Raw genomic sequence first — 144,179 nt, 5'->3', positions numbered from 1 at the left:
ATCAAGTGATCACCAATATTTTAGAATAATATGTTGCATTAATATTAAACCAATTTAGCTTAATAATAGATTGGAGAGAATTGAATTATTGTTTGTATGCCTTTGAGATCACATGAATACTTTTCAATATAAGAATCGAGTAGAGGCTAATACGGGCGAATGTGACTCCATGACTCACTTCGTACCATCATCCCCGATCCTCCTTTCGTGGTTCCGAACCATATGGAGTTAGTAATCTCATGGATTATGAATGGGGTGTAACCTTCACGGGTGAATCGTTGTTGCCTTTGTTGTCCCTTTATCGTGGTTGCCTTTTATGATCCGTGAACGGTTTACAAATTCTTTAAAAACTTGTTGGTGGCTCCCTACTTTATTTGTCCCTAATCGTTGTCCCTAATCGTAATGTCAATTCCCACTTCCTATGAGTGCCAAGCATATTCACAACATGCTTTTAACGTAGGCGCATTTCAAACGACGCCTACAAAGCCAAACCTTTGCTTGTCCCTAAGCAAAGATCTCATCAATGAATCAATAAATATGCTTCAACCCAAAAAGTAAAAATCAAGCACAAACGATCCAGGGTAAATCAAATAAACATGCTTCAAAATCAACCAATCAAATCCATCTAATTACCAATCTTCCCTAACAATTGTCAAACAGAGCAAACCACAAGAGCATATAGAATTCAAGACTAGTGCTCACACACTCAACTCTCATTCTTGTGGCGAGTAAAAGATGTACTCGATCGCTCTCCATCCAACCCTTTTATGTGAACAATGCCCTGCCAACTCACACTCTCGTGTGTATAAAACAATGAACGCTCAACCTACTAGTCGACTCGAAATATGTCAAGTCATAACTTGCATTGATAAACAACACTTTCACATTCATACAATTCTATGCACAAAGGTTAGAAGGTCTTTAAAGCTTATAATGTAAGGCTAGGGTAAAGGGTAGGATAAATTTGGGAATAAGTGAGAGAAAAGCTATGCTTAAGGGAGCAAATCCTATAAAAACCCATGATCAAAATAAATAATGATCAACATCTCCTACATAACCAACTCTAACATCAACCAAATATACTCCAATCATAATAAACAATCCCAACTCTTACATATCACTCATAAAAATATAATAATGAAGAAGTGGAGTGAATAAACAAACTTTATTTCCAAACTTGAATTTTTCATAGAAGTTCTATTTTTTTCTTTTGATCAACCTCTGTAGACACCCATTTGTGTCTCCCCAAAACCAAACCCAGTGATGAGTACCTTTCACGTCGAATCATAATCGAATGAAACGAAAGTGTGGAAAGGTCTATTGTTGCGGAAAGTTATCTCTTTTCTCTTCTCTCTGTTTTTGAAAACTCTATTTTAAGAAAACAGCCAATCTAGTTTGTTTGGTCCATGATATGGGTCCATTAGTGGTGTAGTTGGATGGGGCTTGCAAAGACCTTTCCAATGATATATTATAAGCCCAATTCCGATGAATATTAAGGAAGTTATGGCCAATTTACCAAACTGGGCCCGGTTTGAGCTTTATGTGCGGCCCAATGATCTAGGGGAGGGCCTTATATGATTTATCATTCCTAATGCAATTAGGAATGGTTTTAGTCTTCTAGATTCTTCTAGAAGGTTCTTTTCATTCCTAATTCAATTAGCATTGATAAGTTAACTTTGTTGACTTTTCAGAGTTTTAATCAAAATCAAATAGCATTTTCGAAGAAATTATATTATTTTATCCTCCAGTACGGTAAACTTATCGGATTTTCGAAAACGCGTTAAAATCAAGCTTGGCGTCCAAACCCAGGCCTTGGCGCCTGGCGCTAGTGCTGGTGCCTGGCGCCAGCAAGCCAAGGTTGGTGCTAGCTCTGTTTCCTGAGCGTCAGACTCTGTTTTGTTAATTTATATTTTTTGGCTGATTTTCTCTATAAATATCGTATTTTAAACTCCGTTTTCATTCATCATCAAGATTCATCAATTCTCACCATTCATCAACATTCATTAGCATTCTTTTAATTCTCTCATTCATCTCTTAATTCTTACTTGGTTTTTTTCATACAAAATTCCGCATTCGCAAGATCTAGAAACACCTAGTCATATTCGAAGTTGCCTTCGCCCTAGACGTGAAAGGTTTAATTTCCGAGGGTTTGGTCCCAAATCTCTATTTCAATTATTTAATTTAATTGTTTAATTATTATTTTCCTTGAAGTTACTAACGTGTGTATTTTGTTATTAGAAAGAGGTACGAAGCATCCAAGTAAGTACTTTAATGGTGTTTATTGATATTATGATGTAGAAATCATGTTTACATTGTTATTATGATATTCCTAGTATCATGTCTAGGGTAATTTTAATATTAAATATGATTGTTACAATGCTTCCTATGTTATTCCTAGAGGTGTCCACCGTGCGAGTCGTGCGAGCTGGGTTAGGGTTAGGTGGGTCGCGGGTTGGGGTTTCATGACACACGGCACGACACACGTAGGGTAGGGTGGGCCGGGTCGTGGGTTGGGTCGGAGAAGTTGGACACACCAGGGTTAGGTTCGTGGGTTAGACGAGTCGTGGGTGGGTCGAGCTGGGTTTGTGGGTTAGACGGATCGTGGGTGGGTCGAGCTGGGTTTGTGGGTTAGACGGGTCATGGGTGGGTCGAGCTAGGTTCGTGGGTTAGACGGGTCAAGGTGGGTTAGTGAGTTAGGGTGGGTTAGTGGGTTAGGGTCGGGTGGGTTTGTGGGTTAGGGTCGGGTGGGTTAGTGGGTTAGGGTCGGGTGGGTTTGTGGGTTAGGTGGGTTAGGGTCGGGTGGGTTTGTGGGTTAGGGTCGGGTGGGTTCGTGGGTTAGGGTCGGGTGGGTTGTGTGGTGTTTTAATTTTTACAAAATTAACAATTTGATGGCTTGCTCTTAATTAAGATGCCTACGTATCCTTATATTATAAAATAAGGAATCAAAGCCAGCGTAGTTCTTATATTGTACTTCTTTTGAAATTTGGGGGGGGGGGGGGCTTGGACCTATCTTTAGAAAACTAAAATTTAATTTTGCAATTAAATTGTAATTTTCGAAAAATAAGTTGCCTACGTATCCCGAAAGAATCAAAGCCCACGTAGTTCTTAGCGTACCTGATTTAGACTTTTCTAGCCACCCATGTTTGTTGCATCATCATCCCCGGAAGCTGCATCATCCGTTGACGACTCCAATATCATCACAGGATCATCTTCATCGTCTTCGTCTTCCTTTAAACCTTGAGTTCTTCTTTCAGCTTGATCCCAATCTTTCTTACAAACACAAATTTGAATGCTTTCCGGAGTTAAGCGAGATCTTTTTTCATCTAACACTCTTCTACCTGCACTAAAAGCAGACTCGGAAGCAACAGATGAAGCGGGAACTGCAAGTATATCTTTTGCAATTCTCGCCAATATAGGAAAACTTTTTTTATGTTCTTGCCACCATTTTATAATTTGAAAGTTGTTGTTGGTCTCATGTTGATATGACAAATAATCATTAATAGCAAGTGTTGAAGAAGATGATGATGAGAATGATGTAGATGCTTTGTGTTTTTTTTTCATAACTTTATCAAGAAAACCAAATCTAGAATCGGAAGTGCTAGTAGTAGTTGGTGTTGCCAAATCAAAACCATAAATAGATGCATAATGATCATAAAGGTCTCCCAAAACAGATTTGCATTTGTTAATATATTCACTAACATCATAATCGATACTTAAACTTGTATAATAAAATTCTAAAAGATTTTCCAAACCTTCAGCTTTGACACCGGGGTCAAGAATAGCAGCAATTCCATAAATGATTGGAAATTCACTAAAATAAGTATGCCACTTACGTTTCATGCTATCAAGAACGGGACGAAGTCCATCAATCTTCATATGCTCTTCGATGGTGTGAACAACTTTAACACACTCAATTATGACTAAATGAACGTTAGGCTCATAAATATAAGAGAAAATATGAGTTGCACTATCAAAAGCATTTAAAACATCACGAACAAAAGAAGCATTAGTCCAATGACTTTCGGTTATTAACTCAGTAGGATCAACACGAGTCTCATTGTAAAGTTGGGTCAAAATATCACGATACTTTATAGCATCACTCAACAACTTGAAAGTAGAATTCCAACGGGTAGGGGTATCAATAGACCATTGTCTTTTCTTAAGACCTCTCTCTTTACACATAGCTATGTACTTTCTTCTAACTGACTGAGTAATCCTAATCCATTTTATAACTGTTCTAATTGGGTTTAGCAATGGTTGCAACTCAGCGAGACCCTCTTGAACAGACAAATTCAAAATATGAGCACAACATCTAACATGCAAGAGACTACCACCCAACAACAAATTCAACTCGGAGTCATTTTTCAAATAGTCAATACACTTTGTGTTTGCAGTTGCATTATCAAGAGACAAAGAAAAAACTTTATTATTCAAGTGAAATTCTTTTAAACAATCCAAAATACGAACTTTGATGTTAAAACCGGTATGCCTTTCTTCCATAGCTTGAAAACATAGTATACGTTTTTGAATAAACCAATCATCATCCACCCAATGAGCAGTAATGTAAAGAAAAGGTTCGCCAAAACTAGAAGTCCATGTATCACTTGTAAAACTAACACGACCATCAAAAGTACGAAATAATTCAATCAAACCACTCCTATACTTATAATAAGAAGTTTGTGTATAACGTCTTAGGGTATTTCGGGGGACACGAGTAAATGCAGGTTGTAATGCAACTTTATTAAAATGCTCAACGTTTGCATTTTCACCGTAACTAAAAGGGTATTCATTAGCAATAACTAAAGTACTCATTTCATCAATCATTCTATCTTTATTATAAATGAAAGGTGTACCTCCGCCGGGTTGGTTCATGTATCCACCCAATTGTGTTTGGACGCCACCCCCCGAAGGACGGGGGCCATTTTCGAACAAGTCGTGTTTATTTTGCAAATGCCGACTCAAGGTTCCGGTTCCATCTCCCGTTTTCCAATTATATGACTTGACATTTGCACCTAGCGCCTTGCAAACTAGGCATGTACACGTGAACCTCTTTGGTTGACCAGGTTGCCATCCCGGGGGTGTGACCTCAACTCGTTCAAAATGTTTCCACACCCAAGAAAAATGTGCTCGACCTCTACTTTCACCGCCACCACCTTTCATAAATCAAATTATTAAAATTAATTTTTAAATGCTATTCATGAAAATAAGCTTTTAAATTTTAAATATTTTAATTATACTTATTTAAACGCATTTTTCATGGTAATTAACTAATTGTAAATCATAGAAAATTGGAAACTAAACTAACTTTATAATCATTAATAATAGTTTTTTTAAATATTCATAACAATAAAAATTTAATTAGAAATTACCTTGAGATGAAGGTTGAGATGTTGGTTGCGATGGAGGTGGCATAGTTGAACTTGATGATTGGTGGGACTCGTGGGAGAAATGTTGTGGTGGAGACGTTTGAATATTTTGCCTATCTCCTAAACCATAATCTCCATATTCATTGACAAATTGGTTTAAATTTTCCGTATTAATTTCATACGAAAAATTTGCACCACCACTCCTTTGGCTACCACTTCGACCACCACTTTGACTCCTTCCCATTCCTCCTCTTGAGCTCATTTTTTTTTTGTATGATTACTAATTATAATATGGAGAAGAACTTTTTTTTTTTAGAATCTTAAGAATACTAATAATAATATTAAGGAGATTTTTTTTAACAAAAATATAACTCTATATAACACTTGAGAATTTGAGAACAATAAGAATTTTTAAGTAAGAGAGAAAGAAAGCTTGAATTTGTGTGGAAATTTGAGTGAAATGGAATTGGTATTTATAGGAAAAATAGAATGGATGATCATACACTTAAAAAACTAGCCGTTAGATACAAAAAACTAGCCGTTTTTTTTTTTAAAATGGATGTTAGGCCGTGCGGGTCGTGCGAATTGTGCGGGCTGTGCGGGCCGTGCGGGTTGTGCGGGCCGTGCGGGTTGTGTCGGCCGTGCGGGTTGGGTGGGTCATGCGTGCGGGTTGGGTGGGTCATGCGTGCGAGTTAGGTGGGTTGGCTCGTGCGGGTTGGGTGGGTCATTCGTGCGGGTGGGCCGTGCGGGCTGGGTTGTGCCAGGTGGGTCGGGTTAGGTGGGTTCACGGGCTAGGTGTGTCGAATTAAATGAGTCAAAACGGGTTGTGCGATTTGGGTCGAATCAAACGGGTTAAACTGAGCTGGGTTGAAATGGGTTGTGTCGAAAATTTTGGACCCACGACACAACCCGGATTAAATCCGAGCTGTGCCGGGCTGTGCCGGATTGAAACCGGGTCGGACCCACGTGACCCACCAGCCGTGCGAGTTAGGGTGGGCTGGGTCCAACCCGGCCCACTGGCCACCTCTAGTTATTCCTAATATTTATGATTGTTAGTATCATGTTAGGGTTAAAGATTTGATTTTTATTGCTTAGTGACATGCTAGGGTTTGTTATTATTCTTGTTAGTATCATGCCTAGGATCTTGCTATTATTATTATGCTTTAATGTTAACATGAATATGATTATGATTATAATTGTTATAATGATTATGAATATTATTATTATTATTATTATTATTATTATGATTATTATTATTATTATTATTATTATTATTATTATTTTGATGATGATTTTATTTATGATGATTATTATTATGATTATTATTTTTATGATTATTATTATCTTGTTGATGATTATAATTTTATTGTTGTGATGTTGATTATTATTATGTTGCTTGATATTTATTGTTATTGCTTGATCACACCTTCTATGCATGTTAAAGGGAATTTTGTACTTGTAATTACGCTTAATAAGATATTTAATAATCTTGTTAGGGTTAATATGATTATAATTCAAGTGATCGCCAATAATAGATTTATTTGTGCATTAAATTCAGCCAACATTGATAAACAGGTTTAGGGTTAATCCTATTGATTGCATGTTAGTCAGAAAGCGCACATGAATACGATCAGAATAAAGTATAGGCCTATTATTAGGGCAGGTTCAATCTCTTTTAGGTTGGATTTGTACCTTCATCCCCGAACTCTTATTTGGTTCAAGACCTTATGGAGTTGACGATCTCTTGGATCGTTAAGGGGTGTAACCTTCACCCTGTGAACGGTTTACAAGTTCCTTAAAAAACTTGTTGGCGACTCTTTTGCTCTATCTTCTTCCCCTTTGGACGCCACCGTACTTTAGTGTATGATCACAGTGGGGTTCAAGCTAGTGGGATTTTAAAAGCTTGAAATTATTTCCTACAGTTTTTGGCGACTCCACTGGGGAGGATTTCTATGTTAATTCCTGAATTTGTTTCGGAAATGATTTAGAATGAGTGGATGAGACTCGAAACGTTCTAAGTATTTCATGTGCGTAATTTTGATTAACATTATTGTCATATGCATAAAAAAGATCTCATTGGAAAGACCATCCGTAATGAGTTAAAAACATAGGATTTTACACGTAGGAAATTTGAGAAATATCTTTCACAACTAGGACCGAAATAACACCGCGTGAAACTGGAAAATTTTATCGAGCACAGAAAGCTGCTAAGGCATGGGGGAAGTAGCGTCAGGGGCCAGAGCTTGGCGCTAGCATTTTAGCCGTAGCGCCAGACGCCAGTATTGGCGCCAGGCGCTACAGTTAAAAGCTAGCGCCAGTCTCTGTTTGCTGGCGCCAATTTCCCCCAATACCGAGCCAGAAATATGCGTTCTAATTTCGACCGGTTTTTCGTATTGTTTGCTTGATCCTACTTCCTGATTGAATTTTTTCTCACTTTTCTGAAACCCATATGTGTTCTACATATGGACATAACCCTCTGGGAATTCATGCTCCATCTACCCGATTGAACGCTCCATGCAACAAAGGGTACATCCGAGATGTTGAATTCACCAAACCATGGAAACGAGTTTTTTCTAAAGCTCGTGGTGTCCCATCCACTCGAGCCAACCCTTCACGGTTAGGCTTCCGCGCGACGCATCCGGACAATTAACCATGGACCCTCTATTGACTAAACCATATCCCGAACTTTAGAGAACTAGAGCCATGGTTAGGTTGCGAACGCATTGCATCATATTGTGCCTACTTGACTAAATGTGCATTATTTGTTGTGCATATATATTCTATGTTTCCCCTAACCGTTTGTTGACTTGTGTTGAGATTAAATAAATTAATGACTTAAAGAACTTTGCCTAATTAATCAATTAATTAATTATTTAATTTGAGTCAATAAAGTCTAATATATTAATCGGAATTGACCTAGTACGACTTTAGGCATACTCCAGTTGACTAATAACACCGCAAACAGTCCCAGACCGAAGCTCCAATATTGGCGCCAAGGTCTGAGCTGTAGCGCCACACTATGGAGTGTAGCGCCTGACGACAACTATGTTATCTAGCGCCAAGCTCTACAGTGTGACGCCAGTCCTGTCGCTTGGCCGACAGTTCGGATTATTGGTCGAGTCATCACCTAGGGTCTAATTAACCAGTTTGCTAATTAATTCGGTTAATTTTCGCTATCAATAACACCTTGTCAAGTCATTAATCGAGTCTTAGTCACATAGTCTAGCCACATGGTCATGACACGAGTCTTAACATACCATCTACACTCACTAGTCTTAGCACACACTTTGAGTATATGTCACCATGACCATGTCTTAGGTTCATGCATGAGTCGGTCTTTTCCGTCATTTGAGTTGGGGGGTACATTCTATTCGTAATCCTTCATATCCCTCCACCTAAATCTTCTTCACATTCTTCCATCTTTCTTCACTTCCTCCATCCATTTCATGTTGAATAAAGTTTGGGTCAAATAATTAACAATAAGTATCCCCAAATTCCTTTTCCACAGTACTTGGTCGAGGAGAGAAGGGCGATTAATCAAGGACAACCTCTTTATTCAAGTCTCACTTTTTGATAAACCGATTCGTCAAAAGAGGAAGGCTAAGAAGATAATGGCAACTCAAGAAGAAGTCAATGATCTTAAGAACCAACTGGCTACTGTGACTGAGACACTGAAACTTCTCGCACTTAGGATCGATGATCCCGTGAAGCAACAACAAATGGACCTCATGCAAGAGAGTTTAAGCAAGTTGTCCAGCGACTACAAGTTTTAAGAGCTTACATCACAAGGGGTCTCGATGGATAAGGAACTTCTTCCGCACAAGTTCAACTCCACTGACATCCCTAAATTCAAGGCAACGGATAACCCTTATTTTCATCTAAGAGCTTTTGAAACCATAATGAACATTAAGGGTATCGATAAGAAGGTTTTCCCTTCTCTGTTCCCATTATCTCTTGAAACCGTTTACCAACAATGGTACTTCTCCCTTGACAAGGAGAAAACTTCTACTTGGGAATCGATAGTAAACGCTTTCATTGATAGGTACAAGTGCAATATTCAAGTTGAAACCGATCATAGACAACTTGAGATGCTAAGACAAAAAGAGAATGAAGGTTTTACTTCTTTCTTTAATAAATGGAGGGAAACTTCCGCTAAGATGATTGAGGTCCCCACCGAAAAGGAGTCTGTGAGGATGTTTATCAAGAATCTTCAAGAGAAGTATTCGAAGCATTTAAAATATCAACACAACTTGAATACTTTCAAGGCCGTTTATGACATCGGAATTGAAATCGAAGACGACCTCGCAAAGAAAAAAGCTACTAACAATAGTAACCACGGTGGCTGGAAAGGAAAGAAGAACAACAATCCTTCTTCTTCCTAAAACGCCCACTCTAGTAACAATGTTAGTACCTTTGATCTTAGTAAAGTTTTATCCATGAATAACCAAGGATCTAAGAAGCAACTAAGGAAAGATTTCACCCCCATTGGGATGAGCTACGATACTTCCTTCGACCGACTCCATGCCAAAGGACTCATTACTCCTATTGGGCCTATTCAAGATCCCGCACCTGAAAAGAGATTTCCTAGTTGGAATCCAGACGGACACTGCAAGTACCATCAAGGTAGAGGTCATACTACTGAAAGCTGTTGGAAGCTAAAGGAGGCTATCCAACATTTGATTGATAATAACAAGCTTCTCATGCCTCCAATTAACAAGAAGAGCGAGTGATGATAAAGGAAACAACACAAGACAAGAGGCGAGCTTCAACGACAAGATTTCGCGACCTCCTTTTTTCTATTTCTTTTTTATTTACCCTTTTCCCTAATAAGTCTAGCATAGGCACCTTTTTTATTCTCTTTAGATTTATTTTGTAGGATCATTATATATTTTCTTTTAATAAAAATGAGCATTTATTTCCTTACATATGATCATTTCATTATATTGCATTAATCCATGTCGAATTAAGCACAAGGTATACCAATGATTTGAGGCACCCCTTGTAGCCACGTCATATCTCCTTTCACCTTTCAAATATGCAATCCTTTCTTCATAAACCACTTTGAGCCTGGTCTAACGATAGACCTTTCTTTTTTCAACCTACATCTATCTAACCTTGGGATGGGATGGTTTGCAACTTATGAAATCCTAAAAAAAGGCTTGAGCAAATTCAAAAGATTAAAATAGCAAAAATAGCAAAACATAAATAAAAGTGTACAAAAGGGAAAGTGTTCCAATGTCTTTGATATGAAAATATCTTCGATCAGAACACGTCTCAGATTGCGTCTCTTATCGAGTGCTCGGTACCGTGCCTGAGAAACATGAATTCAAAGTGAGTGATTGACCGCATGATCGGGATTGTCCACACTTATAAAAATAAAATAGATGCTAAAACAAAAGAAAGAGCTAAAAAAGAGTTAAAATCCTCAAGCATAAAAATATAAAGATTCAAAAGCGAAGTTGCACACCTTGGGGGCTTATCTAGGGTCTTGAGCATTTATCCCCTTCTTCTTCAAATCTTTAGCCTAACCACGTTACAACCCTTAAAAAGGCCTTTTTGAGGTATGCACACTTGTGCGAGGTTCGGCTAGAGCTACGTTCGGCCTGATTCCTAACGGATACGTAGGCAACCTCACATCGAGGTGCGACCGTAATAAACATGCATTCATATTCACATTCACACACTTACACCATGATCATATCAAAGGATCTCCAATGCTCATCCCTATTCATTTAAAGCTAGACTTGGGGGCTTGATCCCTACATCATTAGCTTACCTAGCCTAAGAGTCACCACCATTTGACTCTTTCAACAAATAATATCTTTCCACACACTTAGCCCTTGCGGCCTAGCTTTAGTGTCACTTTCACACACTGCACAGATACATGACCAAATATTCTTCCCTTAGGAACCCTTTGTCATGAAATCTTAACACACCGTTGAAGCATGCCTTGTCATGTCAAAATCACTCATCACTCATAATTGTCATTGCATCACGAAGTATGAAGTGCTTAGCCTCCGTGCCTAAGTTACCCAAATACTTTCATTATGGAGTCAACCATTGAGATATCCTAGGATGGATTAATCCTTGCACCTTAAGAGATAGTATCAAATGACATTTGACAAAGCTCATTCAACATGCATCTTCAAACTTTCGATTCTTTTTTGCGTCTTTCTTTTTCGGGAGAAAGTCGGTACCCTCCTCAAAAATGACGGAAAAGGAAAATTTTTGATTTTTGCATTTTTGAGTCACATTGAGTCAACACTATGCACACACGGGTCACGAGTCACATGTGTCATTTTACTTCGAGTCGAGTCAAGCTCGAGTCATTCGATCACATCGAGTCAAGTTTATACCTTGAGTCGTGTCAAGTCGATGAGTCAAGCAATGCTAAGCCTTAGGTCAACCCTAAGATAATTAAAATGATTGGCAAAGTTCTGTAGTCAAAATAAATACAGGTGCAGCAGAACAGGGAAGACCCTATCACAGTGTTCAGCGACAGAGTCAATTCTTGGGGCCAGAGATATTTCAGCAACGACAGAGCTCGAAACCTCTCAGAAAGGTGATTTCAACCTCATACAACAATTTCGGGTTCCTTGGTACGCCAGTTAGCCCCTATAAGCAATTTGACATGATTAAGTAGTCGGTTTGATTACAACAGCAAATAAGTGATCGACCTGATGAAAGATCGTCTCACTTAGCTTAAAGCGCCTAAGAATTGGCTCATTAACAAAAAGCACCGGCATATAGATTCAAAAGCAAAGGGAACCAACATAATGGTTCATTCGCAAAGGGCACCGACGTATAGGTTCAAAGCAACAAAAGTGCCGACGTACAAGCATAGCGGAAGCAAAGTTCGAGCGAGCTTTAAAGATTGACAAGTGTTGGTCTTCGCTAATTTTCTTCGGAATATTATCGCAACAACTGAGGATGACTTCAAGTAAAGTTATTTTCGACAGCGTTTCCTAAGATTGTGAAAGTTGTCACTAAAGATTTGAGAAGATAGCACGAGATGGGCGTTCTTCGACAGCGTTCGCTAAGATTGTGGATGTTGTCACTAAAGATTTGAGAAGATAGCACGAGATGGGCGGTCTTCGACAGCGTTCGCTAAGATTGTGGAAGTTGTCACTAAAGATTTGAGGAGATAGCACGAGATGGGCGGTCTTCGACGGCATTTGCTAAGATTGTGGAGGTTGTCACCCAAGATTTGAGAAGATAGCACGAGATAGGCGGTCTTCGACGGCGTTCGCTAAGATTGTGGAGGTTGTCACCAAGATATGAGAAGAGCGGTTCATGATGAGGCGGTCTTCGACGACTTTTTCTATGATTGGAAAGGTTGTCACTATGATTCAAGAAAAAGCTCGAGATGTAGCAACATTGATCGACGGTGTTCCCTAGATTGCGGAAGATCGTCAAAACAAACAACAAGATGGCGTTCCCTAGATTGTGGAGGGTTTTCACGAACAACTGGAGGTAATTTCGGGCGAGGTTATCTTCGATAGTATTCCCTAGGATGAGGAATATTATCAATGCGGATGAGGATTATTTCAAGCGAAATAATCTTCGATAGTATTCCCTAGGATGTGGAATATTATCAATGCGGATGAGGATTGTTTCAAGAGAAGCAATCTTCGATGGTATTCTCTTGGATGTGGAATACTATCATAGCGGAAGAGGATCGTTTCAGGCAAAGCAATCTTCCAAATTTGGAAGCAGTTACAGGCGTAGCGGTTTTCAAAAGGGATGGCATTCTCTAGCTTGCAGGAGGTCATCAAAACAATCAGTTACTTTTAGAGACGTGTGCTCGACGGTGCAAGATACGCGTTTCTTAACTCTTTTATCTATTAAAATAATGCTAGTTTGCAGGTATCGGCGTTGCAAGAGTGATTTAGGATCGCAGAACGTTCTGAATCATTCTCCGTCCCTATCGCTACTTTGACTTTTGTTTTCGAAACTCGCGTTTCTCCAAACTCAGTCAAAGTGGGGGCTTCTGTAGACACCCATTTGTGTCTCCCCAAAACCAAACCCAGTAATGAGTACCTTTCACGTCGAATCATAATCGAATGAATCGAAAGTGTGGAAAGGTCTAGTGTTGCGGAAAGTTATCTCTTTTCTCTTCTCTTTGTTTTTGAAAACTCTATTTTAAGAAAACAGCCAATCCAATTTTGTTGGTCCATGATATGGGTCCAATAGTGGTGTAGTTGGATGGGGCTTGCAAAGACCTTTCCAGCGATATATTATAGGCCCAATTCCGATGAATATTGAGGAAGTTATGGCCAATTTAGCAAACTGGGCCCGGTTTGAGCTTTATGTGCGGCCCAATGATCTAGGGGAGGGCCTAATGTGATTTATCATTCCTAATGCAATTAAGAATGGTTTTAGTCTTCTAGATTCTTCTAGAAGGTTCTTTTCATTCCTAATTCAATTAGCATTGATAAGTTGACTTTGTTGACTTTTCAGAGTTTTAATCAAAATCAAATAGCATTTTCGAAGAAATGATATTATTTTATCCTCCAGTACGATAAACTTATCGGATTTTCGAAAACGCGTTAAAATCAAGCTTGGCGTCCAAACCCAGGCCTTGGCGCCTGGCGCTAGCCATTGGCGCCTGGCGCTAGTGCTGGTGCCTGGCGCCAGCAAGCCAGGGTTGGCGCCAGCTCTGTTTCCTGAGCGTCAGACTCTGTTTTGTTAATTTATATTTTTTGGCTGATTTTCTCTATAAATATCGTATTTAAAACTCCGTTTTCATTCATCATCAAGATTCATCAATTCTCACCATTCATCAACATTCATTAGCATTCTTTTAATTCTCTCATTCATCTCTTAATTCTTACTTGGTTTTTTTCATACAAAATTCCGCATTCGCAAGATCTAGAAACACCTAGCCATATTCGAAGTTGCCTTCGCCCTAGACGTGAAAGGTTTAATTTCTGAGGGTTTGGTCCCAAACCTCTATTTCAATTATTTAATTTAATTGTTTAATTATTATTTTCCTTGAAGTTACTAAAGTGTGTATTTTGTTATTAGAAAGAGGTACGAAGCATCCAAGTAAGTACTTTAATGGTTTTTATTGATATTATGATGTAGAAATCATGTTTAAATTGTTATTATGATATTCCTAGTATCATGTCTAGGGTAATTTTAATATTAAATATGATTGTTACGATGCTTCCTATGTTCTTCCTAATATTTATGATTGTTAGTATCATGTTAGGGTTAAAGATTTGATTTTTATTGCTTAGTGACATGCTAGGGTTTGTTATTAATCTTGTTAGTATCATGCCTAGGATCTTGCTATTATTATTATGCTTTAATGTTAACATGAATATGATTATGATTATAATTGTTATAATGATTATGAATATTATTATTATTATTATTATTTTGATGATGATTTTATTTATGATGATTATTATTATGATTATTATTTTTATGATTATTATTATCTTGATGATGATTATAATTTTATTGTTGTGATGTTGATTATTATTATGTTGCTTGATATTTATTGTTATTGCTTGATCACACCTTCTATGCATGTTAAAGGGAATTTTGTATTTGTAATTACGCTTAATAAGATATTTAATAATCTTGTTAGGGTTAATATGATTATAATTCAGGTGATCGCCAATAATAGATTTATTTGTGCATTAAATTCAGCCAACATAGATAAACAGGTTTAGGGTTAATCCTATTGATTGCATGTTAGTCAGAAAGCGCACATGAATACGATCAGAATAAAGTGGAGGCCTATTATTAGGGCAGGTTCAATCTCTTTTAGGTTGGATTTGTACCTTCATCCCCGAACCTTTATTTGGTTCAAGACCTTATGGAGTTGACGATCTCTTGGATCGTTAAGGGGTGTAACCTTCACCCTGTGAACGGTTTACAAGTTCCTTAAAAAACTTGTTGGCGACTCTTATGCTCTATCTTCTTCCCTTTTGGACGCCACCGTACTTTAGTCTATGATCACAGTGGGGTTCAAGCTATTGGGATTTTAAAAGCTTGAAATTATTCCCTACAACCTCCAACTAGAACATTTGAACATTGAACAATTTTTTTCTTTTCTTTTGAAGTTCACTAATTTTTTTCACATATTTTTTCTTGAAATTCTCTTTTTTTCATAACATCATGCTTTATTTTTTCAAGCAAATATAACTCTCAAACTCATCAAAAATAAACATGATCAACAACAAAACAAATTCTCAAAAACCCACCCAAGCTGTGCAAATAATAAGCATACTACAAACTCCCTCACCTCACTGACTAATAGCTCCCCCAAGCCAAGCTTGGGACTAGTAACCAATGGGGTAAAAAAGGCTTGTAATGTGGCTAATAAAACAATAAAAAGTCAAAGCAACAAAATGGGTAGCAAGAAGGGAACAAATATATCTATAATCATCTGGAGACTACCTAAAAGAACAAATGTCTTCGTCCTCCTCAATGTGCATAATAATGAATCATATAAATATTACTAATAGTTGCAAACCAATACTCAAATTCATTGACATACCGGGAACTAACACACATTCCTAATCAAATCAACTAGTCAAGCACTATATTCACAAATAGTTGGCAAAATTGACGCATGTTTAGGAATCCAAACAATTAAACTTCAAATCATGATCAACAAATCCACAATGCTCATTATCAATAACCAAGAATCAAAACAAATTTCTCAAGTAAGGGGCACAGGGAAGCATAATTTACAATTCATTGGAACGTATTTTTGGATTTTTTTTTTCAGTTTTTTTTTAAATTTTTTCATATATAAGAAAGCAATAAAACTAACCTAGAAAGAAAGAAATCTAACCTAAGAAAACACACCAAAAATAAAAATAAAAATAAAAAGAGGAAAAGAAATATACCAAATCCAAAATCTCCCCCAAGCCAGAATCAGACAATGTCCGCATTGGCTCGGGAACTAGCCCAGCAAAGCTAGTCCTGTTCATCCTCATCCATCGAGCCGAAACCTGCATCTCCACTGCCACCTGCACCAGAAAAACTACCACCAAAATAATCGGCATGAAAACTCCCCCCCACCGGTCCCCCGAAAGGAATGTCCTGGCCGTACCCATGGAAAAAGGAATAGTCAGTGTAAATACCGTGGGTAGTGGGATCCCTATCGTATCCCTGGGGTTGAGGCTGAAACCAGTTAGGGTGAATAGTGTCATCGGGAATGTTGCCCCGACGAGCATAATCATTGTACATAGGGTCGAGAGCTCTACCCTGGTTCCTCTCTAGGTACCCTAACCTATGGTCTATGGAACCTACCATCCTCCTAAGGTCAGTATGGGAATGCTCAATACGTCCTAAGGCCTGACCTATACTCTGAAGGTCCCAAACTAGGTCAGAGTCAACATGAGGGACAGAGTGAGACATACGAGGTGCAGAGAATGCCACCTCGGGCTGAGGATGAGGCTGGGGTGGTGGTACCTGCCCCCTAACGTTGGAAACTAAAACATCATATGTGTAAGATGGTTTCCCTGGGGGAAAGGCGGTCAAGTCAGGACTGGGTAAGGGAAAGATGGGCAAGGGTTGCTCGCTCCTAGTCCTAATACACCAAAAGGATGTCTGCTCGCTATCCGATCGTACCCACCCCAACTCCTCAAAATACCTAGCAGTCATATAGGTATCTGGTCCACAGTTGGTCAGTTGGTGGGGTCCATCCACTACAAAACCGGCCTTTTTCACTACTATTCGAGTGATAAGGCCTCCTAAACGGATGGGGGTGCGAGATGTGGTGATGGTCGTGGCATGCCTACTCAAATGGTGAATAATAAACCTACCTATGTTCAATTTCCCGAATTCATACACATAGTGGCCTATGACAGCTAGTTCGTTAGTTTGGGCATTATGGGGCTCGTTCCTACCTAAAAAACACAAACCCGCAAATCTTTGCCAGATTTTTGGGACAGGGTGGTGAATAGGTTTGGTATAGCATGTTGGGGGTCGGGAGTAGGCAAACCAGTCAAAGCATGATATATGTCATCCATTTTATAGTCTGCATGCCATTGGTGAGGTAATTCAGAATTTAATTCAAATAATTTACAAAATTCTACATAAGTTAAACTAATATTCCTATTGTTAACCTAAAAATTAAATTCGGCCTATTTCTACTACTAACAACTTGTAAAGAAGACAAAAATTCACAAGTTAGTTCTCGGTATGTAGGATAGTGCATATCAACAAATTTTCTCATGCCAATGTCATTTAAAAATCGTTTTACAAAATCATACAAACCAAATGATTCTAAAGTAGGGCGGTGTAACCACCGAGAAGGAATTACCTCATGCCCGATTAAGTGTTCCAGCCGCTCCTTTTGCTCTCGGCTAGCAATACGGATCGTCGGCCAGTACGGAAGTTGCAAATCTGGGTCGTATTCCTCCCTCGAACTGGAACTCCTACCGAAAATTGACCAAGCTCTCTTCGAAGCCATGGTAAAAATGGGTATGAAATTTTATTTGAATAAAACTAGAAAATTTTTATATGGCCTGGAAATGTAGAGGATGAAGAGGGGATTACAAATATGTAAAAAGTATTGAATTTGTTTGAGGAATGAAGGAGAAATCTTAGAGAGAAGGTAGAGAGAATTTGAGTTTTAGAGAGAGAAAGTAATGGAGAAGAAGAAATGAAGGAAGAAAGAAGAAAAGAAAGAAGAAGAGGAAGCGGACGCCCCTCGCGCCCGGTCGGGCGATCTGGAATTTGTATATTTGGAGGTTCTTGCGCCCGGTCAGGGGCCTTTCGCCCGATCGGGCGATCTGATGCCCGTATTTCCTTCAACTCTTGCGCCCGAACAGGCGCCCTTCGCCCGGTCAGGCAATCTACCGGTCCAAATTTCGCCCCTTCTTGCGCCCGGTCGGGCGAGGCTTGCCCGATCAGGCGGACAAGTTAGTCCGTATACGACGAATTTCGCGCCCGGTCGGGCAAAAATACTTAATTTTGAAGACTAGCTCTCGCGCCCGGTCGTGCGGCATTCGCCCGATCAGGCCCGAGGCTATTTATCCGCTTTCGTATTTTCTTATTTTCTTCAAAATTTGGCTAACTCTTTTCCTTCAAACCTGTATAAACACTCATAAAAACTCATTAAATTCCCTCATATCTCCTCTCATAAGAAAAATGAAAGAAAAACTAGTCTAAAAAGCATTAAAAATACGGGTTGCATCCCGCAAAGCGCTGGTTAATCCAGGTCCCGCACGACCTTCTTACCAAGTACAATGACTAGGACCCTTAGCCTAACGCTTGATCAGGCGGTTTCTCCCCCGGTCTAGCGGTGTTTTGGCTGCGACGCGGCTACATGACATGCCCTGTGGGGCGCCAATTGACTTTATCTGGTGGATCCTCCTTGACTTGCACTGGGGGGTCTTCAATGCTACGCACCAAAGATCCTTCTTTGATCGAGGGTTGCTTCAAATTGTCATTGCATTCAACACTTGCAGCTCGATCTTGCGGGACACTTACCGTAGGCTCCAATTGCACAACTTGCTTGATTGACTCCACCTTTTCGTCCTCAAAACCAAGACCAGCGTTGTAGAGTGCTCTTTCTATTATTGCATCAACTTCCTTCTGCCATTTGTCTATCTCATCTGAAAAGGATGCAACACAAGATACGCCTCCAAAGGATATTTTTCTAGACCTTGGGGATTGTTAGAATAATTCTCAACCACATTAACACTAAAACATTTTTCCTCAGTCATTGAGCTTTTATGGATATTATTAAGATTGAAAACAATTTTATCATCCCCTACAAATAGTGGTAACTTACCACTTCTCACATCTATGATTGCTCCTGCAGTGTTAAGGAATGGTCTACCCAAAATAATTGTGGTTTGCATATCCTCAACCATATCAAGAACAACAAAATCAACATGTATATAAAATTTACCTACTCTAACGGGGACATCCTCTAAAACACCTAGGGGGTATTTGAAAGAACGGTCGGCCATTTGTAGAGTTATATTGGTAGCTTTTAATTTACCCATATTTAACTTGGAACACACAGATAATGACAGGACACTAACGCTAGCACCCAAATCACACAATGCATTATCAATCATTAGATTGCCTATATGACAAGGGATAGAAAAACTACCCGGATCTTTTAGTTTAGGCGGAGACTTATTTTGAAGTACGACACTACACTCTGCAGTGAAAGATACTGTCTCTACCTTACTAATAGACCTCTTCCTTGTCAGTATTTCTTTCATAAATTTTGCATATGAAGGAATTTGTGTGATTAATTCAGTGAAGGGAACTGTTACCTTCAAATCTTTTACCATCTCCAAGAACTTACCAAACTGCTTATCTAAATTTGTCTTCAAGTGACAATTGGGGAATGGAAGTTTGATAATTGTCTTTGGAGCATTATTGCTCTTATCTGGAGTAGCCACCTTCTCTAGAGTCATACCCAGCAATGTAGAGTTAGATATGTTAGTATTATCCTTTAGCCCTGCAGGGCTACTAACTACATTGTTTGGTTTAACGGAATCAAGATTAGCATTATTTAATAAATCAGGTTCATCAACTCTGGGTATAGAAGGTCCTTCATAATTTGAACCACTCCTTAGAGTAATTGCATAGGCTTGATCCGTAGGCCTGGTCGGATGTGCCGACAGAGCCCCCTGTTGGTGGGCTTTTAGAGTAGCCTAAAGTTGCGCAATTTGAGTATCTACAATTTTATTGTGCGCTAGAATTTGATCAATTGTCGCATCTCTACTCTCCATGTGCTTTTGCATATTAACCAAATTGCTCTAAATTCCACCAGAGAAGGGTCAGAAGATGAGGAGATTTGTTGTGGTTGGTTCTTCTAGCCAGCATTGGGATGATAATCAATACTAGAAAAAGGCTGATTTCCGACGAAATTGTTCCGACGGACACGAAATTCCGTCGTAAACTTCGGAATTTTCGACGGATTTTTATTCCGTCGTTTATTTTCGACGGGGTTTAACATTCCGTCCGAAATCCGTCGAAAATTTACGACGGAACAAAAATCTGTCGGTATAAATACACTTTCCGACGGAAAATTCCGTCGGAATATTTAATTTCCTACGGAATTAAAATCCGTCGGAAATTTCCGACGGCAAATTCCGTTGGAATATTTAATTTCCGACGGAATTAAAATCCGTCGGAAATTTCCGACGGAATATTCCGTCGGAATATATGATTATATATAATAAAAAAAAAACCCGGCCTTTTATAATCTTCTAGGGTTTTCTCCTCCTCTCTCCAGATTCTCTTTCATCCGGCTCCTCTCTCTCTCCAGCTTCTCTTTCTCTCTCTTCCGCTCTTCTTTTTCTCTCTCTTCCACTTCTTCTCTTTCTGTGTTTCTCTCTCTCCTCCGCTCCTTCTCTTCCTCTCTCCTCCTCCATCTTCTTCTTCTTCTTCTTCTTCTTCTTCTCTCTCCTTATTTCTCTTCTATTTCTTGGGGTTTTTATGGTCAAAAAGAGGCATTAATGGTTTCTTTGGTCAAATCCGACCATGAAAAGTGTAGATCTAGAATTCGAAGCCAATTTCAGTAAAAGAAGGTATGTTTTTCGATTCTTTTTTTTTTGGGTTTTGTGGTGGCTTGGTGCCGTGGTGGTTTCGTTTTTATGGGTTAGGTGGGTTGGTCGGTTTTATGGGTTAGGTGGGTGGTCGAATCTGGTGGTTTGGTTGGATGTGGTGGGTTTTATGGGTTAGGTGGGTTATAGTTAAATGGGTCAGGGTTAAATGGGTTAAGGTGGTGGTAGATCAGGGTTATTGGGTTAGGGTCGTGGTGGGTCTGGTGGGTGGGTTAGTTCGGGTTAGGTGGGTTAGGGTTAAATGGGTTAAGGTGGTGGTGGCGGCTTAGAGTTTGGCTTAGCGCTTGTGGGGTGGCAGTGGGGGTTAAACGTGGTGGTGCGTGGTGGTGTGGGGGTGGGGTGGGTTTTTTTTTTATTTTTGGCTTGTGGGGTGGCAGTGGGGGTTGGACGTGGTGGTGGGTGGTGGTGTGGGGTGGTGTGGGGTGGGTTTTTCTTTATTTTTTTTAGTAGAAGTTTCCGACGGAAATTCCGTCGGAATTTTCCGACGGATTTGGTTTCCGTCGGAAATTTACGACGGACTTTTCCGGGCCCCAATTTGTCTTCCGATGCATGATTTCCGCCGGAAATTTCGTCGGAAATGTGTTTCTGACGGAAATTTCGTCGGAAAAGGCCATTTTTCCTACGAAATGTTTTCCGACGACACGTTCCGACGGAATTCCGTCGGAAACCCTATTTCCGACGGAAAACAGGGTGTTTCCGAAGAATTTTTTCTGTCGGAAAATGACACTTTTCTAGTAGTGAATATTTCTGTTGTTGTTGTTGTGGCGCCAGTGGTTCTTGTTGTGGTGGATTTTGAACGTTGGTACTGCGGTAGGAAAGGTATAGATGATTCCGATACCTAGGATTGTAGGTGTTAGAGTATGGGTTACTCTACCTATTAGCTTGAAAGGCATTAACTTGCTCCATGGAACTCCTGCAATCTTGTTCCCAATGACCTAAAATACCACAATTTTCACAGAAAGCCTCATTAGAATTATTATTAATCGCAGAAACATTAGCTACGTTGGCAGTGCTCATATTATCTAATTTTTGGCATATAGAGGTCAGTTGAGCTTGCAAAAAGGATACAGAGTCAACACTATGTTTCCCCTTGTTAGCAAATCCTCTAGGATTCCCATATTGGGAATTGTGTATCGACATGTCTTCAATAACCTGACCTGCATCATCAACATCAAGATTCATAAATCTCCCACTAGCTGCCGAGTCTAAAATTATTCTAGAAGAATTTCCAATGCCATTATAGAAGGCTTGGATTAACTGCCATTGTGCTAAATTATGGTGGGGGCATTCTCTTTGTAAGTCCTTGAACCTCTCCCAAGCCTCATATAAAGATTCATCGGCTTCATCGGCAAAGTTCTGAATCGCACTCCGTAGTACAACTGTTCTCTCTACAGGATAATACTTGTTATAAAAATACGAAACAAGAGTTTCCTAGTCAGTTATACCAAGTGCAGTTCTATTTAAGCCATTAAACCACAATTTAGCTTTTCCAGTTAAAGAGAAGGGAAAGAGAATCTCCCTGATTTGGTCTTCAGTGACCCCGGCTTGCCTGATGGTACTACAATATTGAAAATAGTCGGCATTGTGAAGATTTGGGTCTTCACCCTTGGCTTCACTGAATTGCTTCCTCTCTATCATCGTTATAAATTGAGGTTTAATTTCAAATTGAACCCCATCAAGAGCCGGAGTAGGGGTTAGATGTGGAAAATCTGTAAGCTTGGGTTGTGAGTAATCACTAAGCTTCTTTGGAACCGCCATCTCTGATTTTGCGTCTGATGATACCTCTGAATCGCTAGAACCAGTTGGAGGATCGCGGTGATGATTATTATTATCACCAGAATCCGCCAGGATTTGCTTGTAGAGATTTTTCTGTCTATAAAAGGAACGTTCAATCTCGGGATCGAATGGGATGTACCCCGATCTGGAACACCTGGGCATAAACAAAAACTTGAAGCAAATGTGAGATTTGCCTCAAAGAACTAACATTCTCTGAGACAAAAAGGAAATAACCTAGACTACAAAAATAATCAGAAATTAAAATAAAACCGTTTCCCCGGCAACGGCGCCAAATTTTGACAGGGTAAAGTCGTATCCCCTAATCAAAAGTAAATACCTAAACCCTCTAACTAAAGTAGATAGGGAAGTAGGGTCGAACTCCACAGGGAAACAAGTCTTTTTACTCCTAATTAATTATTATAATCTAAATTATCTAAGTAACCAATATTTTTGGGAATAAATTCTATACTACGAAAAATAAGTTTAGGGAGAAAAACAATTATAAGAAGGCCTAGGGTCATAGGTTCACCAATAATTAATATTCCGGGATAAAGCATATTAACTAATAATCAACATTGCACAAATAACATGATCAACAGGCTCTCACAATTTACTAGATCTAAGTTCCTATTAAAAATAGCCTTTAATATTAAATTAACATCTGCTCGATTCATCAATTAAATATTGCTAAACATTCACAATCAAATTACATCTGCTCGATTCATAATCTAATTGCAAAGAATTAAAACAATTCAATAAGAAATTATCATGTAATATCAATAATCAATAATAACAAATTATCCCTTCATATTAATTATGGATCCCCATAAACCCTAGAAAGGAAACTACTCAGACATAATTAAATATAAAATAAACAAATCAATTAAAGGAGACATGATGAAAGAAAGAAAATAAATAACTGAGATTAAAAGAAGAGAAATCGTTACCAAAATAAATATGGAATTAAGAGTAGATTAAGAACAAAGGTTTAAGAGAAATAAATCTAAGAAAACAATTAAGAAAGTAAAAGAATGAGGGAGAGAGAGATCCTAAAATCGTATTACCGAGGAGTATTTATACTCCGTACAAATCCTAAACTTAAACAAACTAAAACGGCGCTAATCGTCTCCTAATAATTACACGCACCTGTAGGGAATAATTTCAAGCTTTAACCCCTAGCTCGAACCCCACTGTGATCATACACTAAAGTACGGTGGCGTCCAAAAGGGAAGAAGATAGAGCAAAAGAGTCGCCAACAAGTTTTAAGAACTTGTAAACCGTTAACAGGGTGAAGGTTACACCCCTTAACGATCCAAGAGATCGTCAACTCCATAAGGTCTAGAACCAAATAAGGGTTCGGGGATGATGGTACAAATCCAACCTAAAATAGATTGAACCTGCCCTAATAATAGGCCTCTACTTTATTCTGATCGTATTCATGTGCGCTTTTTAATTAACATGCAATCAATAGGTTTAACCCTAAACCTGTTTAATCTATGTTGGTTGAATATAATGCACAAATAAATCTATTATTGGCGATCACTTGAATTATAATCATATTAACCCTAAACAAGATTATTAAATATCTTATTAATCGTGATTACAAGTACCAAATTCCCTTTAAACATGCATAAAAGGTGTAATCAAGCAATAACAATAAATATAATATGTATCAAGCAACATAATAATAATCATAATAAATATCATGAATAAAATTACAATCATAAATAAAATAATCATCATCAAAATAATAATAATCATAATCATAATCATATTCATGTTAATATTAAAGCATAATAAAAATAGCAAGATCCTAGGCATGATACTAACAAGATTAATAACAAACCCTAGCATGTCACTAAGCAATAAAAATCAAAACTTTAGCCCTAACATGATACTAACAATCATAAATATTAGAAAGAACGTAGGAAGCATCATAACAATCATATTTAATATTAAAATTACCCTAGACATGATAGTAGGAATATCATAATAACAATATAAACATGATTTCTACATCAATTAATCAATTAAAACCATTAAAGTACTTACTTTGATGCCTCGTACCTCTTTCTAATAACAAAATACACACGTTAGTAACTTCAAGGAAAATAATAAAACAAACAATTAAATTAAATAATTGAAATAGAGATTTGGGACCAAACCCTCAGAAATTAACCTTTCACGTCTAGGGCGAAGGCAACTTCGAATATGGCTAGGTGTTTCTAGATCTTGTGAATGCGGAATTTTGCATGTGAGAAAAGGCTAGTTTAGAAAAAGAGAGAGAGGGAGAATAATCAAGAAAATCTTGATGAGAGTTGGTGAATGATGATGATAACCAGTGAATGAAAACGGAGTTTTTAATACGTTATTTATAGAAAAATCAGCCAAAAAGATAAAATAAACAAAACAGAGTCTGACGCACAAAAAACAGAGCTGGCGCCAACCCTGGCTAGCTGGCGCCAGGCACCAACACTAGCGCCAGGCGCCAATGGCTAGCGCCAAGCGCCGGGCCTGGTTCCAGGCGCCAAGGCCAGGGATTAGGCGCCAAGCCTATTTTCAACGCGTTTTCGAAAATCAGATAAGTTTGCCGTACTGGAGGATAAAATCATATAATTTTCTTGAAAATGCTATTTGATTTTGATTAAAACTCTGAAAAGTCAAAAGTTAATTTATCAATGCTAATTGAATTAGGAATGAAAAGAACCTTCTAGAAGATTCTAGAAGACAAAAACCATTCCTAATTGCATTAGCAATGATAAATCATATTAGGCCCTCCCCTAGATCATTGGGCCCTATATAAAGCTCAAACCGGGCTCAGCTTAGTAAATTGACCATAACTTCCTCTATATTCATCGGAACTGGGCTTATAATATATAGTTGGAAAGGTCTTTGCAAGCCCCATCCAACTACACTACTATTAGACTCATATCGTGGACCAACCAAACTGGATTGACTGTTTTCTTAAAATAAGTTTTCTAAAACAGAGAGAAGAGAAAAGAAATTAAAACTTTCCGCAACACTGGACTTTCCACACTTTCGCTTCATTCGATTATGATTCGACGTGAAAGGTACTCATCACTGGGTTTGGTTTTGGGGAGACACAAATGGGTGTCTACAACGCCCAATCGGGCGAGGCACAGCCCGATCGGGCGCGTCTTTTTTCTCGTCAGTAACCAATCTCGCGACCGGCCGGGCGCGTCACCTTGCGCCAGCCTTAGCTTCTCCCGCCCGGTCAAGCGCGCCTCCGGGCGCCAGCATTTTTGGCCGGGCGGCTCTCTTGGGCCATTAATTGGACTATGATTGGGCTCCAATTCTTCGGGCCAATCTGGGTTTCCTCTTTCGGTCTTGAATACTCGGTCCAAATGCCCCGGTATCACCTATACCGAGCCCTTAATCACCGGTCCGATGGCTCTAACCGGCCCTGGGCTATAAAAATTGGTCGTGTTTCTCCAGTGCTCGTGATTGCTCCAAAATATCTCGGGATAATACTCCAAAAGTGTAATTCCCTGCAAAAGTCAACCAATTCTACGAAAACACTAGAAAACACCAATTAGTAATAAAAGTGGCTCTAAAGAGCCAAAAACACTACTAATTATGACCAAGGGACGGGGGTAAAATACTATATAAAATAGACACATCAAACTCCCCAAAGCCAAACCTTTGTTTGTCCCTAAGCAAAGATCTCATCAATGAATCAATAAATATGCTTCACCCCAAAAGTAAAAATCAAGCACAAGCGATCCAAGGTAAATCAAATAAACATGCTTCAAAATCAAACAATTAAATCCATCTAACTACTAATCTTCCCTAACAATTGTCAAATAGAGCAAACCACAAGAGCATATAGAATTCAAGACTAGTGCTCACACACTCAACCCTCATTTATGTGGCGAGTAAAAGATGTACTCGATCGCTCTCCATCCAACCCTTTATGTGAACAATGCCCTCCCAACTCACACTCTCGTGTGTATAAACCAATGAACGCTCAACCTACTAGTCGACTCGAAATATGTCAAGTCATAACTTGCATTGATAAACAACACTTTCACATTCATACAATTCTATGCACAAAGGTCGGAAGGTCTTTAAATCTTGTAATGTAAGGCTAGGGTAAAGGGTAGGATAAATTTGGGAATAAGTGAGAGAAAGCTATGCTTAAGGGAGCAAATCCTAGTAAAACCCATAATCAAAATAGATAATGATCAACATCTCCTACATAACCAACTCCAACAAAAATCCACCAAATATACTCCCAACAATATAAACAATCCCAACTCTTACAATTTCACTCATAAGAATATAATAATGAAGAAGTGGAGTGAATAAACAAACTTTCTTTCCAATCTTGAATTTTTCATTGAAGCTCTTTTTTTTTCTTTTGATCAACCTCCAACTAGAACATTTGAACACTTTTTTTTCTTTTTCTATTAAAGTTCACTTATTTTTTCACAATTTTTTTTTCCTTGAACTTCTCTTTTTTTTCATAACATCATGCTTTATTTTATCAAGAAAATATAACTCTCAAACTCATCAAAAATAAACATGATCAGAAACAAAACTACTTCTCAAAAACCCACCTAGATTATGCAAATAATAAGCACACTACAAACTCCCTCACCTCACTCACTAATAGCTCCCCCAAGCCAAGCTTGGTATTAGTAACCAATGGGGCAAATCGGCTTGTAATATGGCTAATAAACAACAAAAAGTCAAGGCAATAACATGGGTAGCAAGAAGGGAACAAATGTATCTACAATCATCTGGAGGCTACCTAAAAGAACAAATGCCTTCATCCTCCTCAATGTGCATAATAATGAATCATATAAACATTACTTATAGTTGCGAATCAATACTCAAATTCATTGACATACCAGGAACTAACACACATTCCTAATCAAATCAACTAGTCAAGCACTATATTCACAAGTAATTGGGCAAAATTGACTCATGTTAAGGTTTCAAGGCAATTAAACATCAAATCATGATCAACTAATCCACAATGATTATTATCATATACCAAGAATCAAAACAATTTTCTCATGTAAGGGGCACAGGGAAGCATGATTTACAATTCATTGGAACGTATTTTTTAGGTTTTTTTATTTTTCAATTTTTTTGTATTTTTCATATATAAGAAAGCAATAAAACTAACCTAGAAAGCAATAAATCTAACCTAAGAAAACACAACAAAAATAAAAGAAAAGAGAAAGATACCAAATCCAAAATCTCCCCCAAGCCAGAATCAGACAATGTCCTCATTAGCTCGGGAACTAGCCCAACATAGCTAGTCCTGATCATCCTCATCCATGGAGCCGAAATCTGCACCTCTACTGCCACCTGGACCACCTACACCAGAAGAGCTATCACCAAAATAGTCAGCATGAAAACTCCCCCCTGTCGGTCCCCCGAAAGGAATGTCCTGGCCGTACCCATGGAAGGAAGAATAGTTAGTGTAAATACCATGGGCAGTGGGATCCCTATCGTATCCCTGGGGTGGAGGCTGAAACCAGTCAGGGTAAATAGCGTCGTCGGGAATGTTTCCCCGACGAGCATAATCATCGTACATAGGGTAGAGAGCTTTACCCTGGTTCCTCTCTAGGTACCCTAACCTATGGTCTATGGAGCCTACCATCCTCCTAAGGTCAGTATGGGAATGTTCGATACGTCCTAAGGCCTGACCTATACTCTAAAGGTCCCAAACTGGGTCAGAGTCAACATGAGGGACGGAGTGAGACATGCGAGGTGGTGAGAAAGCCACCTCGGGCTGAGGCTGAGGCTGAGGTGGTGGAACTAGTGGTGGTGGTGCCTACCCCTAGCGTTGGCAACCAGAAGATCATATGTATAGGATGGTTGCCCTGGGGGAAAGGCGGTCAAGTCAGGACTAGGTAAAGGAAAGATGGGCAATGGTTGCTCGCTTCCAATCCTAATACACCAGAAGGGTGTCTGCTCGCTATCCGGTCGTACCCACCCCAACTCCTCAAAATACCTAGCAGTCATATAAGTATCTGATCCACAATTCGTCAGTTAGTGGGGTCCATCCACTACAAAACCGGCCTTTTTCACTACTATTCGAGTGATAAGGCCTCCTAAACAGATGGGGGTGCGAGATGTGGTGCTGGCCGTGGCATGCCTGCTCAGATGGTGAATAATAAACCTACCTATGTTTAATTTCCCGAACCCATACACATAGTGTCCTATGACAGCTAGTTCGTTAGATTGGGCATTATGGAGTTCGTTCCTACCTAAAAAACACAAATCCGCAAATCTTTGCCAGATTTTTGGGACAGGGTGATGAATAGGTTTGGTACTAGCATGTTGGGGGTCAGGAGTAGGCAAACCAGTTAAAGCATGATATATGTCACCCGTTTTATAGTCCGCATGTCATTGGTGAGGTAATTCAGAATTTAATTCAAATAATAATTAACAAAATTCTACATAAGTTAAACTAATATTCCTATTGTTCAACCTAAAAATTAAATTCGGCCCATTTCTACTACTAACAACTTGTAAAGAAGACAAGAATTCACAAGTAAGTTCTCGAAATGTAGGATAGTGCATATCAACAAATTTTCTCATGCCAATGTCATTTAAAAATCGTTTTACAAAATCATACAAACCAAATAATTCTAGAGTTGGGCGGTGTAACCATCGAGAAGGAATTACCTCACGCCCGATTAAGTGTTCTAGCCGCTGCTTTTGCTCTCGGCTAGCAATACGGATCGTCAGCCAGTACGGGAGTTGCAAATCCGGGTCGTATTCCTCCCTCGAACTGGAGCTCCTACCGAAAATAGACCTAGCCCTCTTTGAAGCCATGGTAGAAATGGGTATGAAAATTTATTTGAATAAAATCTGAAAATTTTTATATGGAAATGTAGAGGATGAAGAGGGGATTACAAATATGTAAAAAGTTTTGAATTTGGTTGAGGAATGAAGGAGAAATCTTAGAGAGAAGGTAGAGAGAATTTGAGTTTTAGAGAGATAAATTTATGGAGAAATAAGAGTGAAATGAGAAAAAGGGACGAAAGGAAGAAGAAGAATATGCGTCGGTTCCGTCGCGCCCGGTCGGGCAGGGGGCTCGCCCGGTCGGGCGATCTAATTCGTGAAATTTGCTCAGCTCTCGCGCCCGGTCGGGCGCCATTCGCCCGATCGGGCGATCTAAATGCCCCATACTAGTTGATTCTCGCGCCCGGTCGGGCGATCTAATGCTCGAATTTTCACCTCTTCTCGCGCCCGGTCGGGCGAGTGTCGCCCGATCAGGTGGACAATTTAGTCCGTATACGACGAGTTTCACGCCCGGTCGGGCGCCCATCGTCCGGTCGGGCGAAATTACTTGATTTTGAAGCCTTGCTCTCGCGCCCGATTGGGCGAGCTTCGCCCGGTCGGGCTCGAAGCTAATTTGTCGAATTTTTGTTTTCTTCTTTTCTCCAAAATTTGGCTAATTCTTTTCCTTCAAACCTGTACAAACACTCATAAAAATCGTTAAATTCCCTCATCTCTCCTCTCGTAAGAAAAAGGAAAGGAAAACTAGTCTAAAAAGCATTAAAAATACGGGTTGCCTCCCGCAAAGCGCTGGTTTATCTAGGTCCCGCACGAACTTCTTACCAAATATAACAACTAGGACCCTTGGCCTAATGATTTATCGGGCGGTTTCTCCCCCAGTCTAGCGGTGTTTCGGCTGCGACGCGGCTACATGACATGCCCTGTGGGGCGCCAATTCACTTTATCTGGTGGATCCTCCTTGACTTGCACTGGGGCGTCTTCAATTCTACGCACCATAGATCCTTCTTTGATCGAGGGTTGCTTCAAATTGTCATTGCATTCAACACTTGCAGCTCGATCTTGCGGGACACTTACCGTAGGCTCCAATTGCACAACTTGCTTGATTGACTCCACCTTTTCGTCCTCAAAACCAAGACCAATGTTGTAGAGTGCTCTTTCTATTTGCATCAACTTCCTTCTGCCATTTGTCTATCTCATCTGAAAAGGATGCAACACAAGATACCGCCTCCAAGGGATCTTTTTCTAGAGCTTGGGGATTGTTAGAATAATTCTCAGCCACATTAACACTAAAACATTTTTCCTCAGTCATTGAGCTTTTAGGGATATTATTAAGATTGAAAACAATTTTATCATCCCCTGCAGATAGTGTTAACTTACCACTTCTCACATCTATGATTGCTCCTGCAGTGTTAAGGAATGGTCTACCCAAAATAATTGGGGTTTGCATATCCTCAGCCATATCAAGAACAAAAAAATCAACATGTATATAAAAAATACCTACTCTAACAGGGACATCCTCTAAAACACCTAGGGGGTATTTGAAAGAACGGTCGGCCATTTGTAGAGTTATATTGGTAGCTTTTAATTTACCCATATTTAACTTGGAACACACAGATAATGGCAGGACACTAACGCTAGCACCCAAATCACACAATGCATTATCAATCATTAGATTGCCTATATGACAAGGGATAGAAAAACTACCCGGATCTTTTAGTTTAGGCGGAGACTTATTTTAAAGTACGGCACTACACTCTGCAGTGAAAGCTACTGTCTCTACCTCACTAATAGACCTTTTCCTTGTCAGTATTTCTTTCATAAATTTTGCATATGAAGGAATTTGTGTGATTAATTCAGTGAAGGGAACTGTTACCTTCAAATCTTTTACCATCTCCAAGAACTTACCAAACTGCTTATCCAAATTTGTCTTCAAGTGACAATTGGGGAATGGAAGTTTGATAATTGTCTTTGGAGCATTATTGCTCTTATCTGGAGTAGCCACCTTCTCTGGAGTCGTACCCTACAATGTAGAGTTAGATATGTTAGTATTATCCTTTAGCCCTGCAGGGCTACTAACTACATTGTTTGGTTTAACGGAATCAAGATTAGCATTATTTAATAAATCAGGTTCATCAACTCTGGGTATAGAGGGCCCTTCATAATTTGAACCACTCCTTAGATTAATTTCATAGGCTTGATCCGTTGGCCTGGTCGGCTGTGCCGAAAGACCCCTGTTGGCGGGCTTGTAGAGTAGCCTAAAGTTGCGCAATTTGAGAATCTACAATTTTATTGTGCGCTAGAATTTGATCAATTGTCGCATCTCTACTCTCCATGTGCTTTTGCATATTAACCAACATTGCTCTAATTTCCACCAGAGAAGGGTCAGAAGATGAGGAGGTTTGTTGTGGTTGGTTCTTCTAGCCAGCATTGTGATGATAATATTTCTACTGCTGTTGCTGTGGCGCCTGTGGTTCTTGTGGTGGTGGATTTTGAACGTTGGTACTCCGGTAGGAAAGGTATAGATGATCCGATACCCAGGGTTATAGGTGTTAGAGTATGGGTTACTCTGCCTATAAGCTTGAAAGGCATTAACTTGCTCCACGGAACTCCTGCAATCTTGTTCCCAATGACCTAAAATACCACAATTTTCACAGAAAGCCTCATTAGAATTATTATTAATCGCAGAAACATTAGCTACGTTGGCAGTGCTCCGATTATCTAATTTTTGGCATATAGAGGTCAGCTGAGCTTGCAAAAAGGATACAGAGTCAACACTATGTCTCCCCTTGTTAGCAAATCCTCTAGGATTCCCGTATTGGGAATTGTGTATCGCCATGTCTTCAATAACCTGACCTGCATCATCAACATCAAGATTCATAAATCTCCCACTAGCTGCAGAGTCTAAAATTATTCTAGAAAAAATTCCAATGCCATTATAGAAGGCTTGGATTAACTGCCATTGTGCTAAATTATGGTGGGGGCATTCTCTTTGTAAGTCCTTGAACCTCTCCCAAGCCTCATATAAAGATTCATCGGCTTCATGGGCAAAGTTCTGAATCGCACTCCGTAGTACAGCTGTTCTCTCTGTAGGATAATACTTGTTATAAAAATACAAAACAAGAGTTTCCCAGTCAGTTATACCAAGTGCAGTTCTATTTAAGCCATTAAACCACAATTTAGCTTTTCTAGTTAAAGAGAAGGGAAAGAGAATCCCCCTGATTTGGTCTTGAGTGACCCCGGCTTGCCTGGTGGTATTACAATATTGACAATAGTCGGCAATGTGAAGATTTGGGTCTTTACCCTTGGCTCCACTAAATTGCTTCCTCTCTATCATCGTTATAAATTGAGGTTTAATTTCAAATTGAACCCCATCAAGAGCCGGAGTAGGGGTGAGATGTGGAAAATCTGTAAGCTTGGGTTGTGAGTAATCACTAAGCTTCTTTGGAACAGCCATCTCTGATTCTGCGTCTGATGATACCTCTGAATCGCTAGAACCAGTTGGAGGATCGCGGTGATTATTTTTATTATCACCAGAATCCGCCAGGATTTGCTTGTAGAGATTTTTCTGTCTATGAAAGGAACGTTCAATCTCGGGATCGAATGGGATGTACCCTGATCTGGAACACTTGGGCATAAACAAAAAAAACTAGAAGCAAATGTGAGATTTGCCTCAGAGAACCAACGTTCTCTGAGACAAAAAGAAAATAACCTAGACTACAAAAATAATCAGAAATAAAAATAAAACCGTTTCCCCGGCAACGGCGCCAAATTTTTGACAGGGTAAAGTCGTATCACCACATCAACAATATTACCTAAGTCCTCTAACTAAAGTAGATAGGGAATTAGGGTCGAATCCACAGGGAAACTGGTCTTTATATTCCTAATTAATCAATTATAATCTAAATTATTAAACTAACCAATTTGTTGATGTTAAAGGAATTATACTACGAAGAATAAGTTTAGGGAGAAAAACAATAATAAGAAGGCCTAGGGTCACAGGTTCACCAATAATTAATATTCCGGGATAAAACATAATAATTAATAATTAACATTGCACAAATAACATGATTAACAGGCTCTCGCAATTTATTAATCAACATAGATCGAACAGACTCTCGCAATTTACTAGATCTAAGTTCCTATTAAAAATAGCCTTTAATATTAAATTAACATCTGCTCGATTCATCAGTTCAATATTGCTAAACATTCACAATCAAATTACATCTGCTCGATTCATAATCTAATTGCAAAGAATTAAAACAATTCAATAAGAAATTATCATGCAATACCAATAATCAATAATAACAAATTATCCCTTCATATTAATTATGGATCCCCATAAACCCTAGAATTAAACTACTCACACATAATTTAATCTAAACTAAACAAAGTAATTAAACAAGACATGATTAAAAGAATAAAATAAAAAACTAAGATTAAGAGAAGAGAAATCGTTACCAAAATAAATCTGGAATTAAGAGTAGATTAAGAACAAAGATTTAAGAGAAAGAAATCTAAGAAAACAATTAAGAGAGTAAAAGAAAGAGAGAGAGAGAGAGAGAGAGATACTAAAATCGTATTACGAAGGAGTATTTATACTCCGTACAAATCCTAAACTAAAACAAACTAAAACGACGTTAATTGTCTCCTAATAATTACACGCGCCCGATCGGGCGAGGCACCGCCCGATCGGGCGCGCCTTTTTGCTTGTCAATACCAATCTCGCGCCCGGCCGGGCGCGCCTCCGGGCGCCAGCCTTTTTGGCCGGGCGGCTCCCTTGGGCCATTAATTGGACTACGATTGGGCTCCAATTCTTCGGGCCAATCTGGGTTTTCTCTTCCGGTCTTGATTACTTAGTCCAAATGCCCCGGTATCACCTATAACGAGCCCTTAGTCACCGGTTCGATGGCTCTAACCGGCCCTGGGCTATAAAAACTGGTCGTGTTTCTCCAGTGCTCGTGATTGCTCCAAAATATCTCGGGAAAATACTCCAAAAGTGTAATTCCCTGCAAAAGTCAACCAAATCTACGAAAACACTAGAAAACACCAATTAGTAATAAAAGTGGCTCTAAAGAGCCAAAAACACTACTAATAATGACCAAGCGACGAGGGTAAAATACTATATAAAATAGACACATCATTCGGAACCACGAAAGGAGGATTGGGGATGATGGTACGAAGTGAGTCATGGAGTCACATTTGCCCGTATTGGCCTCTACTCGATTCTTGTAGTTAAAAATGATTTCTGCGATCTCAAAGGTATGCAAACAAAATATTCAATTTGCTCCAAACTATTATTATGCTAAATTGGTTAAATATTAATGCAACACGTAGTTCTAAAATATTAGTGATCACTTTAATTAACAACAAGATTAAAAAGGAACCTAAATCGGTGTCCAAATTATCTTATTACGCGTGATTTTCAACTACATATTCCCTTTAAACATGCAATATGGTGATCAATAAATAATAATAGAATAAACATTTATATTGGAAGCAATTCAACAATAAATTGTTAGTCAAATCAAACCATAATAAACCTAATCATGATACTCGCAACAAGAATAAAAATAATAGTAATTAAGTGATTAATTACTCACTTTCCGCGTTTCCTTGAATTGCTACATCATGAATAAACTGTTAGTAACTTCAATTAAAATATAAATCAAATTGAAACAATTAAATTAAATAAAAAGTATAGTTGATTTAATCCAAACCTTCAGTTAATTATACATTTCACGTCTTGGTTTAAGTATAGAACTTCGGGTGTTGTATGGACTCCGACCTTAGAGTGCTTAGGGAAAGTATTTTGAGAGAATAGGGTGGCTAGTATTTAGGCTAAAGAGGGAGAAGAGAATTAATTTGTGATCAAGCTTGTTGATGATTGAAAAAGGGGTGGTATGACCTCTATTTATAAGGAAAAAGAAGGGTCGAAGAGTCAACAAAAGATAAGAATTCGAATCGGAATAAAACTCTTGCGATAGACAGCAATTTTTGCGGTTTTTGTTTTTATTATATCTTTTGATCCATAAACCGGAATAAGATAAATAATATATTGTTGGAAATCTCTCGAAGTCTTATTTCTAACCCAATTAAAATCAGATTAAAATATTTTGTATAATAAAAGTTATGGCCGAAATAGTGAGACGGTATCAGTTTTGGATTGAGTTTGGTATTTCAATCATATCTTTTTCGTTATAGTTTGGAATTAATATTATAATATATCATTTGAAATATAATTTCAAGGGCTATCCAACCATATAAGATTTGGATAAAAAATATGAGGCGCGAAAAGAATATTTGATTATCTTTGAACGTCTTTCAATTCGGATAGAAGTAGGATTTTCATAAAGAAAAATTTTATTCAATTTCAAACTTTTTAATCTTATCTTTTCATAAAGGAAAAATTAAGATTTTTTATAAACTTATAGAAGCTTCCAATTAGGGTATGTTCTCTTCCGTTGAAATTCAGTTCAGTTCAGTTTAGCTCAGTTCAGTTCAGCTTAGTTCAGTTCAGTTCAGTTCATTTCAGTTCAATTCAGCTCTTAATTTATGTCTAATGATATTGCTTATGATATAAATCCAAACTTCATTCTTTTAAGATCTTATTACAACGACAACAACAACAACAACAACAACAACAACAACAACAACAACAACAACAACAACAACAACAACAATAATAATAATAATAATAACAATAATAATAATAATCAATAATAATAATAATAATAATCAATAAGTAATAAATAATAATAATAATCATCAATAAATAATAATAATAATAATAATAATAATAATAACAATAATAATTGAAATAATAATACTAATAATAATAATAATAATAATAATAATCATCATCATCAATAAATAATAATAATAATAACAACAATAATAATAATAATAATAATAATAATAATAATAATAATCAATAAATAATAATAATAATAATCAATATGTGTTTAAAATGTTTAGAGGTTTCAAGTTTTTAATATATTTTCCATAAATTTTATAATTATATAGTATATTTTTCGTAAATATTTTAATATGTACATTTGTATATACACATATGTATAGTAATAAATAATCAATAAATAATCAAAGATCACTGATCCGTATTTAAAAATCACTAATTAATAAGTTCAGTTCAGTTCGGTTCAGCTAAGTTCAGCTCAATTCAGCTCAGTTCAGTTCAGCTGAGTTCAGTCAATCGGAACAGACCCTTAATCCTAATTGCTTTAGGAATGGGATTAAATCCTTTGGACCCACCACATGATCATTGGGTCGTAGGTAAGGTGGGCTTAGGTTTGGGCTCATTTAGTATTATTTTGGCCACAACTTATTCGTTATAACTCGGATTTGGGCTTATAATATATCGTTGGAAAGCTCTGGGCAAATTATAAGATGCCATATAGTTATATGTGAACCACCAATTAAAATATTATCTCTATTCTCTTTCCTCCTCTACTTTCCTAATTTCTGATTTTTCTCTCTTTTTTTTTCTCTCTCCTTCATTTTCCCTCTCCTCTATTTTTCTCTCTATTTTATTTTTCTTTCTCTTGAATCCGTTCATCATCCTTTTAATTGAATTCTTTCCTATTGTTAATCACTATAGAGTGAATTTCTTCATTACAATAGATTAAATTCAAATTTTGTTTTCTTCAACCTTCGATTTGAAGCTTTGTTAATGGAGTTTTACAATGAAGTAGTGAAGCTAAAAATGGCGTCGTCGTCAAATTGAAGGTGGTTAAGATGATGGTGAGATTATTTTTCATGAGATTTCATTACCTAAATCACCATGGCTAGGTTTGAGTTTCGAAATATGTAGCTTTTATATTCTTCTGACTTTTTTTAGTGATAATTGTACATTTTGTTATGAAGAGTTCTGAATTTGATTATATTTTAGTATTTTGAACATTTTAAGTTAAAAATGTGAACGTATGATACGTTTTCTGTAAACACATAACATGTATTTTTGGAATTTCGAACATCTTTATTATAATTCTGAACATGCGATAAATTACTTATGAACTTATTTTTGTTTTAAATCTATGTATTTTTAATTTTATTAAAAAATTTGGCATTCTCTACTTTATAATTTATAAATCTGAACATTTGGCATTCTGAGCAGTGTTTTCAAGTGTAGAAGTTTTTGAAAGGGTTTTCAGTGCTTTGTGGTTGGGGTTCAGAAGTTTTTGTAAGGGGTTCAGAGGTTCATCTAGGGTGTTCAGTGGTTTTTGGTTAGGGTTCATAAGTTTAGGTTTTTGTAGGGTGTTAAGTGGTTTATGATTGAAATTTAAAGGTTTTTGTAAGGGTTCAGAAGTTTTTAAAGGGTGTTCAGTGGTTTGTGGTTGGTGTTCAGAAGTTTTGTAGGGGGTTTAGATATTTTTGTACGGTGTTCAGTGGTTTGTGGTTGGGGTTCAGAAGTTTTTGGGGGTTCAGAGGTTTTTGAAGGGTGTTCAGTGGTTTATGATTGGAGTTCAAAGGTTTTGTAAGGGTTCAGATCAAAAGTTTTTGAAGGTGTTCAGTGGTTTGTGGTTGGTGTTCAGAAGTTTTATAGGGAATTCAGAGATTTTTGTAGGGTGTTCAGTGGTTTGAGGTTGGGGTTCAGAAATTTTTGGGGGTTCAAAGGTTTTTGAAGGGTGTTCAATGGTTTGTGATTGGGGTTCAGATGTTTTTATAGGGGGTTCAGAGGTTTTTGAAGGGTGTTCAGTGTTTTATGGTTGGGGTTCAAAAGTTTTTTTAGAGGGTTCAGAGGTTTTTGTAGGGTGTTCAGTGGTTTGTGGTTGTGGTTCAGAAGTTTTTGAGGGGGTTGAGAGGTTTTTGTAGGGTGTTCAGTAGTTTATGGTTTGGGTTCAGAGGTTTTTGTAGGGGTTCAGAAGTTTTTAAAGGGTGTTCAGTGGTTTGGGGTTGGGGTTCAAAAGTTTTGTAGGGGGTTCAGAGGTTTTCGTAAGGTGTTCAGTGGTTTGTAATTGGGGTTCAGAAGTTTTTAACAATTGGTTTTTTCTTAGATACATCATCGAATTTCTTCTTTTTTTTGGTGTTCTGATGTTGAACATTTGACTAATTGTACAATTTAAACAAATTGCGAACTTAAATAATAAATTACTTAACATCTTTATCCTCTTCGGTAGGAGCAGATAATTTTGATTTTTAACCAAAAAAAATTTAAAAAAATTTATTTAAGTCAAAAAGATAATTATATAGTAGAATATAGTTTCAATTTACAATTTATTGAATTATATTAGCAAATTTATTTAACATAAATGTAGGAAAATAAAAAAAGTTAAGTATTGTTTATTTTTTTGAAGGTGTTTTCGTGTGTTTTTTGTCTTTTGTCATGGTACATTGCAGTTTTTAGAGAGGATAAAATGGTGAGAGGAGAGAGAAAATACAAAAGAATTCATTGAGGAAGGTTTTTAATTTATGAGAGGAGAGAGAAATTTTTTAAAATGAAACAAAAATAGATATGACATTTTTTTTAACTTAAATAAATTTGACAGTGGGAGAAAAAGGAACTATTATTAAAAAAAACAAACAAACAACCACTTCGTGGGCTTCTTTCGTTTGGGCTTCTTGTGTTAGATGTGGATTGGGCCAGGTGCACCTATTTCTAAGTGCACCATGGTGCACATAATATTAATTGTTGTCAAACCCCATCCAACTATTCAATCATTGGACCCAGATTATGAACCAAATAATATGGACTAAACGTTTTTATAAAAAGGACACGAAATGAATGATTCTAAAAGACACGAAATGAATAATTTTGGGTTTAAAGGCACGAAAAGAGGAAAATAAGTTATGTTTTGGAGAATTGGGTTAGGAATTGAGTTGGTTTGTGAAATGTATTGGGATTTGAATATGGATTTAACTGATTTAAGCACTCCAAGATTAAATACTCTACCCAACCAATAATGGCGGCAAAAGGTTGTTCATTATCAGGTTTGGTTTTGGGGAGACATTTTTAGGTGTCTACATCGAGTAACCCCTAACCGAAAAACTCGAGTAATCCCCGACCGAAAAACTCGAGTAACCACGAAAACTCGAGTAATTCCTGATTGAGAAACTCAAATAACCCTTCAGACAAGTAGACTTAATCACTCAATGTCTTATGTATCTTGGTTAACGACCCTCAATTTTTGTAGAATCCACAAAACTCTGACACGAAGAAGTGTGAATAATAACACCCATGCGTCTTCCATTACTAACGTTAAGATTAAGAATATGAGAATATCAGTATATCACGTGACAAGTGCGACCCACCCTCCACGAATATGGATGAGGGTGTACAGTTCTTCTATGCAACGGATACAATGACACGAATTTTATAAATTAGCTCCACGTAAATTTGTACACTGATTAACTCCTCAAACCACCTACGGAATTTTCCTTTTAGCAGTTGTATAATTATATTGTATTTTCCCAACTCTAAGGCGGCTTATAGTGCCAAAGATTCTTTTACTACCTTCGTTTTATATTATTTACAACGAATTTAATATAAAATAGAGAGAAAAAGTGTCTAATCATTGTAAATAATATGAAACGGAGGCACGGAGTAGTATTTTTATTTGACTAAACTCGACAAAACTGACCTATACATAATTGACTAAATTGTACGAGTAATTCAATATTTCAAACAAAAATTAGTTTATCTGAAATTACATTACATGAGCTAGATCTGAACCGAATGCGTCTATTCCATTATCATGGAAGTCTTCCTTAGAAAATGTTAACCCTTGATCAATTGATAATGATAGGAAAATTAAAGTCCAAAAGATGAACAAAGATGCACCCTTCACAAAATCACAATGATAGCGTCTAGAATAAAACTATGGGAAAGACAATGACATGCATACATTTAGAGATTATAGATAATTGTACAGTCCAACGAACCTTATCTTCATGGACCACCCCTAAAATCAATTTCTCCGTATTTGCCCACAATAATAATTACTACTTTCTTTGCCACTTTCAAGTTTATATTAGTTGAACTCTTCATTTTATTTTAAATACAGTCTATATATACTACATCATGTACTTATCTATTAATAATTTTTTTTTTTTTGACAAGGCATACCAATAATATCAGGTAACCTGAAAATATCATATAAGTCTAAAGTCATGAATTAAATCATACACTTGAACACATACTCGTATCAGATTGGATATCATAACTTACAATAAACCAATAAACCAGGCCATCACATATTCATATTACCAGTTTACCACTAAACTCAATACCGCTGGCTAATAAGATTTTCCTTATAAATACAACCATGCTTCACTCAAACTAGAACACATCTATTTCACTTCTTTTCTTTCCAAACCAAAAATAAACCAAGTTACAAAAATCTTGTTAATCAACAACAACAATCATGTTGGCTATATTTCACAAGGCATTCTCTCATCCACCTGAAGAACTAAATAGTCCAGCTTCACATAGAGGTCCAAAAAAACCCAAATTACCAGAAGCAACCCTTTCTGATTTCATCTCTACTCATGATCCTCAAAACACCTTCTCCATGAGCTTTGGTCAAGCTGCTGTTCTTGCCTACGTTCGTCCTTACCCCGCTCATCCGCTTCATCAACTGTAAGTATTCGTCGTTGTTCTAGAAAATCCAAATTTATCTCCTTGATCGATCATTTGATATGAATCATATGACCTTGTATGATATATGCATATCACTCTTATAAACTTTATCCTAAACTACCCTTGATGAAGAAACTGTATGTACGAGTGATATTCATATCCTTGGTCGATAATTTGATATGGTCTTGTATCCTATGCATATCACTCGTACAAACTTTTTATCTGATATTCCCAAAATACCCTTGTTGAGTCCCTTAGGTTTTGATTGATAGTTTTGAATGATGACAAACAGCTAAGGGAAACAGGTCCTTGAAAGTGTTCGATACAGTTGGGGGAACCAGCTAACATAGAACACTGTTTCCCCAGACAAGTTATTACTTACATGAGTTTTCTTATTGAACTAACTTGTCTTTATACAGGGAACAGTTATATGATAAAAGTGTTATGTACTGGTAGGGAACCAGTATGTACTGTTTCCATGGTTGCTACGTGGTAAAGCAGTCACATACTCTTTATTGTGCATTAACCATGTTACATGTGCAGTAGTTGAGTTGATTCCAAGACTTGGAGCATAGAAGCCTTTCGAAGATATTTCGAAGAAAGATTGTTTGCTCATAATAGAAGTATTCAAGGAAGATTCAAGTCTTGAAGATTACATGAAGAAAAGACGATTTATGCTTTAATATGTTATCTAGGTTTTCATGTAATATGCTCCGTAGTATGCTTGCATGTTTGGGTTATATAAGTGCTTAAAAGTATATTGAAGTATGATATGAAATCTGGTACAAAGTTGGAACAGGTTTCATAACATGTTTCAATTCAGGGAACCAGGTCGGGGAACCAGGTTCACTGTATTCGAGCTGCCGTTTTGGAAAAAGATTTTACAAAAAGATTTTTTCGAAAAGATTATTTTGAAAATATTTTGTGCAGCTGGAAATAAGATGAAATATTCTTGGTTACCTAAAAACTAGGAGTATTTATCTTAATTGATTCTATCTTTGTGATTAAATCAAATAAGATAAAAACTTTCCTAAAATTACAATATATCTTATTCTCTAAGATTGTGTGATTTAAGGAAACTAGGTTTTAGGAATCTAAGCTTATATAAACTCATCTTATTTCACATATTTCGTGTGCCTCTCTAGAAATTAAAAGGAGCAATTATTTGAGAGCATATACTTAAGCACTAATCCCATTCATCAAGTCATATACAAGAGCATTCTAGTACTTAAACTTTTTCTCTTAATTAGCTTCGTAGAAGTGAGATCAAAGGGGAGTTCTTGATTCTTGTATTGAGTCTTTAACAAAGGGGTTAAAGGCTGGGTGAGTGTTTGTGAGTTCAAACACATTGGGCTTACGAGTGTAAGTCGAGAGCACACTCGGAGTAGAGTGTGGGGTTTGCTGGTTCCCGGAGTAGGGAACAGCAGAGTGTTCTTTGTCTTTGTTTTTCGGAGTAGATTAATAAAGAACTTAGGATAGGAGGACGTAGGCCTGAGTTGGCTGAACCTCGTTAAATTTGTTGTGTTCTTTATTGCTTTATTTTATTTCGTTAAATTTGTTGTCTTCTTTATTGCTTATTTATATTCCGCTGCGTACGGGAACCAGCACAACTGGTTCCTCACACATAATCCGAAAAGAAGCAAAATTAGCCAACGATTACTTAACACTCAATTCACCCCCCCCCCTCTTGAGTGCCCATTGAACCTTCAATTGGTATCAGAGCCTAAGCTTCTCGAAAGAGTAACATCTAGAGGAGTTAAGAATGAGTACTCAAGAATTAAGTGCAATCGGTTATGACAACAAGTCACCCAAGTTTAATGGAAATAATTATGCTTGGTGGAAGAACAGGATCCAGAATGTTATCATGGGTATTGATTATGAATGCTGGCTCGTAGTTAAAAATGGTCCTAATATCATTCTCAAGACAGATGTTGAGGGGAACCAGGTTCCCAAGAAGGATAGCGAATTGGTCACTGCTGATTACAAGTTGCTGGAGAAGAATGCTAAGGCAATGTCAATACTACAACAAGCAATAGGTGAGACCGAAACAAATCGTATCTCTGGCTGTAGTAGTGCTAAGGAGATATGGGACACCCTTGAACTTGCGTTTGAGGGAACCAGCGAGGTAAAACGGTCTAAAATTGATTTAATCATGTCTAAATATGAATTGTTTGCCATGAATAAAAATGAAAAAATCAATGATTGCTTTCGTAGGTTTATGACTATTGTAAATGATCTTAGATCTCTTGGTAAAAATTTATCTGACGAGGATCTTGTGAGAAAATTATTGCGTAGTTTAACAGATGCATGGACAGCCAAGGTAACAGCAGTATATGAAGCAAAGGATCTGTCTACCTTGTCTCTGGAACAGCTGATTGGTTCCCTTATGACTCATGAGATGCTGATTGACTCTAAGTCTGAGAAGGAACCAGCAAGAGGCATGGCGCTTAAGGGAACAGTAGAAGATGATGAAGATGAAATTAGCATGATTGCAAAAAGATTTGAGAGATCTCTTCGAGATCAAAGAAAGAATTTCAAAGGTAAGCATTTTAAAAACTATAAAAAATCTAACTCTAATTCTTCTTCTACAGGATGTTTCAAGTGTGGAGAAAAAGGACATCTTATTCGAGATTGTCCTAAGTGGAATGACAAACAGTCTAAATCCGGAGATAAACAAGCATACAAGAATGCCATGATAGCTTCCATGTGGGGAGACTCTGACTCAGGGTCAGATGAAGAAGAAGGATCATCCAACTCAGATGTTTGCCTAACTGCCTTTACAAACATCAAGGAAAACAGCACTGGTCCAGGAACCAGAGGGGGAACCAGTACATTCAACAAATGCTTTATGGCAAAGAAGGATGTACTACATGAACGCAAGGTAAGCTTAGAGCAAATTAGAGAAGATATGCATGAATATGATAGAGAAAATATGCTTGCTTGTATTGATTCCTTACTAGATGAATGCTATAAACTAAGTGAAACATACATAACTTGCAAAAGAGAATTAAAAGAAAAACGTGGTGAATGTAATATTGCTATTGCTAGTTGTGATCATCTAGAAGGAGTCTGTTATGAACTAAAAAATCAAGTAGCAGAACTAGAGGTTGAATTGGACAAGTGTAAAGTGGAACTAGAAAAGGAAAGATCGTTTGAACCAATTGATGGTGAAGAGGATCTGACCTCCTGGTTCCCTAGAGACTTATCAACCACTAGTGATACTCTTGATTTTTCAGTAGCTATAAGTAAAGCAAATTCGTGTACTAGAACTTCCTTGTTGAAGGCCTTTGAAACATTGGCTTACAACCTGGAAAACTCTCACAAGGAAATTGCTTCACTTAAAGCTGCACAGTTCACTGTTTCCCCTACAGGTACCAGTGTAGATGTCAGTAATACGATTGATAAGTATGAAAGTAATATTTGTGATTTGCATGCGGAAATCAATCAACTGAAAAAGGACAAGCAACCAGTGATTGTTGACATGTCTATTGACTCTATGGTTTCAAAACTTAATCTACAATTCGAAGCTTTAAAAAGTAACTTTGATTTTCTTAAAGAGAAAAACGAATTGTTAACTAAAACACTTGAAACCAGAGAAAAAGAACTTAATGATAGTCATAGACATGTGGACAAATTATTGAATGCTCAAGAATCCTTAAATTACCTGACTTCATCAAGAGGAAACAGAGGAAAAGTTGGTCTTGGTTATACTAGACAGAGAACCAGGACTAACTGGTCTCCCAGAGAAACCACCTGGATCAAAGAATATCAACGAGGCAAGTATGTCATGACTAAAGAAATGCATGTGTGTTTTCATTGTGGTAAAAATGGACATAAGATACATGAATGTCCAGCTAAGAAAATTAGTGCTAATAAGAACAGCAAGGGTGTAAAATATGTGTGGAGAAGAAAGGATCAACAAGATGTTAATGTTGTTGAAAAGGGACCCAAGTATGTTTGGGTTCCTAAAACTAATGTTTGATTTGCTCTTGCAGGCTAGAGTGAAGGGAGACACCTATTGGTATTTGGACAGTGGTTGCTCAAGACACATGTCCGGGGATAAAGATCAATTCCTTTCACTAGTGGCCTTTGATGGAGGAAGTGTCACCTTTGGGGATAACAACAAGGGAACCATCACTGGTTTAGGTAAGGTTGGTAAGACACTTTCTAACGCAATAGATGATGTTTATTATGTTGAAGGCTTGCAACATAATCTCTTGAGTATTTCTCAATTATGTGACAAAGGTAATATAGTTGAGTTTCAAGCCAACCTATGTCACATAGTTAACTCACAAACAGGAGAACTTGTATGTGAGGGAACCAGGAAGCATGATGTTTACATTACCTTCTTAGATAAAATCCCTCAAGACAAGTCCATCTGTTTGAGAGCTGTTTCTGACAATAATCAATGGATTTGGCATAAGAGGTTTGGACATGCTAGCCTAACACTTCTAAACAAACTTAAAACACGTGACTTAGTTGTAGGCCTTCCTAACATTAAGTATGAAGCTGATAAAGTTTGTTCTGAATGTGTAAGGGGGAAACAGGTCAAAAATTCTTTTAAGTCTAAAACTGTTTTGAGTACCAGCAGACCCTTCGAACTTGTACACATTGATTTGTGTGGTCCCATGAGAGTACAAAGTCGAAGAGGTCATAGATATGTCTGTGTTATGGTTGATGATTATTCCAGGTACACTTGGGTAATGATGTTACACACAAAGGATGAAACGTTTGAAGAATGGGTAACATTGGTGAAACAAGTGGAGAACCAGCTCACCCACAAGCTGGTCTCGGTAAGATCAGACCATGGTACTGAATTTGAAAATGCTAACTTTATTGATTATTGTAGGGAACATGGAGTTAATCACAACTTCTCAGCCCCTAGAACACCTCAACAGAATGGTGTTGTAGAAAGGAAGAATAGAACTCTTGAGGAGATGGCGAGGACGATGCTCATTGAGAGTGGTCTCCCAAAGAGTTTTTGGGGAGAAGCTGTTGACACTGCTTGCTATATATTGAATAGAGGTCTCATTAGACCAAAGTTAAATAAGACTCCCTATGAACTGCTTAAAGGTCGAAAGCCCAACATTACATATTTTCGCATTTTTGGATGTAAATGTTATGTGCATAATAATGGGAAGGACCAGCTTGATAAATTTGATCCTAGAAGTGATGAGGGAATCTTCCTTGGATACTCTTCTCACAGCAAAGCATATAGAGTCTTTAATAAAAGGACTCTTCGTGTTGAGGAGAGTGTCCATGTCATTTTTGATGAATTTAACATGTCTTCTGAGATTGCGCAGGTACAACCTGATGAAGTGATTGGATTGATGGATTTCACGGGGAACCAGTATACTGGTCCCACGGATGAAGTGCAAGCAGATCTAGGCCTACCAAATACTCCACCAGATGATAATGATGAAGTGCCTAGAGAAGAAAATGAAGATAATGAGGACTCTGAAGGGGAACCAAGTCCTGATGGTTCCTCAAATAATAGACAGGTAATGAGTTCAGGGGGAACAGAAGAAGGTACCACCCCTGAACCTGAGGTAAGTAATGATAGAGGAAACAGCATGAATGTGAATCCTCCTGGCTCCTCAGAAGAAGGAGAGATCCATGAACATGCTGGTTCCCAACTTAATGAGAAAGCACAAAACAGTCTTAATTTTAAAAGTTATAGATATCAATCTTCTCATCCCACTGATCAAATAATTAGTGATATAAATAAGGGGATTCAAACGAGAACAAATGTTTTTCAAAACTTTTGTGCTTTCTATTCTTTCTTGTCTAATGTAGAGCCTACTGACTATAAAATGGCATTGACTGATCCTGATTGGGTACTAGCTATGCAAGATGAGTTAAATCAGTTTCAGAGGAACCAGGTTTGGCACCTGGTTCCCCGTCCCAAGGAAAGATCAGTCATTGGCACTAGATGGGTCTTTAGAAACAAGTTAGATGACCTTGGTACTATAGTCAGAAACAAAGCAAGGCTAGTGGTGCAAGGGTACAATCAACAAGAAGGAATTGACTATGATGAGACGTTTGCACCAGTAGCTAGGCTAGAGGCTATTAGGATTTTAATTGCTTATGCTGCTCACATGAATTTTAAGCTGTTTCAGATGGATGTAAAGACTGCCTTCCTCAATGGATATTTAAAGGAAGAAGTATATGTGGAGCAGCCACCTGGTTTTGAAGATGCACTGTTCCCCCAACATGTGTACAAGTTGGACAAAGCATTATATGGGTTGAAACAAGCTCCGAGGGCTTGGTATGAAAGATTGTCCAATTTCTTGATGGCAAATGATTACAAGAGGGGAACAATAGACAAGACCTTGTTCATAAGAACCAGGGGGAAACACTTGATTGTAGTACAAATTTATGTTGATGATATTTTATTTGGTGCTACTAATCAGGTTTTATGTGATGAATTTGCTAATCTTATGCAGAGTGAATTTGAAATGAGCATGATGGGAGAACTAGGATTCTTCCTAGGGCTGCAGATTAAGCAAATGGATGATGGAATAATGATCCATCAACAAAAGTACTTAAAAGAGTTGCTGAAAAAATTCGGCATGGAGAACAGCAAAGCTTATGATACACCTGTTCCCCCATCTACAAAATTAGATGCTGATCTTAAGGGAAAAGATGTTGAAGCTTCTCTTTATAGAGGAATGATAGGTTCTCTACTTTACCTAACAGCTAGTAGACCTGACATTGTGTTTTCTGTTGGTTTGTGTGCTAGGTTTCAAAGCAATCCAAAGGAATCTCACTTGAAGGCTGTTAGAAGGATACTTAGGTATCTTGTAGGAACAGCAAATCTGGGATTGTGGTACCCCAAAGGCAGTACCATTGATCTTATTGGATACACAGATGCAGATTATGCTGGTTTCTTAGTTGATAGAAAGAGCACATCAGGTATGGCACACTTTCTTGGCTCTTGTCTAATTTCATGGGGTTCTAAAAAGCAAAATTCAGTGGCCCTATCCACAGCAGAGTCTGAATATATAGCTGCAGCTTCATGCTGTTCCCAGCTACTGTGGATAAGGAACCAGCTGAAAGATTTTGGTGTTATTTATAAAAGTGTTCCTATTTTCTGTGATAACACTAGTGCAATCAACATTTCAAAGAATCCTGTGCAACACTCCAAGACAAAACACATTGAAATAAGACACCATTTTTTAAGAGACAATGTGGAAAAAGGATTGGTGGAGATGTTGTTTTGTAAAAGTGAAGATCAAATTGCTGATATCTTCACAAAGCCTTTGTGTAGAGAGTCTTTTTGTAGGTTAAGAGTCCTTTTAGGTCTAGTTAGACTTTAGGTATTGGCTTCAATTACTTCCTTCAATGATTGGTTAGAATGGTATTCTCTTGTATAGTGTGTGTACATACTTATGTTGATATCTTTCAAGTGTTGTGTAGATGGTTCAAAATCTCAAAAGGATTGAGAATCATTGTTGTAAGAAACAGGTGAAATCAGGCTGAATTGCCAGAAACAGCGTGACATGGTTCTATACAGGTACCAGCAAAGGAAAACAGCAGACCAGCTCTGATATGTCATCCGATAATATCTTTTATTTTTGGAAGATTACTATAAGATATTTCCTTTTGGAAGGAATTTATCTTATTTCAGTTATTTAATCCCATATAAAAGGCAAACATATCATATGCCTTATTTATAGTTGGTTGAGATAATTATGGTAAAAGATAATTACCAAAATTTTTGATTTCAATTTAAAAATATCCTTTACAGTTGCTTTTTATTGGCTCAACTAACTCTTTTCTTTCCTTCTTCTCTCTTTGTGCTTCATTGTTAAAAATATACACTAACCCTTTGTGCAGATCATCAATCATCATCACTCGAAATTCTCTCTCTCTCTCTCGTATGCTTTAAATTCATCATTGTTCATTTGGTTACTGTTCACTCAAGGAACCAGCTCAGTCTCAGGGGGAACATCAGATGGAAGCATAAGTGTCCTTAAGCCCGAAGTTGGAGGAAATTCAGAAAATTCAGAGTGAAGAGGATGAAATAGAGATTGTTGGTTATTATGAGGAAACACCCATTGCTAAGACCATGGTACGAAGTAGAGTAACTCAATTAAAGAAGTTCACTGAGAAGGTGCAGGAGGAACAGTCCATTGACGCTGTTCCAGGAACCAAGAGAAAAAGGGTACCAGCAAGAACCTCCTTGCTTGATTGATGTGATGCTAGTTTTACACTCGTTATGCAACAAGGAGAACAGTTTTGCACTCGTTTTGCAACAAGGAGAACATTCTGAATCTGTACATATCTCTCATGCTTTCTTTAAAAAAAAAAAAAAAAAAAAAAAAAAAAAAAAAAAAAAAAAAAAAAAAAAAAAAATAGAGGAACCAGCAGGTCAGGAAGTGGTTCTGAAACAGATTGAAGAACCATGAGAATATGCTTAGTAAGATAATGCGATTGGTTCAAGTAGAGCATGATGACAAGGTTGAGTGGGATGAAGAGGAACCAGATGATGATGCAGAAGATGTTGCAAAGTTCGAGGAGGAGGAAGGGAACGAGAATGATGATGAGGAGTGATGCTGTTTCTGTTCTTGTTTCCTCACCCTCATGTTTATTCTAAAATAACTGATTTTGTTGGTCTGTCTACTTCTCTCCATTCCATGAACTTTCTTTTTGGATGGATTTGGGCTTCTTTGGTTGAACTTTGTTGGCTTGTATGAACTACTAACTCTGCTATGGTATGAACTGTTTGACTAATCTCTTTTTGCAGCATAATGCTTGAATGGTGGTTGATGCCATTGTATGGATAAGCACATTAACTTGTGCACATTGCTTTTACTTGTGGATACTTTTTAATGATGCCAAAAGGGGGAAGTAGTCTGAAGTTGAAGCCTAAGGTTTAGCTAGTTTAGATTGAGTCAGTTTGAGTCTTTTTATTTCGTATTTTCTATTTTCTGTTTAGGGAACCAGTTGGCCTAACTGACTTGTTCCAAAGAGTTTTGAGTCCTTGAAGTTTTTGACGGTTTTTCTTTTTGAGCATGTCCACAGGTTCAAGAACATCAAGAGTTTGTCATCATCAAAAAGGGGGAATTTGGTATCAGTAGTCTGAAGTTGAAGCCTAAGGTTTAGCTAGTTTAGATTGAGTCAGTTTGAGTCTTTTTATTTCGTATTTTCTATTTTCTGGTTAGGGAACCAGTTGGCCTAACTGACTTGTTCCAAAGAGTTTTGAGTCCTTGAAGTTTTTGACGGTTTTTCTTTTTGAGCATGTCCACAGGTTCAAGAACATCAAGAGTTTGTCATCATCAAAAAGGGGGAATTTGTTGAGTCCCTTAGGTTTTGATTGATAGTTTTGAATGATGACAAACAGCTAAGGGAAACAGGTCCTTGAAAGTGTTCGATACAGTTGGGGGAACCAGCTAACATAGAACACTGTTTCCCCAGACAAGTTATTACTTACATGAGTTTTCTTATTGAACTAACTTGTCTTTATACAGGGAACAGTTATATGATAAAAGTGTTATGTACTGGTAGGGAACCAGTATGTACTGTTTCCATGGTTGCTACGTGGTAAAGCAGTCACATACTCTTTATTGTGCATTAACCATGTTACATGTGCAGTAGTTGAGTTGATTCCAAGACTTGGAGCATAGAAGCCTTTCGAAGATATTTCGAAGAAAGATTGTTTGCTCATAATAGAAGTATTCAAGGAAGATTCAAGTCTTGAAGATTACATGAAGAAAAGACGATTTATGCTTTAATATGTTATCTAGGTTTTCATGTAATATGCTCCGTAGTATGCTTGCATGTTTGGGTTATATAAGTGCTTAAAAGTATATTGAAGTATGATATGAAATCTGGTACAAAGTTGGAACAGGTTTCATAACATGTTTCAATTCAGGGAACCAGGTCGGGGAACCAGGTTCACTGTATTCGAGCTGCCGTTTTGGAAAAAGATTTTACAAAAAGATTTTTTCGAAAAGATTATTTTGAAAATATTTTGTGCAGCTGGAAATAAGATGAAATATTCTTGGTTACCTAAAAACTAGGAGTATTTATCTTAATTGATTCTATCTTTGTGATTAAATCAAATAAGATAAAAACTTTCCTAAAATTACAATATATCTTATTCTCTAAGATTGTGTGATTTAAGGAAACTAGGTTTTAGGAATCTAAGCTTATATAAACTCATCTTATTTCACATATTTCGTGTGCCTCTCTAGAAATTAAAAGGAGCAATTATTTGAGAGCATATACTTAAGCACTAATCCCATTCATCAAGTCATATACAAGAGCATTCTAGTACTTAAACTTTTTCTCTTAATTAGCTTCGTAGAAGTGAGATCAAAGGGGAGTTCTTGATTCTTGTATTGAGTCTTTAACAAAGGGGTTAAAGGCTGGGTGAGTGTTTGTGAGTTCAAACACATTGGGCTTACGAGTGTAAGTCGAGAGCACACTCGGAGTAGAGTGTGGGGTTTGCTGGTTCCCGGAGTAGGGAACAGCAGAGTGTTCTTTGTCTTTGTTTTTCGGAGTAGATTAATAAAGAACTTAGGATAGGAGGACGTAGGCCTGAGTTGGCTGAACCTCGTTAAATTTGTTGTGTTCTTTATTGCTTTATTTTATTTCGTTAAATTTGTTGTCTTCTTTATTGCTTATTTATATTCCGCTGCGTACGGGAACCAGCACAACTGGTTCCTCACACATAATCCGAAAAGAAGCAAAATTAGCCAACGATTACTTAACACTCAATTCACCCCCCCCCCTCTTGAGTGCCCATTGAACCTTCAACCCTTAATGAAGAAGATGTATGGTATGTACGAATGATATGCATATCAACGAGATAGATCGTGTAATGACTAATGACTATTTTTGGGTTGTGTAGGTTATTTAGTGGAAATGATGATATATATTGCTTGTTTAAGGGGAGTTTGGACAATTTGTGTGGGTTGATAAAACAATATGGATTATCAAAGAGTACAAATGAAGCTATGTTGGTGATTGAGGCATATAGAACACTTAGGGATCGTGGGCCCTACCCAGCTGATCAAGTAATTAAGGATCTTGAAGGCAGATTTGGGTTTGTTGTTTATGATAGTAAGACTGGAACTGTCTTCACTGCTCTGGTAATTTTACTTGCTCTTATTAATAGAAAGTTGCTTTTTTTGGTAATTTTATTTTTAGATCTATTATTATGCATGATTAATTACCTCATTTCATTAACCATTTTTATAATTTGTAGTTACTTTATGTATGTAATTAATCATATATTACCTCAATTACAGGTTATGTGCAACGATTTGACATAAAACAGAGTGTTTTATGTCAAATCGTTGCACATAACCTGTAACGGAGGTAGTACTTGTTTAATATTTTCTTTTTCTTGACCGCTTGCTAAAAGTTCGAATATGATGAACTGATAATATAAGGTGATACTTTTTTTGTTTTTTTGGGTATGGAGAAAAGTGGTATCTTAGGATTCTATATGGTGTTTAGAATTTGTAATCATAATCTTGTTTTTGACAGTCCCAATATATTTAGAATTAGTTGTCTCATTGTTATTACACTAACGAGCTAAGTATCTAAACTCTCATATAGTTTTATTTTCTTTGATATAATACAAAAATATAGAAAAAAAAAAACTTTTCCAATCATATCTTCCATGACCATTAGTTCATTTAAGTGTTGTGCTACTCTTGTCAAAAATTAAAAAAAAAATAAATAAAAAGTGTTGTGCTACATGACATGCATCAAGAAAAACTAGTCACTAATTTAAATGGATAACAATTTCATCTAACATTATATTTTATCATTTTAGTATACAAGAGTATATGTGAATGTGTAATGATCACATTCTAAGATCAGGGGTTATTCAAAATATCATAAAGGATCGACTGCATGAACCAAATATTATTAATAGACCAAAAGATCAAATTGATATCTCATATTATCTTGTTTTATGTTAAGGGTTCGGATGGAGGTGAGAAGCTATATTGGGGAATTGCTTTGGATGGTTCAGTGGTAATTTCGGACGATTTGGAGGTTATTAAGGCTGGCTGTGCTAAATCTTTTGCTCCTTTTCCAACAGGTGAGAGATTCCATATCTTCTCATTTCTAACTGAATTTGACTCTTCTTCTGAAATATGTTTACACGTGTTCATTTTTATGAAAACCATGCTTTTTTCCACCGTTTTTAGCTTATCCTCTTCTTTTTATTTTTTTTCCTTTTTATTTTCTAGGGTCCTTGGGATAAGGGTATCTTATTTAATTATGTGTACAGAGTCTACAGACGGTCCAATTATATACTTGCCCATGACTCTTAGGTTATGATTTCGAGCTCTACCAACTAAATTTGCTGGGTTAATATAGAGAGATTTCTTTACCTCCTTTCTCTACTTTTAAGCATTGATTAGTGATCATTCGATTTGGGATCTATTCTCTTCAGCTTAATTTCAATTCACTTCACTTCAGTTCAGTTTCTAATTTTCTTTTTTTTTTATAAACAATTCAGTTCAGGAAATCAAAACATACCCTGAAAGAGACTCTTAGAATGATGTGAAATAAGTTCATTAAGAAGCTCTAAAGTAAAAGTCGAATTAAAAGTGTGCAGAGTAAAGGTTACGGCGTAGATCTTGTTTTGCTATGGTACATCAGTATTATATGAACTACTTTGTATATGCTAAGAAATGTGGAGATCTTATTATTAAAAAAGATGACAATAATAGGCCACGTAGCTTTGTTTCACGATGCCACCATAACTTCTTTAGTATCATTAAAGATCACTAAAGGCGAAATGCTAGAATATCTACCGTGCCTATTAATTTGAGATGTATGACATCATGGTTTTATAGTTGTATGCTCACGAGTCACGGGTTTTGATATAAGTATGGAATGTAACAAGAGAAGTCTATAATTATTGCGGGCTATAAAGAATTTGGGCCACAACCTAACAATCTTCACCCTTAAAGATAAATTTTAGAGGCGAGGTTGTATAATCCCAAGAGAGCCTTACAATGTTGAAGTTCCACAAAGTTCAAACGATAACCAAACTTATTGGTAGGAAGCGGCTTTGTAAGCATATGATTTCTTGATTGTGACTAAGGAAGAGTCATCATGAACCATATATAGTCCATAGGAAGTGGCATCTCCACTAATGATAAGTTGTCACAATCTTTAACCCTTAAATTATGAGAACCAACCAATGCAAATGCTATTTCTAGCCCTAAAAGCTAATTTTTCATCATTAATATGAAACTATAGATAAGTGACTTTTAAGAAAGGAATCATTAATAGTGTTGTAGTTGACCAAACTTCCCAAGTGAATGCAATCCATAAATGGTGGTGATGCCTTTTAGCATTAGGATGTGATGCAAGGAGCTCTCTCAAGAAGGTTGAGCTAGTAAGTCCTACGGCCCTACCATATTGAACCTCCCGACTAATGATTTCGTGTCTAGAAATATGAGATTGTTGGATTATGGCTCAAATTCTTTCAGCCCATTATACCTTTGGAATTCTCTTGTTATGATCGAGTTTAATTAATTCCTTATCATGAGCATACGCTAGAATAATTGTCATCTATCTTATGTCAAATATGCTAGATATCTAGCATTTTTTTTTGTACCTTTACTTATTTTGGATTCATATATTCAGAATAAGATACCTTGGAATTTTAATTTGGCAATGTGAATGAGAGATTCGTTGTGCAATGTTATGGTCCTTATTTTTGGAACAAGACGCTTCTCCACGTTTCTTGGCTTGTGTACTGCATAGTCACTATCACTAAATATTTACTTATTTAGAAGCTGAGCTTTCATTTTAGAACCAGAAATACGCTTCATAAGTGGATCAGTGTAGTCCTTGTTTATATTATCTAATATGTACATAATTTCACTTCCACTTCAGAGCTCCTTGTCGAGTTTAATTCCAAATATCGTGAATTCGTGAGAGTTGTATTTTCACCCTCCCTTACACTTTCTAAAAGGCGGTATGATTCTTACCGTATATCATTACTAGACTAGCTAGAATTTGTAAATTACATAGAAAATTTAGTACATACCATTGAGCCAATCTCTTCATGAGGATCATCATTAGCCTAGTTAGTTAATTATTCTAGGCTGTAGTTCCATTGAGATCAAAAGGCTCAACTATTGCATAAAGTGACGTAAAGTTCTTGTTTTTGGTTTGGATTGGGCAGGATTTATGTTCCACAGTGAAGGGGGACTGATGAGCTTTGAGCATCCGATGAACAAAGTGAAGGCAATGCCAAGGGTGGACAGCCAAGGGGTGATATGCGGAGCAAATTTCAACGTCGACAAGTTTAATCGCATCAATAGCATGCCTCGTAGTGGCAGCGCCACCAATTGGTCTAAGTGGGATGCTCACATGAATGAAGCTGTTTGATCCCATACAATACTCTAGATTGCTGAACAATAAATCGATCCTTGCTGGTATCTTATGTTTAAGTCTTTGACATGTAAGAATTATGAGAAATGATCATGCCATAAGTTGTACATATAAATACCTCTGCCTTCTTTTCTTCAATTCTTGTTTTCTACTATTTATGTAATAGCATACGGGTCAATGACTGAAATTATTTGTCTCTTGAGCTGTTTAGTATGCTAGCTGTTACATCTTGATTGCAAAATCGAACATAACTCAATTCGAATTTAAACTAAACGAATTAACCCCATTTAACCTAAATCTTGAGATAGCCTCATATGAATATGAAAGCCTCATCATATGAACATGAATTTTGCTTTGTACCATTCACTTAAAATCGACACATATATATTTCTAACAAGCATGACAAACTTTATGTCCTTTTTACGAGCATTGAGACTTAAAATCGACATATATATACTCCTTGGTAGGGGTGGGACTTCGTTCTAGCAGTTCGGTTTGACCTCGGTTTGAGTCGGTTTTGGTTTGGAGCGGTTCGGATTGAAACGGTTTAGTTTAGCTGGCGGGTCGGTTTGGTTCGGTTTGGGTTAGTCACGGCTCGGTTTGGTTTCGGTTTATTTCTTTGCGGTTTAAATTCGGTTTGGGTCATAAGCGGGTCGGTTTATAAACGATTCGGATTATGTCGGTTCGGTTTGATACGGGTCGGTTTAAGGGGCGGGTTTACCCGGGTCAATGTCAGTTCGGTTTACAAACGGTTTGGATCAAGCCGGTTTGGTTTAAAATGGGTCGGTTTAGGGGCGGATTTACCCGGGTCAATATCGGTTCGGTTTATAAACGGTGCGAATCATGTCGGTTCAGTTTGAAATGGGCCGGTTTAGTAGAGGGTTTACACAGTTCAATTGGTTCGGTTTATGAACGGTTTGGATCATGTCGGTTCGGTTTATAAGCGGTTTGGGTCATGAATTGAATTCATGATTGTTTTAAAGATCGCGTCATGACCATGATTTAATGAGTTGATACTTATAATACGATAAATCGATAATTAAGAATGTACAAATATTCAATTAGATTGATCAACAAGTGTTTTAAACTTTTAAGTTTTAATAATCAGATATGTAAATATGTTTATCGATTGTAGATTTGTAGTACATACCAATAATTCAATGAGGCAATGATACTTATGATAGTATGATAATGATACCAACCATACATTCGTACGATATGATATACATAATAATTAATCTATAATTACATATACATTAACAATATCGTATTGAATCAATTTCCATTTCCAAACATTGCATTTCTTATAAATTATAACTTACACGAGATTAAATGGATTCGTTATTTAGTTTTTTACTTTATTTAGATTACTAACTCAAACAACTTAATAAGTTAAATGGACGAAATCACGAAATCACTAATTAAAGTGGTGATGAAAGCATTATGCAATACTAATGTACGAATAGTCAAATATACAACGGTTAGATTGAATGCCCATGAAAAACAATGGTTAGATTTTCATTACTTTATTAGTTATTAGTATTATTACTTATTAAGTTATTATTAGTTTTATAGTTTATTATATATACTGATATACAATCACAGACTCACAGATGTCAGATATTGTCATATTGATGAGCATTAAGCCATTAACTCATTAAGTCATTAACTATGTCGTATTGAATCAATTTCAATTTTGAAACATTTGCGTTTCTTACAATTTATAACTTATAAGTAATAAACTAATAATAATACTAATAATAGTAATAATAATAATAATAATTATAATAATATTATAATAATAGTAGTAGTAAACTAATTAACAAATAATTATACTAACAATAATAATAATAATAATAATAATAATAAATAATTAAAAAAAACGGTCAAAAAGACCTAGAAAAGCACAAAGAAAATCTAGACCGTTAGATCTAGATGAATATTCTAGAATCTACAAAAAAAAATGAACGGTTAGATCTAACTTAGATGTTGAGATTGAATATGGACGGTTAGATCAACTGAAGTAAAACCTAAACCTAGAAAAAAAAACCCACTCTCACTCTCTCAGCCATTCTCATTCACTCATTCAGCCGTTTCTCTCTCAATCTCACAATCTGTCATAGTTTATCTCTCTAACTTCTCAGTTTCTCACTCTTTCGTTCTGAAATTCTCAAGAATCTCAAGCTCAATTTCGTTTCATTTGTGTTTTGGATCTACATTTCTGATTTCTAGCTTTACATTCTCGTTTTTTTGTTAATTTTTGTTGTTTTCGTTTTGATTTTTTTCGTTTTTGTTCCGGTTTGTTTATTTAGGGTTTTTGTTTTCGTTTCATTTGTGTTTTGGATCTACATTTCTGATTTCTCGCTTTACATTCTCGTTTTTTTGTTAATTTTTGTTGTTTTCGTTTTGATTTTTCTCGTTTTTGTTTCGGTTTGTTTATTTAGGGTTTTTGTTTTCGTTTCATTTTTGTTTTGGATCTAAGTTCTGATTTCTGATTTCTGATTTCAAATCTTCCTCTCCTTCAAGCCGTCAAACCCTAAGGTAATTTTTTTGTTAATTTATTCGATTTTTTGTTAAGTTCTCCATCTTCAAATCTCCTTCAAGCCGTCAAAGGTAATTAATTTTTCCTTTTTGTTTTTTTTTTAATACAGTTTTTCTGTTTTTGTATTTGATTATTGTTGTTGTTCTTGCTTGAATATAGTCGAAATATGCCTAAAATGAGTAAAATCTGTTGTTGATTGTATTTTTGTTTTTTACGGGAAAATGGTAGATTTGTGCTGTTTTGTTGTTTATTATGCTCGATTTAAAAGTAATGATGATGGGTTGTTCAGATTATGTGATTATTATTGTTGGAATACATGCATTGTTTATTTATTGGGATTTTAGCTTTATATTTTTAACCCATATTGTTGGAATACAAGCATTGTATATGATTGGTTTAAAGTTAGTACTTAAAATGTACACATATGTGACTGTATCGTATATAACTTTCTATATTCTGTTAGGATATATGTTGTAATCACGTTTGTTGTATAATTCTGAATTTTGAAACATTGACTAGTGCAAATAAAATTCTGAAATATGAACTATCTATTTAGTTGAATTTTGGTATTGAGTGAATAGGATTCACTGTCGTGACTTCAGTGTCAGTCACATGAGACAATGCATGCTTAATTGCTCACTATTAGTAGAATCTGTCACTTAATTTGGTACTTATAAGTTATAAATGTTGTTTTTTTTTTTTTTCAGTCATGTCTCGCGAGTATGATGAATTTGACTATGAGAGGCAATCAAATTTTGATACTGTTAGCTCTCAAGCTGCCTCTGTCTCGGTTGATGATGCTAGTAATACCGGCACTATCAATCCTTCTGTTAATAAACGTCAAAGAACCGCAGGTATATGGAAGCATTACACTTTTTTTGTAAAGACGATAGGTAATGAAAATGTAGATTATGCTCGTTGTAATTTGTGTGGCAAAGAATATAAAGCACCTGGTAAAGCGGGTACTTCAACTTGTAGAGCTCATATTAATGCATGTTTGGAAAAGCATGATCAAAAAACTTATTTACAAAAGTTTGCTAAAGCTATAATCTGCCATGCATATCCTTTAAATATTGTAGAGCATGAATATCTTAGGGAACTTCATGCATATTTGAATCCTAAGGTGCAGCATGTTTGTAGAAAAACTATGTTAAAGTATGTTATTGCTGAGCATGATAAATATAAATCCTTGTTGCTTGAGTCTTTGGCTAATGTTTCTGGTAGAGTTAGCTTTACATGTGACTTGTGGACTGCATGTACTAACCGAGGCTATCTCACTTTGACTGCTCATTATGTTGATAACAGTTGGTCTCTTAGGTCTAAAATTTAAAATTTTAGATATTGTGGCCCTCCCCATACTGGTGTTGAGGTTGGAAAGTTTGTGTTTAAACTGATTAAAGAGTGGAACCTTCAAGGTAAGGCTTTTTCAATGACTGTTGATAATGCTCGTTCTATGGATGTTATGGTTGAATATTTGAAAAAAAGAATTAATGCAATGCTCTCCTCTTCCTTGTAATGGGAAATTCTTTCATGTTCGATGTTCAGCTCATGTTTTAAATCTTATTGTTCAAAGAGGTTTAAAAGAAGTTCATGAAAGTGTTGAAAAATTGCGTGAGGTTGTTAAATATATTGATGCTTCTGATTCTAGATTAACTCAATTTGAGAATGCTTTGTCTGAGTTAGATTCTGCTTTTAATGGTAAGTTATGTCTTGATGTTGTGACTCGTTGGAATGCCACTTATACAATGCTCCGAAAAGCCTTAGAAGCTAAGGATGCCTTGATTCTATATACTAGTAGGTTTTTGGGTATTTCTTATAGACTTGATGCTGATGAATGGGATACCATTCAAAAATTTTGTGATTTCCTTCAGCCATTTAATGATATAACTGTGTTATTTTCTGGTACCGAATTTCCCACTTCTAATTTGTATTTTGTTAGTGTTTTAAAAATTGAGTACGCTATTACTCAAGCCTTTAAAGACCCTAAACTTGCACCCATGGCAGCAGTTATGCTTGAGAAGTTTGAGAGTTATTGGGAGGATTATAGTTTGATACTTTCAGTTGCTATTGCTCTTGATCCTCGTTATAAGTTGTTTCGAGTGAGACATATGTTGAACTCGTTGTATAATGATGAGGCATGCGACGAAAAGATTATGATGATTAAGGAAGCTTTTTATGACCTCTATAAATTTTATTCTACTGCATCTAATACAAGCTGCAGAAATCCTGCCTCTTCAAACACAGCTCAATCTGAAAATTCTAATCGTACGTTGAGATCTCAAAATATTTTCACGGTATTTATGTTATACAATATACTCAATATTAATGGTAGTCTTCTATTTTTATTTGTAATGTCATAATTTAACTTTTATAATAAAAAAATCTGTTGCAGTTGCGTGAGGTTGATGACGAATGTGATGATTCAACTAGATGCCCTCTGGCTGATCTTGAGGCATATTTGAATGGACCTCGTTCGCGATTAATTCAAGGGGAACATTTTGATGTTCTCAAGTATTGGGAATCTCAAGCTTCTTCTCTTCCTATTTTAGCTAATATGGCAAGGGATGTTTTGGCCATTCCTATTACATCGGTGGCCTCTGAATCTTCTTTTAGTTTGGGTGGTCGTATTTTGAACAAATATAGGGGTAAACTTTTGCCAAAGAATGTTGAGGCATTGGTTACCACCCAAAATTGGTGTCGTGGTTATCAAGCGGATGTTGAGGAAGACGTCCTCCTTATTGGTAAAGAGATTGAAGCCGAAAGTGCTTCATCTGCATAACTGGTATTTGTGTCTCATTGTGGTTTATTTTATCTTGAAAAATCGTTGCCCTTGTCTTTTATTTTCAGACTTGCTGGCAGCATTTTTCAAGACTTTTAAAATCGTTGCCCTTGTCATTTATGTTGAGACTTAAATAGTTAAATGTATTTTGGTACTTGTTGGCAGCATTTCTCAAGTTTTTGTTAAAACAACCATTGCTCTCTGAGAGCAATTTTAAAAAACAAAAGCTATAATTTTGAAGTTGCTTGAACTTGTTATGAGCTGCTGCCTGCTGGTAGTGCTTTTGCCTTTTGGTTGATGTCTCTGCTGAGTTGTTGCTGCTGCTGTTTTGTTGCTGCTGTTTCTTATGCTTGCTGCTGTTTTGTTGCTGTTGTTTCTTATGCTTGCTGTTTTAATTTTTCTTGAATCATCGTTGCCCTTGTCATTTATGTTGAGACTTCAATGTATATGTACTTGCTGGCAGCATTTTTCAAGTTTTAAGTTAAAACAGTCATTGCTCAGTGATGATACGATAAACGTAAATCTGAGAGCAATTTTGAAAAACAAAAATAAGTTCCTGCTGAGTCCCTTCTGCTTATATTATTCCTTGCTTCGGATAAGTTGTTGATCTATTATTGCGTGTGCTGGTTCCTGCTTGTTGCTGCTATTTCCTCTGCTCTTGGGTGCTGGGCTGCTGCTTCAAGATTCTGCTTCCAAATCACTCACATTCTCACTCCTCCCTTCATCTTATCATGTATCATTTTTTGCAACCCTAAACTTGATGATGTTTCAGTTGATAAATCTGGAATCTAATCTGGGTAGTAGTGATAGTAGTTTCATTATGTATTGGTATATGTATTGTGAATTTTAATCAATGAAAATGGTGAGTTTTTTTAATTGCTTGTTGATATTACTCTAATTTTAATGTTATTTATCTCCAATCTTGTGTTATCTTATTGGATGATCATGAATATCAAGGAACAATGAAGATAATTTGGGTGGACTTTATTACTGGAATGAAAAGATACAAATGATATATCTTGTAATTAAAATAAATAAGTAATCTAAAACGATATTAATAATGTCGTTGGCCTAGATCTAGGTGATATAAACCTTTGTATAAACCTAAGCCGTTTGATTAGATCTACATTTATTAACATTAATTATTTAATTGTATTTACTATTTAGCCATTTAGGTTGTAAATAATTCAATTTGAATTAAGCAGTTTGTAATTGGATAAGTTTAAACAGGTTGCGATTCGAAAACAGTTCGATTTTAACGGTTTAACGGGTTATGGCAGTTCTGTTTAGACGGTTAGCGGATTATAACGGTTCGGTTTATACGTGCGGTTTAAACGGTTTCGGTTCATAAACGGGTCGGTTTAAACGGTTAGCGGGTTACAAATGGTTCGGTTTAAACGGTTTTTTTCCGGTTTAAACAGTTTCGGTTTATAAACGGTTCAGATCATTAACGGGTTTATAAACCATTCGGTTCGGTTTCGTTTCGGTTCGGATTTGCGCAGTTTGGTTTGTTATCGGTTTACGGTCCGTAACGGGTTGACATTGAGCGGTTCAATTCGGTTTCGGTTTGATATTGAACGGTTCAGTTCGGTTTTCGGTTTACATTTATCGGTTTATAAACGGATCGGTCCGTGATGGTTCGGTTCGGTAACGGGCGGTTTCACGGTTCGGTTTGAAAAGTCCCACCCCTACTCCTTGGTCATAACGAGCATGACAAACTTTATGTCCTCCTAACGAGCATTTAGCATGATGCTTGTGTCGACACATACAACAAAATCGCCTTCGTGCAATTAGTCAATTACCAATTGATTATTCTCTGTTTAGGAGCAACAACGTTCACCGTTGTTTGCCATCACAATTACGCGCGAATCACAAACAGTAGTAAAGCATTTCACAATTGCAAAACCAAATTTTGACGATGAACCACCTGTCCTTCCATTTCTCTCGAATTTTCAAAGAACATTCTTTCCTTTTCTTTTCTTTTTCTTTTTTCTTTTTATTCCCTTCTTCTTCCTAATTAACCCTCTCTTCATCATTCTGTAAATCACCATATTAGAAAACCCAAGATACAGCAAAATTTAGAAGAGAGAGAAAGCTTAAGAGAGGTGCAACAATGGCGGACCGTTTCTTCCTCAATGAAATGCCCTTGTATATCCCAGAAACTTCGGCTATGGGTTCTTCAATGTCTGAAACAGGGGATTCTCTCACTAAGCTTATTCATCATCCCTACAAATCACTCTGCCAAATTCTCAACAAAACAGCGCTTGATCTTACAAACACTGTACTTTTCTTTCTTTCTTTTTCTGGGTTTTTGTTTTTTGAGCTGAATTTGTGTTTTTGGATATCTGGGTATGGTTAATTTCTCTGATTTTCTGGTGCACACCAAATGTTCGATGATTTGCCTGAACCAAAATTATGTTTTACTGCTGTTTAGGTTGTGAGAGAAACATGGGTGAAGTGTGGAAAACGCGCACAAGATTATTCACTTTACACTGGAGCTTTAGGGACTGCTTTGCTGCTATTCAAAGCTTATCAAGTGACAAATAATAAGGGTGATCTTGCTCTGTCTTCTGACATTATTAAGGCTTGTGATTCTGCTTCTCGTGGTTCCAAGTAATCTTTTTTGTTCCTTTGTTCAATTTTTATTTGATTTGCTGTTCAAACATATATTGTATATACAATTGTTCATTAAAGATTTGAACTTTTAATAATTTCGTTGATTAAATATGCACAAGGAAGTAGTTTGAGTTATGTTAATGAAACAATGTTTTTCAGAAAAATGATTAGAGTGTATCAGTGTATGCGTCATTATCTTGGTTTAAAACTTAAAATTTTTCCCTCTGATGTAAGAGGGGATGTAATGAGAAAATGGGACATACAAGGTCTTAAACTCTTTCTATATTGAGGAGGATTGCTATGTCATTTTCAGGTGTGGATTGAGTCAATGAGTTTTGTTCAACCTGGATTCATCTGTATCCCAAGTCCTATATTTAATTAGTGTCGGATACTCCACGATTAAATATGGTTGCGGACAATTTAGTATTTTGATATCAGCCAAAAACATGTGAAGTTTTGAATAGCTACCGGTTCAAATTGGTGATATTAATACTCCTTCCATCCCTAAATTACATTCCTCTTTCTAGTATTTATTCCTGTTTGTAATTTAGGGACGGAGGGAGTAGCTTTTTATTTAGGATAATTTGCCAATTACTACCGCAAGTTAATACCACTTTGTAAATTACTACCGCAAATTAAAAAAGTTGTGAATTACTATCGTAAATTTTTTTAAGATGTTGCGATTACGACCAAACCCCCATTAAACCCAACTATGACGTCATTATATCCCTTTAACTCATGTTTGACCATGGTTACGGGCTTTAACCAGCCCCCCCAAAAAAAAATGGGTTAGGGATATAATGACGTCATTGTTAAGGGCTTTAACCCATGTTTGACCATGGTTAAGAGCTTTAACCATGGGTTAAAATGATATAATAACGTCATAGTTGGGTTTAATGGGGGTTTGGTAGTAATCGCAACATCTTAAAAAATTTTGCGGAAAATTCTGCGGTAGTAAGTCACAACTTTTTTAATTTGTAGTAGTAATTTACAAAGTGGTATTAACTTGCGGTAGTAATTGACAAATTTTCCTTTTATTTATATGGTACTTATATTATGGTGTTCTCTATTGCAGTTTTTTTTTTTTTTTTTTTTTTTTCTGTTTGTATGGGTTAAATATTTTGTGTAATCTGTAGCCAAATCAGGGAGAAATTCGTTGTTCTATGAAGTTACAAGAAAAAACATATCCCAACCCGTGTGAGAGCTGTTTGGGAATGTTATTGGAAACCCCTAAACTAAACTAACCTATTGAACTTACTAGGCCCTTTTTTTTTTCAATGTAATAGCCTTTTCCTAAACTAGTTTGACTCGAACTTTATAATTGTGAGATATAAAAGGTCCTTAATGTAGGAAATTTAGATTAAAGGAAATATGCATAACATATGAATGATCTGTACTCTTTGCGAACTGCTCAGTTGTTTCAAAATTCTGCTCTCCTTGGCATACGTTTTGGTATATTTGTCTTTTCAAATAACTACATTCACTATATAAGCCTCTAAATGCTTCAATGGAAAGTGCAAACTAAGGTAACTATGTATGTGATTGTGAACTCATTAAGGTTGGAGCTTTATGCATAAGAGCAAGCAGTATATACCTTAACTTTGGCCGTTTTTGTGACAATCTGGTCTCAGAAATGTAACTTTCATATGTGGACGGTCTGGCATCTGTGCTCTTGGTGCTGTTGTTGCAAAACAAGCTGGTGATGAGCAATTATTGGATCACTACCTGACACAGTTCAAACAGGTACCTTTCAGATGAAAAGTGTACGCATTTTAAAGTTAGGTGTTTGGATTTCGATTTAGGGACTATGTTTTTGGTCTGAGCAGATAAAGCTTCCTACTGACCTTCCATATGAGTTGCTTTATGGAAGAGCTGGTTTTCTGTGGTCGTGCTCATTCCTAAACAAGCATATTGGAGAAGGCACCATATCTGAGTCCACCATGGTACATTCTATGACTTTTTTTCCTCTCCTTTTTTCACAAAGCTTTCTTATTCTTTGTCGACTATCCTTATCATATTTAATTAGATTGTGATAAAATAATTTGGATGGAAAATTTCTAGAGAGAAATTGTCACAGACATCATGAAAGCTGGCAGAAAATTAGGAAAGGGGAGATGTCCTTTAATGTATGAGTGGCACGGAAAAAAGTATTGGGGTGCTGCCCATGGCTTGGCTGGAATCATGCACGTCTTGATGGATATGCCACTGACACCAGATGAGCAAGAAGATGTTAAAGCTGTGCTGCGCTATATGATTAGGGGCCGTTTCCCCAGTGGAAATTATCCTTCAAGTGAAGGAAGTGAATCAGATCGTCTAGTTCATTGGTGCCATGGTGCCCCTGGGTTAGCCCTTACCCTAGCAAAAGCAGCTCAGGTAAATTCCATTTTGAGGTGTAGTGACAAACTTTTAATTGGCTATCATCATGTCTTTCGTAATAATACTTTGACAGTCTTGGATGTTCATACAGAATTATGACAAAGCTCTGTATTTGTTAGGACCTTTTTACTTACATATACTAGAAGAATGCCTGGATGCAGGGACACTAGATCACTTGTCTCTGTTTTTAGCATTTCCTTTTTTGCTTGTTGGTTTATGTCGTCTATACTAAGACTCTTCTTTTTTAATTCTCAGGTTTTTGGAGATAAGGATCTGCTGCAGGCTGCTGTAGATGCAGCAGAAGTAGTCTGGAATCGAGGTCTACTGAAAAGAGTTGGAATTTGCCATGGTATCAGCGGGAACACCTATGTGTTCCTTGCACTCTACCGTTTAACTGGAAATGCTGAGTATTTGTACAGAGCTAAAGCATTTGCATGTTTTCTGCAAGATAAAGCTGAAAGGCTCATTGCCGAGGGGTTTATGCATGGAGGTGACCGCCCTTATTCATTGTTTGAAGGGCTCGGGGGAATGGCCTATCTGTTTTTGGATATGAATGAACCAAGTGAAGCAAGGTTCCCTGCCTATGAGCTGTAGCTTCTTTTTCAAGAAAAGGGTATGTACATGTGCTGTACTTTATGTAGAAACTATACTCGACTACAAAAAAAGTTTGCAAGGAAGAAGGAAACCTTAAGGTTTATTAGTGTAGATTTTGTATGACACCACAGCATAGATAAACATATAAAAAGTTATAAACTATGATGGTATGTAGTCTGGCTTAACCACTTACCTCGAATTTATCTAATAATGGTGGATGTAAATTGGTCCTTTACTTTCTGTAAGTATTCATAAAGTTAATATGCTGTTTATATCTAATCTTGAGTTCCAATACATATATGTTTCCGTTAGTTTTTCCCTTTGAAGATAATTTTCGATTTTTCAATGTTCATCTTATATGTACGCATTTCGCCTTGTTACAATCAGATCCGGACAGAGGTGGTGTTATAACTGATATGCAACTATTTTACCTGAGAATTCTGATAGTTTGATTCACTATTTGCCAAAGGGGATTAGTAGATTTTTATTACGAATCACAATCAACTGAACTACTTACAAAGGAAAAGTTTTCTTACAAGCTGCTCATAATCCCAATGACACCACATCTATCTGAAACCCCGGAATTTTTCGATGCTATCGTCTCTCCCAATCACACAAAGTTAGCAGAGGAGCTAGGCAATGTGACATCTGCTTAAGTTTCTATGCCAAACCAACTAGCTTTTCACTGATCTCCCAGACTTTCTTGGCCTTCTGAGGATCACTGGCTTCCTGAGACATCTGGTTCTCAAATGAAGCCGAAGCCTTGTTCCAGCTCCAGTATACACCAGACTTTGTCAAACTCGGGTCACTGACAACCTGAATCACAAACCCAAACATAAGAAATTGTTAGCTTTTTCATAAGTTTCCTGTGATTACATTATGATAGTTTCTGATGGTATGATGATCTTACCTGAGCAAGTCTTTTCCCTGCTTCATCTTCGGAGACATAGCCCTTGGTGACGTACTTTTGGAATGGAGGGAAAAGAGCCCTAAACAAGGGGATATGTTCCCTAAACAAGCCAGTAGTGGCAATGCAGCCAGGGTATAGTGAAGCAAAGGTGATTCCGGTGTCTTCATGGTAGCGACGGTGAAACTCCTGCATGGTAAGCATGTTGCAGACTTTACTGTCTTTGTATGCCTTGGCCCCATCAAAATCTCCACCATCTATCATGGCAGAGCTGTTTAGGCCATTCAATCCACCGGCGAGCCCCCTCATGTCTCCTAGGTTGGCCTTTGGTGGCACATTCCCGGCCAATGTGTTCGTGTTACCTAAATAAAATACAGATTACAGGAAAGCATCACAGACTGACCCATGAAGACAGATGTACACAATACTCAATGTGCACCAAAGACTGCATATGCAGAAGAATGTAACATAATGATAAACAACTTATCAGATTAGATCTGTCAGTAACTTTTCTAGTTACCTGTAATAGATCCGACAATAATGAGCCGCCTAGAAGGATAATCTGACTTGTTCAAGTCCTCAAGCAACAACCTCGAGAGCAAGAAATGGCCAAGATGATTAGTCCCAACACTGAGCTCAAAGCCTTCAGCAGTAAAGGAAGGATCCCGAGCAGTAGGTTGGTAAATAGCGGCATTACAAACCAACACATCAAGGGGACTTCCTGATTGCCTAAAATTGTTCACAAAATGCCTAACACTGTCAAGAGAAGAAAGATCAAGATGCATTATACTATAATTCTCCTTTGACATTCCTGCAGCTTTAGCCGCCCTTTCGGCCTTAAGAAAGTCCCTACACGCCATGATTACATGCCATTTTCCTGTCTCGGCTAATGCTTTCGCAGTTGCAAGTCCTAGACCGGAGGATGCACCGGTGACAATAACACTACCCTTTCTTAGAGTTTTCTTTTGCTCTGATGATGATTTAGTTACTCCTGGTGTCGCCACTGCCGAGGTTTGTGCTCTGATTGGCCCTGCTGCCCTTGTTGCATTGCATTCTCTCTGCCATTATGAGAAAATTTCATAAAAATGTTCCAAATTTTGCAATTTTATGTTCAAATGATAAATCAGTTACAATACTGAAAATTACTGTCTATTATTTTACCTTGCATCTCAAAGCAGATGAACTGAAGTCAGCTTTGACATAGTCTGACAGAGATACCCCAAATAAGCTAGAGTCCTTGAATGATGCAGTAGATTTTCCCTACATATACATTAAAATAATTATACAAGTATATAGTAATCAAAGCACAAAATTATTATTATTTGCATATTTCCAATTACTCAAAACAATCAATAGGCCATAGGTAAAAGACGTCTAAAGGTGTAGTGTATGGCTGTAACATGTTAAGGTACAAGGACTCATTTAAAGTGACAAAAAACATGTATAACGTGCACTTGAACACGTACTCGTAAGTTTTAATAAACGACCCAATTGAAAATTCTATCATGTCTAGTGACATTGTAGCAATGCATAATGAAAATCTACCTCTTTAGGGATGGACAAGGCAGAAGGAAGCAAAGAAGCTTGGAGAGCCATTTTTTGGTTATATTATATGAACCTAAAAACTTAAAACTTGATGTTTTAAATGTCTTGAGTGAAATGTAATGTTAAAGTGTTGATATTTAAGATAGATATTATGGAGGGGCCAACTATTTATAAGGAGTTGTTTGGACAAATAAGAAAAAAGTTATGGGGTGTTGAGGATATGTGTGGATAGGATAATTTTGGTGGAATTTATCTGCCACTTCATTACTCATTGGCCAATCAAAATTTTAGTTTTAGATTTCTTTTAGATCTTTCTAGAATTTTTAGTTGAAAAAAAAAAGGAAAATCCACTTGAAGTTGAGGCACAAAGTTTTAGATGAACCACTCCTAGCTAGTATGGGCTGGTCATATAATTTACAGGATATAATGAATGAGATAATATATGATGGGAATGTATTGACAAAGTGTAGAGTATATATGAAATATGTGAAGATGTAGGCAAAGTAATTGCTAATTTTAATTTGGGAGTTGCAATATAAGAGTATGTTTAGTTGACACCGTTTAATTTTTATACAATTTACATATTACACTTTGATTTACTTTATTGATTTATAAATACGATAAAACATACTCACGTGAGATCTTATTTGAATCGTCTCGATGTATATTTTAGTAATATCCATTTTTTTAAATTTACAATGTTTATAATGAGAGATATTAATCGTTAAAAACATACTTTGGCAAGCGTGATAATCGAAAGGTGTCAACTTAAATTAAAAAAAAAAACAGAGGAATTATGTTGTTTCATTAAGGACAAACACATATATCAATTAATCAAATGATGACTTAATACATTTGTATTGTTTTCAAATAAGTAATTTACGCTGTAATTTTTTTTGAATAAAAAATTAGAGAATTTAAAAAATCTCAAATAAAACAATAAGATCTTATTTGAGCTTTTTTAAAAAAAATAAATAAATTATATTAATTAGATGATAAAGTAATTAATGATATAAGGTGAACTAAACCTAGCAAATAGCAACTGTATGCGTATAATGAATTAGATATGTATTTTAAATTATATTCTACCTCCGTTACAGGTTATGTGCAACTATTAGACATTTTTCTTCTCTACTTCATGTCAAATCGTTGCACATAATTTGTAACGGAAGTAGTACTACACTTGAAATACAAGTACTTCATGCACAACTTACCGATTTATTGTCGTATGTTACAAACTTATCGTCATATGTTACAGCAGGACCAAAGAAAATTAGTCCAAACTCCTTGATGAATGCATTTTATTCGATTTTTGGTTTACTTAAACCCTTGCAAAATACAAACTAGTTTAGAAAATTGCAATTCTAATCAACATACTTCTATTTTATCTTATATGTACAATGATTGGAATTTCACACTTGACAATGCACATATTTGACTGCTAATATCTTTAATTGTTATTTAGTAAAAATTAAAAAATAAATAAAAAAAATCAGATATTTTAAACCATTTCAAGTCGAATCCAACAAGACGTCATAATATTACAGTTATTTAAAACGAAGGAAGTAATTTTTTTAAAGAGTGATGGAAACAATAATATAGCTCATATTACACGGCCCTAAAATATTTTAGTAGAATGAGAACTCAATATGTAGTGCAAAGAAAAAACGAGCTTCCAAAGTAACTCGCGACCAAGCCAATTTTTAAAACTCGAGTTCTCCAAAGTCCTAAAGCTTAATAGTACCTTTATTAAGTTGTTCATCGTTGGAACAAGAAAAATAAATAGTAATGCATCTTTAAATTGCACGCAATCTCCAACTGTTAACCGAAAGATATTATTGAGTTGTTCATCTTTGGAATAAGGAGTTGCATAAACCCCAAATCATTCCAACAATGCTTAATTGCTTATTGTCAAAGTCACTTGTACCTTTATGGGACTTGCACAAATCAACAATTTAAAAAATTAAGAAAAAACTAGATTGAAGATGTAAATATTTTAGTCCAACACAAAATTCAAGAATCCATCGCCAAAAAAAAAAATTAAATAACTCTGTAATTTGTTAAGCAAACAAGTTCTTTTGTACTTTGTATATGTTAAATTCACAACCTGATTGTGGTCACATACAAGAATTTGTGTTTGTAATTTATCTCAAATATTAGGATAAATTCACAACCTGCTTGTTGAAGCACATTTAACGGCCCATTTGATAGCCGATTATTAATAAGGAAAAAAAAAAAAAAAAGAGGTTGGTAATAAAACAATTTTTTCAATCATTAGATAAGTAAAAAACATAAACATGAAATAGTAAATTGTCGCAGTGATTCAAAGTCGGAATTGATGGGCAAAAACAAGAAGGGGCAAAATAATAATCTCCAACTAGAAAAAAATGATTACTGACAAAATGCACAGATAATGATGATTACAGGATGTCATTTCACATGATAATGAGATCTGACATTGGCCTAACAATAACATTTTTATATAAACTACTACACTGGTGCACATGAATACTGTGTAAAACAAATGTGAATGAATTTTGTGAAAAGAATTCATTAAACTCAATAAGCTTTGTGGCATAACTCTACAATTTTGGATTACATTTAATCCATCATTTTTCTAAATGCAGGGTGTAAAACTTTTTACCCTCCTCTTTTTTCTTTTTTTTTTTTTTTTAATTATAAAACTCTTTTTTCTCTCCCATTCCTCCAATAAATCTGTACTTCTTCCTCAATGCTCGAATACGTCGCAAGCAACAAATGAAACTCATAAATAATACAAATCTCTCCCTGTACATGATATGGAAACAAAGGCGAACAAAAATCATACCTATATCCGCACTGGCAATCCATAATTTAGAAAAGTTCTAATTTCCCCTTTGAGGCCAGCGGTTACAATCACCAATCCCCAAGCAGCCCTGTTTTGAAGCACTCCATTGGAGAAGTCCAAACTAACACGAGGACTCCGGTTCTTGGTGGCTAGAAGAAGCTTCTCTTCTGGCCACGTCGATGAAATTCTATCAAAGAAATAGCTGTTGGGTGCATTGGAAATTGTACCACGGAAAGGACTATTGCTGCAACCTGATGCAGGAGAGCTATCATTTCCGGTAAACTCCTCCACTGGTGTCGGAGGGTGGTTGGTTGTTGAGACCTCCTCCGAATGACGGCGGATCCCATTTTGCTCTTCAGAGCATAGATCTTGGGGTCCCCACGGTTCACCCATACCAGGCCATGGGATAGCCACAGATACATCTTGACAGTGGAAATGCTCATAAGAGCGTGTGACTGTCACTCCTTTGCTCCGACTAGGCCTGGACTCACCTTCATGTTTCCACACATACACGTGAGAATCCTCACTGGCACACACCACATACTTGCCATTCGCAGTGAGGGAGGCTGAGATTTGACTGTTTGTGTTGCGAAACCCTATTTTAAGATGGAATTGGATTTAAACCGATATTTAGGACACCAGATAAACAGACATCATTGCACAGCAGAATGTAGAACATCATAGCTAATTTTAACCAATTCAAGAACATCATAATCTGATTCACATAATGAAGACAACTTTCTTCCAATCTTCTAGGCCTAGCTTCATTTTTTCAAACACAGTCAAAGGCTCAAGCGACCTTTCTTACACACGGAGTAACTCGACTTTGCACAAACATAGTTTTACTTATTTAACCTGAATTTTTATAGTAGATATGCACAAAACAGTGATGATAATCACTGAATGAATCCTTGAATCTTGTAAGTTCTAGTTTATTATTTATTGTAAACCCAGCCCAATGACTACAAGTGACCAGGCAACATTAAATGAAAATCCTAGCAGAGCTAGGCATAAAAGGCGCTCCTCAAATTCTCAATACAACTAGGGTATAAATTCAGATTAATTCCAGAAGATCGCAAGCCTAGCAGTACTATTCAATTTGAAAACTAAGTACTTTAAATGTTTATTTTAAAAAAAAAAAAAAAAAAAAAAAAAAAAAAAAAAAAAAAACATAACCAGAATGTACTATTTAAATACTAAACCTTTCTAAGCAAATGGTATCTAATGCAGCTCTCAGATTTAGCACACGACACTTTGACGAGTTATACCAAGGGACCACGTGTATGGGACCATCAATTTAAATGGAGTTCTGAAAGATTACTAAATCACATGACAATCGTAACCACAAAGGCAAAAATCTGCATGGACATGCAAAAGATTAAGACACAAGGGAGATTTCCACACCATATCATGACTTCGAGTAACGAAATGCAGGTGCATCACACATGTAATCTTGCTCGAAAATATCAGACCCAGAAGTAGAACTAGAGTACGCAATACATTTTGATAATCATTTCATTACAGGGATAAAAATAACCCCATATATCGTCAGGTACAAAGCTATATGAAGTTCTTGATCTATCACATTTTCCTATTTATTAGAAGGCAAATGGAACCAAAAGAACAGCTAGTCAGCTACTATTTTTAGAGGGTGCATGGAACCCTACATCTATACAGTGTAACAAATCAACAATGGACAATATAAACTCTAAGGAACAATGAGAAGCAGAAGACACTAGGTCAGAAAGCAATCTACATACTCAGCATTTATCATAGACTAGGTATTCAGTCAATAGTTTCTGCAGATTGTTAATCCTTCCAACTTCCGATTCCACACTCTGACTTTCACACACTATTTTCTATATCATGAGAACAATTTCACTTTTAATACCCATGTCTTATATATCTTCCCAAAAGAATTTACACCAATGGCTTTTGTAATTTACAGTTGAATGCCAATTTTCACTCTTAAATATAAGACTGACTAATGAGAGGCATGAAGAATTGGTGATATTAGAGAATATATGAGAAATATTTCAAGAGATCCAAGATGCCTTTTTAAATTTGAAGGGGTGATATTAAAGTTGAAGATATCATACCCTTAAATTTGACAGCCTGGCTTAAAACATCACATTAATAAGCCATAGGTATATCCGTATATATAATGTCACGATCACATAAAGTGCTGTAACTTTCAGCCAACAAAATTTTCAAAAACATAATGATGCCAGCAATATCAGCTTAGTGCCACAGGATTAGACACAAGTAATTATCATCTTTAGGATCCCAGACAGATTGGCAAGTAACAAACACCCCCTTTAAGCACCAATAGAATATGTTCCTACACTATGTAATGTATGTATCCTCCATGAAAAGGTACGCATCCCCATAAACATCATTAGCTCACACCTAATATGTTTACCATACATGCCCTCTTTCTGACTTCATATGATGAGTAAAGTATAAATTCAACACAGTACCATGAGTTCTACAATCCGACTCCAAATAACTCTGCTCTAAACATAACACAATTGGTCTACCATTGCACCACAAAAGACCTCTTTCTCACTTTTTAACATACAGATTCAAATCAGTACTAATGGGGTCCACAATCTGACTCTACCACGGATAAGCTCTGCTGATGATTTTGCTCAATACTTAACACAATTAGTCAGCTATTTGCACCATAAACCCACAGCATTCTTGTTTGAAATGGTACTACATTCATCAATTAATATCTTGCTCATCAAAGCTTAATCTATAAAGAACACATTCCCGCCCAACAATGAAGCCCATTATCACATAGATTATGGTAACTCACTACCTATACAAAATCTAACACAGTAAAAGGACAAAACAACAGAGCCTAATGACTAGAAATTGATTCAAGAATTGACAACATGATGACAGCCAATTTTGATTCAAAAGGCATATTTAAATCTCTACATTGCTTCCAGCACAACAGAATCACGGTAAGCATTCTGGTCAGCTACACGTAGAAACTACTACACCACCTCCCTCCCAAACAAAATAATAATAAAAGTAACAGAACAAAAAATGAAGCCCCCATAAACTTCAGAGTAAGAGTAGCCACAAGGGAGGTAAGAGTAGCCACAAACTCCTCTACCCCCTGATCTTCAGAACATTCACACAACATCAATTGCGAAGAGAGAGAAAACAAAAAAGGTCAGACAAATAGCAGCTACATAATGTACCTTTAAATTTGTGAGCCAGATCCAAACCATCAATAACCCGAATTCGTGAATCTGCAGACGTTATCAAAACTTCCGAAGAACTCCCAGGTGCAAACTGCTCAGTGAAAGAAAGCATATTTCAGCAGATGGGACAAGTAGGAATGCAATAGAGCTACACTTGAAAACATGCTGAAACTAAAAGCAGCAGACTAATTTTCCAACCATAGAAAGAATAAACTACTCACTTGGAAACCAGTTATTTTTTTGAGGTGGGATTTTTTCTTTTTATTTTGTAGGTTGATTTGGCACTTCTGTTGCAGCTTATTTTCTGGAACCACAGTAGAAAAAAACCAGTGCATAAGATTTAAGAAATGCACATTATACAACCAAATCATATAAAGCACATTTAAGACTGCATTGGACTATACCAGATGTGTTGTATAGGCGGCAGCTTCCCTTATATGAACCAACCAATGCACCCTTCAAATATAAACTAGTTCAGGATACCACAAATAGCAAAATGATCAATACGGTTTCACTTTTAACACATTCCAATATACCTGACCATCTGGAGTATAACAGGCAGCAGTAACCATCTCATGCAGATCATTCCAATCAACAACTTGACGGTCAGGAATGCTCCATATGCGGACTTTGGCATCTAGGGATCCACTGATGAAGTATCTATCATCAACAGGATTGAACTGGATGCAAGTTACTGTGCAAAGAGAAAGTACAGTCTTAAGAAAATTAAAAAAGCAAACAGCTATAAACTAGCAAACTACAATGCAGAAAATCATCATCAATGGAAAACTGTGTAACTTCCTCTGACATCTCGTCAAAAAAAAAAAAAAAAAAAAACCCTCTGATGCAGAACAGCAAAGATGGATTTTTAAATTAATAAACAAGAGGGGTGGGATCTTTTTTTTTTTTTTTTTTTTTTTGACGGGAGAGGGGTGGGATCTAGAAAACGAAAAGCATGCTTACCATAGTCACTGTGGGAAAATATTTTCAAACAAGTCTTGCTGGACAAGTTCCACAGACGCACTGTCTTGTCCATTGAGGATGAAAGTAAAAGCTGAAAAGGAAAATTGGAATCAAAGATTAATGGAAATCAACCTCAAAGTACTGTACTAACTAATCAGTATCACCAATTGATAAATGGGTCATAGAAGCTGACATCTTTTGTCACAGACTTGGTGCTAACTAAAAAGTTCATCAAAAATATTCATTTACTGTAATAATTAATGAATAAGTATCACCAATTAGTTAACGGTGATTGTCCAAAGATAATCCCAATTTGAAGAGTTCCTAAATAATCCAAAGTATGGGTTCCCTCATGAAAGTCAACCCCAAATAACAGGGTTATATTTTTCCAATTTATTTATTTATCATACATTTAAAGCATCAAAATATTGATGATTGTTTTACATTTTACTAAATGTTGAATTAAGCAGCTGAAAAAAAGGTATTAGGGTCTATTGTAAGGAAGAATATTTAAATATTTAATTGACTGCACATATAGGATACAAAGTAAGGGGAGGGAAGATAAAACAGAAGATGAGAAGGGTGATAAGGATTTCAGGCTCATAAATTAGCAGAGGGAGAGAGTAATCATTGACCGGGGGCTTTGGGATATAAATTAGCAAAGGTGGGGCAATAAGGAAAGAAATTTAAAGAGGGTTCTTTTAGGTCTATATTTCTATGAATTATTTATGGGAGGTGGGGGGATAAATAAGCTGTTTTTGGAATGATCTGTAATAACATGCGAAGCAACAAATGGTGGACAGGTGAATTGAATAAAGAGGAAGGATATAACTTGTAAAGATAGACAGAAAGAGAGAGCACATCTTTCAGCCAAGGATTATGGGAAGAGGATATTTAGTGAGGAAGGACTAAGGATTATACTCCTATACAACAGAAAAGAGAGGACACTATGCCATGTAAGTTAGGGGCATTTCAGAGCTGAATTATTCCGTGAGTATTCAAGTTATAATTATTAACCAATACGGCCAAACCACTATAAACGCCAAAACGTATTCATAGTTTAAGGACCAACAAGAATGTGGTACTTAAAAAGTTATGTTCAACAATTGTAGATGTATAACGCTGTTATGTGCTTAATTGTTTGAAATAATGTTAAAAGTTAAAACTTCAATCTACAAACTTAGATGATAGTCATGATACTTTAAGCAGAAACACTGTAGAATAAACTTTAACAACAGTCAAACATCAATTCAAATCCCGTGTTCAAACAGGCTTTTCCATTTCCAATAGAAACCACTAAGGCATTCACAAGAATGTGGTACGTAAAAAGCTATGTTCAACAATAGATACCACTGAGGCATTTACAAGAATAAAACTCAGCATCACTATAATTTACAGGTAAAACAAACATTCAAGCCTAAGCACGATAGAATGAGACAAAGTGATACTATGGAGAGGAAAAAATGAAATCACACATCACTAACCTGAGATTTGGACCAGGAGAGATCAAGCACGTCGTCTGAATGTCCCTGAAATGAACAAATTGGTTTTTCTGACAGCCCAAAAACAGTCTCTGGAACCTTGATATGGTCCAAGCTCACAGATTTTCGGCTGATTGATGGCCTACCCCTCCTCTTTTTCTCCAATGGATTATCCAAGCTCGGAGGAATTAAATTTGGTTCAGGTGACCCATTTGCCAAGACAAGAAGACTCAAACTCGCATCATCGGGTCTATCCATCAAAAGTTCACCCTTCCTCTCTGATTCAACCACTTGCCAAACATGTATTACGCAATCCTCACCAGCACTTGCCAGGAACCTCCCATCTAAGCTAAACTTTATTGTCCAGATAGACCCATTATGGGCCTGAATTTCCTGGCTTTTATACAATGCTGTAAGGTCCTTAACCGATTTCCCATACTGCCGAACCCGAACCCTCTCTGGTCCATGGAATGAAGTATCCTGACTATCATCAGTAGCAGAGCTGGACCTGCGCCCACCTTTCTCCGAAGAGGTATCCCTCTCATCGCTGCTACGTCTTTCCCTGTAGCCTGTAACACTACTAGCCACATTCTTGATACTTCTAAACCAGCTAACCTTCTTCTTCGACTTAGATCCATTATCACCATTACCATTAGACTCACCACAATCCTTGTTATTGTTAAGCTGATCCTCCACATTTTGCCGTCTCATTAACTCCTGAACAATGGGGGAATGCCCGACACTCATCTCGAATTCCTCCATAGTCAAATGCCTCCCAGTCCCAACCTCCTTAAGCTTATTCCACATCCCATCTTCCCTAACCTCCTTCACCACAAACTCCTCCCCATTATCAAGATTCTTAATTGTACACACCTTTTCTCTCTCACTCTCCTCAACCCCACTTCTGCAAACCTTCCCATCACCACACTCCACCTCTATCTCACTGATCCCTTGTTGCCGGATACCACTCCTCCACACCGGCAGCTTATTAGAACCATCCAAACCCGACACTGAAACCGACCCAATACACCCATTACTCACCAAATTATCAACAACTCCATTACAGTTACCTTCATTATAGATATTATTAATTTTAATATCATTATGGTTACCAACATCAACATTGAACTTAATATTATTATCCCTTTTACTATTTCTATATACAGTATCAGAAACAGAACGAATTGAAAGAATTGAAGAAGAAGAACAAGTAGTATTACTAGTAGAAGAAAAGGAAGCAGAATTACACTGATCCGATTTCGACCGGTTTATAGCCAATGAGACATCATCCTCAGCTGATTTGAAAGGCTGGTCAGCAGAGCACCCAATCATATGATGATCAAACGACGCAGATCGGACCGTGGCGTTGTTACGCCGTGCCAAAGACGGGTCAGCCGACAATCCCAACGCCCGAAGAAGCCGATCACGGCGCTGCTCAAGCGAGGAGAGAGAAAACGACTCAGAAGAAACCCAAACATCATAGTTTTGCGCCGACATTGGGAATTTCGGAACCCCAGAAGAGTTACTACTCTTGCCGCCATAACTATGGTGATGAAGGTGATGACTACTACGGTGTCGGCGAGGGGACAAAACGGTGTCGTTATCATCCTCAGAATTCGATGTAGATGAATTTGAAGAAGATAGGATCCGATCAAGAGATTCGTAAAACCTTTCTTCTTCTTCTTCTTCTTCTTCTTCTACTTTAACTAATTTGGGTAATTTCTCTTCTTCTTCTTCCTCCTCCTCTTCTTCGTTTTTGCTCATGGTAAGAGCATTTCCGGAGAAATGGAGGAATACCCACGAAGAGAGAGAAAGAGAACGAAAATGGGTTTCAGTTCTCTTTCTCTCTCTTAGTCTTCTTCTTCGCACGGCCTGGTCGTGCGGTTGAATGGGGGTGTATTATTGCTAGGTTTGGATGGGATCAAAGAGGAGAGAGAAAATGGGGATCGAATGAAGAGGGAATTCCCAGAAAACGTAAGGATTAAATTGGGGAAATTGCAGATCCGAGGAGAGAGAAAATGGAAGTAGGTCGTGCAATTGAGCAAATTACAGGTTGGGTTTTGGGGAGTAAGAGAGGAGTGAAGAGAGAGGAAAGTGTGGAGGTTTTGAGGGTGTGCGGTGTGACCGTGTGAGGTGGTTCTTCTTGTTCTACTCGTATTTCTCCGGCTACTTTTTTTTTGTTTTTATTTTTATTTTTATTTTTATTTTTTAAGCTTTTTTATTTAATTTTAATTTATTTTAAATTTTTGGGGGTGGGGGTAGGGGTGGCAATTCGGGTCAGCAGGTCGGGTTCGGGTCAGATTTCGGGTCGATTTCGGGTTATGCTTAACAACTATTAAAAATAGTGTAAAACTTAATATTATTACGAAATATGAAATTTGGGTCAAATCGGGTCGAATTCGGGTTGTTCGGGTTCGGTTCAGGTCGGGTTCGGATCTCTCTCAATAACTTCGGGTCGGGTTTTCGTGTCGGGTCAGGGTTTGCCAGCCCTAGTGGGGGGTTGGGTTTTTATGGAAGAGTACTAGAGTAGTAAATGAGGGACTTGATATGATATGATAATTTCTAGTACTAGTCTATAAGACTATAACTATACTTCTATTTTGTTTGTTTAGGTATCAATAATTTTTATGTACTTGTTGGTAAAGTAGTGGTAGTGATCCTTTGTGTAAGATTTAGGATGGTTTTCTCTTTGATTTCTTGTTTATTAGAGTGAGATCAAGATATAAGTGAGATCGAGATGTATTGCAAATTAGTTAAAATATTGTTATTCCCAAAATCTTAAGCAGATTTAGTGACAAGGAAGCTCGTGGGCTCTCACTAGGTTGTGTAGAAACAACTTAAGGATAGGGATTTCTTTACCATTTCCCCTCACACCCAAGGGGTCTTGCTTGCAAATTCAGGCTAACTTGACACGTGAGAGGATCCAATTCGATAGTGTCTTCTCTTTACCAAAATAAAAATAGCAATTATAATGGATCCTTATGTGGAAGCACTGCATCAATTATTGGAATGTCAATCTCTATCTAATTATTCTCAAGTCTCATATTTTTCCATATCAAAATAAAATAGAAAAGGGAAAAAAAATATTCTCAAGTCTCATATTTTTCCATATCAAAATAAAATAGAAAAGGGGAAAAAAATATGATAATACTGCCACCTTTTTATCTAAATAAAGAGATCAAAAATCAAAAGAATCCAAAATAAAACTCATTTTAGCATTTGTTTATAATCATTATATTCCAAATATAAACTCATTTTAAGAGGCTTGTTTATGATCATTCTATTCTGAGAGTAAGGGGTAACTTTAATAGGTTTCCTTTCGATTCAAGGAACTATTGGGATAAGAAGTTTACCTTCCTCTACTATTTCTCTACCTTATAAAAAGTAGGAGATTGTGCTTATGAATAGTGCACGGATGTACATACCCTTCAAAATGTTTGTTTACGTTCTTACCCCTATATTTAATTTCTTACATTTATGTCTTTCCACGTTTACAGTTGTAATGAGTGTTGAGCTTTCTCTTTGATATTTTCTTTGATTGCCTGAATGTTAACGTATTATGCAAGTCGAATGTAACTGTTTATCTTTTTTAGTTTCATATACAACCTCCGTTAAATGTTATTTGCAACTTTGGAGTATTATTTGTGAGATATAAAATATTCTAAAGTTACACATAACATTTAACGGAAGTAGTATAGTTATTCCCATATAATTTATGTAGAGTAATTACTAGGTTGGGTGAGAGTACACACTTACAAATAGTAAATGTTTCGCAAAACTTTTCCATTATTATATGCATATGCAATGTTAAATTACTTCATTTAGTATATAATATGTGCTCTATGATTTTTGAATTATATTTAAACTATTCCTAATTATGTTTGTAGATGTTTTTGCACTATTGAATGATGTTTGATAAGGAAAAGTGTAAACAATTGAAAAAGTAGTGTGGGAAAAAAGCGAAAAGTTTAAACACAACCCAAAATACACATTTCATTAATTTATCAAACTATTTTCCCTAAAAATCCAATGTCGTGAAGAGTTTAAACACAACCCAGGCCAATATAAACATCAAGAAAGGCAACGCAGTTAGCTGCCCTAGTACAATAGTAAAATTCAAAGTTCAAAGTTGCACTTGCACATAATACTCTTGTACCAAAGAATTCACATATGAAAAATTGGAATGTCGTTTTTTGCTGTTAACACATGAATCTTGCTAATTAAAATTATCGTGATGAAAATAGAGATAAAATGAGGCTAAATTACAATTATTCGTTACATTTTTTTTTTTTTGAACGAACAATTACTCATTACATTTGCAAGATTAAAATTAGCAAAAGAGACTTATTTTATTTGAAAATGATAGGTGTATTATATGAACATATACATATTGTGTATGGTATTGTAGTAAAGAGACTAATCTAATTTTAAAAACGATGTAAATCGATAAGCTGTTTTCTCTCATTTACAGTACTTAATAGCAAGATCAAGTTATCTAGTTTAGCTTCCTATTTACACGTTCATCAATTTTCTTGCACATCCGCCGCTATAAAATGGAAAGTTTAAGAATAAAAGTGCGCCACTAATGGAGGAATTTACATTTTACTCAAATGTGTTAAAACAAGATTAAAAAATTAATTTTTAAAGTTATCTTTAAGATTAACTTCGCAAAGAAGTGACTCTTTCATGATCATAATTTAAGTCTTTTTATATTGTATATGTAATACATCCGTTGTATACAAGACCTACTGCAATCAATATACGTATTATCTTATAAAAAAGAAATAACATGATTCATAGTCAAGACTCAAGAGTCTACCTATATAATTAATCAGTGGTGAATCATAGAATTAATTGGCGGAATTATTAATCTTTTATGGGTTTTTTTATTATTATTTTTATTTTTTATCAAGCCCATTTTTTGTTTGTTCAATCTTTAGGTTAATGATTTACAATTTTGTTTACTAGTTTGATTAAGTCTATATATATGATTTAGTCAAATTAATATAGTTTCAATTGCGACAGAAATCTAATAAAATGATTATGTTGTTGAACTAATTAAAGAAAGGCCACTAACACTAAAGTAGACCCATGCATTAACATTAATATGTTTTACTAATGGCAAAACTAAAATCAGACCAAAAAGAAGAATGGGGACAAAACCAATGTTAAGCCTGTTTAATGTTTATGCTTCCATGTGCTAATCGTACAATGGTTTAATTTAATTAGACATATTTAGCAAGTGAGAAGAAACATCGAAGAAACATCATAATGCACAATTGGCCTTTTGACAATGTAGGCTACTCATTTTTAAAACCTAAAAAAGGACTATTATAGGAAATTGGCTCTTTGCACCACATGAAACATTTAATTTCCAATCATGCAATAGTATGCTTACTTCTCTAGAAAATTCGAGAATATTTATATATCATTTTCTTTTTGGAGTAAAGTTGATTTTACTAATCCCATAGATAACTAAAAGCCTTAATTTTGACTTTTTGTGGTGAAAAAAAATCTAGTATAATCTAACTAAAATATATTTTTAAATAAATCTAAATTACTTATTTTTACATTATAACGGTATAAGTACCTTCTACGACTTTACGATAAAAATAAAAATAAAAAGTGGTTTAATGTTCCCTAAATTAGCTAGACTTTGTTTGGTTTATCTTATTTTGTTTTAAATTATATTGGCAGAATTTATTTTATCTAAACTTATTCTAACTATAATTGTCTCATTTGGGTTTGATTGTCTAAACTTCTCTAAAAACATAACTTATTACATCCCCTCAAAAAAAAAACATAACTTATTACATTTTTTTAAAAAAAACTTTTGTATACATCCAATGTACATAATATTACTACTCATCAAGGTAACTTTTGTTGAATTTAGGGTAATTTTTATCCACAAAGCTTAAATAACTTTGATTTATAAGCAGAATAACTTATATATACTAGGTAATTTTCATTCATTATAGAGTAACTTTTGTTCATTTTAGGCTTTAAAGCAGAAGTATAATATTTTATTGTACATCCCATTTTTTTTAAATGTTTGTCTTTTTTTCCTAGGGACATAACTTATTACATGAAGTAGTGAACTTATAGAAATTTATATTGAATATATTTTAACTTTAACAAGCACACTTTTTTTCACCAAAAGAAATTTTAACACAGTTGTACCTTTAGTTCTTGATACGTCCAATTGTGAATACTCATCGCGGCGAATCAAACTGGAACCCAGAAACTGCTTTATGGCATACGGAACTAACCCTCTCTAAAATACATGTTACTGCCCTTGTTTACATACAGTTCTCATTTCAATTGGAAGAGCCTACAAATGACTCCCAAAGCCCACTTAAACAAGAGCATCATCATTTTTTCTACAGAAGAATACTAGGACTTGAATAACATTGAGAACCCGTCATCATCGTTCTTATATTGTAACACATCTAAATGAGCCGTATAACCTGTACATGTACACAAACATTCCTTATAAAGACTATCATAATCCATATCATGAAAAGAATGATATATACAATAATACATTATATACAATTGCATCTTCTACTCAACCCCCCTATAAAAAGGGAGGTGCAAGAATGTACAAGTAACTACTGTTCAAAAGGCGACCAAAAACCCCCCACTAAACGGAGGGCATACCTGAACTCCATAGATTTCCTGCCATTCTGAACCTTCACTGTCTTGTCAATGCATCAGTTCCTTCTTGTCTGAAGATTCAAGTTGGTTAGCAACTATATTTTTGATAAAACCTACTGGTTCTATATTTGAATCCTTCTTTATACAACTGGAGTTTAGAGCAGGGACACCAACTTTCAAAGAGAGGAATTTTTTAAGGCCTGCTTTCTGGACTTCCTTGATGGTGTGGAGAAGGGATCTTGCAGAGAAATATCAGTTTGTTTGTCACTTGAAGACACATCTTTTGAGCTCGAAACTGCTTTCTTACGATATCGGTTGGGGCTTGATAAAACTGGGCCTCCTCTAGAGGGGCTTTCTGCCCTTTTGGTTCTTGAAAGTGGTTTGCAATGAGAGCCATGAGAATTCAAACTTAACCAGGAATCCTTTGAGTGGTCTTTTCCTGTCCCTGTCAAACCCAATCTAGGAGATCTTTTTCTTTGAGACCGAGTCCGCTCAGAAACTCCAGATGCAAGTGATCTCAAAAGCTGGGCATGATCATCTGTGCCCAACACAGTACGTGATTGCTCCTGAATCACCTAGTGAACGAAACCAAGGAGTAAGAACAGAGAAAATTAAATGGTTTGGATGCTCAAAAGTCAGGGAGTCAGGGCTATCCTAGACCAAACAAGACATGTTGAAAGCAAACTAAGCATACGAGGCAAGGTCTAGCCAAACCTCAGGCATAAATAATAGTCTGCCTTCTTGCTTTATCCACATATTTGTTTTAGAGGGTGTTTGATGAGAATTACAAATGGCAAACAGGCATCAAGTTCTTGATGCTGTTCACCATATCCTCTTTGCTTTGGGTTAGGATGTCATTAAGGCTGAGTATTGTCTGAGCCACAGTTTACCAAAACAGCAATTGGTGTTATTGTTGCCTCATGTTGCCGGGGGGGAAATACACTTCATAAGCAGTGTAGAGAAACCACTAAAGAACGTTTAATAAAAGAAAATCCATGTCAATAGGCTGATAAGAGCAACTCCAATGGTTGTAGCTAGGGACTTGCTTGCAATTTCAATAATTCCCTAGCTACTAGCTTGACCATTGGAGCTAGAAAAGGCTAAGCAAATTAGCTTTGCAGGAATTAAACTTGACAAAATAAAATGCTCATTGCACCAATTAAGCTCTTTTCATGTATATTCTATCCAACTACTACTAAGCTAATAGCTAGCCATTGAAGCAAAAAGTAGCTAAAATGATAATTAGCTTAAAAGCTTATGTGGCATGGCGAGCAGAGCAACTTCAATGGTAAGCTAATTGTTAAATTAGCTTGTCATGCCACATAAGATTTCAAGCTAACTTTTTTAATAGCTATTTTGTGCCCCAATGGTTCGCTACTAGCTTGCTAATTAAATAAGCTTGACTTTCTAAATTAGCCCCCTACAAATTTAATTATTTATATTAATCTCCAATAATTTTGGAAACTTTTTTGTCAAGCAAATTATCTTAGACAAGCTAATTTGCTTGGCCAAGCTAATTGTATTTTTTAGCTCCAATGGCCAAGCTAGAGACTTTTGGAGTTGCTCTAATTGTCAAATTAGCTTGCCATTGGAGTTGCTCTTAAGGTCATGTATTGAGGTATAGGATACAAAGGACAGTTTCAAACAACAGCTTGCTCACAAAAAATGCAGAAAAAATAAAGCAACACATAGATATACAAATTATGCACATAGAAAGTATTGACCAAGAAAAGGCATGATCTGGGACTCTGGGAGTTTCAACCCAATGAAATAGAGTAGTAATTACTACATACTTCATTTGTAGATAGTAAGCACAAGCAAATTTGGGATGCTAAAGAAAAGGTTGTCATACTTCCTAAATTATAATAGGTCGTGTTTGGATTTCCCAAAATAACCCCACTGAAATGATACTATGTACTATGAAAAAAGGTTGGAGGGACACAGCAACAACAAAACTTATTTAGTAAAACCATATTGAATCCCTAAATAAAACGAGTTAGGACAATGTGACAAGCTGGCAACTACTTTTGAGTTTTGACAAAGAAACATCTTCCATTAACCGCATTAATAAGGAAGCTGGGGGAAAGTAGGTGACACAAATAAGCCCCACAATCACTACTATATAAGCCAGCTCACAAGGAGTTTTGTGTCTACCTAAAATACCCTCACGTTTTAAGTATGCTTTTAAGTTTTAACATAATTGTTGTACACGCTTGTTAATATTCACGCATCATATGCATTTCGATCTAGTAATTCCCTGAACTAACACCTAACTAAATCAGATATGTACAACAAAAACAGCAGCAATGTTGTTTTTAATCAGGTAAGAAGAAAAATATTACCTTATTGTGCATGTTAATAACTTCTTCGGCATCTGATCCCACTTCTCCATCAGAATCCTCCATTTCTTCACGCTCAAACTCTACATCCTCCATTTCTTCATCAGAATCACTCAGTTCTTCCTGTTCCATCACTATTTCCAAGGGAGGATGAACACTAACATTATCATTAATACATGAGCCATAACTACCATCAACCGTGTTGGAAACTGCAGAAGAATTATCAGGAATAGATATCTCCATATGCCTCTGACCAACAGGATCTGCAGGCTGGAGCTCAGCAAGCTGAGATGAGTCACCGTGCATGGTCACACTCTCAACAACACTTGACCCACTTAATGATGGAAATGACAAATTTATTTCATCTCTTTTGCTTAAATTTTCTCTCCTTTTAGATGCAGAACTCAGGTGGATATCCAAGTCCAAATCATTTGCATCAGCATTGGGACTAGTAAGTCTAGTAGCAGCAGCCATTTGTGCAGCAGTTGCACCAGCATCATAAACAATATCTTCCACATATTGATCCCTAGAAAGCTCCAGATCAGTATTTAGTAAAGAGTCAGTCATGCCAGTGTCTATAGAGTTGGCACGAATTTCTTTTGCTCTTTGTAATAGGGGATGAAAATCTAGACTGGAAGATGCTGAGGCACTTTCTTTTGATCCCAAAAATTTTAAGCTAGCATCGGGCCCAGCAGGGCAAGGATTTCGTAGTAGAGTAACATTCATTTGATGTTGCATTGGTGGGAAGAAACTAAATGTAGGAATCCTCATAGGATTGTTAACAGGGTAGCATGGTAAATGCCCCTCTTCAATGGTTCGAAACAGTAAAGGGTGCATTTGAGGATCCAGTTTTGTGCCTCTTTCTTTAGTGAGACTTCCATTCTTCAACAGTCCATCTTTTTGCGAGGGCAAACTTTCAAAATTGGGATTTGGTATCATAGTATTGTCTTGCACATGTTTTACTAAATTTGCAGGCGCGGGACTAGAAGCACAAACCTCACTGGAGCTTCCAAACTGAGTATTTCTGAGAGAAGCCTGAGATATAATACGGACTGCTGAAGGAAGTTTGACAGGGGGTAATTCTGGCGCTAATTTAACTAGATTGGAAACGCTAGGCTTTCCAGCCCTTTGGGACCGAGATAGCGATTCACTAAACGTTTCTGAAGTTGGAATAGGTGGAGGTTGGCTAGAAGAAACGTGGGGATGCAAAGAATTGTAATGTATTAAATGGGAATTTTCTGAAGCAGCTAAGCCCTTGTAAGCATGACCTTTGTTAATTTGAATTTCTCGGTTCCGATGATTATCTGCCCCACTCTGGGTGGCACTAGAGCTAGCAACCGGAACATCTCCATGCAGACATCCTAACTTAAAGCTTGAGGAAGATATTTTGGAAGGATCCACTCCAGAGAGAGTGGGTCTCCAATCAGCCAAAAAAGCTTCATGAACATATGCTTCATTATCATTGTCCACAAAGTCTTCTCCGCTTTCATTCTGGCAACCAGAAAATTCATTATGTTAAAAATACGGAAAAAAGAAAAAAAAATACAATATGCCTAATATGCAATATACATCAAACAATTTACTCAAACGAATTCCTCCAACTAGACTTCTACATGAAAATTTACCCCATAAGAACCAACTGAATGGAAGCTAAGATAAAGGCAAAGCTTCTACATTTGGACAAAAAGACTACATCAAGACCACGTTGTTCAATAAAATAGCTGCAACAATTATAACGCGAACATCTTAGCTGTGTGCTAAAATGACTTATCATTTTTTTTTTATCACCAAAGGCCTTCACAAAATTACATAAACATGAGCAATTTGTTAGAAATCAAATGATGACTTCAACAAACATGATAGCAAGGTAAAATTAAGAGATAATATCACCTATTGCCACATTCTCATTCATCAAGCAGATACAACCTATACAAGCACACTAAAGTTAAGAGGGTGAAATGTGCATGAGATACTCCTCTCCTTTCCTTCTTACTTAGTCTCCATAAAAGTGTTTGCAGTTTTTCTTTTCTTTTTTGATAGGATAAAGGAGTGCATATAGTTTGCATGTATCTAGAGCAAGCACACTGGTGACATGAAAAGTACCTCCTTCTCAGATCCAGTCTGAGAGTAATCCATAGCTGCAGCTTTGTTTCTTCTCCTGTTTGACTCATAAACTCTATGTCTCTCCCTCCGAGCTGAATCAAATTTGTATGATTTCTGAGTTCCAATAGCAGTGCGCCACTGCCGAGGAAGCAGATTAGGATCCCTATACGGAACCATAGTTCTCCAAACTGATGTCCAGTCAAGTTTGAATGCCTTGAGTCCCTATTTAAAAGTACAAGCAATATAATAAGACACCAGGTATAAATTGGCAGTCTTGATTTAAATCAAACAAAGTATAAAATATTTAAATTATAAATTTAAAAGAAAAAAAAAAACCAAGAAAATAGAATCACCTCCTGAATACGAGCTTTCTCGACCTCTGTGAGTGGAGATGTTTTCATCTTTCTTACAGCCTAAATGTAGCCAAGCAAAAATATGAGAAAAACTCAGTCCACTTCTACAAAAGGGAATTTTTGTGAACCGAAAAACAAGATAAAATAGGGAGGAAAACAGGGTGCTGAGGAATCTCTTAGATACTAGTAAATAATTAATGACAGAGGATCTGCAGGAAGTTGTGAACATCATTAGACTTCATAGCCACTTTAAGTTATTCATGACCACGGCACTATTGAAAGTTTAGGTTTTAATATGGAATTGAGCAACTATCCTAGAAGATGGATACAAATTCTCACATGTTAAAAATTTTGTCAAATTTAGTTGAAAATTGCCATGGTAATGTAAGCATAGTATTGATATATAAGATGACCTATAATGTAAGTTCCATTTTTAATAAGTGACATCTAATGTGCATTAGTTAATGAAATGACTTGTATATTCAATCAAAAGATTTTTGGCTAATCAGACTTTATATTTGAGCCAAGAAAGCAATACTTCCATGTTCATTATTTCTCTCAAACTGTCAAATCTCTATGAAAAATACCATCAAATTATAGAGCAGCGCAGATAAGCTTAAGCTAACCCTTCAAGATGATCCACCAATTTGGGTTTCCTTGGCGGCAATAAAAAGAATTCAGACTCCCCCCCCCCCCCCCCCTCTTTCTCACAACTCAAGTCCAACTGAAAACACGGATTACATAGCTCCAACTGCTTCAACTGGCTGATATCAACCAGTAGTTTATTAAATTTGGCCTAAACGACAACTGACACATTGACACCATTATATTTTAAGAAGACTTCATATCATACATCTAGATAGATCTCTGTTGCAAACAAAATAGCACTTGCTCAAAACACAGTTTACAAATCTTAATATTTATTTGGCGCAAAATAGAAAAAATAAGTTTTAAGGAAATATTGAAAAAAAATAATCCCACTTTTGCTCAAAATAATCCTACCTTTGAGTAATCTGGTAACAATCCCACCTTTGATACTCATCTATTCAAAATGGTCCAGCTCCAACCTGTTCATCATATTATTATTTTTTTTTAAAAAAAAAAAATCTCTCCTCCTACCCCCTTTCATAACCACCAATATCACCACCACCACCACTCCTCGATAACCACCTGACCTGACCCAGCCAACCAGTTATTTATTTATTTTTCTTAAACCTCACCTGACCCAGCCACCCCAACTGGGCAGCCACCCTGAACACTCCAACCCATCTCCCCGAAAACGCTACCCCCTCCCCCAAAATACCAAGCAGTCCAAACCCCATCCCCTCTCACCGGACCCCAAAACCCAACCTCCACCATAGAATTAGCGAGGAAGTGGGCAAAGCTGGGTCCCGTGATACCTCATTTTTTCCATTAATTACCCCCACAAACCTGAGAATCCCCACCTGAAATCTCTTTCAATGGTGAAGTGTTACTATAGTAAATTCTTTTTGGGGTAAACGTAGACGAATTTACAGTGATTATAGTTGTATCCAAACACAATATGCTTGTTCCTCCAGATCTAAGTCCACAAAAAAAGCTCACACCACTTGCAATGGCGGTGTAAAATTGAAATTAATCGACTGTTACTGAAACACTCTATACAGCGGTTGGATTCACTAGCGACAATGCCGCAAACAGTGGAAGATGCGAAGGAGATAACAAGAGTTGAGCCGGAGCCGAGGCCATGGAAAATGGTGGCTAGAGAAAAAGAAGAGAGAAAAAAAAATGGCAATTTTTTTATTTAATTAATTTTGTTTATTTTCTATTATAAAAAAATAAGTCCAGTCAGAAAGTGAAAGGTGCCAAGCCACATAAAACCGGTTAAGGGAATATTTTGAGCAGATGGGGTCGAAGGTGGGATTGTTTCCAAATATAGAAAAGGTGATATTGTTCTGAGCAGAAGTGGAAAAGGTGGAATCATTCGCTTCAAATTTTCCTAAGTTTAATGAGAAATAGTGAATTTCTTGATATTAACTTATTAATTGGAAATCTATTTAAAAACCTTATTAATAAGAAATTAGTTACAATATCAGAACTAAAAATATGGATCCCACAAAAACTGTCAAAAGGACAATGTTTTAAACTTCCCCCCGTTTCAAATTATACCCAGCAATTGACTCTTTTGCACCAATTTTTTTTAAAATGTTAGACCTCATTTTTTAAGAAATTAAAAAACCAAATTTCAGTAATTATCAGGTAGATCACAATGTATATTTTCAGAAAATCTAACTTCTTACATTTTATTTATACTACATAAGTAAAGATATTAGTGATCAAACTCATCAAAGATAATAATTGAATAATACAAAAAAAGTCAAATATTGCACGTAACTGAAAATTGGGGACGTATAAGTTGAAGAGGTAAAAACTAGAAATTAGAGTTTTTGGGTTAAGTAAAAATACTAAAGAGCAAAGGAAAATTTATTAAGAAAGTGATCTTTTTTCATTTTAATAAATTCGAGTAAAGAAAATATTGTGTACATTGATGCATACACTATTTTCCAGAACAAAAACTCCTTTACACAGTTTTAAACACCTTAAGGGAATTAAGTATATTAAAGAATTCATTCTCATTCCTGAGTATCACATGTGGCAAGTACAAAATCCTAATCCACTGACATCTACTTAATACCCAATTGCCTTCCCACCGCCCACCCGCCTTAATACCATTGAAAGCAAATTTATATTAAAGTTCAGATTATTAAAAAATAATCAAATGTTGGGATTATTTTGGGCAAATGAGGCAAAGTTGGGATTATTCTTGTCATTTTTTCCTAAACATAAAATATACTACCTCCGTTTTTTATTAGTTGACACGTTTTGACTTTAGCACTATTTCCACACCTCCCTTTGACCATGTTTTGTGATTTACATATAAAGAAAAATATAGTCAAGTGGGATCTTGTTAGATTCGTCACAATGTATATTTTCAAAATATCAACTTTATACAATTTTTGCTTATCGGTAATTAAAGATATTAATGATTGAATTTGTGCATTGGCAAACGTGACTAATGAAATGTGTCAACTAAAAAGAAACGGAGGAAGTATACAAAGACTTTAGTTTGAAACCCACTTTTTATGCACAAGCCACATAATATTTTTAATAAATAACAAGACCAAAAAAAAAAAAACCACTATGCTCCTCACCCAAATCATGGAGCCCTGAAATTTGGAGGTGAGGATTCGTGACCATATTCTCACCTTATTCGAAAAAATCCATAGTAGAACAGTCAAGTACCAAAGCTTTCAAAAAATCATCTATGTTAAAAATCATTCAACAGCATGAGGCATTAGCCCTAGATGCAGAGTCTTGGTCTACCAACTACAGGGTGCATTAGGTTGTCCTCAGCATAAAAAAGTGTTGCTAGGTAGATCATTTCCTACCCGGATAATCACCTGGAATCACACTCAAGACTAAACCTACCACATCAATTCTTCCTTCTCACTGTAAGAATACACCCAAATGAACAACATTTTACTAGCAGTATTGACTCATTAAGGTTCAATTTCATTCTAAGCTACCGTGAATTTACAAATGTCAAACAAAGGGATATGGAACTACAGGGGCAATTCAAAGAATGAGAAAGGGGAAGCAAATATGTTTTTGTCAAACCAAGATTTCACAGGGAAAAAAAAAAAAAAAACAGTAATACATTTGCTGGTGAGTAAAACACATATATATAGCATCTCTAAAGGGGGGTAAGAGAAACTACGAACATGGAGGGAAAGTTAACGACACTGTTTTGATAAACATCTCTATCAAATCAAGATGCCAAGATCAAATAGAAAAGTGGGTAACAAAACAGACCAAAGTCAAAGATAGGCAGCTATCAAAAAGATTGGATCGAAAACACATAATTTACCGCATTGGCAATATTGAGTTAATACCTTTATTGGATTTTCAGGTGCCTTAGCTGAGCAGCGATTTTTTGCCCTTACAAAAATCTGTGGCATATAGAATTGTCATGTATCAATTATATTATAGTATATCAAAAATAATACTACATAATAATAATAGTAATAATGTACATTTTATGTATATATTTGACATAGGAAGTAATAAAAGTAAACTAATCATACAATGTACTCCCTTCATCCTTTAATGTATGCTCCAAGTCATATTGCACAGTTTTAAAAATTCCGTTAAGTGATTTTGATGATTAGGTAAAATAGTATGACCATATTCTTGATGAGAGAGTTAAATAATGGGACCACAATACCACATGCTTATTAAGGAAATGGAACATTCTTTAGAGACACCTTGTAAAAATGAAGCATGCATATAGGGACGAAGGAAGTACATCTTTTTATGAGAGGAGATTCCAGAAAATATGAGCTTGGACAGTATACCCAACAAGGACAAAAAATCCTCCAGAAAGCTAATAGGAAATATAATTGCACAGCAATCATGTCGTACTATTGTATGTCATTCATAGATGATAACAGAGAGACAGAACAGATAAACACAAACTAACACAGAAGAGAAACATAGTAAACAACTCTATTAGTTAAGACTCAACTCACTCAAGATTATATACATAAAACCAACATAGATCCAATTATTTTTTACAAAAAAATGGCACAAAAATGCAAAAAATAGAATGGAGTACAGACATATAAAATCTCATATTATAAACTTGTTTGGGTAGTTGAGATTTAGAGAGGAAGAAAGAGAGGAGAAAGGAAGGAATATATTTTCCATTCTTTGTATAGAATATTATGGGGAGAGATGGAGGTGATTTTATTCCTTATTTTCTAAGAAACGAGGCTCTCCAAATTTTAAAAGAATTGGAAGGCAAATGAGAGCAAAACACACAATAACAGGAAAAGACATGTATGCCCTAACTTTACTATGCTTAAAACCCTTCACAACAACACATTCAAGCGATTCAACCCTCAAAACTTTTTTTCTCCTACCCCCAACCCTCTCTTTCTGTACCATGGATGTAATTCCTCCAGCTGGATTTCCTCTCACCTCACCACCTGCTCCGTTAACCCAGAGACTCTGCCACCATTAACAGCAATCAAAAGATCAATTAGACCCCACGTGGTATTGCTTAATTCGAAATCGAACCATTGATGATGGTAAATTTGCGGCTGTTGTCAGTTTGTCTTCCATTTTGACAATCTAGATTGATAGAGTTTGACATAATCCCTTCCTCTATTAGATTTAATATATATATATATATATATATATATATATATATATATATATATATATATATATATATGTATATATATATATATATATAGAGAGAGAGAGAGAGAGAACCATTGATGATGGTAAATTTGCGGCTGTTGTCAGTTTGTCTTCCATTTTGACAATCTAGATTGATAGAGTTTGACATAATCTCTTCCTCTATTAGATTTTATATATATATATATGCTGTTGAGCAAATTCTACTTACCGTCAATGATTTAACTTTGGAAAAATGGAAACTAATAATCCCACCTTTTGGTGGTCTTTTCTAAACAATCTCACCTTTAATTAATCTCAAAATAATCCCACCTTTGAACTTCCTCTACTCAAAATGGTCCTTGATGGGTTGTTAACCAGGTTAATAGGTTAACTTAACACTTGTCACATTTCTATTAGTTAGCTTTTTTAATTTTAATTCTAATTATTAGAAAAGCTTTCTCTCTCATACCTCCCCCATCCTATTACCCCTGCCTACTCAAAACCACCGTCCATAGCGTCTGTGCCCCCTCCACCGTCCTTTCTCTCTCCTCTCCTTCACCACTCTCGTCGTCATTAACAAACACCCCTGCACCACCAGCCTGTCTTGTATTAGTGGGACGGGTTTAGAGTGAGTTGGGTGGGGTTTTTATGTTGTGGGTTTTTAGTGTGAGGTAGATTTTGATGGAGGGAGGGTTGGATTTTAGGTGTTGGGTGGGTTTTCGGGTTGGGTACAGTCTGGTTTTGGGATTCAGTGGGGTAGGTACCGTAGGACTTTAGGTGGTCCTGGTGGTAGGTTCAAGTGGTGGGAACAATCCGGTTTGGGGTTTTCAGTTTGGGTTAAGAACTTGTGAGATTCCCAAGTGGGTTTTGATGGCTGGCAAGTGGCGAAGAAGGAGGTGGCTTTGCTGGTGGTGGTTGCCTGGTTGATGAGCCCTTGAAGTCTTGGTATTGTTGGTGATGGTGGTAGTGGTAAATCTGGTAATGGTGGTAGAAGGCCCTTATTAAAAAAATAATAATAATAATAATAAAAAAAAAAAGAAGATGATTTTAACCTGTTTAATAAGTAATCGGTAAAAAGGACCATTTTAAGAAGATAAGGAGCAAAGGTGGGATTATTTTGAGATTAATTGAAGGTGGGACTATTAAAAGAAGACCACCAAAAGGTGGGATTATTAATTTTCATTTTTTTCTTTAACTTTATAATCTAGATTGAGAGACTTAGAAATTATTGCTAAGGGAAAAACAAGAAACAAGGTATCATTTTAAATACTTTATCACCATACATAGTTATATGGAATATGAGATCCGACTATTTCCTTCACCCTCCCTCCCCTCATCTTCTTTGATATCCAAACAAGGGTTTAATAGTCTCAGTGTCCCTACCCTCTCTTTCCTGTCTAAAAACTTATCTAAACAAGCTGTAAATGACCTGGCAAAGCACAATATTTTTTATGAGCTCTCTCTCCTCAAACCACAATATCATCTACTAAGATGCACAAGGAAATAACAATATGGAGGAATACCAGGAAAATAAATATTTAAAAAAAAAAAAAAAAATTGTAAGAGAATGTTGATTTCCAAAGAGTATCCAGCTTCCCATCCAGAAAAAAGATTAACTCCTAGAGTTTCACAAGAAAATTTAAAGTTTCACTTGTAAGCCATCTTTGCTTTAAAATGATAGTGCCTACATGAAAAAGAGTATCAACAGAGTAGGAGAGTAGGAGAGAAATATGTCCTACACATAGAATCAGAATAGAAGTAGATTATAGGTAGGGAAAAAAGAAAATGCAATGGTTGTCTCGCACATATACAGTAACCAAGTATTCCATCCTTCCAAGAGCTCCAACCATCTCCAATATAAACAGCAAAGTTACTCTATTTTATTCTGTATATGTTTTTCTAACAACTAATATCACAACAATCACAAAAACTTGGCCAAATGTGATAGTTTCCAATCAAATAATTCAATCATCAACCTTCAGTAAAAAAATTCTGGAGCATCTCAACTCTCAAGTATAAAATCAAGTATGAATATATGTTTCACATTTATGCAAAAAGAGGCAAGCATATAGTTACAGAAAGATTAAAAGTTTGCAACAGATGGATTGGAATTTTTATTTATAATTTTTGAAAAACCATCTGTGGAATTTTGGATAAAGAAACTACAGAGAAGCAATAACACATAACACGAATAAATAAATCCTCCAGGGTTCACATCCAAGATGAATAGCAAACCAGCACATCAAGGCTTCATGAATAGCAAACCAGCACATCAAGGCTTCACACAGGCAAGAGTGATGATGGTAATTCTAGCCATAGACAAGAGTATTCAACAATGGCACCAAATGTAGAGCACAAGTTCACAATAGATCAATTATAACAATTATTGAGCATAAGCTATGAAGGCAATCAAGCATTTACCTGATGCTCTGATTTGCAAGGCAAAAAACGCTGCTGAATAGATTTCCAGTCGTTATTGTATTCCATTATTCCCATGGCAAGCAACCTAGATTTTCAAATTCAAAAATCAGGACAAATTGCCCCATATTTTAGCACCTTGGTTTCATTAAAACAAGTGCAGTTTTCCATTGACTTCAATGATACTTATATTACATACAATGTAGCAACAAGAATATACGATGAAGATAGTCCTAAAAGTAAACTATCAGCATATATCAAAATATACAAGTTTTGACTATTATACATAACAAGTAAGAAACTGATAAAACAACCAAACTACTCAAAGATACTAAATTTGCAGTCAAGTAATTGAGAGGAAAAAAAAAAAAAAAAAGACTTACACATCTTCAGCATCCGTGAAAAGCACTCGATTAGCAACAGCTGGGGATGGTGGCTTGTGAGGGAATAATGCTGGATTAAACAATGAATAAAAGGGCAGTGCCAATTTAGTAATTTGTTGGGGGACCAAGGCAACAGGTTGTTTCTTGGTACTTTCAACAAGGGTAGCAGCCAATGTCTTTTTAGGCCCTTTATTACTTGGTGATACTTCACAAGTATTTGAAGATGGGCCATCTCCTTTAGAAACATTATGATCCACTTCAGGTGAAGACTGAATAGCAAGGGGGAAAAGAGGCTGCTTTTCCAAAAACGTATTAGTAGTTTCCACACAGCGTCGTTGATGCTCTCGTACAGCTGGAAAAAGAAGTGACAAGAACTAATCAACCAAGTATCATATAAGCTATTTACTTTTTTCAACAACAAAAAATAAATAAATAAATTATTTAATTAAATTAAATTTTTAAAAAAAAAGAAAAGAAATAAGAAAAAGCTCTCTACTTGCTAATCCCATAGCTCTGCTAGTTACCTTTAGAAACATCATCAATATATCTTCCAACTAGCTTAAGTGGTGCAACATCCAAAACTGATAGCACAGAATCACCTACAACTGGTGACCATCGACAGCCCTGAATAAGGCAACCAAGTTCTCTTTATTACAGTTTTAACATTCCATCACAAATTTAAAGGTACATTTTTCATCTACTAATAGTTAAGGAAAAAAGTACCTGACCATCATTAGGTGATACGTTAGAGTCCTTATTTTCAACTGAAACAGATGAGCAGGTGGATGAGGGGTAAAAACAAGAAATGGAATATGGCCCATTTCTCCAGGATAGTACTAGGTCCCGTTTGTGAAGCAGCTCTGCCAGAAGGCCCTTAATCTGTGATGCAATATGCTGCCGGGACGGTTCAAGAACACAAAGTGAATATACTTGGACAAGGAGTTGTACATGTTCATATATTATGCAATGTAGTTGCCCAATTTGATGAGGCTGGAATCCATTCGGTAAAACCCCTTGATCACACTGGGGGGACTGCAAAGAAGTCTCAAGTGCAACACATCTAGGACCGAGACACGGAAAAGATGCACTGGACATCACAGGCAATAGTGGACGTAAGGGCCTATTTTCCTGCTGCATAACCTTCTTTTTATTTTGGGCATTGGCTTTTTTCTGTCCCTTTCGTCTAGTCTCAGGACGCCGAATAGCTCTCTCAAATCTCTCATCCTTATTAGGTGTCACTACACAATCATCAATGTCACTCTCAAGTGCTTCTTCAATTTCAATCTCAAAATCTGCATCATTATCTTCATCATCGTCATCATCATTACCCGCTAGATTCCCCTGATCCCCATTCCCTCCATTCAAAACTGCGGCAAGAAACTTCTTATACTCTTCTTCCTCGTCAACATTTTGAATATCGTCTTCATCATCAGTTTCTTGTAGGAATGTCTCCAACTCATCGAGCGTAAAACTAGCAAGAGAATACCGAGCTCTAGTCCTTCTACAAATAGCATCTTCATCATCCAAATCAATCACGGGTTTATTCCTGGAACTAATCAATCCCATGTCTGCCTCCCCTACATCCTCGACACCATCAGCTCCACTATTCAACCCATTCTCCTTTTCCAGAACCTTATCATTTTCCTGATTCAAAATCAATTCCGAATCCCTCTTACTAACATCACCACATTCCCCCTCATGAACAACATCATTCATCCCCTTGAATAAACCATGAGTATCTACAGGTACTACATTCTCAACATGACTATTAACAACATCAATATCCAACCCGTCTACTTCCGAGCTCAAGCTCGACGAAGCCTCTTCCGAAAGGCTCTCCTTCAAAAAGGGATTAAAATCCACATCCTCATCTTCGGACTCGTCTTCTAAAGTAACTTCTTCCATTACAACCGGGCATACCTCATTCTCACAATTCTGTCCTAACATTAAAGGGTTACCTAAACTAAGCCTGCAACACATTAACAGCCGAATTTGACTCAATTCAAAAAATAAAAAATAATAAATAATAAATAATAAATAAATAAATCACATAAAATTCTTCTTACTTAGAAATATAAATAGCAAATTTCTACTAGTAGCAACAAATCATTCGTTGTAATCTTTCATAACATCAGTGATTATAACCAATAGTTCAATAATCAACTTCCAATAGTTCGATAGTCCACCTTAGAAGAACCCTAAATTGACTATACTGAATTTTAGATTTCACGATTAACACTAAATTGTGAAATTGACGTTCAATGATTGTCGCCTTGTCGGGAAACAAAGAGAGAGAATTACCTCAGAAACTGGTTCAATGGAGGAGAGAAAGCTTACAAGGCGATGGAGAATTGAGACTTGAGAGTACGCTTCAATGGAGAATAGAGAGAGACAGTGAGCGTGAAAAGGCTCCAAAATAGGAAAAATAATTAAATATAAAGAAGAAGAAATTAATTAAAAAAAAAAAAAAGTAAAATTGCCCGGAAAAATCCGACTATTGTCTTATTCGCCCAAAATAATCTCACATTTTAATTATTTTTAAATAATTCGACTTTTAATGTAGTTCCAACCGGTCATCTAAAGTGCTAACAAGTTAAATACACGTGTCGGCCTATGATAATTAAAAAAAATAATTATTAAATTTAAAAATTAAAATTTTTTAAAATGTTAAATTTTTTTTAAGAAAAGATTAACAAAAATTTTATTATTTAAAGAATCACCCCACCAGCACTAGCCACCCTCTCCGCCACCGGCTAGTCTGCCTGACTCCCTTTCGCCGCGAATTTGACCACCCAGACCTGCCTCCTCCGACGCCCCCTTTTCCCTATCCTCTCCCATGAACCACCAACCCCCCTCCCTCCCCCACGATATCCCACTAAAATCACTCCCTATCGTCGAAATCCCTTTCCTCATCCTGATCCCAGCCCCCGCCCCTTCCCCTGCCTCCACTTCAACCTTCCTCACCTTCCCCACCCCGATTTCGGGTGTGAATTATAGAGCGACCACCCACAATAATGACAACATTGCGGTGGCTAGGGTTGTAATTCAACGGCTGCGGTAGGGGCTGCAATTTGGCAATTCGGTGGGGATTTTGCTGATGGGAAGTGGCTAGGATGTGGTTTTTTTTAAAATTCAATTTTTTAAAAAATTTAAAATTTTAGACAAATTATATAATGGCCGTGTATTTTAAACAAACAAACAAAAAAATTTATTTAACAAGTTAATAGTCACTTTGGACCATTTTTATCGGATTAACATAAAAGGTGGGGTTATTTTAGTCAGATGAGGCAAAGGTGGGATTATTCCGGACAATTATTCCTAAGAAAAATATTAGGAAAAATTGGCAAAATAATACTTGTGAAAAATTACCCATCCGTTAATAACAAGTATATCTATAGATTTTTTTTTTAAAAAAAATAATGCAAACTTATATAGTAATCTATTTTAAATAGGTTAAAAAATAGGCTCCAAGGCAAAACACTATTGATGGATTGTTGAAACCTACTCTTCCTACAAGTTGGACACAACTGCATGCATCTAGGCAAATCTGTATATTCTACGTATATGTACGTCTTAATTTTTATTTTATTTTTTAATAATTCCCATTATATATATATATACACTTCCTCCGTTCTATTAATATTGCAACAATGGGCTTTTTGCACTATTCATCACTCTTGTTTGACCATATAATATGAGTTATACGTTAAGCAAAATATAGTCAAGTGAGATCTTGTTGGATTCGTCTCATAAAATACTTTCACAATATCAACTTTTTATAATTTTTACTCTTACACAAAGATATTTAGCATATAAAAGGTGCTTCGGGATGCGTAATTTCCTCCTTGTTGCATTATTAACAGAACGGAGGAAGTATATATATATATATATATATATATATATATATATATATATATATATATATATATATATATATATATATATATATATAGTTTGACGAAGGAGATGAAAGCGTGCGGAAAAATTCGGTCAAGTTGGGAGTACAACGTTTATCACCACATCATCCACAGATTGTGGATGATTGGCGATAATCACATGGAATCAAATAACATACCTTTTGATTCACATGTAAATATAATGAGTTATATTTCTAATTACAGCTTTTAGAATTATAATAAGGATTAATTTAAAATACTTGGTTTATGAATATTTTGTATTAGATTTGGATCGCCATTCATAATTTAGAGAAGAAAAAACAAACCTCACTAAAATTCTATACAATAATTAAAGCAATCACCTTTTAGAACAATCATTGAACTAAAAATTAAGTAGCATATATTTACCTTCAAGTAAAGTCATAACAGACAAGTCACTACGGGGTTTAGTTGCTACTTTTTTTAAAGGTACTCCCATGAACTTTATTTTATTTTTATTTTTTGAAAAAAAAATTAATTAAACCTCCAAAGTTTTTTAAAAACATCAACTAGCGCTAGGCACCACTAACTAACAAAACAATTAACTTTTCCATCTTTTAGGCCCCACTTTTGCTATTCTCTCCTAAAATGAGTGAAATGACGATGCATATTTATTGTTCTATTGCAGATGTTTGTAAATTATACATTATTTTAGACTATGTACTTTTTTTTGGGGGGGGGGGGAAGCAGGGGCTATGTACTTTTACATATTTATTTATGAATTTTGTACTTTGGGTAAAATAATCTGCATGCTATTTTCTAATACGAAGTATGCAAATAGGGTAATTCATGCTATCAAAATTAAAGGAAGACGAACCGACGTTAAAAATAATTTATCACAATTCAAATAAATCACATCTTAAAAATAAGGGAAACAATGCCATCATAATTAACATCAATTCACATCCACTTAAAATATCTTAGCTTAACAAAAAGGAGCAATAAGTTATGCAAATGCCCAGTAACAAACAAATCTAAATGGTAATGTTCTGTTCCAAATCAACATTAATTGAGTAGGTTTAAACCCTCAATTCTTCTTCTTCTTCTTGGTGGTGGACTTTGTAGGCAGCTTGCTTGGTTATGGTACTTCTTGTTGGATTGAATGGTTGGTATTATGTGAAAGAGGTGTGTAGCTAGTGCTTACATGGTTGCTACCTGACTGACTTGATTGTGATAAGGGTGGTAAGCCAATCGTTGCCTCTTTTCTATTCCTAATTGCAACCACCCAAGAGTCATTTGATGGTGGCCTACCTCCCTCTTTGATGGTGGCTTAGGAAGAGTTGGATTTTTCCATGTGACTTTCTTATGCCCTAGTTGTCCACAATTGCTATACTTATTAGGCTTCCCCCCCCCCCCTCTTTTTTTCACAAACCTTGTTTCTTCCTCCTCACATGTGACCCTGCCTCCTTCTTTCTCTTCTTCAAGCTTGGCCTTCCAGGCATGTTTTTTATCACGGGCGCTAGAGGCTCCCGTATTAGTTTAATGTAAGCAGAGTAGGCTTTCAAGTATTATTGGGACACGGGTACGGGGACTCTTTCAAGTCCTATGTTACATGGACTCAGGAACGAGTATCGGACACGGACACATGTCCAAGTTTCCAATCCAACAAGTTCCAAAATTTTAGGACACAGGAACTCTGTCTGATATTGGGACACGGGTACGGGGACTCTTGAATATGTCACTTAAATTAATATAAATAAATTATATATTACAAAAGCATTAAATTTTTCATTTTGTCTACCCATTTTTTTTTTAATTATTTCCTTGATAAATTCTCCAAAATAAATGGCAATCTTCTTCTCTCCATCTTCTCTATATTAATAGTGGTTTTGAACCAGATTTGTTTTTTTCATGTTTCTTCTCTTTTTTCCTCTTCTTTTAATGGAAGTTTCCGAGTGCACAATGAAGGATCGAACATGTGTCCCGTGTTTGTGTCGTGATGTGTCGTGTTGACACAACCACTTTGCGATATTAGCCGTGTCCGATTAACATAGTAGAAGTCATCGACATAATCTTCTGGTTTCTCCCTTTTTGCTACAATACATGACCATGCATGATGACATGGAATGTTGGTCAACATCCATATATTGCAGGTGCATGTTCTCAGCCTTAAATTAACAACACCCATGTCGTCAGTGGTGTCCACCTCCCACTCATCAAGCCCTTGGTTGCTTGTCTTACTCACCCTAAGACCTTCTCTACATAAGGCATAAATCTTCCTTTGTAACTCTGTATACCCTCCCACTTTTCTGAATTTCTTCTCATGTCATACCTATGTATCTACTCTAAGCATGTAATAATGGGTTTATCTCTAGCCTCTCTCAACACAGCATTAAAATTCTCGCATAGGTTGTTCAATAACATGTTTGACTTTGATGTTGTGTTGGATTGATGCATTGACCAATGTAGGGCAGGCATGACATACATCTAAGTATTCAAATCTTCTTTTGACAAAAATTTTATGCATGTCAATTTATGTCAAATGCAAACTGAACACAAATTCAATAAAAGGATTAGAATAAGTATTTTCCCTAAATGTGAATATAAGCAGAAAGAGATGGTGGTCACCTTAGTCGTTATAATAAAAATTAGGGTTTTTCAATTTATTTTCTTTAACAATACTGTAAATATATAATTGGAAGTGAAAAAAATGTGTTGTTGCTTTTGTATTTCAGATTGGTTCAACTTACACTGGAGGCAACCAATCAGTTCTCTGGGCAAGCTTAACATACCAGAGCAAACAAGAATTTCAAGAACATAAATGTTTGACAAAATAAAATTTCATGACTTAACGACAATATTTACATAATTCTGTAATTTTGTGTCAATATTTTGACATCCTTACGAGTAATAGTACTGATTAGGGGATTTTGCTCCCACCAATTACCATCTGACAAGTGGACCAATCAGGTTCCTCCATGTGTCCGTCACATGGGCCAATAGGAGCCTACCACGTGTCAAGCAATGATCCGTCCACCTTGGACCAATTACGACACGACACGTGTCCTTCCCATGACACCTGGGATAACCGGCCACCCAGGCCCAACTTCAGAGGGAAGCCCAATCAGCCCTAGGTTAACCTAAACCTAGGATTGGCACGTTTCCCAAGGTTATAAATACCTCCTTAATCCTCATTAAGGGGGATTACGGAGATAACAGGCTGATCATGCTAACAAAGCAGATTACCTACATTAAACACTCTCACCTAGAGAGACCCAATCACTTTAATTTCCGCATTAATTACTCCTTAATCAAGTACTAACTTGACCGTTGGAGGCGGAGCTCCCACCACCAGGAGTCTCCGTTGTTTTGCAGGTACAGGCGTCCGGTTCCAGTCTCGGAATTGTAACTCTCCCGCAGGACATCAGAAAACCCCGAAACATTTGGCGCCGTCTGTGGGGAGAGTACTTCTGAGATGGCATCCAAGTCAGTACCGACTCCTGAAGAGAGGCGTCCCCTAGACGACCCTCAAGTTCAGTCGGACCACGATACTGAGAGTGAATTTGAAGTTGAAGCTCATACAACTTCAGACGGGACCCTAAGGGCCCGACGTACCCATCATACCGAAAGGAGGGAACGGGAACATCTTCAAACTGGAAGTGAGCCAGCAGGCGCACCGCCTGTTCGGCAGCAGCCGACTGATGGGTCTGCTCCCATCACAAGGAACGAACTCATGACCTTCATGAGGGACTTCAAGGGAGAAATTCAAGAGTTGATCAACAAGAAGCCGCCTGCTCTGGACAAGGAGCAGTCGGCTAAGAAACCTTCCACTTCACTGAAGAGGAAGCCAGTTCAAGGGCGAGAGGCGACTCCTCATCCTAAATCTAGGAAGCGGGAGCCGACTGCCCTTGATTTCACAAAATACCGTTTTCCTACTCCAGGAAATAGGAAACCTGTTCGTCATATTCAGGCGGACGGGTCGAGGAAATCATACACAGACGCTCGGCTACTGCTAGAGAAGAAGAAGAGTGACCGATTGTCAGAGTCGGCCTCTACTTCAAACTTCCAAGACAGTCTGCAAAATACCTCAATGAGGCATACACAGTCGTATCATGAGAGTCAGGCGGCACCTCCCGTCAGTCTGGCTTTCATAGCGACCAGGCGGTACCAAACTTACCGTTTGTGCCGCAACAACAGTATTTTTTACAGCCACCTCCGTTTGGTGGACATGCAGCAAAAAACGTCCAACCTATGGACTGGCAGCTACGGTTGCTTAGACTTGGTGAACAGCCGTCGGCCTTCTCCAAGGAAATTACTGAAGCCGCTCAGCCGGCCAAAGTGAAAAATGTATTAGTAGGCGCCTATGACGGCACTACTAACCCAGAAGACCATCTTATGGCCTTCACCAACCTGATGTACCTTCAAGGGTTGGATGATCCCACTTGGTGCAAGTGTTTCCCAGCGACTCTCAAAGGAATCGCACAACAATGGTTCGGCAACCTGCCGACTGGTTGTGTAAATAGCTTCAGGACGCTTGCTAACTTATTCACCTCCAACTTCGCCATGAACATCCCTGCGAAGAAGACGACCATTGATTTAGGAACAATTCAGCAGGGCGAGAAGGAGGGGCTTCGTTCTTACATCAGGCGGTTTAACCTGATGAGAATACAGATTCAAGGGTTACCGGATGAAGTAGCCTATACTGACTTTTTCAAAGGTCTCAAGGACGGGTCGACCTTCAAATTTGATTTGGTCCGAAAGAGGGTGGCGACTCTTCAAGAGGCCTTGATTGAAGCGGAAGCCTATATACAGGCGACTGATCTTTGTACGGTAAAACAGTCGGACGGGAAAAGGTCCGACAAAAGAGAAGGACGACAGAAACAGTCGTCAAACAAAGATGAGAAGAGAAAAGAGGTCTGGGCGGCTGATTCCTCTAAACAGCCGGCCCAGAAAAAGAAAAAAGAATTCAAACCATACTCCCCAAAGTATGCGTTTAACAAGGATAACCAGTTTATCCTAAAAGAAATCAAGGGACGGATCTCAATTGAGAAGCCGGTCCCCATGAAGGGTTCTGCAAACAACCGGAACCAAGAAAAATTCTGTGCTTATCATGAAGATGTTGGTCATCACACCAATGACTGCATCAGTCTCATGCGGTATCTGGACCGCTTGGCTGAGCAAGGTGATCTTGACACTTATGTCAAGAAATCTACGAGGAACACTTCCTCAAAAAAGCAGTCGACCAAAAAGAATCAACAGGCCGACAGCTCCGATACAGATGATGCAGTCGTCTACACCATTGCAGGCGGCTTCTCAGGATGCGGCCCCACTATTAGGGGCAACAAAGACAATATCAGGCGGTTAGATGTAAATTCCGTTCACCAAGAACGACCGTCCAAATATTCATTTCCTGAGATTGTCATCACTGAAGAAGATCTATGAGGGGTAAGAGGGCCGCATGACGACCCTATCGTTATTGAATGTAAAGTGGCCAACCAGAGAGTTGGCCGAATCCTCATAGATACCGGAAGCTCCTCAGATCTCATCAGTAGCAAATGTCTGTCGAAACTAAAATATCAGACTGATTGCATACATCCGGCCTCCCACCCTTTAGTAGGGTTTGGAGGAGGAGTCGTCCACCCAGTGGGACGAGTGGATTTACCCATCTGTCTGGGCGAAAAAGGGGAAGGACGACACATGGTAGTCCGGTTCCTGGTAGTAAAAGAACTCTCGGCCTACAGCATGATTCTGGGACGACCAACCCTGAATAATTCCAAGGCTGTTATAATCCCATCTCTTATGTTGCTCAAGTTTGAGAGGGATAATGGAACAGTCGGGTCCTTAAGGGGAGATCAGAGGATGGCCCGAGAGTGCTATCTCTCGGATGTCAAGCCCACTGTTATGGCCACTGGGTCAAGTGGTGGAAAAAACAGACCTTGACAATGTCAAGGAGAGTGCGCCTGTTCAAGAAGCAGGCGGCAAGAAGAGAAAGCCATCCCAGACAGGGACCGCACGAAAGGACAGAAAATAGCAATCATTGGCAGAGGAGCGGTCGGATGAATTCCTCCCTCAGCCGGCTGGTGAGCATACGGATCTGATCCTAGACGACTCGTGTCCTGACCGAACAGTCAAAGTTGGGACGACTGCTCTGAGAGTCCTAGGTGACGACTTTCACAAACTATTGAAAGAATACAAGGACATCTTTGCATTCGAAGTCCATGAAATGTCAGGCATTAGTCCTGATCTGGCGGTACATAATTTGGCCGTGGATCCGAAAAAGAAGCCGGTACGGCAGAAGAAGCGGAACCATGGCGAAGAAAGAAGTCAGGCGGCAGCCGCCGAAGTTAAAAAATTACTTGATGCAGGGTTCATTCGGCAATGTTACTTCCCAGACTGGGTTGCAAATGTGGTGCTAGATCAGGGGTTATACTGTTACACGGTCATGCCGTTTGGTCTTAAGAATGCCCCGGCTACCTTCCAGCGAATGATAAACACTGTGTTCTTTGATCAGATTGGGAGAAACGTCGAAGCATACATTGATGATATGATTGTCAAGACTAAACTTCAGAAAGATCATCTGTCGGACCTCCGAGAAACTTTCGCCACACTCAGGCGGCACCATGTCATGCTCAATCCCAAGAAATGTGTCTTTGGAGTTGAGTCTGGGAAATTTCTCGGATTCCTTATCAATCAGAGAGGAATAGAGGCGAACCTTGAGAAGGTGCAGGCGGTCATTGACATGCAGTCACCTCGTACCATCCGAGAGGTTCAGAAGTTAACAGGTTGTCTGGCGGCCTTGGGAAGATTTCTAAGCCGATCAGGCGACAAATGCCTATACTTTTTCCAGGCAATTAAGAAAAAGGCAAGGTTTGAATGGGGGCCGGATGCCGAGGCGGCCTTCCAGAAATTGAAAGTTCACTTGCATTCCTTGCCGAGGCTGGTCAGCCCTTTGCCCAAAGAAGTACTCTACATGTACCTGACCGTCTCTGATCATGCGTTAAGCGCTGTTCTCCTTGCTGAAAGAGACGGCTGTCAGCTCCCGGTCTACTTTGTCAGTCATGTACTGAAAAGTGCCGAGTTGAGGTATCCCCTAGTGGAGAAATTTGGTCTTGCACTCTTCATGGCTGTTAAAAAATTAAAGCCCTACTTTTTGGCACATGCAGTCGTCGTGTATACAGACCAACCTATCAAGCGGCCACTGACCATCATGGAGTCGTTAGACCGAATGATCAAATGGGCCATAGAAATACAGAGCCTCGAAGTTACTTTCGAGCCTAGAAAAGCAGTGAAGGGGCAAGCCTTTGCTGACTTTATTGTTGAGATGACTCGTCCTCCTGACTCTCAAGTTCCAGACCAAGTCTGGAAGGTATATGTGGACGGAAGCTCTACTTCAAATGGTTGTGGAGCAGGCGTCATATGTCAGTCGCCAGAGGGCGACAGGTACGAGTATGCTTTACGCTTCAGTTTTCAGGCCTCAAACAATGAAGTAGAATATGAAGCTTTACTAGCCGAAATCCGCATGTGCAAGGCGGCAGGGGCAAGATAAATAGACGCCTGTTCCGATTCACAATTGATAGTGAGTCAGTACAATGGCGAATACGAAGCAACCCATCCGGCCATGATCAAGTATTTACAAGCGGTCCGACAAGCAGTCGGCTCCCTTGAGGATTTCCATCTGATCCAAGTGCCGAGATTAGAAAACAACCAGGCGGATGCACATTCAAAATTAGCATCATCCGCCTCCTGTGATACTCCTCGAACTGTTTTTTGGGAAGTAATGGTTAGGAGAAGCATTGAGGAAGAACCTATTGCAATCCTAGACAGAAGCTCAACCTGGATGGATCCAATCAGGGCATATCTGACAAACGGTACCCTGCCGGATGATCATCAACAGGCGGCAGCACTGAAAAAACGAGCAACCAGTTTTGAAATAATAAAGGGAGAACTTCACAAAAAGGGGTACCTTCAACCCTTCTTAAAGTGTGTTACTCCAGAGAAGGGACGAGAGATACTAGACGATCTTCACTCTGGTTACTGTGCTTCTCATATAGGCGGTAGGACGCTTGCTCAACGGGCAAGGCGGCAGGGCTACTTTTGGCCTACTTTAGAAGCAGATGTAATGGAGATGGTGAAAAAATGTGACAAGTGCAAAGGTTTGGCAAGCTAATTCACCGTCCGGCTACTGACCTCACTACTATTCATAGCCCACTACCGTTTGCTAAGTGGGGCATGGACATTCTGGGTCCATATACGCCTGCTACAGGCGGAAGGAGGTACATACTTGTTGCCGTCGACTACTTCACTAAATGGGTAGAGGCGGAGGCTGTAAAGGGAATCAAGACGAAGGATGTAATTTCATTCATTTGGAAAAATGTCATCACTCGGTTCGGGGTTCCCATGTCTATGGTTTTTGATAATGGTCCCCAATTTGAGACGCCTGTTCTCAAAAGCTGGTTGGGTGACCAAGGAATTGCACACTACTTTGCATCTGTCGGCCGTCCACAAGCAAACGGCCAGGTAGAAGCCTTTAATAAAATCATCTCAGACGGTCTTAAGAAAAAGATTGAACGAGCAGGCGGCCTATGGGCGGATGAATTACCACATGTTCTCTGGGCCATTAAGACGACTGAAAAAGGGGCGACTGGAGAAACTCCATTCCTCCTAACTTATGGTGCGGAAGCTGTTCTTCCAATAGAACACTACGAGCCGACTCTTCGAGTAATGCTATATGACAAAGAGGCAAACTGGGAAGCCATGCGCCTGGCATTAGACTCACTTCCTGAAAGGAGGGGCAATGCTGTCTTGCGCCATGAAAGTTACCGCCTGAGAATGACTACATCATACAACAAAAAAGTACACAGGCGTCCACTCAAAGTGGGGGACTTTGTACTTAGAAAAATGGAAGCAGTTGGTAGGGCTAATGAGTCTGGCAAACTAACTCCCAACTGGGAAGGACCCTACCGAATCTGTGAAGAGGTCAGGGACGGTACCTACCGGCTGGAAACACCAGACGGACAACCGTTGCCTCGAACTTGGAATGTAGATAATCTTAAGAAATATTTCTTTTGAATGATGTAAATAATCAAGGGCTACTTAATAAAAGTTTGCACTTAATATTCAATTTTGTACTAAGAAGGGCACGCCTACTAACAAATAGTCGGCTACTCTCCATGTTTAAATTCTTACTTAAGAGGGGCATGCCGTCTGTACCTTTACAGTCGGCTACTCTCCATTGAGTATTTTACTCTCTTCAGAGGGGCATGCCGTCTGTACCTTTACAGTCGGCTACTCTCCATTGAGTACTTTACTCTATCTTCAGAGGGGCATGCCGCCTGTACCTTTACAGTTGGCTACTCTCCATTGAGTTTTACTCTATTTTCAGAGGGGCATGCCGCCTGTACCTTTACAGTCGGCTACTCTCCATTGAATATTTTACTCACAATAGGGGCATGCCGCCTGTACCTTTACAGTCGGCTACTCTCCATTGAATATTTTACTCACAATAGGGGCATGCCGTCTGGACATAAAGTCGGCTACTCTCCATAGAAGAGGGCCGACTGGTTCCAAACACATAGCCACCCCCCTTATACTTAGCTAAAAAAGATTAGGGCCTGGCCGACCCTGTGCCTAAACAGGCGGCTACCCTCCTCTTACTTAGCACCTACGTTCACCAAGAACTAACCAAGGCCACAGGCCGAATGATCAGACCAGGCGCCAAGCCAACTGATCAAATCTTCAAAACTAATACGACCTGTCCCAACATCATAGCAGGCGTCCGGCGGCATCCCTCCGGATGAAATTCGTCGCAAAGAGCAGCTCCCTTTTGGGTGGAACATTGCTCTATAAACTAATTACACGGCACCTATACGACTGTCCCCCAAGGGCAACCACGTAGCCGTTTTTGAGACAAGGATAACTCTATCACTAACCAAACCAGTGGTAGCAGTTGACATCTGAGTCAGATGACCGCCTGTATTACTTGGGATAAATGCAGGGGGTACCTCTTGAGTTAATAACCAACAAACATTGGCGAATCCAAAGGTTCAGCCGGCCTCCGTCGCCTGGTGCCTTTACTACTCAAGCAGGAGTGACGGCGACTGAGTAACTCCAAAGTTAACTCATAGTCACTCTCTCAAACTTAGTATGGAGCCTAAAAGGTATGAGTCGTCCACCTGTTTTTAGAAAACAGGGGCTCTCAACCACTACTCCTGCTAGGTTAACAACGTGAGTTAAAAGCCAACAAACATTGGCGAATAAAGGGGAACAACCGGTACTAACCGCTTGATACCTCTACTACTCAGTTACTTGGCAACTAGGTAACAATCATGTTTACTTGGTCAAACCACTTTCCTACTTGGTAAATTTTACAAATGACAGGACCGCCTGCCTAAAGGGGATCCAGTCTTTAAAATGGTTCGAATACCAACTGGATAAATGGCCGACTGATCGTCTAGCCTGGAAACAGACAACCAGTCGTCCAGGGGCATAGGCGGCGTGACTAACTATCCGTACCTGTCTGCAACTATCGGCCATGTAAAACAGTCGGTATAGTGAACAATTGGATATCAGAATATTCAATACTTAAAAAAATTTGAAGCAAGACAAAAAATTCATTAAAAAGAAGCCGGTCATTAAAGACCGGCAAAATATTCAGAGCCCCGGCCCCCTGGCCGGGTAAATACAAAACAAACGGCACGCAGGCCGTGGAAAGAAGACATAAAGCTTAAGAAGGGGGCAGATCTTCAATATTAGTAGCTTCCGCCTAGTCAGCACTCTTCTTGCTGGACTCGGCTTCAGCTGCATCCTTCTTTGATGCATTACCCCCAAGCGGCACAAGCGCCACTACCGGCTCCTCCTCCTCCAACGCTTCCTCCAACGCCTCTTCCTCAGCAGCCGCCAGGATCTCTTGATTATATGTGTTAGAACACTGGCGGTACGTTTTTTCCCATGAGGCAAAGTCGGCATTGGGGAAGAGGCGGCCCCAAGTCATGCGCTGGATTTGAGCAGAGTCTTCCATCATCTCCCGGACCAGCTCTTTCTTTTCTTGCTCGGCCTTTTCCGAGAGCTCTTGAGTAAGACTCTTCTCCTGGGTCACCAGGCGTTCCTTTACGTTGGCCAAGGATTTCTCCAAGGCTTCGTATGAGGACATCTTGTGGCGAAGAGGTCTCAGCTCGGCCTTGAGGTTGTTGATGGTCGCCTCCAGCTCGCCATTCCTCTTCTGGGCCGCCTCTAACTGAGCCCGAATAGCGGCAGTAGCCTGCCCCTGATAATAAAGAATATCAATGGTCAGAACTTCATTTTGGGCAATTTGAAACATTGCCTTATCACATTCAGAGGCGGCCATAGCTTTTGCAGCCTTTACCTCTTTGTTCTTCCGGTCAAGCGGCTTGCAAAGGCCGTTCACTCGGAGCAGGGCCTAAGTAAAAAGGGGAACAGGCGTCAGTTTCCAAACAAAAAAAAACAGGCGTCCTGGAATTCAAATACTCAAAAATATGCTAAGTATACCTCAGCAAGGACCCCTGCAATCCCGTCTAGGTCAAGGGTGCCGACACCCCTGACCGCCTCCCTTTCAGCTGGAGGGACGGCCTTGATCATAGACTTGGCCACCTCTACCAAGTCAAGCTCCTGAGGGCCGGCTGCATCAAGCATAAACAAAAAGGGAGCAAGTCTGAAAATTTACAAGGACAACTTCATACTTCTAGGCGGCCCAGCTGGAGTTTTAGAAGAAGTGGTCGGCTGTTTCTCAGCCGCCGCATGTTTCCTGGCAGAACCAGGAGAGCTCGCAACATTCATCCTCCGGGCCTTGGGGTCCGGCTGTTGGGAAGAAGAAGCTCTTGGAGCGGCCGTCTAAAAAAAGAAGAAAAAAGTCAGTATATGCATAAACACAACTCCAAAAAGAGGGTGAAAGGTTCGAAGCCCACCAAGGGTGCCCCCTTCTTGGGGGAGTCGGTTGAAGCTTGTTGCATGATGGAGGCCCGCAACATGGCCGCCGCAGTCTTGGAGGCGGTAATTTTGCTCATGGCGTCCGCTGCAAAAACAAATAGCAAAGTTAATAAGTCATAAAAAGAAATGAATGGAACAACAGAGTATTCGACAGGCCGGCTACCTCTTGAGCACCGACTGCTGAGGCCACAGGCGGCCAAAAAGTACTCGTCGTAGAGCCATTTGAAGCTCGGGACGCAGTGCATGGGTACTTGCTCTCGTACCCCTGAAGTAGAGTTCACCTTCGACTATACTTTGAAGAGTCCTTTATCTAGGATCTCTTTCTTAGCCTTGGGGGGAACAGGCGGCATGCTGCGGCCGCCTGCAAGAAGGGGCGGATTCCTGTTCCACCTGTTGAAGCGCTTGTTCAGCTCTGTGTCTGAACTCTCAATGATGAGGAAGGTGCTCTGCCAGTCCTTCCATTTGTTTGCTTTACCTCTCGTCATGAGGTAGCCCCTGTGGCTCGTCAATTGATACCAGTCGGTACCGCCTGCCTTAGGGGTCCGGCTGAGGTAGTTCATGTGGGCGAAAGCCTCGAAGCTCGGCTCCACCCCGTGTAGTTCGCACCCGGCCACATAGCCGAGTACATTGACCCAGGAGTTCGGGGCTAACTGCCATAACCCCAACTCATACCCATCCAAGATCCGCTGAACAGCCGGATGTAGTGGGAAGCGCAGCCCAGCCTTGATGGCCGCCTCGTAGCAGCCAAAGCAGGCGCTATCATAACTGGTACCAGCCGGCCAGACGACTGTGTCTTCTGGATCCGGCACAAACACTAAAAAGCCGGGGCCCATTGTGTGGTTTGCGATAAAGCTCTCCACTTTCTCTTGCATGGCTGTGATCCGACCCCGAGGTACCGTGCAGTAGTAGGGGGTATTTTGCTCTCGGTAAGAGGCGGATGGCTCCGCCCAATCGTCCCCCTTCTTAACTGCGTGAGAAAGCCTCGCCTCTTGCAGGCGACTGTTTTTCTCTTTTGTGTCCAGAGAAGCATGGCCAGAAGAGCTAGACTCGGAATCGTCCTCTGACGAGTCCGAAGAGGACGACTCCTCCCCTCTCCCGGAGGGGCCCGCCTCCTCTCCTTTAAAAGGAGCAGGAGAGAATGAAGAATTGTCAACTGTGAAATGGGAAGGGGTCACTTTGATTCCTCCCTCAGAACAGCCGGCTTTCAAGCCGCTTTGTTTCACTTCTACATCTGGCGCCTGGTCAGATGTTTCACTAATTGGCACCCTGTGGGAGGAGCCGTCTGAATTTGAGATCCTGGCAGTCTTTTTTGTTCTGGCCATCATGCTCTGCATAGACACAGATACAGTCGGACTTTGTATAAAGGGCAAAGATGGGTCCGGAAAAGGGCAGGCGGCACTCCTAGTCCTAGATTCAGCCGTCCCCGGTGACCGGCTGATCACTAACCTAGGTCGTGTCGTGTGCTTCCGTGGTGCCATTTCAAAAAAGAATAAAATAAAGAGAAAATTAAGAGTAAGAGAACCGACGGTTACCTGAACGAGTGACGTTGATGGAGTTCTGAAAATCTTGTGCAGTCGGCTTGTCAGAGCAGGCGGTAGGCAGAAAGGGTCCAAAATGTCAGAGCAAGTTCAGGGGTCCGAATGTTCTCTCACAAAGTTCTCAAGTGTGAAAATGACTGAAGTCAACACTCCTTTATATAGGCGAAGTGAGAAGGCGAAGGGTCACTTCCAGAATTCAAAATTTGGGCGGGAGAATCTCTCGGCCTTTCGCCGAGTGACACCTGTAGCAGGCCGTCGCCTGTTACAGTGTGACACCTGTCACAGGTAACACGTGACCAGTCACGTGCCACCTGTGAGGGGCAAATGATTAGGGGATTTTGCTCCCACCAATTACCATCTGACAAGTGGACCAATCAGGTTCCGCCATGTGTCCGTCACATGGGCCAATAGGAGCCTACCACGTGTCAAGCAATGATCCGTCCACCTTGGACCAATTACGACACGACACGTGTCCTTCCCATGACACCTGGGATAACCGGCCACCCAGGCCCAACTTCAGAGGGAAGCCCAATCAGCCCTAGGTTAACCTAAACCTAGGATTGGCACGTTTCCCAAGGTTATAAATACCTCCCTTAATCCTCATTAAGGGGGATTACGGAGATAACAGGCTAATCACGCTAACAAAGCAGATTACCTACATTAAACACTCTCACCTAGAAAGACCCAATCACTTTAATTTCCGCATTAATTACTCCTTAATCAAGTACTAACTTGACCGTTGGAGGCGAAGCTCCCACCACCAGGAGTCTCCGTTGTTTTGCAGGTACAGGCGTCCGGTTCCAGTCTCGGAATTGTAACTCTCCCGCAGGACATCAGAAAACCCCGAAACAAGTACTATTGTAAGACTAATGTTATGAGCTCATACTTTGCAAGCACATAATTTAAAATGGAAGGGGGATACGACTAAAAGAGTTAGTAATATCCTCGATTCCTCACCAACCTATGTGGAGTAGTATTAGAGATATCATGTAACGAAAACACAATGTATTTGAAGGAGATAAGATTATATCTCAATGCAAATTTGGAGCCAGTTGATTGTCCTAATCCATTTCACAATTGTAAAGCAAATGACATTATCTTGTTGGGAGAGCACGTTTCAGTAATCAATTAAAAAATCTAGCATTTTAACATATTACGTTAAATTACATATATATTACATTGCATATCGTTGACACATATGAAATTACTAAATAGGTACACGTGCGTTGCATAGTGATGATAAGTAGTTTTTTCTAATTTATATTATGTGAAATAAGTAATTTACCATTTTATTTATAGCACAAATATTGGCTTCACTATTCAAGTTATACGTATAAGTTAGTTACCCAATGATTGACATTATATGTGGGTTCAAACAACGTAACATTAAAAAATCCATTAAATATTTATAAAATTAACTTATTACGTTAAACTACATATATATTACTACCTCCGTATTTTTTGTAGTCGACTTGTTTTGATTTTAGCACTATTCACTCACTACCCATTGACCATATTTTCTGCATTATACGTAATGATAAATATAGTCATGTGGGATTTTGTTTGATTTAACACGATATAATATATTTTAAAAATATCAACTTTTCATATTTTTTTATTTATCGGTAATTAAGATATTAATGGTTGAAGTTGTGCATTGACAAAAATGACTGAAGAAACTTGTCAACTAAAAAAAAACGGAAGATGTATATATATAACTACACATCATTGACACGCATAAAATTAAGTGTATTGATACAGATTTGTTGTTAGATTACTCGTGATTATTACCTTTTTCTGCTAAACTCTGTGAATACTCGGCTTAATTCTCATTAATTATGAAACATCAATATATAGAGTACAACCAAAACCTAGAATTACTTTATCTTTGGTAATGTAGAAAATAGGAAACAATTACAAAGATAAATTTAATTACCTCTATAAAATATATATAATCTAATATCTCGGAAAATATATCCGCAATACGCCCCTCAAGTTAGAGCACGGGAGTCAAAAGTGCCCAATTTGGATAAAAGAAATCAAACTGTGACTTCCCAAGAGCCTTCGTGAAGATATCAACTAATTGAGAAGAAGTAGAAAAATACGATGGAGAAATAAGATCTTCATTAATAGCATCACGAACGAAGTGACAATCAATCTCAATGTATTTCGGTCATTCATGAAAAACAGGGTTCTTTGCAATATGCAAAGCAGACTAGCTATCACAAAATAACAAAATTTCCTTAGGATGATTAATACCCATGCTCTTTGAGCCATTTTAACTCACCATTAGCCCCTGACATAGATCTGTACTCTTCTTCTGCAGAGGACGTTGAAACAGTAGATTGTTTCTTAGTCTTCCAATAGATGGGAGAATGACCAAGAAACACGAGCCAACCTGTCAGAGAACGGCGAGTCAAGGGATACGCCGCCCAATTAGAATCACACCAACCTTGCAGAGACAACTCACTATCTGCACTTAACAAAATTCCTTGATCCGGGGTACCTTTCAAGTACCGAACCACTCGCAGAGCTGCCTCCCAATGCTCAGTTCAAGGAGCCTGCATAAACTGAGAAAGAATGTGAATAGTATATGCCAAGTTGGGTCGAGTGACCCCAAGATAAATCAATCGTCCCATAAGACTTCGATAAGCCTCGGGATCTGAAAGTAAGTTGCCAGTAGCACGACCCAATTTATAATTTTGCTCTATGGGTAAGCCACTTGGATTTGCCCCTAACAAACCAGACTCGAAAATGATGTCCAAAGTATACTTTCTTTGGCATAGAAACAAACCTCTCAAATTACGGGCAACTTCAATACTAAAAAAATTTCAAAGAACCAAGATCCTTCATCTTGAAACAATCACTCAGATAAGCTTTGAAACCAACTAGTGCAGCGGAATTGTTACCAGAAATAATAAGATCATCAACATACACCAAGACATTAATCTGAATTTTGCCTTTAGTATATGTAAGCAGAGAATAATTAGAGTAAGATTGTAAAAAGCCGTACTTTTTCAGAGTTGTAGTCAATTTTGCAAACCAACATCGCGGAGCTTGTTTCAAGCCATACAACGACTTTCTCAAATGACACACCAGAGTAGGATCCGAACTCTCAAAACTAGGAGGTAATTTCATGTATACTTCCTCCTGAAGGTCACCATGAAGAAAGGTATTGTGGACAACCATCTGATGGAGTTCCTAAATTTTTACAAGCTGCAATTGCAAGGAATGTCCAAACTGTGGTCATTTTCGCAACCGGAGCAAACGTTTCACCATAATCGATACCTTTCTGTTGATGATTCCCAAAAACAACCAAACGAGACTTGAGGCGTTCTACATCACCATTCGACAAAAACTTTGTCTTGTACACCCATTGACTCTTGAGAGCCTTTTTACATGGCGGAAGATGCTCAAGAGTCCAAGTTTCACTCTTGAGAGCCATCCCTCAGATTTCATGGCTTCCCGGAACGACTTCGGATCATTACCACTTACAATTGCTGCAAGCAGCTTTCAATAATTCACAGAAAAATTGTCACAATTTATATAATGTGCTAGAGGATAAGGAGTACCCGAAGGAGGAGTGGAAGATGGAGGAGAAGGCGGCAGCTTTTTAGCAAACACGAAATGAATCACGTAATCTTGATATTTAATTTACGGAAACTTCTCACGATGGCTACGGGCCCATGGCCTAAACAATGCCGGTTTGTTGCTGGGTAGCATCGGTGTTGCTGTTGTCTTGCGACATTTGGGGCTGCTGATCGCTAGATGGGTTACCTGCCGCACCAGCGCCCGATGGATTCCATCAGGTGGATCAGTGGTTGGGGGTTGCTGGTGCATCACCTCGCCATCGTGTGCTGGCCGATGTTGTTGCTGCTCTCCTACGCCAGCATCCAAAGATGTTGTGCTGGGTGTAGTGGCAGCCTCACCCCCAAATTGCGCCCCTCCACTATCATCCAAAATTTCTACATTCTCATCCCGCAAATTATACTCAATAAAATTGTAATGAACATCACAACTTGAGTCCGATTCACTAGGCACGAAATTGACCTCATCCGGGCAACCAAATGGAAACACATCCTCAAAGAATTTAACATTACGAGACACAAAGAACACCTTTGACTCAAGATCATACAACCTCCAACCTTTCTTCCCAAGCGTATAACCGAAAAAAACACATTTCCTACTCCTACTAGGAAATTTATCTCCAATAGTTTTTTTATTATGAGCAAAACATAAGCACCCAAATGTCCGAATGACATCAAAGAAAGGAGGCTTATTAAAGAGAATTTTGAATGGAGTTTCATTTTGAAGTAAAGGCGTAGGTGTTCTATGATCAAATGAGCCATAGCAAGAATATAATACACCCACCCCAAAAATAAATAGGTAATTTGGCTTGAAATCTCAAAGCTCTCCCAACATTTAAAATTTGTTTATGTTTCCTCTCAACCCTTCTGTTTTGTTGTGGTGTACCCACGCAAGAGGTCTGGAAAATAATGCTAGTTATGTTTAAAAATTCAAGTAAGCAATTAAACTCGATACCATTATCACTTTGCACAACTGTAATTGTTTGGGAAAATTGTCTCTCTACCATAGTAACGTATGACAAAAGAATTACGAAACGCCTCAGTTTTATCAACCAAAAAATAAATTCAAACTGTTCTAGAATAATCATCAACAATAGTAAAAAAAATATCGAGCGCCACACGACGAAACATGTCGATGTGGACCTCATAAGTCACAATGTACTTTTTCAAAAATTCTAGATGCTTTATTATCACTCAAAAGGAAAATTGTTCCTAGGATGTTTAGTACACATACATACTTCACATCTGGTATCTAAACTTTCATTATTACTTACAGCAGTGTAACACCCCCGATTTACTAGCTAACAATAAATAAGAAATAAAGGAAAAATAGACAACTTTTAAATAAAATTGCGGAAGCATACACTTAAATCGGAGGTATTACCGCCACACTCAACAACCTGTCGAGTGTTAAGGCTTACAAAATCCCAATAATTACAACCCAATAAACTAAGTGAGCTATTTATACAACTTTATAAACTCATGACATCACACTAATCGAAACACTTGAGCTCCTTTAGCTACGACCACTTGATCAACCTGCTTAGAAAATCTTGACTAATCACCATTAAGGACAAATTCCAAAATAGATCGTCGCAGGGCCACCATAAGAAAAAGACATGGCTGCAAACACAAGTAGCAAAACAAAATAACACACACGTCAGCAAAAAAGCTGAGTAATCACCACATATCAGAATACAAAGAATAATATAATAATTAACATTACTAGATCAATTAAACAATGTAGTTCGAAACTACATTACACATTGTACTCTGAAAACAACCTTTAACAACTCAACCTCGAATAATAGTACGAACCTTTACTCAACTCATAACCAATAGTGTGCCATGCTCTTTGTTCCATACCTAGCCTTGGACATGGGTAATTCGAATAAAACCAACAAGTATAAAAACTTGAATACTCCCAATAACCAGAAAACACCTTAAACCAGACCACATACGGGCCAATTCCCACTGTAGGGGACCATAGAAAAACAAATAATAAAGATTGTACCTCATTCTTAACTCATGATTATTACCCTCTTACCAACAAGCCAAGGACTAAGTTATATAACGCGGAGCCTCAAACCAAGAACAAAACAATAATTGCTCAACCTTTTGATCTCATACATTGATCAAATAACCATTCATAAATTAATTTATAATATCTCAATATTGGCACATGTTCCCAAATAACATAATAATTCGAACTCGATCCAATCGTAGTATATCTCAACTCTTATAGGGCAATCATACTAGTTACATACCCAAATGTAATCAAATCTTCACCCAAAAATAATACTTTGCACTAACAACCCTAAAACCTCGATATACACTCCATATAACAACAACATTAAAAATCCTAACATATTTATACGATTCATCATATACGTACAACAATAATAACAAGAAATTAAATCTGATCAAATCATGAAATTGTATACATTAATCATACATATAAATTAAAGCATATGAACAATTAATCATTCAATAATAATATAAACAACTCGAAAATAGATACGTGTGATTACCGATCTAATACTACGTAGATACAAGGACGCAATAATGTAATTTCACATGACATGATTACTCCAAACTTCCACTGCTCAGCTCGATCACCAATTCACCACTATGCGCATGAGTGCATGACTCAATTTTGGAATAAAGGGTAGTTAGTTTGACCAATTAGTGATCATGGAGATAAACTTATTCTAAAGCCAAGATTGATAGAAGGCTACAGCTATAAACCCACGAAGGAAAAGCTAAGAATTATAAATAAAAACGGCTGCACAATATTATTGTATCCCAAAAACTTAATAGGGTTAGAATAATTTATACACGCTTAAAAATACAGAGTCATATTTAAATTAAAATAGGGTTTTAAACCTTTTTGAACTCTAAATAAAATTATTAGATTAGAAAAGTTATATAATAAATAAAAATAACTATTTTTTTTAATAAAATATAATATATAAAATCATAAAATATTCGGGTATTACAATCTACCCTCCTTAAAACAAGTTTCGTCCTCGAAACTTAAAATAGAAAATTTTAGGGTATTACAAGCAAGAAGCAACTTAAACCACTTTCTCGGAAGGATGACCCATATAGCGATGCCACAACTCCAAAGTAGATCTTGCGTCGACAACACCCACATGATGCACCAGATCCGATTTGCTAAAGTAGTACAATCTGTCCCTCCTAGCTCTAATTCCAATCAGCTCCTTCATTTATTTGGTCATGTATAGCACAAATATAAGAGTTAAATTGGACAATACGATTAAGGTCATTATTAAGCTGTGAAACTGAAAGTAAGTTGCAACTCAAATCCGGAACATAGAGTACTCCGGTAAGAGTAATCTTGTCTGACAAACGAACAGAACCAACTAGAAAAGTCAACACAGTTTCTCCCTTTGGTAATCCAACGGGACACTCAAAATTCTTTGTGTGAAAAAGCTAGGATTTATCTCCTGTAACATGATGCGTAGCTCCGGTGTCAATAATCCAAGAGGTATTATCAAACTTACCTACCATTCAAACGATTATCGGAAATTGTAGCATTACCCATCAAACAAGTAATAGCCTTCCATTGATCACTTGTGAATAATTGACTAGAAGAAGAAGAGGATGAAGAATCAAACTAACTCGAACCTGAACCAAGAACACCTGCCAACGCCGCATTGGCTCTCACCTGTCCTTGACCACGGCCCACACCTTTCGGCCAGCCATGAAGATCATATCATTTACTTTCTTCATGTCCCTTCTTTTTACAATGATTGCAAATCTTATCGGTCTAACACTTGGTTGTTTCATGCCCGACTCTTTTGCATTTATCACATACCGGCGGTTTGTCAGATACATCACGGCCTCGGCCAGCCCCTGACCGAACTGCAAAACCGAGCGCCGATGTCGAGGGTTGCTCTTCCTTGTTATGAGAAATACCACGGACACGCTTATCTTGACTGATATGTTGAAATAACCTGTTTAATGTGGGCAGGGGATCTTGTGATAAAAAAGTAGAATGAAGGGGAGCATAGTACTCTGAATACAAACCAAGCAAAAATTGTTGTAAACGATCTCCATCCCTCTTGTCAGCATGTTGTTTTCCAACACTACAGGAGCACTTCCCGCACTTACAAGAAATTAGGGGCTCATGTTTGTCAAGTTCATCCCACAAAATAGAGAGCTTACTGAAATAAATAGTGACAAGCATTGATTGGGATTGCTCACAATGACTAATTTCAGACTTTATTTGTTGAATACGAGGACCATTCACAAGGCAAAACCTTTCATGTAAATTGTCCTATAAATTTTTAGCATTATCATAATGAGAAAGCATCGATTTTACCTCCAGATCGATGGTATTCATTAACCAAGAAACAAGCATAAATTGAATGGTAACCCAACCATCTTTGGAACAAGGAGGAACATAGGTTGAAATACTGTCATCCAAGAAACCAAACTTGCGGGGAGAAGAAAGAGCAATACGTATGAATGGCGTGAGCCCAATAATTAAAATTGTCGAGTTTTAATCGTTGAGGGGTTATAAAATCACCTAGCCGATCTTGTAGCTCAAGGTAAAAGGGAGAATTAATCTCAATTTTGGGTGGTGGAGGTGGTGGTGTATCATCACCGTTCCCCATTGTTTACGAGAAGAAAAAGAAAGAAAAATTAAGAATGGGTAGGTTTTGGCTCTGATACCATGCTAAACTTTGTGAATACTCAGCTTAATTCTCATTAATTAGGGAACTTCAATATATAGAGTACAAGCAAAACCTAGAATTACCTTATCTTTGGTAACCTAAAAATTAGGAAACAATCACAAAGATAAACATAATTACCATAAACAAACTTTATCAAATATACTCTAATATCTAGGAAAATATATCCGCAATATTTTCATATTAAATAATTCAATGTTAATTAAATCATCTTTCAAATTTTTTTCAAAAAAAATAAGTGGGTCATGAACTCATGATCCCAATAACTTTGACTAATCGAAAATAGAAGCAATCCATTGTTAGAAGCTACTACTACATGTAGTCTAGAATTCCAATCATAATTAAGAATTTGCAGAAAGTGATTAAATGTTAGAGATTTCAACTAAGTTGAATAGAGTTACCTTCTCTTTTGACTCGGTGACATGTTGGCCGACAATAAGCTATGAAGATGAAGATGAGTAGTGAGCAATGTAGGCCAGGATGTGATGAAATGAGGGTTACAAATTAAATAATTCCAGGTTCTTGAAACACATTTGAATCGATAACCGAATTGAATTGGTATGTGATCGAGTTAAGATTTCTGCGATTATATCAATGGGAAATTAGTTCGAAAAATTTTGATTAGACATTTCAAAACTAACCTTCACTATATGATGGAATTTACAAACTTACCTCTTGATAAACACTGGTCACTGTGAGTAACTGAGGCTCCCTCCTCGATAAATAACCCATATAATTTATCAACCTCAAATCTTTAATTTAAACAATTTTAAATTTCTCAGCTAGTAATTGAATCACATGGGTAAAGTTTAATACTTTTTGGCTTCCGATGAAATAGTGTTCTTGATGTTGTCGACGGAAAATCAAATTTTGGTCAATGTTGTAGCTAAACCTGGGCACGGGCCGGGTTGGCCCGCGTGCCGCCCGGCACGGCCCGCCGTTCGGAGCAGCCCGGCACGGCCCGAAGTCAAGCACGGCACGGCACGAAGTTCGACTTCCGTGCCACGGGCCGTGCCACGGACACGGTGGAGAATTCCCAAGCACGGCCCGGCACGAGCACGAGCAAGGCCCGCCGTGCTGGCCCGCAGGCACGGCCCGAAGGCACGGCCCGCGGGCCAACGGCTAGTTAAACGGCTAGTTAAACGGCTATAAACGGCTAGTTTTTTGCCAAAAATTCTATAAATACTCACCTCCATTTCATTCCCAAATCACAAAATCACAATCTCTTCTTCTTATCTCTTATATTCTCTAAATCTCTAATAATCCTTATTTTCTTAAATTCTCTAATTATTCTCTTAAATTCTCTAATTATTTTCCTAATATCGGAAAAAATTAAAAAGTTCGTAATCGTAATTAGTGGAGCGTTGAAGCACGGTTGTAAGATCTAAACTAATCTTAAATTTATTATTGTTTTATTGTTATTATTAGAATAATCTTGTTTAATTATTATTGTTGTTAATTGTTAATTTGTTATTGTTGTTGTTATAATTGTTGTTATTAATTATTATTATTGTTACAATTGTTGTTATTATTTATTTTTGTTGTTATTGTTATTGTTATAGTTGTTGTTATTAATTATTATTATTGATATTTTTATTGTTAAAATTGTTGTTATTAATTATTATTATTATAGTTAACCACTTTTTATTAAAAAATTAATTGTTAATTATGGTATCGAACAACCCATCATCTAGGTCTAGGGGGAAAGGCCGACTTATCCGTAGTAGTAGTTCTAGGGAACCACCAAATACAACGAGCCCCCAAATTACGAGTCAAACCAATGACCCCATTTACTTCCCCCCGGGCTATGAGCCATATAATACGTCGGGATTTCCAGCACCACCACTAAACCAATTTCCACAACCACCATACCAATTTCCACCTAATTATATCGGTAATCAACAAAACTATTGTTCTAGCCAAGGTAGCCAAGAAAGTACCCGAATTCCCTCCGGTTCTACTACCCCTTCTACTGCCACTCCCACTAGTCCCCCTACTAACCAATACACACATCATGAATGGTTAACCGAAACTGAGATGCTACTTTTGAAAAACCGAAGGAGTGAGGTATGGCTTTATTTTGTCCTAAGTAAAGATGGTGAACAATGGGCAAAATGTAAAACATGTAATAGTGTATTCACGGCAGTTACCAAAAACGGGACGGGACACTTATCTAGACACATGAAAGCTTGTGCAAAACCAGCTAGTGATCCAACCCAGCCCAAAATTTCCCAATTCCATCCATACGGCTTTACATACAACTATGAGAGGGATAGGGATGAACTAGGAAAAATGATAGTACACGCCGAACAACCTTTTCTTTTCTCGGAAAGTGACGCATTCAACACCTACATTAACAAAGCACTACAACCCCAACATAAAAGAATCTCTAGGAAAACCGTTCGTTCCGCAGCAATGAAAAATTTCCTAGAGTACAAAGTCCGGTTACAAGCCGAATTGAGTAACCTTAACTGTAGAGTATCTTTAACAGCCGATTCTTGGGATAGTGGTTATAAATATCACTATTTATGTGTGACTTGCCATTGGGTAGATGATCAATGGATGTTACAAAAAAGAATAATACATTTCAAAATGCTGGAATACCCACACACCGGCATTAACATTGCTCACCATTTAATGCAAGCAATAGACGAATACAACCTTCGAGATAAAATGATGTCTATGACTTTTGATAATGCAACCTCTATGACATACACAGCTAATCTTATCAAACAAAACTTAACCGATGTACTATTAGACGGTGAAGCTCTTCATACTAGATGTGTTTGCCATGTACTTAACTTATGTGTACAGGATGGAGTTCGGGCAATTGGCCCATACTACAGCAAAATCAGAGATGCTATTATGTCTATTAATAGCTCTAACATGAGATACCAAGAATGGAAGAGTTTTCTAAAACAACAAAAGATAAGGGTAATAAAAATTAGAACCGATTGCCCAACTAGGTGGAATTCCACCTATGACATGTTAACAAAGGCAATTGAGTACAAGGGCCCGTTAACATTATTTTACAACCAAAAATTTCCACAAAATGCTTTGTATGATGATGATTGGAATAACTGTGAAAGATATATGCAATTTTTACAGTTATTATATAACATGACGTATTGTTTTTCTACTGTTTACAATCCTTGTGCACAAAACTTTCTTTCTAATGCATGCTTACTCGCCCAACTTTTCGCTGATCATCGCGATCAAAGTGATTATGATCAGTATCTTCCAGCAATGGAAAAAAAGTGGCGTAAATATTATAGTCAGATTCCTTTGATTTATATTTTTGCTTCCATATTAGATCCTAGGCAAAAGTATGAAAACACATTTATGTTAGTTGACATTTACTTTCAATGCATGTTTCTTGACGATGATGTAGAAAACTATAAGACTAATGTGAAGGATCAGTTTTTTGCTTTATATAGAGTCTATGAAGCCAAATATGGCACCGTTCCTCGCTCAGGGCCTTCCCAACCATCTAAAAACGTAAGTAAGAAGGCCAAACATTTATTTTCACAAGCTACTAACTTGATTTCAAGGTTTTCAGGTGATTCATCAATCAGGAGAACGCAAAGCGACGTCTCGGAGTTGCAGATGTACCTGAGTTACGACTTCACCAAAGGCATGGACGACGATGAGATAAACAGCCTCGACCTCCTTGCATGGTGGAAACAACAAAGCTCGAAGCATCCAACTTTGGCGGCAATGGCACGAGACATTCTTGCTATCCAAGTTTCCTCCGTCGCCTCCGAACGAGCTTTCAGCGCATCCGGAAGGGTTTTAGACGATAGAAGAACAAGTCTAAAACCCGAAACACTAGAAATGTGCGTGTGTTTCAAAGATTGGTTGGATGCGGAAAATCGCTCACAAGACCGTTCTTACGACCACAACGACAACGAAGAAGGAACCTCCGCTTCCGGTTCGGGTTCGGCTAGTTCCCAATCTATGCAACTAGCCGATGACCTTGAAGGCGAAGGCGAAGACGAAGACGAAGACGAAGACGAAGACGAAGACGAAGACGAGCAAGAAGAAGGAGAAGAAGAATAGACAATTATTGTATATTGTACGATTTTAAAAATATCAATTTTATCATTTTCCAATTTTTGTTTAATACCATCATTGTATGATTTTTATCATTGTTATCATTGTACAATTTTCTCAACTCAAGTAATAATAATATAAAGTACGCATTATTCACATCCAAAGTCCAATTTGCCTTTTTTCCCCGTTTTGTTACAATTTGTAAATTCATATTAAAAAAAAATAAAATTATACCAATTACTAATAAATCATAAACATTAAATTTTAAAGTAATAGTATAAAGTAAATATATAAATATAAATATTGAATATACAAATTATAAAACATAAATATTCAACTTATAATTATAAAATTCATAACTTAATAACTTATAACTTATAAGTTATAAACTTATAAGTTACCTTATAAAACTTATAATTATAATTTTATAACTTATATACATTATAAACTTATTAATTAATAATGTTGTCATTAAAAAAAAAAAAAAAAAAAAATAAAAAAATTGAAAACTGCACCAGCCCGCGCGGGCCAGCCCGCAGCCCGGCACGTGGCCGGCACGGCACGAGCCCGCCAGGCACGAGGGCCGTGCCGTGCCGTGGGCTGGCCTGTGAAAATGGCCGGCACGGCACGGCACGAAATCCTGGGCCCGCCGGCACGACCGGCACGACACGAACCAGCCCGCGGCCCGGCACGGCACGGTGCCCAGGATTAGTTGTAGCTCAACAAAACTAGCCAACTAGGTAATTCTCCCAATTTTTTCCTTACAATTTGATCTCAATTAAATGAATTATTAGTTTTACTACTACCAAAAATGGCAATTTTCTGTTCATATTATATAATTAGGTATGACTCCATTGATAATTGATTTATTCTACTATGATTATTGTTCTCGTATTAAATTTATAGAATTGAAATTACTTTTATTTAATACCTCCTCCGTTTTTTTTATTTTATTTATTTATTGCACCCCTTACCTTTTAAGGAAGTTTTACAAATATTGCACCATTTCTATTTTAAAAACAAAACATCTCTGTTCACACTACAAATATCCAATATATCCTTACTTTTGCCACTTGATTCTTTGGTTTATGCTTGCATTACATGAATAACTTTGTAATTTTAGCACCCTCTCTCTTCCCTTATCCCACTACCCAAAAAAGTGTGCCAACCTCTGTGGTGCAATAATAAAAGAACGAAGGAAGTATTATTTACTAGGTTAGAACCTGTGCAATGCACGGTTTATATAAAACCTATTTTTAATTTGTACATTTTAAATATAAATGACTATTATACATGAATATAAATAAGTATACACACATTTTTAATTTTTAATTCTTTTATTTTCATCATTATGATATAGTATGTGTTTAACGTCGTCTAATTCATATTTCAATGTAAGAGGTCATTTATTAGTGTGCTATTTAAATTGTTTATTTCTTACAATAAATTGATAGGCTTTAGTTGTAAACTTGTACGGAGTAATGTAGAATAGTAGAAGCTTCTAATATTTAAATTTCAAAAAAAGAGGAAGATGACATCATCTTGCATTTAGGCGGGTAAATTTTTATTAAGAAAGCGAAGTGTGGGCAATGATTATGTCATCATCTTCTGTTTTAATAATAGTGATTAAGTTAAACTAAACATGGCCTAAGTGTGAAATTGACCCTTTTTTTTAACCCAAATTGACCATTTTTATTTATTTACTCCGTACTTATTTATTTTTTTGGATTACTGTGGATTAATTTTAGAATTGGTACCCCAGTAGTGACTTCAATAGCGTGCTAAAAATTTTCAGGGTCAAACCCAATCAGCAATTTCCTTTAGTTTTACATTTTGTCTCTTCTTTCCAGATTCAGAGTCTTGCTGCATCTCAGAAACTACTACAGAGTTGTCATAAAAGGTACGGAATACTCCTAAAAATTTGATCTTTTCATTCTCTTTCGAAAAAGTAAAAAAAAAAAAAAAAAAATTCTCTCTATCTATTGACAGCTTCCAAAAAAGAGCATTTCTTTCTGCATTGATTTGATTAAACTGTACATATAAATATATAATCAACCAAATCAGCAATTGTAAACTACCCTTTAAATTTGCTGACTTTTGGCTCAAAATCCCGGAAAAACTAGTGCATGAGAAATTATAGATCTGCACTTTCTTTCTTATTGAATTCTAGGTATTATTTCTTATTTGGTAGGATTGTAGGAATATACTATTTACATACTGTATGTAATTAATGAAGTATGATTGACATCTTCAGGATATTGTATTATTATTTGACTAGTATTAGGAAATTGGAGGTATACTTAATGTACAATGATATTTCGTGCCTTATAAATATTGTGCAATTAGCCAATTATTGGATTATAAATCCAAGCTTTATTCATTAACCCAATCTTATTAGGAAAGTAATGAAGCTAATCTACTTGTTGAACTGTAAGATAGTTTTGAAATGTCATAACCCCAGAAATAAATCTAGATTAATTCCGGGACTATTATTGGACTTTTTTTTTTTGGAAACCGGGACTATTAGTGGATTAATGTAGTGTAAATCTTAGATTTGGATCGCGTTCGGATTTCTGACATCTGTGAACAAAGTTTGACTGTAATAAGACTAACGTCTTATGAACCTGATGATTTTTGGCTCACAATATAGTGCTAAGTTTAGTTTTTATGGGATTAAGTGGATTAAAGTTTACTAGTAAAGCTAACTTTGCTAGAAAATTGTTGCCTGACATTTTCAAGTAATTTTCTTGGATAAGGTACTGATGAACCTGTTGCATAGCTGGATAAGCAGTAACTCTGATAGTAGCCAAAAGCTGGTGGTACTTCGGAATAAATGGGATCGGCTTTGTGCTCGGGAAAGTGATGTTCGTTTAGAACTTGAGAATGCTGAAATCCAGCCAGGAAAGAAACGGAAAAGAGAGGTTGATGTTTGGCTCAGACATGTAGAGTTGAAAAGAACTGAGTTTGGAAACATAAGCAATGAAGCCAAAGAACACGGATTCCGTTCTCAGCTCACTAGGCGTGTTGACATGCTAACTAAAGAGATTGAAGACCTGCTTGAGCATGGTAGGTTCCAGAATGGACTTCTTTTGGATGATAGCAATAGCAGGCGTGTTCCGTTAGTGGTAACAGATTTAGTTGGAAAAATGCTCGAAGTGACTGCTGACAAAATATCATTGTGGTTGAAAAATGATGATGTGCTTATGATTGGGGTGTATGGAATGGGTGGTGTGGGAAAAACTACGTTGTTGATGCACGTACATAATCAACTCCTTCATGATTTTAGAATTTCCGGGCATGTTTATTGGGTTACTGTGTCACAAGATTGTAGCTTGTACAAGTTGCAGCACAACATTGCAAAAGCAATTTGTCTTGATCTTTCCATTGAAAAAGACGATAAGAAGAGAGCTGCCATTCTCCATAGTAGGTTAGCCAACATGGGACCAACCATATTCATCCTAGATGATATGTGGAAACACGTCTCAATAGAGGATATTGGTATCCCAGTTGGAGCAAACAGTTGCAAGGTCATATTAACCACTCGCTTATTAGAGGTATGTCGAAGAATGGGATGCAAAGAAGCTGTTGTTAAACTAGAGCCTCTTGCAGGCAATGAAGCCTGGAAGTTGTTCATCGACAAGCTTGAGAATTATGAAGCACTCTCTATGGGAGCAAAACAGAAAGCTGAACTAGTTGCTAAAGAATGTGGTGGTTTGCCACTTGCGATTATTACAATGGCATGTAGCATGAGAGGAGTATATGACATCTTTGAGTGGCAAAATGCTCTGGCTGAATTGAGAAATCCTGTCCATAGGCTGGAAGATATGGAAAATGATGTACTACAGAAACTGAAATATAGTTATGATCGCCTGAATGATGAAAAAGTCCAGCAGTGTTTCTTGAGTTGCATATTATATCCGGAAGATTATCCCATATGGAGAGGGGGATTAATAGAACATTGGGTTATGGAGGGATTGTTGGATGACATAGAAAGCAGGCAAGATCAAGTAAACAAGGGATACACTATACTAAAAAAACTGGAAAATGCTTGTTTACTTGAATCAGCCTTTGGGCCTGACTGCGTTGAGTGTGTGAAGATGCATGATGTGATAAGAGACATGGCGATTCTCATTACTCAAAACCATCCTCGCTTTATGGCTAAACCTGGTTTGCAGATTGAACAATTACCTGGAGAAGGACATTGGAGCGAGGATCTAGTCAAGGTGTCCTTGATGGATAATAAGATAGAGGAAATTCCTTATCATATGTCACCTAGATGTCCCAAACTCTCAGTGTTGTTGCTGCATAAGAATCCTTTGAAAGGAATCCCGGACTCTTTCTTTGTGCATATGAGCTCACTAGCAGTCCTTGATTTATCTGCTACTAAAATTAAGAGGCTTCCAAGTTCTGTTTCTGATCTTGAAAATCTTAGGCTGCTTTTACTTCGATTTTGTGCCAATCTAATTTACGTACCCTCACTTGCCAAGCTTAGGAAACTAAGAGTATTAAATCTGTATGGTACAGGGATAGAAGAAGCACCATTAGGAATGGAAGGTTTAAGGGAACTGGAGGAGGTAAGTTGTGGATGGAAATTATCACATGTGGATGCTTTTAACAAGTACATAGAATCCCAACACTTTCAACAGCTACACTGCTACGGGTTTTGGCTTTATAAACAGGGTGGAGACTCCGAGGGACCAGGTAGGTTATTGAACAAGGAAGTGGTGATCTCAGGAGAAGAGTTCAGGAAAAAGGAACCTGCCCCTTGGCTTCCACATGATATGCAATTGCTGGAGATTGACAAGTGTAGTACGAAGGAAAGTAGAAGCCTGGAAGATATTTTCCCTTCTCTTTATAAAGCTAAGGAGCTGAAGAATTTGCATGTCCGTGAATGTACAGGTTTGGAGTACATATTGTCCGGCACACAAGAACATTCTTCTCCCTCTGTCTATCCTCCTCTTGAAACTGTGGAATATCTTGAACTATTTGATCTATGTGATTTGAAAGGACTGCTTGAATTAGGTGGAGTATCACCATCTGGGATATTTTCTCATCTGAAGATCTTGATGATTGAAGCATGTTCAAGAATCAAGATGTTATTTCCCCTCAATCTGTTTGAGCAGGGGCAGATCCTTTTCCCATGTCTTCAACAGATTCATGTTGCTGGGTGTGCGGAATTGGTGGAGATATTTGCTGTAGCCAATAATTGTTCAGCCATCGCTGCCCTTGAGAATGCCTATCCTACCAATTTTTTCCTTACTCTTCCCAGTTTAAGGGTTTTAAAGTTGTGGGATCTACCGAAGTTAAGGTGCATATATAGTGGGCTAATGTTTTGTACCAGTCTTCAAGAATTTTGTGCAGATGAATGCCCAAAGCTGGATATGTTGCCACTCTCGATAGCTTTTCTTTGTGATTCCTCTCCTTCTTCTTTGGATTCTCTTCCCAACAACCCACATTGGTGGCAATGGTTACGGAAAGATCATCCCCATGATGCGAATCAACTTTTAAGTCTGATTAACAGACCACAGTCAACAAATGCTGGATGTATCCAGCTTAATCTTCATGGCTCAGCATAAGTCCATACAAGACAAATAGACAATGAGTGTATGTCATTTGTTTCAAGATGCAAGAAGTTTGGGTTCCAAAACTTGCTGCACAACTGTTAACTTCCAGAAAAAGGTCTTGAAGCTTGCCCGTACAAGGTGATTACTGGTAAATAGCTAAATTAGTGTCAGCAGTTAACACTTTTTTTTTTGTTGAACTATTTCTAATAATTTTTTCCCACTTCAGCATGCCTTTAACTGTTTTATGAAAATGGCCGAAATTTCTGATTAGTCTCTTTCTTCCATAGCATTTAGCCAATGACAAAATGATTGAAAACCAAAAGTGTGAGATTTGGTACTGCCTGCTAGTGTCAGAAAAGACTTTAAAACTACAAATTATTTTCTGTAGGGCTTAGAAACAATAAACTTTTCATATTTCCTAGGAAATTGTTTCGACCTTGTAGAATTTCTGACAGGAACAGACTGGATTTTTGCTCAGAATTAGGAAAAAATTAATCAAAACCAGGAAGAGCAGAGGTAATAGGTATAGAATTCTGAGATTTAGAATCAGGAGAAATAGGACAGTGAGATATAGGAATATGTGGTTCAGGTTTAATTTGGAACTAAAGCTGGAATGACAAGGCAATGTTTAATAGTAGAAGAAGATAATATAATGTCTGAAATGTATAATTAGAGAGCAAAAATGTGTTCTTTGAAGACAACAGTACATCTTTACTTGAAACAATCATTTTGTAATCTCAAGATCAACCAATTTATACTCTTACAAGTTAACCACTTATAATACATTTCTTCGCGCTGGGTGGAAACTTAGCTAATTCTTTTTCAGCAAGGTAACATATATATCTAATAACCTATTGATCATCATATTCTGGTCTCCTATTGAGAACAAAAATTATAAGGACTTTTCCAATTCAAAACAGAATTAAGATTTTTAGGAAGCTGATTAATAATATGAGCAACAACCATATTACATACCAAAATTTATATGGCAAACCAACATGAATTCTGATTGCTCCTGCAGTTTCACACTTTCACCTAGATGTTTCAATTGTCCAACTTTTTCTATTATAATCAAACCATTTGAAGTGATAGAATTACTTGCATAGCTGACAGTTTTAGCAATAGCAGCCAAAGGATTATTTGCAACATAATTATCATCAATCTGCAGTTTCATCATCTTCATCTCCTCATTCTATATATCTGAGATAATTGTGGATCCATGGCATAATTTTCTCCACCAACTTTTGAATTGCTTGATTAATCTTTTTCAATAGGTCCTGCACCTAGAATACCAGTTGAGTATTAAAATATTCTTCTTGCAATGTTCACACATTACATCAGTTCTCAGTTTCTAAAAATCCTTCTTCTGATATTGAAGCTCTTGCTGCATTAATTTCGAAACTAGGTGTGACATTATTTATCTTATGCTGTTACTTAATTAACTTGTTACAAAGGTCTAATAATCTTTATTTATTTATTTATTTATGAAGGGGTGTTATAAGCTTTATTGATGCTAGGTAAAAGATCAGAACTTAACAAGTTTGTCTTCACTTGATCAAAATTTCTATTGAAACCTATTAAAACTTGCATCATTTTGCCTCTGATCTATCTCAACTCTCAAGAACTTCTGAACATGCCACAGTTGCGGTTCATTATTGGTCCACAAGTGCATTCGGGACTGCCTTCTAAAATCTGAAGCTGATCCCATACCTTCTTTAGATTGCCCAAGTATTCAGCAGCTGAGGCATCATTTTGCTATATTGAATTCAGATTTGTGTTACTGAACTATCTGAGGTACATTAGAGTACGTATTCATTCTCTGATTTTCTTCTATTAATTAGTAGAAGAATTCACAAACAGGAAGCTCTAAGCAAAATCTAGCTTAATTCGAGCAATCAGTGTCGATGATCATTATTAAGAACATCCTGATAAAGTTGGGACCAGTAAGAGCACATGAGTATCTAACTGCATTCTAGGATGATCACCATGAGCTAAGTTATAGGGTTCATTATAACTATAAAATTTGGTTCATTATAAAATTTCTAGAGTTACATTAACCAAATTTTTTGAACATTCAAGGATTTTTTATAAAAAGAAATTTTACAAGGAAAATTAGCTCAGAGTTTATAGAAACTAAAGTTTATATACTGTAAGGTTTTCCAGAGTAAAGAGAAAAAAAAATTAAGCCCACTATTATTGATCTACTCACCAAATGAGATGGGCAACATTGCAGCATAAGAATTAATTCTCCTAACAACCAACAAGTAATCTGCTATAAATTTAGGGACTAATAACTAAATGAAAAAGAAAGCTATAAATATTAATTAGTATAAGCTTGAAGATATGTACAGGCTAAATAGCAGATAAAAGCAGCTTAACCTCTTACCTGTTACATCATCATCCTTACCCGTCACGTCATCCTCTACAATCAGGCTACAATCTCTAAATGTTATGGAGACAATTTTTCATTGTATTTGATTGCAAACCTTTAGCATTATTGATCTAATAATTGTTCCTTAATTAGGTGGTTTTGTGACAAAAGGTTTTTCACCAGTATAAAAAATAGGACTAATGACTAAAGCACAAAGGACAATATCATCACAAATCAAACAAATTGAGAATTCCCAAGCTCACCTTGTTTAGTGTACTATTCACCTATTCTAACCGAGCCACAATCTTTAGTTAGTGTTTAAGCTGTTTATCACAAGGTATATTAATGAACAATTTATTTTATTTTCTAATTTCTGCCTCTGTCTTTTTTGTTTTTTGTTTTGTTTTTTTTTTTTTAAAAAAAAAATATTATGTTTTGTAGTTAGTATCAAAATGGCTTTTGCTTGAGCTCTTTAGAATATCAACTATTTTAGCATTTTTTTAGGTGTATGTTATTTCATATTTCCCAGACTGATTGTCCAACAAATACACCAAGTTTTTTGTTTGCTCTTATTGTTGAAGACTGTACATTTATCTGAATTCAGTAATTTTGCAGAATGGAAATAGTATACAGACTTTCAATTTTCAATGCATACATGCAGTACGTCTTTGCTTCATTTTGATACTTTTCCTTCATCAGGAGTTGCAATGAAAGAAGCTTTTGGCAAATTGTGGGCTACCAACTTAGATAACGAGCTGAAAACTTTTAGGAGTAAACTAAACCACCTCACTGCTCTTGAGTCAGATAACCTCTCAATATTAATGATTGCAGTAATACAACCAGGAAAGAAGCAAAGAAAAGAAGTTGAGTTGTGGTTCACACATGTAAAAGAAAAGAAGTCAGAACTTCAACTGATTGACACTGAATTTAGAGAGCAGGGTCCTAGTAGAAATCTTAAGAGCCACATCGAAAAAGAAACCAAAGAAGTTGAAGAACTCACTCAGCAGGGAAAGTTTCCTTAAGGAGTTGTACTGGATGATCACGAAAGCACGAGAATTCCAATGGTCACAACAAGGTTAGTTGGCCAAAGTTGTACCGAAAACATTGAATCAATCTTAAGGTTGTTAAAGAGGATGTCGTATTTGCAATTGGTGTTTATGGAATAGGTAGTGTCGGAAAGAAAACCTTAGTGAAACAACTTTACAACAGCCTCCTAACAGACTCACTCTGACACTGCAGGACAAGTTTATTGGCTGCATCACGAGATTGTAGCCTTGAAAAGTTGCAATATGAGGCCGGGAAGGTTGTAGGTCTTGATCTGTCACGGGAAGATAAGGAGAGGAAGAAGGCTTTATTATTTCAGAGATTCTGTGAGATGAAAAAAAATCTGTGATCATCCTAGATGACTTGTGGAAGCATTATCTTCCAGAGCAAGTTGGCATTCAACTTGACTCGTATGGTTGCATTACTACCCGCTCTTTGGATGTTTGTCATAGAATGGGCTGCCAAGAGATCATTAAAAATTGAACTCCGACTTAAAGATGCCTGGAAAATGTTTACTAACTATAGGGTTATACCAAGTCATTTCAATGATTTAGCAGCAGAAGTTTTTGAAGAATGTGGTTTAATGCATTGTTTCTGCTCAATTCGATATGGTGCTTTTATGGATGTCACTCCATTATTTTTTTTACTTCTCTGAAGTGGATTGCTCTTGCTTACAGTTTTACCTTGACTAAATAATCACTTTTTTACTCATGAAGCCACCATATGTGTTGGTTGTGAAGAGCCTGCTGTTCTTGTACACAGTATTGGGGCTGTATTTCATAATTACTGTGACAGATAACATAACCAATAGTAGGAACTAAGTTTGGGCTCCGCCACTGTTAGCCTTTGGAAAACCTCAAAGACCATTACATTTCTTTTCACCCTTTCCTCTTGAAGATGCCAGTATTCATGGTTCAGCAGAAGTACACACAGCACAACAGAGGCTTGGAGGGTTTGTTTAAATAAAGAAAACGGCTGTATCGTATGTATGCCATTAATGTTAAAAAAAAAAAGCTTCAATTCCAAAACTTGCTGCACACTGTTACCTTCAAGAAAAGGGTCTGAACTATGAAGCTCGCCCATGATAAGGTAGCATACTTTTACTATTTTATGAAAAAACCTGAAGCTTCTGGTAATCTGGTTCACTTTCTATGCTCCATTGCTTCTATTCCCATTGACCAACTGATAGAAAAATGAAGTATGAGGTTCAGAACTGTCTGCCAGTGTCGCATTGTTTTTCATTTGTTGACTCATTTACAGAAGAATAACATTGCAGAATCTACCTACTGTCATGATAATCATTAAGCAGGCATTTCCATCATATTTTAATAGATTTTGTGATTACGGCATACTTTGATTTTTTTCTCAGTTAGTAGTTATTACTACTATGTTTATAAATAGATTTTATTTCTACTGTAATATTATCTCTGAAGTACATAAAGTTGTCTCCCAGCTAGAGATGTCCACTTATCGATTGATCAAAACTTCCATCCTTTGGTAAATTTTATGCAACTGTGCTATAATGAACACAGAACATATAGAAAGAAAAATCTAAACAGAAGCTGATGAATTAGTTTGTAGACTTAATGAATAACTACTTCAGAAACTATATTCTGTGACTTATATAGCTCATTCATTTTGAATTCAACACTTTTTTTTTTTTTTTTTTTGAATTATTAATCAACTTCTTCAAAAGGAAAATAAATTATTAATCTACAGCATATATTTGAAGATATAGCGTATTTTTGAAGCAGCCAAACCCACACTTCTCCTCCGTAGTGTAAGAGTACTATGCCGAGGCTACCAAACCTGAGCAGCATACATAAAGGGGCTACTCCTCTGCTTCTCTAATAAATTTCATTGTAGAAGGTTGTTTGTAGCTGAGAGGGTGCCATTGTTCATCAACTAATAAATTTCACTCCCCTCGGAGTCTGATAACCCAAAATGCTTGTGATTTACTGATTATATCAATCAAGTTTCACGACCAGCCTCCCTTCCTGCTGTACTCCGTAGATGATGATGATGATAATATAATGATGAGATATAGTAAATCATATTGACAACCTTATACTGACACATTAATGTACACTATGATAATATAATGATGAGAAATAGTAAATCAGAATATTGTATGCATTGAGCTCTAGATGATGTGCAGTAAGAACATATTGGAAACTAGCGGATTACTTTTGTCTTTGTTGATATTCTGTACTTTTCGGTATGAAACAGCATTTGGTCATCTCCCAGCTAGAAATGTCCTTGTTTGATCAAAACTTGCAGCCTTTCGTGGAATATGCAGCAGTTAATGGAACTAAAATATAAAGAAAGGAAATCCAAAGCAAATTAAGCTAAATACATAGATTATAGTCTGAATGAATATACGTACACTTGAGCCACTGTGTTATGGTCTGGTTGTATATGACTACTGATCTCTTAAACTATTATTATTGAAAAGAAGCACATAGCACAAAGCGAAGCAGTAACATAATCATAAATAGGAAGGAGGTAATCAGACACGATTAACTGGAATATTGCAAATACAAAAATGACATTAATAGAGCTTAAAATTACAGCACCTAGAAACATGTTGATAAAACACAACAACAATCCTTGATTAAGTAGGAAAAGCTTACTCAACACAGAAAGGACACCAGTTAAGTTCACAGTTTACTTCAATGGTATTGCATAAAATTTACAAGAAAGCAAAGCATAATTTTCAATAAATATGAAACTAATTAAAGAGCTAAGTTAATAATTCTAAGAAATAAACAATTGTATTTATTAATTCATATCCTCCATACACGAGTAGTATGTCTTCAATTCTGTAATGACATCTTGGCGTAGATGAGGACCGCCTAATTGGAGAATTGTAATTCATCTTTACAGCCACAACCATACAAGGAATCAATGCATCGACTTCCATATAACAAAAACGTTTGGTGGTCTTGAGGAGAGAGAAAATAATTGGAGAAAAAAGGGGAAAAAGAAAGGAAGGATGTCGGCACGTGACCTTCACGTGATGGTCAACGCCGGAAAACCGAGTCAATCCCCCTAAAACCGCCCTAAGGTGTGTTCTCGCAAAAAAATTCTGGTATTAGGTGTGTTTTAACAAGAAAAGTTTACAAGGTGTTTTTTCACAACAATTTGGTTTTAAAAGGTGTTATCTGACAAAATTTCCTATTTTTTATATTAATTTTCTGTTTTCTTTTCAAAATACATACATAGTATTACGTTAACAATTTTTTTTACAATCCAAATTAATAATGCTCCACCCTTTTGTTAGGTTTTTTTTAAAAAAAAAAATCAATATGTAATTAATTTTTTTTTTCTAATACATATAGTAATTTCTACATCACACAATAGTAAATAGCGTATTTTTTTTTCCTTATTACTATGTTGATATAATTAGTTTCAAAATATCCGAAATTTTCCCACATTCACCAACCATAATAATGTAGGGAATTTTTTGAATTTTTTACACATGTTTTGAAACTGATTAAATTAAAAATACCCTATTTACTATTGTGTGGTAGACTAGTAGTAGAAATAATCACTACATGTATTTTGAAATAAATTATTTAAATACATATTAACAATTTTTTTTTTAAAAAAAAAAAACCTAACAAAGGAGTGGGCATGCATTATTAGTTTGATTGTAAAGGAAATTATTAATACAATATGTATTTTGAAAAAAAAAAATAATTTATAAAACTATAGTAATAAATATAGATGGAATATTACTCAAAATACATTTTTGGTGACTTGCGTACTATTTTCCACACATAGTATACGTTTTTGGAAAGTTTTATAAATTTTACTTGTTATTATTATTATTATTAATAATAATAATAATAATAATAATAATAATAATTACGAAGTATAATGTTTCTTTGCGTTGAAGGAGAGATAGTTTTAAAGAATTGTGTTGATTATTATGATGTGGGTGCACTATAAGTCTATAACAAGTTAACCTTTGTGCCACGAGTAGAATTGTGGCACAACTTTGAAATTCCCGTGGCTATGTAATTTAGCTACGGGAATTTAGAAATTTACTCATGTGGCATAAGAGACCATGGCTAGGAATTTGCCATGGGAAAATGGATGTCATGGTAAATTTTATATTTTATGCCACGAGTATTCATGTGGCAAACAAATTGACTTGCCACGAATATTAATGTGGCTAACAAATTATATGCCACATATTCTACTGTGGCTAATAACATTTTAGTTAGGTTGTTTTTGTTTCTCAAATATTATTTAGATTCTAGATTATTGTTGATATGTCACTCTGTTTTGAGATTTAAGATATGTAGATTGCAATGGCACATTAGTACAACAGCAGGATGATTGTCACATGCTAGCTTATTGTTCTTGTTGAAAGAGATGGAACAAGAAAGAGGTCATAGGGAGGGTGCGGGCAAGTGCAGGTGAAAAGGAAGAGAGTGAGCTTGAGATAGAATGGAGGATTAACTTTAAGTAGCAGGAGATACATTACCTTGTCATCATATGGAATTCCATTTCTCTTTAATTTTTCATCACCCATCATCCACAGTCCGTGGATGATGTGGTGTAGAATACCTAACTTGTCCTTTGTCCAAGATCGCCGAAGTGTTTGGGAATAAACTTCTTCCTTTACAAACTGCATATATGCATAAATTAAATTCTTTATTGGAAATTGTTAAAGAAAAGAAAAATAAAAAATCACAAATCAGCTCACCGAAATACAAAAAATCAAATAAACTGGGCATCGCACGGGCTTCATTTAGTGTATTTATGTAATATAAATAGTGAATCTAGGCTTGTGTAATCTATTATTATTATTGTTGAAATAAAATTAAGGAAAATTTGTTAATTACTACCTCAAAAAGGGGTCTTTTGTGAATTACTACCCCTAAAAAAAAAAGTTGTTAATTACTACCCAAAAACAGATTAATTCTAGTAACTACTACCTTTTTTCTTAATGAACCTACTTAAGCTCTTAATGACATTATTATTTGTCTAAATTTTAATTAATAGCTTTTAAACCCTAATTAATCAGATAAACCCTTGCACCATCTACCCACCACCTCCAACAACCCTCTTTTACCACCTCCGGCGGCTCCCCCACTACGAAATCCACTCTCTCTTTGTCATCCACCAAAAAACTCACCTCCACTGCGAAACCCACCGCAATTACCGCCCCTTCCTTTGCCCCAAACCTTAAAACCCACCCCTCCCTTTTCCTCAATCCTGATTACCGCCTCTTCCCTTCTTCTAGCCCCCGAAAATAGCCCATCCACGGGACAGGGCTTTGTTTCGTTGTGGGGAATGATAGGGATGATGGGTTTAGTGGTGATGGAAGGTGAGGGGGTGGGAATTGTGTGCCGGGAAAGCGATATAGAGATGAAAATCTGGTGGGGGAACAGGAAGAGGGTGGATTTTGTGGTGGGAGAACGTGAGGGTTTTGTGGTGGTCTGGGGGATTGAGCGCAGGGAGTAAGTTTCATGGTGAAGGAGTTGTCGGAGGCGGTAAGGGGCCAAAGAGGGGCCGCCGGAGGTGATACAATGGTGGTGGAAAGGTGGTGCTAAGGTTTATCTAATTAATTAAGGTTTTAGAGCTACTAATTAGAATTTAGATGAATAATGATATCATTATGAAATTAAGTAGGCGGATTAGTAAAAAAGGTAGTAGTTGCTATAGTAAATCAGTTTTAGGGTAGTAATTAACAACTTTTTTTTTAGGGGTAGTAATTCACAAAGACCCTTTTTTTGAGGTAGTAATTAACAAATTTTTCTAAAATTAAATAAATAAAATTAAAATTATTTATACATTAAAAAATTACGTAAAATTATTATTAAAATAACAAATTACGTATAAATATAATCATGTAAATATTATGTTGTCTAAAGTCCACCACCAAGAAAAAGAATTGAGGGTTTTAAATTAATCCTTATTATAATTCTTAAAGAGTAAAAACTGTAATTAGAAAATCTTCTTGTGGTATGTTTCTTTTTTCTTTTTAATTTTTCGATTATTTTTCAGTTAATCTTGAAAATTTGATTTCGGCCAAGTTGAAGTGAGGTAAAATAGAGGGAGAGAAAGTTGGATTATTCTTCATTTTCGTGATTATTCATTCAGGTTGGAAGTTCACTTGCTCATCAGCTGCAAGAGACCAGAATGAGTTTACTCTAAATCTCAAAGCAGGATACCCGGAATCAAAATTCCCATCCATCCGTTACAACAATTTGAATTTCATATTGACATTGGGGTAAGTTACATAATTTTGTTAATTTATATATATATATTTAGCACTTTACCCAATGCTTTTACAATGAAACCTGCCAAAAGACAATGATGATGATGCCTTTACAATGTATTGTTTTGTGAGCTTATAATCTTTTAATGCTTAGCAGCTTAAGCATCCCTAAGGCCTACAACATTAGTATGACAAGTAGTAGTATTTTATTTCGTATAAAGTAAAATGTTCAAATAATACTGTAAATTTTATAAAATATCTATTTGAAGAATTTATTATACCATGCTTATATAATATCTTGTCGATATATTTAATTTACATTATCTCGTTGCAAATAATCTTGAGTTATTTGATATATTTAGGGGTGGAAAATTAAGCGAGAAGTTTTTCAATCACATAGCCACACGTATCAATCTGTTTTAGTAATAAAACTTTTAAACATCCTAAAATCTAAAGAAGAGGCTAACATCTATAACAAATACTAAAGTAGCAACCGCTGACGTCACAGTTGACATCATCTCTCTTCAAAATTGTACACGTGTTGCTTTTCTATTAATTTTTTTTCCCGCCTAAAAGCTTTGATGTCATTTATTTTTTTATTTTTTTTTGTGATATTCCATAAGAAGCTAAGTATAATCTTTCAACAAGTTTATTCTAGAAATTTGGAATACAACTCTTCAATTCGATTTTTAACTATCTACTTTTAATTATCTGATTTGTCTTTGCATTAACTCTATTTTGAGCTTGGGATTATGCATTGCGATGTTGAAAGATAATTTTTAAATATACTTATTTTTAATAATACGTATTTTCTCCTAAATTATGGAGTACAATCAACTTTACTTTAGGATTAGTTTTTTTTTTTTTTTTTTTGAAACAACTTTAGCTTCTTATTAATTGAGTTTCTTTGACCAAATTTGTAAACCCAATTTTATTTTCAATATCTTATATTATGCGTTGTTGGATATGAAGGGTACAATTTGTAATTGATTATTTTATGAGCTTAAAAGTTAGGAATTCATGGGTATTAGGTTGTTAGTGCTTTAGTGGCATATTAATCTCCTCAAGACCTCAAATAAAGTACGTAGTAGATTTTCAGGAGTATTAAAAATCAGTTTATTTGGTAGAGTAAATTATGGCTCATGTTTATCCACTAAGTACTAGCATAATCTATTTTTTAATTTAAGTTTGTTATTGTAGGCCAAGAGGCATCTATGTATTTCATGATTGAATGAAGTATGCAAGTATCAGTATTATTTTCTATTAAAACAAATATCAATATTATTTTCAACGTTTATTTGTGTTCCCTTTTATTTCTTATTCCAACAGTAGGATGATTGATAGTTATGAAATTTTGACTTAGATTTTGATTTTGCAGAGTCTTTACAGCTCCTACATCAAAGGGTTTTGGTTATTCATCAATTTGGATGTTGTATTAATTAATTTAAAGTTGGCTACACTAATGTATTATAAGTAGTACTGTCAAAAACCGAACCGAACCGGGGAAACCGAACCGATTCAAACCGATCCGAATGAGAACCGAACCGTTTAGAAACCGCTTTTTTTAAACCGAAAACCGACCCGAACCGCATTTTAGTGAACCCGAAACCGAACCGATTCGAGTAACGTTAAACCGTTTAAGAACCGAACCAAAATCTAAACCGAACTGAAAGGAAACCGAACCGAAAATGAACCGAACCGTTTCTAACCCGAAACCGTTTGAACTGCCATAAAAACCGTTATAAACCGAACCGTTTATAAACCGAACCGTTTATAAACCGAACTGATTATAAACCGAACTGTTTATAAACCGAACCGTTTATAAACCGAACTGATTATTAACCGAACCGTTTATAAACCGAACCGCTTATAAACCAAAATGTTTATGAACCGAATCGCTTATAAATCAAACCATTTACAAACCACTTACTACTAGGAGTGGTTATTGGGCGGGTCAATGCGGGTCATTAGCGGGGCGAGTACGTTGCGAGTAAAGGTCAAGTCAGGGTCAAGATAAAAGTGAAACGGGCTATTAACTTCTACTTTCTTTTATCAGTTCCTGTGTTGCCAGTGAGAATGCTCTTAATATTTGTCAAGCAAATCGTTACTACTTTTTTTTAGTTTGATGACTCTCATTACAGTAGAATTATATAACTACAACAAAAATAATAACCAATAATTCAAGACAAATAAGGAACAAAATATCAATAATGTAATGTGATTAAAACTATTAATATTTGTTCTATGAGATTAAAACATTTTAGCAAAAGCCTGAACCACAATTCCATATCTTAACTAGATGCAAAACTTTCATCTATCACTTCTTTACCAATGTCAAGGACGTCTTCTTCAATATCACAATCATAACCACGTAACCAATTTTGTGTTGTAACCAACGCCTCAACATTCTTAGGCAAAAGCGCACTCCTATACTTGTTTAAAATACGACCACCCATGCTAAAAGAAGACT

At 37.1% G+C, this 144,179-nt stretch overlaps 6 protein-coding genes across 11 annotated transcripts; 3 read left to right on the top strand and 3 right to left on the bottom strand.

The window, feature by feature from the left end:
* Positions 1-40,567: 40,567 nt before the first annotated feature.
* LOC110720129 (stem-specific protein TSJT1-like) lies at positions 40,568-55,656 on the top strand. The gene is made up of 4 exons (XM_021899132.1): positions 40,568-41,078; positions 51,937-52,177; positions 53,019-53,139; positions 55,246-55,656. The coding sequence occupies exons 1-4, from the start codon at positions 40,864-40,866 to the stop codon at positions 55,449-55,451; spliced, it is 783 nt and encodes a 260-aa protein (XP_021754824.1). The 5' UTR covers positions 40,568-40,863; the 3' UTR covers positions 55,452-55,656.
* Positions 55,657-62,483: 6,827 nt separating this feature from the next.
* On the top strand, positions 62,484-66,672 carry LOC110720127 (lanC-like protein GCR2). The gene is made up of 6 exons (XM_021899130.1): positions 62,484-63,056; positions 63,210-63,388; positions 65,023-65,134; positions 65,218-65,334; positions 65,453-65,764; positions 66,023-66,672. The coding sequence occupies exons 1-6, from the start codon at positions 62,889-62,891 to the stop codon at positions 66,359-66,361; spliced, it is 1,227 nt and encodes a 408-aa protein (XP_021754822.1). The 5' UTR covers positions 62,484-62,888; the 3' UTR covers positions 66,362-66,672.
* A 148-nt stretch (positions 66,673-66,820) lies between these two features.
* On the bottom strand, positions 66,821-68,970 carry LOC110720128 (protochlorophyllide reductase, chloroplastic-like). Its single transcript, XM_021899131.1, has 5 exons — positions 68,814-68,970; positions 68,430-68,528; positions 67,789-68,326; positions 67,272-67,630; positions 66,821-67,177 (listed from the first exon to the last, which is right to left on the bottom strand). The coding sequence occupies exons 1-5, from the start codon at positions 68,862-68,864 to the stop codon at positions 67,022-67,024; spliced, it is 1,203 nt and encodes a 400-aa protein (XP_021754823.1). The 5' UTR covers positions 68,865-68,970; the 3' UTR covers positions 66,821-67,021.
* A 2,215-nt stretch (positions 68,971-71,185) lies between these two features.
* Positions 71,186-79,540, bottom strand: LOC110720126 (WD repeat-containing protein 44-like). 3 transcript variants are annotated; one of them, XM_021899127.1, is made up of 8 exons: positions 78,550-79,540; positions 77,306-78,372; positions 75,822-75,912; positions 75,395-75,552; positions 75,263-75,314; positions 75,080-75,162; positions 74,856-74,949; positions 71,186-72,236 (listed from the first exon to the last, which is right to left on the bottom strand). In XM_021899127.1, exons 1-8 carry the CDS (start codon positions 79,064-79,066, stop codon positions 71,641-71,643), a joined length of 2,658 nt encoding a protein of 885 aa, XP_021754819.1. In that variant the 5' UTR covers positions 79,067-79,540; the 3' UTR covers positions 71,186-71,640. The 3 variants fall into 3 exon arrangements, with proteins under 3 accessions (XP_021754819.1, XP_021754820.1, XP_021754818.1); XM_021899128.1 differs by having other exon boundaries at positions 77,306-78,312; XM_021899126.1 differs by having other exon boundaries at positions 77,306-79,540.
* Positions 79,541-83,702: 4,162 nt separating this feature from the next.
* LOC110720124 lies at positions 83,703-99,734 on the bottom strand. 2 transcript variants are annotated; one of them, XR_002511280.1, is made up of 11 exons: positions 99,080-99,734; positions 97,502-98,747; positions 97,303-97,402; positions 96,779-97,130; positions 96,399-96,483; positions 92,687-92,743; positions 88,755-88,814; positions 88,402-88,623; positions 86,302-87,789; positions 83,963-84,534; positions 83,703-83,769 (listed from the first exon to the last, which is right to left on the bottom strand). XR_002511280.1 is itself a non-coding variant. In XM_021899125.1 (10 exons), the coding sequence occupies exons 2-10, from the start codon at positions 98,723-98,725 to the stop codon at positions 84,136-84,138; spliced, it is 3,987 nt and encodes a 1,328-aa protein (XP_021754817.1). In that variant the 5' UTR covers positions 98,726-98,747; positions 99,080-99,734; the 3' UTR covers positions 83,703-84,135. The 2 variants fall into 2 exon arrangements, 1 of the variants encoding a protein (XP_021754817.1); XM_021899125.1 differs by having other exon boundaries at positions 83,703-84,534.
* Positions 99,735-128,058: 28,324 nt separating this feature from the next.
* LOC110720123 (putative disease resistance protein At4g10780) lies at positions 128,059-136,940 on the top strand. Of its 3 annotated transcripts, none has more exons than XR_002511279.1 (4): positions 128,059-128,395; positions 129,252-132,197; positions 135,130-135,505; positions 135,670-136,940. XR_002511279.1 is itself a non-coding variant. In XM_021899124.1 (2 exons), exon 2 carries the CDS (start codon positions 129,258-129,260, stop codon positions 132,069-132,071), a length of 2,814 nt encoding a protein of 937 aa, XP_021754816.1. In that variant the 5' UTR covers positions 128,059-128,395; positions 129,252-129,257; the 3' UTR covers positions 132,072-132,816. The 3 variants fall into 3 exon arrangements, 1 of the variants encoding a protein (XP_021754816.1); XR_002511278.1 differs by having other exon boundaries at positions 129,252-132,207; XM_021899124.1 differs by lacking the exons at positions 135,130-135,505; positions 135,670-136,940 and having other exon boundaries at positions 129,252-132,816.
* The last annotated feature ends 7,239 nt before the right edge of the window (positions 136,941-144,179 follow it).

This window comes from Chenopodium quinoa, unplaced genomic scaffold (assembly GCF_001683475.1).
Source record: "Chenopodium quinoa cultivar QQ74 unplaced genomic scaffold, ASM168347v1, whole genome shotgun sequence".
NCBI lineage: Eukaryota > Viridiplantae > Streptophyta > Magnoliopsida > Caryophyllales > Amaranthaceae > Chenopodium > Chenopodium quinoa.
The sequence above is the reverse complement of the archived record's forward strand: the minus strand, read 5'-3'. Positions and strand labels throughout refer to the sequence as shown.

What these genes read in the sequence shown, in the direction of transcription:
- LOC110720129 (XM_021899132.1), top strand. Translation starts at nt 40,864, where the DNA reads ATGTTGGCTATATTTCACAAGGCATTCTCTCATCCACCTGAAGAACTA. An exon ending in GAACTGTCTTCACTGCTCTG is followed by an intron (nt 52,178 to 53,018) that starts GTAATTTTACTT and finishes TTTTATGTTAAG; the next exon opens with GGTTCGGATGGAGGTGAGAA. An exon ending in TTTTGCTCCTTTTCCAACAG is followed by an intron (nt 53,140 to 55,245) that starts GTGAGAGATTCC and finishes TGGATTGGGCAG; the next exon opens with GATTTATGTTCCACAGTGAA.
- LOC110720124 (XM_021899125.1), bottom strand. Translation starts at nt 98,725, where the DNA reads ATGTTAGGACAGAATTGTGAGAATGAGGTATGCCCGGTTGTAATGGAA. An exon ending in TATCACCTAATGATGGTCAG is followed by an intron (nt 97,403 to 97,501) that starts GTACTTTTTTCC and finishes TGCCTTATTCAG; the next exon opens with GGCTGTCGATGGTCACCAGT. An exon ending in AGAAAGCTCGTATTCAGGAG is followed by an intron (nt 88,624 to 88,754) that starts GTGATTCTATTT and finishes ACTTTTAAATAG; the next exon opens with GGACTCAAGGCATTCAAACT.
- LOC110720127 (XM_021899130.1), top strand. Translation starts at nt 62,889, where the DNA reads ATGGCGGACCGTTTCTTCCTCAATGAAATGCCCTTGTATATCCCAGAA. An exon ending in TCTGCTTCTCGTGGTTCCAA is followed by an intron (nt 63,389 to 65,022) that starts GTAATCTTTTTT and finishes ATCTGGTCTCAG; the next exon opens with AAATGTAACTTTCATATGTG. An exon ending in CCCTAGCAAAAGCAGCTCAG is followed by an intron (nt 65,765 to 66,022) that starts GTAAATTCCATT and finishes TTTAATTCTCAG; the next exon opens with GTTTTTGGAGATAAGGATCT.
- LOC110720126 (XM_021899126.1), bottom strand. Translation starts at nt 79,066, where the DNA reads ATGAGCAAAAACGAAGAAGAGGAGGAGGAAGAAGAAGAAGAGAAATTA. An exon ending in GTTATACTCCAGATGGTCAG is followed by an intron (nt 75,315 to 75,394) that starts GTATATTGGAAT and finishes TTATATTTGAAG; the next exon opens with GGTGCATTGGTTGGTTCATA. An exon ending in TCTGGCTCACAAATTTAAAG is followed by an intron (nt 72,237 to 74,855) that starts GTACATTATGTA and finishes ATCTTAAAATAG; the next exon opens with GGTTTCGCAACACAAACAGT.
- LOC110720123 (XM_021899124.1), top strand. Translation starts at nt 129,258, where the DNA reads ATGAACCTGTTGCATAGCTGGATAAGCAGTAACTCTGATAGTAGCCAA.
- LOC110720128 (XM_021899131.1), bottom strand. Translation starts at nt 68,864, where the DNA reads ATGGCTCTCCAAGCTTCTTTGCTTCCTTCTGCCTTGTCCATCCCTAAA. An exon ending in CATCTGCTTTGAGATGCAAG is followed by an intron (nt 68,327 to 68,429) that starts GTAAAATAATAG and finishes TCATAATGGCAG; the next exon opens with AGAGAATGCAATGCAACAAG. An exon ending in TATTGTCGGATCTATTACAG is followed by an intron (nt 67,631 to 67,788) that starts GTAACTAGAAAA and finishes TATTTTATTTAG; the next exon opens with GTAACACGAACACATTGGCC.